Source organism: Scleropages formosus, chromosome 12 (assembly GCF_900964775.1).
Source record: "Scleropages formosus chromosome 12, fSclFor1.1, whole genome shotgun sequence".
Classification (NCBI taxonomy): domain Eukaryota; kingdom Metazoa; phylum Chordata; class Actinopteri; order Osteoglossiformes; family Osteoglossidae; genus Scleropages; species Scleropages formosus.
Window position 1 is genome coordinate 16,014,333 of NC_041817.1, and position 144,179 is coordinate 16,158,511.

Here is a 144,179-nt window from a genome sequence, read left to right on the forward strand (position 1 = left end):
TTTTGCGGGTATGTTGGTGTGGGGAAGACATGGATCAGTTATATTTTTTGAAGCCAGAAAGGGGATTGTTATGGCAAAGACTTTGTCTTGACAATTTATTTTATGTAATGGTTGTTTAGTAATTTTGTTTGACCAACTGTAGGAAAATGGTGTTGGGTTTGTTTGATTGTGGATTTTTAATGTATTGTTTTGGTTGTGTGTATTATTGATAACTTTATTAAATAAAGCTTGGAAGAAAAAAAAACGTTTCTGTTATTTCCTTAATCCTACTCCTAACCCCGAGTCAGCGTGCTGTGAAGTAGCGCTCGATGGTTCGACCAACGTGTGAGCGAGATACGCCCATGCTGAGAAACGTGCGGGTAGCGCGCCCCCTAGCGGCCGGAGCAGGAAGCGCTCTTTTTGTGATGCGCTTTCGGCCGCCGCGGGTCCATGATCTCTGCGAAGATGGTGGCGGCTCACACGGCAGCGCACTCTTCTGCGGCCGCCGAGTGGATCGTGTGCCTCGACAAGAGGTGAGTTCGGGAGGCCCGGGACGTTTCAGTCATGTCCCGCTCCGGTAACCCCGCTCCTCCCTTCTCCTTCGCAAACCACTTCACTATGCAGGCAAATTATTATTATTATAGATATAATTTTATCTGGAGTTCCGTATCTTTTGAGAGAAGTGCTTGTGTTCCGCTGCTGTGTGTGAATGGGAATAATGTATTCTTCAATTATTGAGCTTGCACATCCAAAAGAAAGCGGAATTAAATCATGGTATAATGATAATGTAACGTGTCGGCGTCGGTGGTGGATGTGTTATAGCGCACTGCTGCCGGCAGCACTGGGGCTGCAGCTGCCCGTGAACGTTTCCCCGACCCGAGATCTCCTGGATAGGAGATGATTATAAGTAGGGATGAGGGATCCACCGGGCTAAAGCCGTGGCTGTGGGAGGTACAGCTCGCTGGCCAGCGCTGTGGACGCCGGACGCGCGATCCGCACCGAGGGAACGACGCTCACCTGGAGGAGCCGCGCAGACGCGCTTCTCTCCTTTGTTGCGGGGATACGGATCATTCAGAGCGGCGCTTGTTTTGTCACCTGCTGCTCCCCTTTACGTTCATCACTTCGTTTTCAGTTACACAGACAGCGCTTTTCACCCGTGTACACATGCTGATGCTCTGGAATCACTTGCTTCCTCTTTCATATTATTATAATAACCTGCAAAATATTTAGATGTACCAGTTAATAAAGGATGTAGGTTGTTGGCTTTGTTGCAGCAATGTACCTTAAGAAAAAAAGACACGAAGTCCCCACTGCATTAGGATGTCTAGTATTTGGTAGACCTGTCACTTGGCTGCTTTCTCTGTCATTTAGATGTTTATCCCATACATCAGTGTAGGGCCTCTAAGAATTGTTTGTTTATTTTTCCTGATTGTTGAGTGGGGGGCTTCAGCAGGTGTTGAGTGATGGGGCGGTAGGATGCAGCAGACTTAAGGCTTCAAGGCCATGTTCTTATTCACTAGCTTCATTACCTACTTCCCTTTGTTCTTTTCTTCCTGACTGAGAATAAAAAATGATTTTGAAGTAAAACGTCACGCTTAGCATTGCACTGCATGATGGGTGACATCCTCCTAGATGATTAATTAAAGAGCGATCGCTGAAGGATGTGCAGCCCCAGGCTGAACTCTGCGCAAGGGAGTCAGTCCCGCAGCCTGTTCGGTTACGCCCAACGTGCTCCGGCTTGTTCGAACCTCGGCGCGGCCGACTGATCTCTTCATAATGTATTAATGGCACATCGAGGGCGCTGACCTTTTCATGCCTGTGAAACATGTGCACCTGACTTGTAGCTGGAAACATCTCCCTTCAGATTAGTGGTGTTAGGTCTTCGCTACAGGTCCTGCTCAGGGTTTGGGTGGCTTTGCTTTTAAAGGAGCGATCTTTAGGTCCTTAAGGCATGGTGGCGTGGTCAGAGCACGTTTGCTGCACTGACTGCATTCAAAACCATCACAATGAGGGTGACTGTTTCAGTGATAAAAGAAAGTGTCATGGAACTCTCCTACTTCTGCTAGGGAATTGTTTCCAGTATATTCTCAAAACTATGGAAATAAGGTACTGAAAGAGTTATGAACAGTGTTATAAATACATGCTTTAAAAAAAACATATATTTCATGATAGAAACTAACCTTTTTTTCATTGAAATTCAGAATTGTTCCAGACAGCGCTTTTAAGAGTGCGGGGGGGGGTCCATCTGACAGACGTGCGGCAGAGAGTCATTAAGAACTCAGGGACCGGGGCACTTACATTTACCGCGGTAAACACTGGAGCTGTTGAACGGGACTGAGTCTCTATTTCCGTGGTTTCCTGTGCAAACAGTCCGGTGTTTAAACAGCTTGCAAAACCACAGCGATGGAGCCCGGCAACGAACCTGGTCGAAGCTGACAGTCTGCTAATTACCTGTAAAACAGGGAAACAGGGGTAATCATGGGGACAGGTCTTCCTCGGTCTTGCTTCGCTCTTGGTTTGTACACATGGAAATAGAGGAACTGCGTCAATCTCCTGCCTCAACGTCGTTTCCACCAGTCACCATATCACCTTTCTGCTGTGGCTATAGGTACAGAGAGGGCCGCCTGCCTGGCACCAGCGCGAACAGTTAAAACTCATTGTCCTTGTTCGCAGAATAATTGCGCCGCGTGGTGATGCCTTTATATTCTGTCCGAAAGGACCTGAAAGGTTACCGCCTGACAAGACGACATTATTGGATATTTATTTTCAATAATTTGGACAAAATCACCTTCTTTGGGCTTATTGGTGTTGCGTGATTAGAATGACAAATGTAAATATTGAGTAATGTAATGCTCATGTAATTATGATGCATTTAAATTTACTTTAAAATAATAATGATAATTTATGTTATACACCTTACGTTATGTTATGATTCACGTTCCTTATTAATACACGATATGTAGAAAATGCCAGGTGGAAGAGGGCTCAGTGGACTCTCTGCTGTACCTCAGTCCGTCCCTATCTGTGTCCCACATCTTCAGCCTGAGCACTTTGATAAACTTGACCTTTTTACATGTCCCCACGACGGCAGGAATGACCTACATTTGCCGCGCCTACTTTGTGTATTTGTCGGCAATCGACGCGCACACGTATGCAATAAATCTGCCAGAGGGCTTAGGATAAAAGCATCTGCTCATGAGGAGAAGGTTCACTTAAATGTACTCGCGGCCGCAGAGGTTCAGTAGATGTTCACCAGGGAGCGCGGTGGTGTAACGCGGGTGGTTTTCCTGCTGTGCAGCTCCACAGTGAAAACATTCGTTGTAGTCTAAGCTCTTTCCCTGCCCACACATCAAAGTTTTAGGCTTTGCAGTGTCCTTGTCTGGTGTCTGTTGTCCTCAGTCTGTGTGGTGGGTGGGTCATTAGGCTGTCTCCATGCAGAGCACAACCCCCTGCAGATATGACCATCTAGCAGCCAGGGCTGGAATATGTTCCTTCAACGTGGAAGCTTGGCGCCGGAGACCAGCCAGCCACGCAGTAACACGGAGTAACTCTGCCAAAGATCCTCCGTCATCTGTCACCGCTGACGAGCCGATTTCACACGCTTGGTGATAAAATCACGCGCTGGCAATCCTTCAGCACAAAGATGTGTGATTGTTCTCAAATAAAAGCATTGGAGACTGAGATTTATGTCTGCAGATGGATAAAAACAGGAGATCAAGTTGCTCTCTTCTCTTTAACCCTGACTACGCGTCAGAGAGAGAGTACATTACTCTGTTCAGATCAGCACATTCCCACGGTCTACAGTACATATAGGAGCTTACCTTGTACTGCAGTTTTTTTAATGTCTTTTATTGAGTATTTGCTGAATTATGACCCGAGTTTGCCTTCGGTATTGTGTCGATAGATATAAATTTTTTAATAACAGCTCCATTCCGCAGAACAACATTTGTCAGCATAAATGAATGTCTGCACTGTTAAAGGATTCATAAAGGAGCCATTAGTGTGTTAAAGCCCAAATAAACAGTAAGGTCCTCTAACATGATGTGAAGAGAGGGCCTGTTAAAGCAGTGGAGGTCTACCGGTACTGCAGGGAATCCTGGCTTGTGTGTGTAATGAGGGCATGGGTGTGTGTGTGAAGTGGTGGGTGGCAGGAGAGGGTTGTTGTTGGACCTCAGCCCTGGTCAGACGGAAGGTCTCCGTCTGGACACAGACGCGGTGCCTATATTTTGCTATATACATATTACCCACCCAAATACATGTGTTTTTCACACCCACCGACATACCTGTGTTCATAACTCTTTCAGTATGGGATTATACACCGATTTACATTTATTCATTTAGCTGATGGTTTTTTTCCAAAGTGACTTACAATTTTAAGGTATTCACAATTATTTACCCATTTGTATAGCTGGATGGAGTGGAGCGATTGTGACCGCCGAGTCCAAAGGCAGTAGGTCGAACCAGTATCCTACCAACATGCCAGGTGGTTTGTCATTAGAATCTTAATCAAAACTGCGAGCAACTGTATTAAAAAATTTTAATTGGTATTTCATAAGTTTATCCTTGTAAGTCAGCATAGACAGTTTTCATCTGAAATAATAATAATAAAAATATGTCTTGATGTCTTGGTAAATTGTCCATCACTTGCAGAGACCCTGATTTTCCTTATGAGACTGGTGCACTTCTGCTACTGGTACTGATGCTGTACTTTATTTGAGATACAGGAGGGTTTGGGTCATCAAGTCAGCCAGAGGCATAATAAAGAACTGACGGCGGTATTTGTCCTCGAACCCACTCAGGCCTTCAGAACGATCTGGAGAAGATGTGGACATCATACTTGCTCGTCTAAAGGACGTCAAGGCGTTTGAGAAGTTCCATCCAAACCTTCTTCAGCAAATCTGCCTGTGTGGATTCTACGAGTACCTGGATAAGGGGGTTACCTGTATGTCATGTGTTTTTTATTTATGCCATTTTCAGATGAATTTTCAGAGAACCTTATTTGTGCCCTGTCTTCTTGCCAGAACAGCAGATTATGGTTAGATTACAGAACACAGCAGTGAATCTGGATACACTTAAAAGTTGAATTTTGTGAGTCTTTGTTAGAGGGCTGGGAGCTCTCAGTGTGATGGTAACCGAACTGAGAGCGGAAAGCTTTTCCTCCTAATGCAGCCTGTTTGTTTTCTTCCAGTGTATCGTCAGGGAGACATTGGAACGAGCTGGTACGCGGTTCTTTCCGGTTCTCTCGATGTGAAGGTGTCCGAGACGGCAAACCATCAGGTAAACGCGCTCTCCTGATGCCACACGCACAAAGAATGGAATGCACGGACGATGACCAGGAATAATTCTAAATGCGTTCCGTTATTTATTATGCTGCTCCGACCGTTAGGTTTTTGCTGGAGGTGCGTTGCTTGAGATGTTTTATTCTTGCTTGTGTTATATAGAAATATATTCTATAATTTAGGGTAGATGCATTAGCTCCTGAACAGTTATTGGAGCCTTACAGGTAAAATCTGTCTGATAAAATTTATGACCATGAGAACTTACTCCGCTTTACCTCCATGCTCCATGCAAGAATAAATATTCTGTCTCGCCTATGCATGGCTGGCTTTATGAGAGTTCAGCTTTTTTTGCCCGTATCCGTTCTGTTCACCCTTGTCAAATAGTGTTAAAATTAATTGGCTTTACTCACTCTAGTCCTCATGCGCGAAATTAATAGCGGAGCTGCGGATTTGACCGGAAGCTCATTTCGGCCCCCGAGCTTCGGAGCGCACTCCACATTAGAGTGATTTGTGTCTCAAGTCCGTGGCCTCGGGGGCTTCAGAAGGGATCCGCTGCTGTTGTCACTTGTCCTGATTGGAGAGGACTCTTGTTGGATGTGTGTGAGTGCTGGGCGCGCAGCTGTTGCGTATCCCCAACCAGGGAGTGCTTTGTACGGTCGCCCTGTCAAGAGGTTCTCACAGGTGATTATCTGGGTGCCAATGAATGCGTTAATTAACCAAGCTCTCGGTTCGCACCCGGCAGCCGTAAGAGCGCTCGGAGATTATAGGCAACGTGAGCTGTTAAGATGTAGGCGTCTAGCAGAAGTGCGTTAATGAGTGTTGTGCGTCCACCTTTCTCACGTCAAATCACAGCCATGGTGTTTGTGGCCTTGCAGTTCAGGGTTACACACATGCTTCATGCGTGCTCTGGAAGTCCATACTGATACTCAGTGTCCTCACTGTGAAGATGCTACAAAACATCATCTGGAAACACAAGATGCTGTATAGTGTTGTTTGTACGGAGCTTCGGACTCGGAGCTTCTGCATATCTCTCCTCTCCGCTTTGGAGAAGACTAGAAAAACAGATGCTTTCACCGCTTCTCTGCAGCTTTAAGGGCAGGTCAGAGTTGTCACTTTCCATTTCTGTTGTGCTTGCGAAGGATGCCGTGACGATCTGCACGCTGGGGATTGGGACGGCGTTCGGCGAGTCCATCCTGGACAACACGCCTCGACATGCGACCATCGTCACCCGTGAGTGCAGCGAACTCCTCCGGGTCGAGCAGAGGGAGTTCAAGACCCTCTGGGAGGTAATGGAGTGCAGCAGTGGAATATTCAATTTGGACATTATTTCAAGGATTACTGTTCTAAATTAGTCACAGTTGGTTCAAAATGCTTTATTGAATGTTTGGTTTTTGATACATGTAAAGATCAGGCTTCGGGGGGGGAGTTTCCTATCAGTGAATGGGTAAATACGGAGATTTCTGAGATTGATTTTTCTGGAAGGTATCATGGCAGGTTAAAAACAATGACATTAATCATAATCATAATATCATAAAAAAGTATTGTTTCAGGAGGAGAGCTGAGCAACTACATTCTTTGGTCCACTGGAGGGGTGCTGGGATGTGTCCCTCCCAGTGTTCAAGCAAGCATAATGTGTACTCCCAGGATTGGTGTATAACTGCATTAATAATCAGTTGGTAATATTTTTCTGGTCCCCTCAATACCTCCTACTCCACTGTTTAGGTGAGATGTACACACATCTGTTTGCTCTCTGGATAACAGGCTGTATTTTACACATTGTGGCCACCAGGTGGCAGGCCAACGTGTGCTTTGGAGACATGGCCCTCTGTGACTGACAGTGACAGCTCTGATGTGACAGGAGGTGCTCTTCGTTAGGCGGTCTCCAAGACCGCAGTACAGACTGACATCACCCCTGGCACAGGAACGCGTGTGTATTTCCTGCCTTTTTCTGTACGTTTCACGAGTTTTTGCCACATCAACTCGGTAGCCGCTCAGTGGACTTGGTGGTTAATTTTGCAATTAAAATTTGAATTAGCTCTTGAACCGTGAAGGGGGGTATGGTGGCGGAGCAGGGTTGGCCAGGTCCTGCTTTCTGGTGGGCGTGGGGTTCGAGTCCCGCTTGGGGTGCCTTGCGATGGACTGGCGTCCCGTCCTGGGTGCGTCCCCTCCCCCTCCAGCCTTGCGCCCTGTGTTGCCGGGTTAGGCTCCGGCTCGCCGCGACCCTGCTTGGGACGAGTGCCTTCAGCCAGTGTTTGTGTGTCTTGAACCATCAACTGATCTGTATCAGATATAAAACAAACTCCAGTCCATCATTTCTACCCATGACCTACAATACTTTATGAGGACTTCCTGGCTGAGTCTCACTGTCATTTTCTTTCCGCACACGAGCGCTTCCTTGTTTTATGGTTCTCTTAAAGTGTCCTTCCCTCTGAATACGACTCGTTCGTGTTCTGAGCAACAGCATGAGTCATGTGACCAGAATTGCTCCTCAAATAGCCTGATTTCTGCTGCATTGACACGCGCGAGCGTTCATTCCGCCGGGGAGGTTTCGGGGAGACTTTCCGTGCGAGATGATGGTCACGGCCGCATGCTGGTGTCTCTGTGTCACATGTTAAGGCTCCAGTGCTGTGCGGTTCAGTGCTGTCGCCTGCTGTCACTCGCCATGCCGGCAGCTCTTATGCGGTGGCCGCTTTCACGTCAGCGTCCTACCAACCCCCCCCATCCGCTTCGCTTCCTCTCGTCCGGTCCATCCCTGTCCTCAGGCAGGAAAGAGCCCAGCGACTCGGGCGGTGACCGCCTGTCTGGGCGCTCCTGTTCTGGCAACTAGAGGAGACACAGTACCGGCTTCCTGAGGGAGAAGGCCTGTTTCCTGTGACAATGGGGGTGGGGGGCACCGGGTGGGTGTGGACCGAAAGGCACGTGGAATCCGCTCGATCCCCTTTCGCCGATGATGCGGGGTGACCGTCTCCTTGGCGGCAGCGCTGGCGGGCTCCTGCGTTTCACGCTGCGGTCCGCTGGCCCGGCTACAGGGCTAAAACCGGTCCCTGGGGCGGCAAGAGGATCTCCGCGAAACACAGACAAGTGAAGTTTGTCGTAACGACAGCTTCCGAGGAAAGGGAGACGGGGCCGAACGAACGCGACTGCCCGTTTACGCCGTGCTCTACCGTAGACGTATCCCTCGAGCGATTCTGATTTTTCAACATTTGCTTGTCCGATTGGTGCCATGAAGTCAGCGTGTGCTAAATCTTATGTGTGTTTCCCTAGAAAAAAGCAAAAGCGTTACTGTTGGCCAAGTTTCTGGCAAAATCCCCGGTGGCACTCGCTCTGTTCCAGTCCCCTAAGAACACTTAGATCAGCATCCGGTGCGGCAGTCGGAGCGCTTCCCAGAATGGGGGGGGACGAACCCGGCTTTTTGTGACTGAATGGACGTCGGGGGGAACAGCTGTCAGACTGTGTTATGATGCGCTGTGCATAATTGCCATCACTCAGCACGCTGGCCTGGTCTCCGGCAGGCATGCATGTTCCTATTTCCATAGGCGGATCACCTGCAGGTAGCACATCTCTGTCTTCCACAGGACGCACGGTATGTTAAAATTAAGAGCGGCAGCGGACTGACACCGCTGAACTGTACCTCGCAACCCGGGGCATGCTTCTCAAACCCCAGACCGCGAGGCACTGAGCCAATAACGAAGTCTGTCATAAACCACTAATCATCTGACAGTCGCAAACGGCGTTTGAATAAAACGCAATAATGAAATAAGGCAACAGCAACTGATTTGTTTCATAGGCGTTCTGCTTTTATTATTATTTATCCAATTAGGTCATGCTCTAACCACTACACTGCCTGCTAATGTAATACACAGTAATATTTTTCCATTATGTATTTGAAGTGCTTTGCATATTATGTGTACATCTGTATTATGAACTTCTGCTGTCACTATTGTCACACAGTCATCTCTTTATATTAGCAGTGCTGAGAGGGAAAAGGTTCTTCGAAGTCATCTGATTTGCTACGTTCCGTGATGAACGCTTATGAATTATGCACATATTATTTTTATTCTGCGAGGGCTACGAACCAAATTCATTGTCTTAGAAAAGGGACATTCGCAGTACGTTATAAGCGTTGTAATCTGCCCACCTCTGTATTTTTTGGGTGTATTGCTTTCATCTCCGGGACAATGGCTGGAGGCTATTTACGATGTTACGACTTACTGTAAACTCGTGCTCTAAAATTAAAAAGCTCAGGATAATGTACAGTACAGCTCGCTTTATGCGACCTTGAATTTTGATGAGTTTCTACATTATAAGTACAAATTGGGGCAATATTGCAGCCATGTCCATGGGGTTCACTTGAGTGTACAGATGGACAATACATTATTGATAGCAGAGGAGATATTGTGTCGTCAGTGCAAAAGTAATTATTTCTGTATTGTGGAAGCATCAGACTGTATAGGGAACATAAAAATCCATAACTGTATGGATGTAATCTAACGGTAACCACTATTATTTGTTTACTGTGGTTGCTCTGGCGAAGCTTTTCATCCAGAGCGACTTACAATGCTTGCATTCACTTATTGATTTTTTTTTTACACTTTATTCATTTATGAAGGAGGGTATTTATGGAAGCACCTCAGGGGAACAACAGCAGAGCCCTTCCTGGGTCCTGATCTGACAAATCTTTGTTAATAAATCTACATCCTTAACCCTTAGTGGACACTTTGAGTGGTCCGGGAGCACCCGATTTCCTGCGAATGCCGGGTCTGTCCCTATTATTCCGGCCCGTCTCTGTGCCCTGGCGTGGGGGAAGAAGCAGCACCAGGAGTTGTCGGAGCAACACTCTCCCACACACTCGGTCCTTCCCTAAGGAGAGCCTCTGGCTGAACCGTGCCTCTCGGAACGCGGCCATCCCGACTGAACTGAGCTGCTCCAGGTTTTATACTTTATTCATGGACCCTGGTATTACTTATTCAAACACATGCGCTGCAGTGTGTGTCTGGTTTTATTTGCCGCAATATGGATTCGCTCGGCTTTCAGCTCACTTGTATTTAAAAACGTGTGTAAAACCCATTCGGGCCGTATAGAGCGCAGTGTTTAATATTGCATTTGTTCTGTGCTTAACAGAATCGTGATTTGGTGTTTATTCCCTGGAGGGTTTGGGTTTCTCTTAGAGCTCCCAGTGCGTGTAATTTCTAACACTCTTGTGGTGAAGGGAAGGTGAATGGTGGTGCAGAACGCACAACTTCTGCAGCGCGGGACTCGCTAAGGCATGATGGAAGCGGTGCTGCCCAATTCCACTGACCTGAGCTACACCACCAGTGTAAATCGCTGGCCGCAGCATCCTTCTCTGGAGACAAACAAGATCGTGCTACCGGGCCAAAGTACTGTGATCTTCTTGGTGAGACGCTGGTTCAAAAAACAAACCGAGTCTGCAAAAGCACATAACGGGAACAGCGGTTGAAGACCCGAAGGAGCTGATCAAGTCGTTAACTGCTCAGTCGCAACCATCCTCCGGAGGTTTTCTTCATGTGCCGAACATACAGGCAGGATGTTGCTGCTGTCGTCAGTTTGGGCTCACCGATAGCTGACGGTTACAGAAGTCGCGCCGCTTGGGCACGATCACGTCTGGCAGGAATGACATCTGGTGGGGTTGGAGGGCGCTGTGGGCACCGCTGATTAACAGGAAATGGTGCAAACTTAACATGACCCTCGTGGGAAGTGGCCAAGGCGTGCCTTGCGTTTTACCACAGTCGAATTCCCAAGCCCTAAATTACCCCTTTCCAACTGCATGGAGTAAAGTGTGTAACTTCACATCCATTATTACACTGCTACTGTATGTTCACTCCTTACTCTTCCTAACTTAACTCTAACTGGATGGAAATATTACATTTTCCAATGTAACTTCGGTGACATTTATGAATAATACTTAGTGGCAGTACCAAGGAGTTTTTTTCCTTTTTTTTTTTTAAAATTTGCTTCTTCTATGCTTATTTCAACCATCGCCAGAATATCTTCATCATTCCCCTGGCTGCCTGGAAAGTTGCTTATATGGTAATATAAAACTTATGTGTTCTTCAATTGCTTTAGCTGTCCCCGCGGCACCATTTAAATCTCTTTGTAGCCTCGGTCCCCTTGTCCCCCTTCGCTTCTTCTTGGCAGAGCACTTCATCAGATGGAAGGATAGGAAATCAAAGGGACACATTACATCGTCACCAAGGTTACACACACAGGCGTACGCACGCTTCAACAGTGCGCATACATACACTTAAAAGAAAGTGGCAGCTCAGTTGCAAGTAGTGCTCGCAAATACCAGGTGTCTGGTGAAGAAGATTTGGTTAATGAAAAAAACTAAGAGGAATACAGTTATTGTGCTGTTCTCAGAATATAGAGAAACACACACATTTTCTGAACCGCTTGCCCCATACGGGGTCGCGGGGAGCCGGAGCCTAACCCGGCAACACAGGGCGTAAGGCCGGAGGGGACACACTCAGGACGGGATGCCAGTCTGTTGCAAGGCACCCCAAGGGGGACTCGAACCCCAGACCCACTAGAGAGCAGGACCTGGTCCAACCCACTGCACCACCACACCCCTCCATAGAGAAACACATTTTCTAATTTGTTTTCAGCAAAATGTTCAGCGTTTCCTCATATAAACACAGACTGGAACTGCCGCTGTGATGGTTTTAAGGTCTTGCAGGTCGCAAGTGTTTGTGCTACAGTAGTAAAGAGAGCCCAGCCCACATTTGGCACAAAGATGACATGGTTCTTTACCTGGGACCATTTCTCCTCCTTGTAACTATCTGTGCTCTTACAGTAGTGCACTGTGCAAACATTGAATACAATCTCCGTTATATTTTACATCAGAGAATTTATTATTGGCTAAAAGTCTCACGAAGCGTAGGCTACTGTTTGAGGCTGGGGAATAAGGATATTTATGGTCCTCTGGTAGTTACCAGATCAGTTTTAAGAAAACACAATGAATACTATGGTTGTAATACAACACAGCATTCTTTTCATCCTCCTGCTTCTCCTTTTCCGCATCAAACGCAGAGTGAGCTCAGTAGAAGCTACAGTAAAGCGTACCGTGCCGTGATTCTCGTCTACAGTCTTCTGTGTGGTGGCCACTCGATCACTGCATGCTAAACGAACATTGAAGTGTTCGCACCCTCAAGTGCGCAGATGGGTCAGTGTGTCATGCAGGGTTACTTGTCTTTCGTAGCCAGGGCACGGGCCAATCTGAAGGTACAACTGCGAGAGGCTGCCGCAATTTTGCTCAATTTGACGTTTTAGTTTGCGGTGTGCTTTTTTTCCTGACGACTTCTTCTTCTATTTGGCCATTTGTATTCTGTTAAAAGAAGCTGCCAGCTCAGCTCAGTTACAATTTGGAAACACGTTGTGTAAAGAAGCTTGGCATTAGTGGAATTTCTTAAATAGGGAGTCTGGTTTACAGAGTGTGATGCAAAATGTTTTCCAAAATATATCTGCTATGTCTGACACTGTTTTCAGGTGTCCAGTTATACTCAAGACCAGTTGTGACCAGCATGAGAGTGTCAGCAGCGCGCAGTGCGGTGAGGAATCCACAGCATGAATGTCTAGCAGTGCGGGGCACTCGATTTATCACATTCCACCATGAACCAGGGTACGTTACACGAGTAGCTACATATAGGTGCTCCATTGTTAAACATTTAATAATTCATTTTGGATATCGCAATGATTGCAGTAAGCTCTGAGAAAGCTGCTCTATGTTTATCAGGTGACAGCTGGTAGTATAGTGGTTAGAACAGCTGCTTTTGGACCCCAAGGTTGCAAGTTCAAGCCTCACCTCTGGCTGTAGTACCTTTGAGCAAGGTACTTACCCTGAGTTGTTCCAGTAAAAAAAAAAAATTACCCAGCTGAATGAATGGGTAAATAATTGTAAGTTGCTTTGGAGAAAAGTGTCAGCTAAATTAATAAATGTAAATCTGATGCTTTTCTTTAAAGTGATTTACAGTGTTCAGTTAATTTACGATTATTTATCCATTTATACACACACACACTGTCTGAAACCACTTGTCCCATGTGGGGCCGCGGTGAGCCGGAGCCTAAAACAGGTGCACAGGGTGCAAGGCTGGAGGGGGAGGGGACACACCCAGGACAGGACATCAGTCCAGTGGGCTATTTTTTTACTGAAGCAATTTAGGGTAAGTATTTTGCTCAAGGTTGCTGTAATTTGAGGTGAGAATCAAACCTGCCAACTTTGGGTCCAGCGACAGTAGCTTTAACCAGTAGGCTGCTAGTTCTTATTCTGTGTGGAGGAAAATACCGTTGCATGATTGGTATAAACCATGGAAGAATAACACAATAAACATGAAGTACGGCAGGAAAGTGCTTTGCTGGGTCAAGTGGACTCCTGTTGAATTAGGCCAACTTCTGCTTGGCCGTGTAGGGTTTAGTACTGGCCCCCTCCCGCTGTACGGGGCCCCGCTATGCGAGGTTTTTCACATGTACGCAGCCCTTCAACAGCAGCGTAAAACACTTCGTCGGCACAGGTACAGAAATGCGTTTAATTTCCGATAGGAAGTTACAGTAACAAAAAAGTTTGCCGCCAAATCCAAGGAATGAAACATTAAAAAGTACGTGTGCGGTTCTTGTCGGCAAAATTTTCCTCGTTATACGTCGTTATGCACCATTCAGGGGTATTTTTTTTTTGCTATGCATGTAATTTCAAAGTAATACAATTTTGAATACAGTAGTATGTAATGTATTATATTAGTTCTTATAATACATAAATTATTACTGCGGGGCTTAACAACGAATATAATTCTTACTTTAGTTCTTTGTGTATACATGATGATGACTGAAGCACGGACGGATTTCGTGATGTGACAGATTCAGAAAGAAAGAGGCTGGCCGCCCTCAACTTGCACGTCATCTGCGGATTCCATGTAAATACAACTTAATCATTTTAATTATTGATGTCTCTTCTTTCTCCTGTCGGTGCCTTTCGGAGCCCCTGGAGGGGGAAGGGGAAGTGGCGGTGGGGAGGGGGGGGGGGTGTCGGTCTCGCTGCAGTCGCGCGGCTCACGGTGCGCAGACGGTGCGCTCTGCGGAGTGCGGGCTCCCAGACATCACCTAGCAACGGTGGGCTCGCGCCTTTCCGCTCACCTTAAGCGCGCGCTTCCCGAAGAGGAAGACAGGCAAGGACCGCGGTTTCCGCGGGGGTGGGTGGGTCGGAGGGAGCGGGGGGGGTTGTAGGGGCTCGGGGTCCGGCTCTGTGACACCCGGACCGCGGAGAGAGAGGACCCGTGTTGACGCGCGTGCACGTTGCGCGAGGGAAGCGGACCTTCCTAAAAAAAACATTAGTTCTCCTGCGTAAGTTTTACTCTGTCAAGTTTAGCAATCGGATAGTGCGTCTCAGGATAATATTTTCTAAAATTTCTCCTAAAAATACTCTCTTACGACGAGCGTGTTCCCGGGGTGTTTACGTTTCTTTCACGAGATCACGAGTGGACAGAGTGACCGAGTGAGTGAGATTTACTCAATTTTACTGCTGCGATTCAGCGTGCAGATGCGCAGAAAGATGCGAGGCTGCCGCTGCGCGGGGCACGGATCCACCGGGGAATTACTGCCATCTGTGATTATTTACCATGCTGTGATCCTCGGCTCGGGGAGTTATGAATTTTTCCGGTCGTCGCATTGGGAATCATGGGTTTGTTCCACTGGGAAATGATGGACGGAATTCACTCCTGCTGACAAAGTATACCTTTTAACTTCAAATAAAATGGGATTTGGAGGAAATGCCAGTAGTATCATTATTATGAATATGTCTCTGTCTACTACAGTGTGATGTATCCGTTTTGTTTTTTCTTGAACAAATATCAGTAATAAATATCAGTAAAATGATCCGGATTTCAGTACTTTTGACAATACAGGCTAACGATATGCAATTGAATTATTGATATTTGTTGTATTAAGGTTTTTTATGACCATTCAGCTGAGAGCATAGTGATTAGTTAGAGCTGCTGTCTTTGGATGTGAAGGTTGCTTGTTTGCATCTCACCTGCTCTGCTGTAGTACCCTTGAGTGAGGTACTTATCCTAAATTGCTCTTTTGCTATGTGAACCAGCTTTATAATATCCATAGTAATTCATTTAGCTGCCACTTTTCTCCAAAGTGGCTTACGATGAAAAACTGCTTGCCATTTTTTTTACCCATTTATACAGCTGGGTCATTTTACAGTTTACTGGGTCATTACGGTGGCACAGCTGTCTCACAGCCCCTGGGTGGTACGAGAGAATGTGGGTTCAATCCCCGCTCAGTCTGTGTGGAGTTTGCATGTTCTCCCCATGTCTGTGTGGGTTTCCTCCCACAGTCCAAAGACATGCTGTTCTGGTTCCCCCGTAGTGTGTGAGTGTCATGGAGTGAGTGTGTTTCACTGATGCACGGATGAGTAACCCCTTGTAAGTAGTGTATCTAGCAATGTAGTCACCTTGGTGAATAAGGTGTGTGGGCTAGTAACACTACATAGTATCTGTTGTAAGTCACTTTGGATGAAAGTGTCTGCTGAGTGAATAAATGTAAATGTACTAGAGCCAGGGGGGATTTGAACCTGTCACTGTTAGGTCCAAAGGCAGCAACTCTAGATGCTCTGCTACCAGCACTAGGTGAGTAGCTATTGACAGCTTAGCATTATAAGTTGTTTTGGAGAAAAGAGTCAGCCAACTGAGCAAATGTAGATTGTTAACCAGTATCATTAACAGAGAGTACAGATATACAGTAGAAGTGTGTGGGATAATGTGTCCTGTAGGTATGATTGCTGTACAGCATGTTTTCTAAATAGGTAGCAGCTACACATTGTGAATTGATGTTGCAAACTAATACAGTAGCTGACAGTCTCTTATTTCAGGCTTTTTTCATTTTCTCATCCAAGTTTCAGTGAGGTGATCTACATTAATTACATACGTGTTAGAATATGTTGGTTATTACCAGTCTGTGCAGTGGATGGTTGCATTCATTTTTGTACGCATAGCAAATGATCTTGTAGAATAGCAGCGTTAGTAGTGATTCATGTCGTATGTGGTTTGACAGTACCCTACAATGGTCTGGTGTCCCCTCCAGGGTGTACCCTAACTGGCCTGCCCCTTGTGGTTAATGAAAGTGATTGAATGAGTGACATGATTTGATGGACTGTATTGGATGCTGGGTTTCATCCGGATGGGATGTACTTAACTTTCAATCTCAGGCAACACACTTTTTCTGCTTGATTTCAAAGGAGGTTGTTTTCTTCTTTCCTTTGTCTTCCTTCAATTCTTCCATTAAGTGAAAAGAAATTAATTTGAACGGTTATCTATAATCTTAACCCCCCCAGGCCTGCTGCCATGATGGCATTATAGACAAAAGGCCTTTCTATCCCTGTGCAACGTCATAATGCAGACTTAATTATTTATTTGAACAAAAACATCATAGTTGTTAAGCTCATGTGCTGCTGAATCATTCTTTTTCTCCGTCAGGGACTTGGGAATTTCGTAAACAGGCGTCATTAGGCGCCGTATTCCTGCAAGAGCTGAAACTCCAGCTCTTTGGTGCTTTTCTTTGCATCTTGTGTTTTTCACAAGAGTGGCGTAAACAAGTGTGGCTGATGCTGGCAGGCCTGTTCCACCCACGTGGCTCCATGCACTCGATGACAAGCAGCCACACCCAACCCGGTGCTCTATTACAGGCGACTCTAAAAGCTTGGCGTTATGGTGTGTTTGAAATCATCCCTTCAACATTTCATAATTCAGTTCGAAGTTAGATCTAGAAGGTAAGGGAGGTTTGCAAAGTGAGGAACTTTGTCTTTATCCCAGTCTTTGCTTCTAGGAATGTTAAATATGGAAGCTGGGGGTTCTTCAGTCATATGAAAATCCACAAAAGGCCATTATACAGTAATTATAGTAACGGCAGCATGTTTCTGACAATGGAGTGCAGTGTACGTGAACGTGGACATCTATTTTTGTTGTCTTAGACCAGTCATTGTACTCTAAATTAGGAGCGCCAGACCACTGCAGGGTCATTACTGCTTCCAGGCAGTTGTTCCTTCCCTGGAACTGACAGGGCTGCCTAATAAAACAAGGAAAATAGGCTATAGCTCAGTGACTCGAATCCTTAGGGTGAGATCCGGGACCGAGCGAAGAGGCCCGTGTTCACAGAGCGGTCGGTGGGGTGCTGTGTTAATTTAGTGTGCCGGCTACCAGCCTTCCACTTCCTTTAGCAGGAAGATGCCTCGTGTTTATATGGTTACATCCCACTGGCATAAAGACTTCTGAAATACTCAGAAGACCATTTGATGTCTGTGTGCCATTTTAAGGAATGTTTTACAAAGCAATGCGTATTTCTCCAAGTCTTGCTTCATCTAGCTCTTTGTTCCAGAGAACAGTTGTGATTCTGTCCAAATGTGCGGTATTATTGACAACTTTACAAAAACAGTGTTTTTTATGTCGAGATTCCTTTTACTTTTCAAGCAAAATATCTGCTTTTTGTTGTTGTGTGCCTTTCTGAACTTCTTATTGCTGTTTGACAGACACAAAAACACACTGTTCAATAACTGGGGACGGTCACTGGGATTCAGGTGATCTTGAATTACAAACATGTATACAGCAGTGAATGTTTTAAAAAAAAAAAAGAAAAAAAAAAATCAGGTATCCTTTGCAACGTTTCTCTGCTTTCTGACTCGCTGCCTGAAACGTCCTCTGTTTTGCCTTACAATATGGTAGCCGTCGGCACAGGGTCCCAGAAAAGATGTTTCTCTAAGAGGTCTTTTCAGAGCTTTGGAGTGGAATGAGCTCCAGCCACAGATGTGCTCATGTCCTTAATTTAAATGTCCTCTTGAATGGTGAAAAAGCCAATGTGTTATTTTCATTTTCATCAGTGTAATGACAACCACAGCATGCAATCTCCAAACCACCAGCTGTAAACCACTGTTAACCTTTTTCCCTCTCTAACTATCAGAGTGCGATTTTAATTATAACAAAGCAATAGAATGCAATTTCAGTAAAATGTCATTTTTTTCAGGCTGAGAAACAGACTTTGGGATCATATGCTGCCATTTGGTTTCTAGCAGCTTATGTTTTATTGAAGAAATACACTTACTGTGAAGATGCCTGCTGCATACTCTCTGTCAGTTACACACACGTTTGTGTTTGTTTCTGCAGAAGTACCGTCAGTGCATGGCTGGACTCCTAGCCCCACCATATGGAGTTATGGAAAGTGGGCTCAACAGTGACAGTAAGTGCTGAGTGGCCCGTAGATCCCCATATCGGCTCCATGGAAAACCGTACTGCTCATGAAATCTGCATAAATAAAATAACATTAACAGATCTGATCAAATATTTTTGTATTACAGATTAAAAGACGTGTGGAAAAAAAGAGAAAGAGCCATAAAGTACTATCCTCATTTACAGTAATGCAAGTGGTACAGTTTGAAGCTTCACTTTGTAAATACTGTAGAAAGGTATACACTACTATATATTGCAGTGGTATTTCAGGTCATCTGTGTTTTGCTTTTTCGGGAGATATGGCAGTAACTGCATGTCAGGGAAGGGCACAGAAGTTCCTTTCTACAGATCTGGATGAAACATCTAAAAGTGATAAAATCAAGGCATTTCAATTTCAAAAGAATTGCTTAAGTTTAAATAGATATTATCATATGCCGAGTTGTACGAGCATAAATCTTGTGTTTATTTTAAGAGATTTATTTTGCTTTTTGAAGGGTATGTCTCTGATGACAGGATAGGTAGGAAAAATAAGTAAAAAGGCACAAAAAAGATGTGGGAATCTGCCAGTCTCTTGTTCATGTGTCCTCCTGCTCATCGGAGCTCTGCCACAGGGGCCTTGGACTGGCGTACAAACATGGCAGCATTAATTCTGTACCTGCTCAAGCACTAAAATGTCTGCGACTAAATTACCTGTTGTATGGGCTCTCTTTTATGCGACTTTGGTAAAAATCTATGCCAAAATCTTTCATATTTGTGGCTTAGAGGGTGGGATTTCTAAGCAAAAAAACGTAATATTCTGCATATTTTTCACAATACCCTATTAATGCATTTAATGTAAATGTTTTTTTTTTTTGTCTCAGGAATGCCAGATAAAGAGAATATGAATAAGAGTGTTATAGGGTCATTGCCTAACAGTGTGAAGAAGGTAAGAAGTTCTCTTTTCAATGTACTCACATTGTTTCACAGAAGCTATTTATCAGTCCGTAGTATAACTGAAATTTAACATAATGCTGACGTTGCGTTTCAAAGAACTGCTCCCCTTACCATGACAAGAGCCAGCGTTGTACTGACTCTAAACTGCATGTTGTATCTTCCTTGGACATCCAACTTGCCTGTGCCTCCTCAACTCAGGATGTCCTGAACGTCAGAGTGAAGACCGAGAAAACTGTCGATGCTCTGTTTACGTGCGGACCGGTGTGTCAGCGTCTTTTTTAAGCGCACGTTTCCTTGCACAGAAAGTGTAAGAACGTAGTGTTTGTTTAGCATCTACCTAAATATACAAGAGGCACCAGTGGCCATTCCGTTTCCCGTTTGGCGTATGTTTTTACAAGATCCTTTCCCACCTTGTCCTGTTGTCATTTCCTAAGATTTGTACAGATAAAAAGATGTTTTTTGGTCTTTCACTGAGCCCTGTTCATTACTTTGGGAGACAGTAATGTGGCCTGCACAAAGCAAGACAAATCGTTATTTACAAACACGGACAGGAGACACCGTAACCAGGTTACTGTTTTGGGGATCTTAAGGACAGTATTTGTGCAAATTTTGTTGCTATGTTTTCAACACTTGGGTGTCTTCAAAATGATACAGGAATGAACAGAAAAATCAGTTCAGAAGGTATTATTTTCAGAAAGTGTTTTTTCTTAAATGTCTTCAGTACTAAACATCTCAAGAAAAATATGTATAAAAAAAAAAAAATCAGTGTGCATGTTTTTTATTTCATTGTGACTTCAGTTGTGACTGGTCAAACATATTTGTTTTTCATATACAATAGCTTTTTATAATATATGTTGTGCATTATTTTTTTTATTTATTTATTTTTTTACAAGATCATGATTTGGTATGAATGCGTATTATCTCTATTGTATGCTGAAAGAAAAAAAAATCACATTTAACCCTTACTGTGCACTTTTTATTTAAATCACTTGTCCTTCATATGCAAAACGACACATAAGACATCTATGAAAAGAGAAATATACTAAGAGCTGTCATCTCGGATCATTAAGTGTCACTTACAGGACATATTAGGCAACCCTTGGCTTCTTTATTGGTATTTAAGTGTGCATTTCTAACCATTAGGCTCCAGAATGGGATGGGGTGGATAATGTTCAATTATTAACAGAGTAGATAAGTATGCATTATTGATTAGCCTTTGCTGATAATGGATGTGAAAAACAAACCCTGCCGAACATCAGAAGCAAAGCGATTGCTCGCATTAGTGTCAGGTAGAGAGGACAGCAGCATTATTATATAAGACATCTGCTGGACATTGTACTGTGTGCTGTTTTGTCATTCGTTGAGAGTCGCCGGGATTCCAGTTTTTTTATTCATTCAATTATTCTGTGAAATACAGCACCGGCCCCCAGTGTATTTACAGCTCTGTGTAAATAAGCCGACAGCCTCAGCACCGAGGTGGAAGCCTGGATTTGTTTGATTAGGAAAATAATGAGTTGAACTGAGTTTTTTAAGTGTTTAGGACAGTATCCAGCACGGTGAGTGATCTGCCAGGAACAGGACCGGAGACCCCGATACAAAGCAATAGTTTTAGTTTCTGATCCTGTGGACTTAGTATGCGTTTGTTCAGGCTCACAGAGCACCCTCCCAGAACCAGATCTGGGAACCACCGCCAGGCCATGTTGGCCTCAAGTTAATATAAACCAAAAGGTTAAGCAAACCTCTGTCTCCTTTACCCAGTGTTCTTTGCAGATTTAATGTAGCATTCATAAGGAGTTAAGTTATGAAGATAAAATTACACAACTATATTCAGTTTCGGGGGTGCGGTGGCGCAGTGGGTTGGACCGCAGTCCTGCTCTTCGGTGGGTCTGGGGTTCAAGTCCCGCTTGGGGTGCCTTGCGGCGGACTGGCGTCCCGTCCTGGGTGTGTCCCCTTCCCCCTCCGGCCTTACGCCCTGTGTTGCCGGGTAGGCTCCGGTTCCCCGTGACCCCGTAAGGGACAAGCGGTTCTGAAAATGTGTGTGTGTGTGTGTGTATTCAGTTTCTTTAGGAGAAATTGATGTGCATTACAAAATTAATGAGAATATCAGTTTGAATCACATGACAGCTCTGCTCACGTAATTATGTGTTGATGTGATAGTTGCTCATTTTTGCTGCTTCGTTATTATTTCTTATTTTGCAAATACCTTTATCCAAGGTGATTTACAGCGATAGGTTTATATAAGTTAAAGCAGTGCTTACAAGGTTTAAAGGTAACCAGCTGATGACAGTCTAGGATAAAACAGTGTTGCAACCGGCACAAACAGTGTAGTGCAAAAATAAACAAATATTTTACCAATCAATACACATTTGGAGTAGTACTCATTACAGAGTGACACAGCACATACTTAGTGTTAGTAGCCGTTAGTAGCCACGTAGTTAGTAGCCGTTCCTACTTTTCAAGTTGGTCTTTGCAGCTCAACGTTGAAAGGAAAGAGAACTCTGCTCATGACACCCTTAGCTTTGGTCTTTGTTCATGTCATTTTTTTTTTCCCCATTCATGACTTTCTGTTTGCTTTTTTCCGTTTTTCTTTGGCATTTTATTTTTCAGACACCCGTCACTGACAGCCAACCCAAACCTCGCCCTAAATCCATTATTCAGGTATAAAGAGCTTCCCAGCCTGTGGAGGCTGGGGTCCTCACCTCTGTCTGTCAGAAAGGAAGTGCTTCCTGCTGTAGAGGCCCGCTGGCGCCGTTCGGCACTCATGTCCTCCTCCAACCCCTCGGGGTCTCTACCGCAGGTTCCCTCAGAAAAGGTCATGAGGGCGGGAAAGGTGCTACGTCACGCGATCCTCTCCAAGGCGCCGCACATGATCCGAGACAGGAAGTTTCACCTCAAGACGTACAGGTGGGTATGTGCTTTGTGCCGAACCACACGGACGACGCGAAAAGATGAATTTCATGGAGCGTGTGGATTTACTCGTTCTTGGGCGTGGCGATGGGAAAAGATCCTTTTTAAATCCCCATGAAGCCAAAAAGAGGGCAGAGCTGTCACGTTGAGATGTGATAATTTACCATAGAGTAGGATGCATGTCATGGAATCAAAGAAAATAAGAAGTCTGTTTTACTTGGTTTACTGTGTGGGCTGTAATTCTGTGCACAGATGCACTTTGTCTCATGGTGGACATTTATAATTACAGACTCGAGTGTCCAGTGTGCCTGTGCAGGAATTCGCTTGAGTGTGTATTGATTTGGGTTTTATGTAAACATAAATCAGTTTTCACTTTCAAAGGTGTGTGTGTGTGTGTGTGTGTGTGTGTGTGTGTGTGTGTGTGCGCGCACACCTCTCTGTTGCTCTGTCTCTGTCCCCCCCTGCAGGCAGTGCTGCGTGGGCACCGAGCTGGTGGACTGGCTGTCCCAGCAGAGCCCCTCTGTCCACTCGCGCGTGCAGGCCGTGGGCATGTGGCAGGTGCTGCTGGAGGAAGGCGTCCTCAACCACGGTGAAGAGAACACGCACCCAGCCCGATGTGGCGACCCCTCATCCAGGGCTGCTTGCAATGATTATCATTTTGCTGTAACTAGCCAAGTTAAATCACTACATCTCAAGAGTTTCACTGCAGGAAGCTTCAGCAGTACAATAACAGTGTCCCTTCTGGGATGTGAACCAGCAACCTTTCGTTATAAGTCCTTTGCCTACACGCTGTCCTGTGGATCTTAATATTGAGAGATCTTAAGGGAAATACCCTGCTTAAGTTTTTTCCTGTAGCTGACACGTTACTCCAAAGCAGCTTACGATGTTAAGATACCTGCAGTAATTTACCTGTTTATACAAGGTGTCTAATTTTTACTGGAGCGGTTTAGGATAAGTACCTTCTTCAAGGGTACTACAGCTGGAGGTGGGGTTCAAACCTACAGCCTACAGGTCCAAAGGTAGCAGCTGTAATCAGTATGCTACCAGATGCTTATTTTGTCACCTATTCTCAAATACGTATCTCACATGGGGGGGCGGTGACACGGGCGCAGCAGGCTTGGCCAGGGCCTACTCTCTCGTAGCTCTGGGGTTCGAGTCCCGCTGGGGTGCCTTGTGACGGACTGGCGTCCCGTCCTGGGTGTGTCCCCTCCCCCTCCGGCCCTGCGTCCTGCGTTGCTGGGTTCGGCTCCGGTTCGCCGTGACTCCGCTCGTGACAAGCGGTTTCAGACTCTGCGTGTGTGTTTGTGAGTGATATTTCACATGTTGCTAAATTAATACTGAATATACAAGACAGTGTTTACAACACTTTCATCAAAGGTAAACGAAAGGACAGAGAGTCAGACTCACAGAGGAGCTGCCATCCTATGCTGTGTGTTTATTTATAGACATGGCTCCACTGACCTGCGTTACGAATGACGAAAACGCACCGCTGTCGGAACAAAACTGCCGAGACAAGCAGATGAAAGCGGATAAATGTTTTGAGAGAGGTGGAGGACGATTCGTTCGAAAAATCAGACCTGTGCGTGCTCTTCCAAACTGGCAGGTCTGATGTTCGAGATATATTTGCATTTTGTGCTATAGGTCACATTTATTTACACTTGTTAAGGGTCTGTGTTTAGCCTGGGTGCTCTCCGTCAGCGTGCGTCCCCAAGGACGAGCAAAGACTGATGTGCTCTCTGAAGCAAGGCAGCGTGTCAGTGATCGCTCTTCCTACGTCCGTTTGCCTGCCACTCCCTCAGCCTCCACTTTTTAATTATGATGCGCTTTCTGTGTCTGTACGCTCTTGATGGTGAAAGCTGGCTCGGACAAAGGCGCGTGCCAAGTGAGCGAACATCAGCGTGGAGCGCGTGTCTGCGCTGATGTTGGTGCGCAAACGTGAAGCCGTGTGGGCTGATCGGGAAGTAACATTTTCGTTACCCGCGCGCGTTCTTGTACAACGGTGCATATTTCATGCGGTCGCTGTGTCTCTGTCCTTCAGTTGACCAGGAGCTCAACTTCCAGGACAAGTACCTGTTTTACCGCTTCCTGGACGACGAGCAGGAGGACGCGCCTCCGCCCAACGAGGAGGAGGAGAAGAAGGAGGGCGAGGAGGAGCTGCAAGACACCCTCTTACTCCTCTCCCAGTCGGGTCCTGATGCCCACATGCGAATGATCCTACGGAAACTGTGAGTGAAGGCCCTGGGCATCGCCCCCTGCTGCCGGCACGTTCGAGAACGACGTGCTCCTGTGAAACGTCGCGTGTCTCTTGGTCTTTCTTATTCTCTTCTTTTGCTTACAACGAGCAAAAATCACAATTCAATGAAAATAGAATTTTAATTCATTCCTTTAAATATTAACCTTATGAGGCTGTGAAGTTCAGTAGTGCATCGGTTACACTCTATACAACCTGTCTTGTGCTCTGCAGGCCTGGCCAGAGAACATTGGATGATTTAGAAATTATATATGAAGAGCTTCTCCACATACAGGCGTTGTCGCACCTGTCTACGTCCGTGAGTGCCGGTCCCGTCCCCTTTGACGCTCTGTTTCTGCTCCGACATCTTGTCCGAGAACTCATTCTGCACCTCTCTGTGACTCGTGCAGGTGAAACGCGAACTGGCCGGGGTGCTCATCTTTGAAGCTCATGCCAAAGCGGGAACAGTGTGTGAGTGACACTCCCCAGGTCTCTCATCTGCTCATCGGGACGCAGCGCGGCTCTGACCGCACATACTGAACTCGCACTCTTCGTCCCCCACCTCCCTGCTGGTCATTCGCCGACGTCTATTGCACAGCGAGGGCTGCGCACCTAATTAACTTCATTAAAGAGCAAATTCTGTTTCTATTTCTTGGCCCACTCACTGTAAAGGGGGATTGTAGCATGCAGAGGAGGCTTGAAGATTTCACTCGTCTTTCATACCTTGTGTAGATTTGCTGAGGTGCCTAGTGTTGAGGAGGTTGGTCTTCTGTTTTCGGCAGTGTTTAATCAGGGTGAAGAGGGGACCTCGTGGTACATCATCCTGAAGGGCTCTGTCAACGTTGTCATATATGGCAAGGTACTTCTCTCTGTCCTCATTCATAATGAGGTCTCACCCACACTTCTGTTTGTTTTCAGTAAGTATCCAGAGAGGATTGCAGAGCTGAGATGTGTTATGGATACTGGAGACTGTATGACACTTGCAAGGTCATGAACACACTGACTTTAGTTGTTTTTTTTCTACACGTATGTTTAGTTTTGGGGATCTTTCGGCACAAAGCTTTTCGGCTTATGTCAGTTAATCGACGTAAGCCAATCTGTCTAATCGATGTATTTACTAACTGTGCGAAATATGAGTAAAACCCATGTGCAAGACCTGCTCGAGTTCCTTGTGTCCGCGTGTGCCGCTCGCCTGCGGAAGAAACACACTGTGCTCACTGTGCCTCCCAGGGTGTCGTGTGCACCCTGCATGAGGGCGATGACTTCGGGAAGCTGGCCCTGGTGAATGATGCTCCGCGCGCCGCCTCCATTGTCCTGCGGGAGGACAACTGCCACTTCCTGCGGGTAGACAAAGAAGACTTCAACCGCATCCTGAGGGTGAGCCAGAGGCACCGCCACTGGGCACGCTTCTCCCCATTATACAGATTACACCTCTGGAGGTCCTTAGGGTTAGCTGGTAGTGACCTGGGTCTGGATGCCACCTCCTGCTGTAGCACCCTTGAATAAAGTACTTACCCTGAATTGATACAGTAGAAATTACCCAGCTGTATAAATGATTAATTAATTGTAAGTAGCTTAGCATTGCAAGTTGCTTTGGCATCAGCTATATAAGTAAATGTAAATAATGCATTCCCCAGATATGCCCTTGGGTTTTGCTCAAGCTGCGGAGATGGAGAGTGGAGCCGTTCACAAGATTGTTTAATTTCCTTTTAAGCTACTTTTGAACACGTTTGTTGGGTGTGCATTACATTTGTCAGCTATAGAAATGTGGAAAACAGGTGACTGGTTGTTCATTGAGAGAACATCCAGGTTTGTTGTGTTTTATCATAAGTAGCTCTCAGTTTTCTCTTGGGAAAATTGGTTTACTGTGTTTGTAAGTCTAGTATTAGTTCTCAGCAACGTGTTTTACGTCCTGCAACGCTTTATGTGGAGGTTAAATTGTTTCCATAAAATTGATCTGAGCATGGGGACAAGCGGTTCAGAAAATGTGTGTGTGTGATCTGAGCATCATTCCCCTCTGCTGGTTATTTATCAACATTGCACCAGTTTTGCAGTTTTTGCATTAGATGCCAGAGAGTTGAACATATGGAAAAACAAACAAACAAAAAAAACCCCTACATACAGAGTTCCTAAAATGACAAAAATAGTGTCAAAAATAGTGATTTTTAAACACAAAACAAATAATCTTTATTTAGAATCTATGAGAATAAAATGACAGTAGTATGAATTAGGACATGATGTGTGTAAGGTGAGTCTATGAGAAGTTATGTGATTTCCAAGAACGAAACGCATTTTCAGTTTACCCCATATAATATAATTCTGAATTAGTTGCTCTTGTGTTTTTTGGAGCTGATTTTACCAAGCAGAGGCCTGACTGTTTTATGTGTGTTTGTGTGTGTGTGTAGGATGTAGAGGCTAATACAGTGCGTCTGAAAGAGCATCAACAGGATGTTCTGGTCCTGGAGAAGAGTCCAAGCAGTGGTCGCACCTCTAACCAGAGCGGCACATCCTCCCACTACAAGTAACTGTTCAGATCTCTCTTTAAAATCACTAAAACACCCAGCACTCCTTGTATATTTATGATCCTTGCATCTGTCTTTTTTTGGCTTTTACCCTTCAACTAGGGATGGTAAACACAGGCACACAGCTCATCCAGTGTGCCAGCCGATCTGTACGGGTTACAGGTGGTCTGGATAGGGCGCTATATTCTATATGGCCAGGTCCACCTACAGGGAAATGCAAGTGTTGCTCTGTACAGCGGGAGGAAGAGACCTCCTGCTGTCTCAGCCAGCCATTGGAAGGTGTACCAGCTTCTCTCCTCTGGGCCTCCTCAATACTGAGGACTAGTAAGGTTGAGTTGACACTGTTAGACGTATGACAATTTACTGATTACATCCTTTTAAACTTGCTAAAACACCCACCCTGCCACAAGAAGTACTCTCCATCTCTCTTTAGCCTACTGCCCTTCGCACACAGAGCCCCCCCCCATGTTGACCAGGCACCCCATCAGAGAGGGAAGCATTAAGGATAATGATAGACTGATTTCTGACTAATTACTGGAGATGTTGTGTCAGTCTTGTGCTTGTGCAAGAGAGCAGGCTGCCTCCGATGAGCGGGGGTGTTTGAGAGGCACCGGGGTCTGCAGAGGGGTCCAGTCCTAATGAAAGTGCCTGTCGCTGACCTGCCCCTCGCTGGTGAAAGGAACATTAACACTAATGATTGACAGGTTTTGGTTGCCCTGCAGGTCGAACCTGCGCACACAAGGGTGCCGTTTAATCAAGTGCAGCGCTCGCAAATGGAGAGTCTGAAGATGTCGCCTCTCTTTATTGTCTCCTATCCCACAGCAGACCCCCCCATGCACAGGCACACACAGGAAGGCACACACCTCACCATCCCTGCCACCTCTCCTTCATATCGTCACTCCTCTGGTCCGAATTTGCCTGCAGTGCTTGGGGGGGCGCGGTGGTGCAGTGGGTTGGACCGGGTCCTGCTCTCTGGTGGGTCTGGGGTTCGAGTCCCGCTTGGGATGCCTTGCGACGGACTGGCGTCCCGTCCTGGGTGTGTCCCCTCCCCCTCCGGCCTTATGCCCTGTGTTGCCGGGTAGGCTCCGGTTCCCCGCGACCCCGTATGGGACAAGCGGTTCTGAAAATGTGTGCGTGTGCTTAAATGTCTGTCGTCTCAGATAAAATGGAGTGCACCAAAAATCTTTTTGAAATGATAATCTGTATGTTGTGCTGTTATCTTTGATAATTTACATAGAATTCTGTTTTGTGAATGAGAGTCAAAATGTATCTTTCTGTTGTGATCATATTAAGGCATGTACTGTACGTTATGAGTAACTATCATTTTGTACTGTGTTTCATGGCGTTACATGTATGCATAATTATGTTATAATTTTATAGGAACCTTGTCATCGCATTTTTCTTCTTGGAAGCGTAGCAAAGCTGCTGCCTTTTGGACTCTGAGGTTGCAGGATCAAATCCCCACTCCTTCTGTAGTACCCTTGAGCAAGGTACTTAGCCTCGAATTGCTCCAGTAAAAGTTACCCAGCTCTATAAATGTGTAAATAATTGCAGGTATCTTAACATTGCTCGATAATTAACAATTAACCTAGAAATGAACTTGTTCATTTTGAAGATACAATGTGATGTCAGGAACCCCAGAGAAGATTCTGGAACATTTCCTCGAAACCATGCGGCTGGATTCACACTTCGCCGAATCAGGTATCGGCTTCAGTGCTCTCCAGGGGTTTCACCGAATTTTACTTCTATATTTATACAGATATTAATAAAACAGTGAGCGTTTGCATCGTTCTTTCCTTTCCTGTATTTTTACTGTTATAGATTTTACATTTGACACGTCTTTTCGATACTGAAGCTGGCTTTACGTTTTATCAAGGCTGCTACATTTAATGTGATTTTGTCGCAGTGTGTACACTAAAAGCAGTATCACTGTGCCATGTTCTCGTTTAAACTGCGGCTAAAGAGGACGGTGGTGGTGACCGGGGTGTGTTACGCGCTGGTCCCCGGCACCCGCCTGCCATCACAGCTGTCTTTCTGTGTCCCTGCAGACCCGGCGCTGGACGACTTTGTGCTCATGCACTGCGTGTTCTTCCCTTGCAGCAAGCTGTGCCCCGTGCTCATGGCTCAATATCCTTCCATGCCCAGACCTCTTGCGTACATTAACGGCAAAAATGTCGAAGAACAAAAACCCTTGCAACATTCCCCCTTCCGTTCCGTCTCTCACTTCCATTAATAGTTTCCCTCTTTTCTGCTTTTTTCTCCTGCTGCAGTTTTGCTTTCTCGTTGTGTCACCCCAGCCGTCGGCGTTTTACTTCCGCTCTGTTCTCTGACTTAGGTCGCAGTTATTGCTTTTATCGTTTAGCTTTGGCTGAATTCTTGTTTGCAGTCAGCTCCGGTGTTTCCGCCACACTCCTGTTTGCCGTTTCTATATGTGCGTTGCAGTTAATGGGAGGGAGTTCAGAGCTGCTCCAGTTGCCTTTGTGAACGGTTTCCTCCCTAACCACGCAGCACCTACAATGCCCGGGCATCCCAGGGCTCGGAGCAGGAGAGGCTCGACTTTGCCCTCAACAACAAGCGGCGGGTGGTGCGCTTGGTGTTGCGCTGGGTCTCTGTGCACGGGGCCCATCTCCAGGAGGAGGAGGCCTCGCTGGCTTTCCTCGAGGTGGGTCTGCTCCCCTGTCTGACGGTTTGCGGTGTTCTGGACACGGTCACACTCCTTCCTGCAACAGACAGTATTTTATCATAGTTTTCTTTCTTTGTAGCGAGCTAAATAATTGTTTTTCGTTCAAATAGCAGCAGTACGTCCGCTTTAGTGAACTTAGTGAACTTGCACTAGAGAACTCCTCTGATGTTCACTGAGCGTAATTTCATCCCTTGTCAGTCCGCAGTACGGTATGAAGCCCTGTATTTGCCGTCACGTGCGGCATGCGGTGTATTAGGATGAAGACCTGCTGTTCGGGATGAAGACCTGCCCCTCACCGTTGCCACGCTGTGTTTCAGGAGCTCTACATGTCGGTGTCCGACGATTCCAGGGTGATCCCAGCCCTGAAGGAGCAGCTCCCAGAAGTGGAGAAGGTTGTCAAGCACTAGTATGTATAAAGTCCAGTGGCACCCAGACACTCCGGCTTTAGGGTGCGTGTCATTCAGGCACGGCCTTCGGTTGAGCTCATCTGCTTTGTCTCCTTCTGTTAACGAGCGTCAGCCTTGTAAAACCTGCTGTTGTTTACCCTTTTAGCTCAGATGATGCCAAATCACCACAAAAAAAGGTAAGTCCAAATATAAGACCCTGCGTGTTGGAATTTTTACTCATTCGTCCTGTCTAGTTATTAGACTGTTGTAAATATAACATGGAGACTCTGTGCTTAGTTGTTCATAGAGGAATCATGAGGATTCGATCAGTGATACTACAGTGAGTGTCTGTAGGTCATGGGACCTGGAGTGATACAAGTGTTTCACAGAACACCCAGCATGGAGTGATATTACTCCAGGCCAGCTCTTTCTGGAAGCGTTGCGAATATTTATGGTGTCCTCCTGTTGTTCTTCTCTGGCGGCCCTGACGCCCTGTCATTTATCCTCAGCAGAAAGTGCTACTGCGGCAGTTCAGTGTGGGGGAGGAGAGGCTGCAGAAGCAGCAGCCAATCAGGAGCAGCGATGAAAGTGAGTTGTCCAATGAGAGGCATCGCTGAGTGAAAACGTGACCAATAACGTGAGATATATTCCAGGATTATTACCATTATGTAGCACTCCACCGCACCCATGGGCTCTAGTATTTTCCCTGTGTTTTGTGAAACACGCTGCTTTGCAATGGATTTAGTTAAAAAGAATCAAATACCTTCACTAATTGTATGGGACCTTACAGTTTTAGACATTTGTACAACCTGAGAATTACTCAAAGGAACCACAATGAGGCTTCTTCTGGGATTGGAACTAACTACCCCCGGGGCACAATTTAGTCTGAAACCCTACACTACCTGCTGGTCTTGAAAATATTTTTTCAGCAAATTAGCAGTGGCACTATAACTGAATCACAGAGAGAAGTGTCAGCGCACACCTGTAGACACCTTGCTAGCCCCATGCTGACGGTGCGGCCTGCTGCGCTCCCCAGTCCTGCTGAAAGTGTACTGCTTGGATCACACTTACACCACGATTCGGGTGCCGATGGTGGCCGCGACGCAGGACGTGATCGCCGGTGCCGCGGACAAACTGGGGTCGGCGGAGGACCTGCTGCTGGTTGCGCTCAGCTCGGCCGGAGGTGAGAAGGGCCACAGCTACACGCTAATCAAACAGCGCAATGCGGTGTCGGTTAGGGCAACGGGTGGGGTGGAGGTGAGGGCGCGGGGTCTCTATGGCCTTGTTGCCCTCCCGCCCCACCCCATCTCGCTCACAGGGGGCTTGCGGCCTAGTCGCACCGCTGACTGATTTAGTGCAGAGTAATTACATTTTGATTAATCTGCTTCAACGGCCCGTGGGCTAACGAAGCGCAGGACATCCTCACGGCGGGCCGACAGCTGGGGAGACCCTGTGTGTAGTACTGCTGTTCCTGCTGCATCTTTCCTTCTGGTGCCTGCGGTCAGCATTTCCCTTCCATCCCCCCTTGGAAAAGTGCATAAATCCAGAGCTCTATGGCTGGATTTCAGCCCTGCTTCCCTCGACGCTGCCGTGTTTACTTCCTTGGACCTTTCACAAGCCAAACTGGTTATAAAACCACCACAAATTTAGCTTTCTGCTGTCTGTTTGCTATTAAGAACTTTGCATTCTGCAGGAGTGAAGTTTAATGACTATACATTATTATGTGAGGATTGGCATGAGGGATGGTTTTGACCTCGAACAATAGTATTTTAAGACCGAGACTCACCCTGAAAACACAAATTGTTATGTTTATGGTGTTGCCAGTAGTAATTTCCCCAGGGAAAACTGCGAGCTACTTATGATGATGCAATAAAACACCATGACATCCGAAGTAAAGCTCTGTTTAAAAAAAAAAAAATAAAGAAATTGTTAGGAGAATTGGGAGTAAGGCAAATGTATCATGGGAGTTATAAAATTAAAAATGCATTCACTGGAAAACTTAAGCATTTAAGTGACTATTTTAATAATTCACTTACAGTAAAGAAATTAGCAATTTTTATTCAAGTGTTATGCATGTGTTTATACTGTTTTGTAATTTATATGGCCGTGAGCAGCGCACGGTGGAGCCGTTTTGTCTCGTGCTACAGGGCTGGTTGCAGATGACTCTGGCTTTGTGATTTTTTGTCTCCTTCAGACAAGGTGCTGTTGAAGCCCAACGACATTTCATTCTTTTTCACCCTTGGCATCAACGGACGCCTGTTTGTGTGCCCAAGGGACCAGCTGGATTCACTGGTGCGTACCACGCAGGTCTCACAGGGTATCCAGTCTCTGGCAAGCATGGTGAACTGATGAAACCCATTTACAATGGGATCCCTCTCAACATCACCTGCTTTATAGGATCATTTTATTTTCACCCGCTTTGTTGACATTTACACCTAACTTATCACATTCGCACAGCTTGGTAACTTGCGGCTTAATAATGTGCATGTGAAAGTCGGCTTGAAATGCATTAAACTTACTGATTATAAGACTGACAGTTATAAACATTTTGCAGTATATAACAATGACAAACATAGATTACAGCATAAGTCAGAACAAAATTATGCCACGAGAAGGTGTTGCTACGGACGCAGTAATGTAGGAGAGGCCATTTGCAGTGACCTTCTGCCTGGCAAGCCAGACAGTGGCCACGCAGCGATCACTACACCGGGAAGGAGAGGTGATGTATTGCGCGTGCACTCTTCCCTGGGTGAGCGGGATGTCCGGCCCAGACCTCACCTCACCACCCCTCTCAAGAACATTTGTAAGATAGGAGAAAACTGTATATTTCTGTTGCACATGGTTGGGTTGTGAATCAGCTGGATGTTGTCTTCACTTTATTATAGACTCCACTACCAGAGCAAGAAGGACCCACCACTGGCTCCATTGCAAGCCTTGAGCTGATGAGTTCCAGAGACTTGGCGTACCACATGACCGTCTACGACTGGGAGCTCTTCAACTGTGTGCATGAGGTGCCAGGGATATTGATCCATCATGTGACAATTCAAAATCAGCAGCTTCAACAATGAACGGTGCTACTGTAGTAACCCTGAGCAAAGTATTTTGTGCGAACAGCTATATTAAAGGATACAGTATGTCAAAACAGAAAACTACATTGGATATAAATACAGACTAAGCACAAAATAAATGCTGTTTCGAGGCAATGATTAGCGTAATAGAGCTGTCGTAAATCCCTGTCTTGCAGCACGAGCTCATATTCCACACATTCGGACGGCAGAACTTCAGGAAGACCACAGCCAACCTGGACCTGTTTCTCCGGCGATTCAACGAGCTTCAGCTATGGGTCATCACTGAAGTGTGCCTATGTGGCCAGCTGAGCAAGAGGGTGCAGCTGCTCAAGAAGTTCATCAAGATTGCCGCTCAGTGAGTGTGTGTCTCTTGCTGATGGTGCTCCTCCGGGCACCAAACCTAATGTCAATATGTCTCAGCAGAAGTGCCTCTATAAAGCGCCTCTTGCACTAAGAGAGACACTCAGGTTCAAGGCCCTGCCATGCCATGCCATGCTATCATACAGTGGAAGGAAAGGGGGCCCAGGCAACATGGATGAGATGGCTGGGGTTCTTGCTTCCTCATTGCTCAAAGTGACACATCAGGCTGCCAACAGAGCTGTGAGTGGTATCATCCAAAAACACTCTTCTGAGTGTGTTAAATGTGGCGCAGTGAGGCCTATAGCCCATGGAGTGAAAAGAAGCATGCATGTTGGATGAGGTATATGTCTGTTAACTCATTCCCTGGTCATCACTGTTACAATGAACTACAAGAACACGCAACCGTCCACAGAATATAATAAACCTCCATACTGGAACCTTGAGATGAGAATGACAGATGGAAATACACATGAATTCAAGTGGAAAGCAGGTGTGATGAGGCCACCAGGGAGTTTGTTTTTACTTCAGCTTATTGAACGCAGCTCAGATTCAGCGGTGATACCGTAGTAAATCTGTTAGGTGGACCGCTGTGACCCTTGTGATTGAAATATATGTCGCTTTCAGCTGCAAGGAGTACAAGAACCTGAACTCCTTCTTTGCCATCATCATGGGGATGAGCAACCCTGCTGTAAGCAGACTGAGCCAGACATGGGAGGTGAGTCACACTTTGTGAGTGTTTACAATCTATTTACTATGGTGACACTATATGTTTATTAAGTTGATGTGCTGCATTCATTCTATTGTCAGTGTAGTGTCAGCTCATGTAGAAATGAATTCAAGTCTCAGAAAAGGCATTGCCACAAAGACCTGGAATTGAACCATTAAGAAAAGTATTTGACTTGCATTGCTTAAGTTTACCTGTCTGTAAGAAAACTTGGTGATTTCAGGCAAATTTTACAGGCTGTGTATGTACTGATATATGGGATAAGTGCACTTTGAATACACTGTTTGAGGGTTCAGGAGCAGGGAGGTTTCTCAGTTTGCACTTGCAAGCCAGTTATTTTTTTGTCCTGGCAGAGACTTCCCAGCAAGTTCAAGAAGTTTTTTGCGGAGTTTGAAAGTTTAATGGTGAGTTGAAGCAGCACTCAGCATTATTGCTTACCTGAAATTAAACTTCCTGCTAATCCCACACGCCCAGTATGTACTAACCCTACTGATAGAAGACAAGATGGTTTCATACTAAGGTCTTTTTCTGTATTGCTCAGAATTACAATAACATTGAATGAAATGTTTATGCACCTTTAGAATTTTCTTCCAATAAAAAAACTTCTTTTGTTAATTTTGTAGTACTCTGATTTTAGTCTTATATCCCCCTGAGAAAAGGTTTTTGGAGATTTTCTAGGATTTCCTAGATGTTGTCCAAGCCCCAGCTAAAACACAACTTGTGGCATAATATGAAACCATGGGAAGCTGCATTATAAGTTGAACATATACTGTAAGTTGCATTAGCAGTCAGCATTGCAGTATGCACAGTTTGGGAAATACACTTAAAAAATAATTTTTTTCTGCATTTATGTGTATTCGTTTAGCAGATGCGTTTCTCCAAAGCGATGTACAACTCGGTAAACACTAGCGCAGCAGATGGAGAGGTACACGTGCAGACACACGATTCTTGAAGTAGGGGCTCAATGGCTTAAACCATTCACTTGTGTGTAGTACTTGAATGGTAGGAGTTTTCAGAAATGTGCCAGTTAACCTGGTTGATGCTGCAGGACCCTTCCCGCAACCATCGGGCTTACAGGCTCACAGTGGCCAAGCTGGACCCTCCCATAATCCCTTTCATGCCACTCCTCATTAAAGGTAAGGACAGGTCATTTTCTCTGTATACCTGGACATCACTAATATGTGACTGTGAATATTGCTCATTCCCATTATTGTTCTGATGATTTCTGAAGTGCCGCTAGTCCTCCTGTGCCATGAAAGAAATTCTAAATCATAGTCTGCTGAGGAAATCCATCTTCAGTGTTGCTATATAGTACGCTGTGCTGTACATCTTTGTACCTTTTTCCAGATATGACATTTACCCATGAAGGAAACAAGACATTTATTGACAGTTTGGTCAATTTTGAAAAAATGGTGAGTTTTGCAGTCATTGTAAAGGGCTGTCTTTCCAAAATTTACCACTTTTTACCATAGTGCCAAATTTACCACTTTTTACCAGTTTTACTGCTTTTTCTGTGCTCTATTTCTTTCTGTTTCTCAGCGAATGATTGCCAAAACAGTCAGGATAGTGAGGTACTGCCGAAGCCAGCCATTCAGTAAGTCATTGTCACTGTTTTGCATCTTTACATGCGTTATTGGAGATATCTTTTAAAACACACCAATAGCTGGAATACTTGAATTAATAGGTGCCACTTTGTGCTTCCATCTCCTCCAAAAGATCTAGAGGCTAACCAGGCTAGCAAGAATCACCAGGAGGTGCGGAGCTATGTGCGGCAGCTGAATGTGATTGACAACCAGAGGACCCTATCGCAGCTCTCCCATAAACTGGAGCCTCGCAGGACTTAGTGCACCGCAAGAAATAGCACAACTTTCCTGGTGCTGCTCCGCTGTGCTTTGAGTGTGACTCACTGATGCCACCCTTCTCCCGTCTCTGTGGCCACAAACAACCCTGGATGCTCCAGGCCTTCCGCTGTGACCCAACCTGGCAACCCTGTCCATGATTTGCATCTCCCAAAGACATTGTTGTTCCAGCGTGTAGAATGAAGTCTACAATGGCCTCGCTGTTATTTGGAAACTTAGTTGCAAACGTGAAGGGATCGCCCTGGGCTTCTCCGGAAAATATCCCGAAATACTGTATTCAAATCAATCATATTGTCTTGTCAAATAGTACATTTTAACGTAAAGGAATATTATGAAAACGTACCAATGGTATGACAGCTTCCTACCATGCCAAATAAATGATAACAGTTGTCCCATCGTTTGATTTTCTACATCTGGAGGAGTGCGGGGATGAGAATAACAGTAACTCAATATATTAGCAAAATAACATAAGCTGGTCTATTGGCTTATTGATTAATTGGCGACATTTTCATAACATGACCTCACAAGGAGTTTTTCCTGAAATGTGGGTGAAACTGCAGAAACTGAATCTAAGAAGGGTTTTGTACCGACGTTACTACAGTATGGCAGTGTTGGTTCACGCTTTCTCCTGTATGGTGGAGCAAATTAAACCAGTTGTGTTGTGCCTGTGGTTGTTGCTCACTGCAGCGCTAGCTGCCATCTCTATGATTTTCTTCATCGGGTTATTGTGTACAAACATTTTGATTTCCATGGCCATCATCCCAAATCGATTCATGATGCCGGACTCGGTTTAAGGAACTCCCCTTTAAACAAGGAGTTTGCTGAAAGCACATGGCTCAAAGTGTGTCTATGGTATCTGTGGGTTACACATGTTGCCAGTTTGTAATTTTATTGTACGTGTACTGTGTAAATATAAACATATTAAATGTACTTGTTGGACAAGTGACTTGTTGCAGTGTCTGATGTCATTTTTACGTGTGCGACCTTTACTCTACATGTCATTCCGGAGAGGCCTCCGGCAGGGGGCGCTCCTGCCATCCGCATTGTGGTGCGCTGTTTGGAGACTCCGCGCTCCAGCTGTCCGCCTGTTACGGAACGGCTCGAGCCACTCAAGGGACCTCCGTCGGGGGACAAGCGAGGGTGCAGGACAGCGGGAGTGCAGACGTCTGACGAACCTAATAAGTGACTTCATGAAGCTGTGAGGCGGCTCATAATATCCACTGTAGAGAGGGGGAAGGGCTTTGAAGAGGTATGTTGGATGTTTTCATTTAAACTCACTGAGCATGTCCGGATAATTGCGAAAACAAGAGTGTTGCAACGCGGTTTCATGTTTCACGTCGTCGTGCCGGAGGATGCAGCCTTTTAAATGTCCGTTTCAACTAATGCGTCTGAGCATTTTGAGTGTATTGCTTTGTTTTGTTTTTTTTTTTTTTTTAAATACGTCTTTTTCCATGTAAAAACATACTTGCGCTCGCATTCCTGAGGCGACTTTCGGTTTTTTTGTTCGAAGGAGCGGCGCGCGGGTTGTAGAATCACGAGCCGCTTCCGCCGGCCGGGTGTGTGTGTGTGTGTGTGTGTGATATGATAGCTCGCGATCTCGCGAACTTTATAAACTTACACGGCCGGATTCACAAAAATTCACGAACTTTTCAAACTGCGCAACTGCACTAAACCTGCAAACGTTACAAACTAAATGCCTTAGCCTAAATGTGGAGATCCTCTGTATTGTCGGCTTTCATGGTATCATGGTGGCGGAGCTGTAAAACTGTGGTGTTTGGGTCACATCACGACACGTGCCTAAGAACTGGTTGATCCTGAGATAGATAAACCGACAGTCTAAACTGATCTTTACCTACTAGACAGTACGAATGGTTATTGTTATTACTACTACTGACCTTCATGTCACCACTTTGTCCAAGCAGTCTCAGAATGATTTATTATACAGCAGGCCTATCAATTTAGGGTAAGTACCTTGATCAGAGCTTCTACAGCAGGAGGTGGGATTTGAACCCTGGGCCCTTCAAGTAGGAGGGAGCAGCTGTCTGCCATCTTATGTTTACATATGCACCGTTGTCATATTGCAGGGCTATGTTTATTTTGAACAGTGGTCTGTGGTCTGATGTGCAGTCCTTGTCACATGCCACTGTCGCTGTGTATGTGTGTGTGTGTGTGTGTGGTCCTGTGGTCTGACTCCGTTACATCCCACTCACACCCCTTCACATTGCCGTGCTGCTTGCTTTTTGGTTTTCCTTATCATTGTAATGTATGCTGGGATAATAACTAGCCATTTAATCTACATTTTCACTTCTGTCATTTCCTTGCATTACTTTATTAAATTTATGGCTTCATCTCTGGAGATTAATGGTGTGAATGAGTGTTATCAGCATAAGCTATACTAATCAGAGGTGTACATGGAGTCCACGTCCTCGGGGGTATGTAACCAGTTACCCTGGCATGTTTACCTCTGGGCGGCAACACCACACATCACGGTAACCGTGTTGCATCCAACACTGGCTTGGACTGAACTGGGCGGCTGGAGGCTAAATATAGCACTAATAGTGGCAAATGAGTAGGCTGTGAACCCCCCTCTGTGACAATGAAGGTATTTCCTGCTGGGATACATAACAGTCCCAATTCAGCCCTCAGCAACAGCCTTTTACAAGCCATTATTGCTTGGCAATTGATGTGAATAATATAAGGCCATACATGAGCTATAGTTTCCTGAAATATGCATATTTTTGAGATATGTGGATACAAATACATAAAACGCTATCCCTGTAGAGTACAATGTATGCAAAGAAAACAAAGTGTTCTGTTTATAATTTATTATTGTTATATTTGGAATTTTTAAATTTGTTTTACAACTAACAATGGGGCAGGAGGTAAGTTCTTAGTTGTGTCTCAACTCCGTAAGGGCTGGAGAGCTCAACTGGTGCAGATGGAGATATTTTTTGTGCCATATTATACACAGACATTTGCACTAGTTGCTTTCAAGCAGTGTGCGGAAAAAGAGAATCGGACTTTGAAATTCTCTTTTTTCTATTTTCTTTGTGTTTATGTGAAACCAACTTGAGAAGTCACTTATACTAGGGGAGGGCACTCGTACCCTGTGATAGTGTCTGTAGGTTTTTGTTGTTTCCTAGCACCGATGTATATTTTAAAATCAAGGAGAGAAAATGGTATCACTTGGCTTTTTGTCATGATATACTGATGTGGGTCGCTTTCCTGTCAACAGCGAATTTGGCTGCAAAAACCAGGTGGTGTAATTTTCTTCCTAAACAACGACTTCAATAAATGTTGCTTGATGGGACATAATAAAACCTGCAGATGGTACGGTCTTTGTCGGATATGATTACTAACCCATGAACTACAGTAATCTGCTAGTCATGTGATCCCAGTCCAGAGAACACACATGCTTGGGATGCTGGCAGTCTTATACCATCTGACAGAGGATCCTTGTCCTCCCCATGATTGAGACACCCAAAGTGCTTTTCCTGGTAACGCACTGTAGAACTTACTGGAAATTTCTGGTTCTGGACTGAGTTGGTCACAGGTTGCTTCTACAGGCTGGGCCAGTGAGGCCAGGGTGTTGTTGGGCAGCAGAGTGCCGTAATTGTGTTTAGCAGAAGACTTTTCTTTAGCCTGTTAACCAGATATCCTTGCAAATCAGTAGGGGTTGTTCATGTGATGTTACTGGATGTTTTTTTTTTTTTTTTTTTTTTGAGTGTTTTTTGTATTTTTATTTTTGCTCTTGCTTTTCTGTCCTTCACTGGCTTAGGCAGAGCAAGCCAGGGTGTCCAGGGCCATTATGAGATGTCGTCTCTTGGTGCCTCCTTTGTGCATATCCGTTTCGATGACATCCACTTCTACGAGAACTGTGGTGGTGGCAGCTTCGGGAGTGTGTACCGTGCCAGGTGGATTTCGCAGGACAAGGAGGTGGCAGTAAAAAAGCTGCTCAAGATAGAAAATGAGGTAGAAGTCATAATGGGTCGCCCACCACCACATATGCATGTTTTAATTGTCTGTATAATAACTGTTTTAATTGCTTCTCTGTTCCCTGGGTCACAGTGACTTTTGTAACTGCCAATCACACACTTATTATACACCTTCTTGCGCACAGGAGGTTATGCTTGTCTTTGAACACAGCCTGTTTGTGTGGAAAGATTCACACATAGAAGGACAGTTTTTTTTTTATTTAAAGAAAAAATGTTGCCAGTGAAAGCATATTAAACCCAATTAAGAACCCGTATTAAGTTTTCAGTCTGGGAGTCATTGTTAGACAAGGTCTTTATTATCTTACTAAAACACATCTGAAACATGATATTGGTGACTCCTTCCTTTGTTTCATTTTATATAGTAAGTTTAAGCATTAGATTACAGCTGCAGTATGTTTCCAGAGAGGAAAAAGTCATTTGGTAGAATGATTTTAATATTTCACCTACAATGCAATTCAGCCATAACATTTCAAGAACGTCAATAAACAAGGCCACAATAGATGTAATAAGATCAGCAAATATTAATTTATCACATTAAATACTATCAGTGCATTTTAAGACTTTTTGGGCAGCATATTTGATCACATTGCTCTCTTTATTCTTTGCATTAGGCAGAAATCCTGAGTGTTCTCAGTCACAGGAACATCATTCAGTTTTATGGGGCAGTTCTAGAAGCACCTAACTACGGCATTGTCACAGGTAAGGTGGTAATGTTCAGTGGATGTTGGCTTTGTACAAGAGACCTTGTTTGAGATGCACAGTGATGCAGTGGGTAGTACTGGTACTTCACAGCTCCTGAGGGGTGGGTTCTGAGGAGTTTACATGTTCTCACCATGTGGGTTTCCTCCAGATGCCCCCGTTTTCTCCTACAGTTCAAAGACTTGTTTCAGGTTAATTGACGACTATAAATTGTCCTTTATGTGTATGTGCCCATGAGTTAGTGTGTGTAATTGGCTTTCAGTTACTTGTTTCCCATCTAGGGTGTACCATGCCTCACACCCTATGTTTTTGTAGTAGCCTCTGGACCACCACACCTTCTCATTGGACAGGTGGTTATTGATGATGGATGGAAGAAACATAATTTGTTCATTGCAGTTGGAGTTAATTTCGTATGTACTGGCTTAACAGGAAGCTATGTTTAGTTGTATTTCCGTACTTTCTTGTTGTGTGAGGAGTACTGAAGAGGGTTATGATCTGACAGGGGCTCCATTTGTAGCTGTGACAATGTGTGCCTATTAGCTGTTTCATGCAGGTGATCAATAGACTTTTCTGTAATGCATACTGAGTTGACTGAAGGGTCCACTGGGGTCATTCGATAAAGTATGAGCAGATTCCTAACTGTGGCACTTTGGGGCAGTGGAGATTAGGTGAGTCATAGATGTCACTTGGAGCAATGCTGTTGAGTTTGGTTTAGTGGGTTAGCTCCTGAGGAAACAGTGATGGAACAGTCCGTTATATCTGTGTAAGGACCACTTAGGGGTTGGTACTGTGAATCTGTCAAGAGTTTGTTTCTGGGGAGAAAAAGATCTAATCCATTAAGATTTCTGATCATTCAATTTAAAAAGCAATTAGGCAGTATGCATTAGAACCACTGTATTTGCTACAGTATCATTATTGACACTGTAGCAATTAAGAACTCTGTGTCTGCTGTTACTTGGTGGTCCCACGAAGCACCAGTTTTGCAGCATCATTTTTCATTGCTGTGGCCATTGAAAGATTCTGTGATACATCATATTCCCAACAAAGGAATTTGTAGAAAGGTATTAATGATGAACATTCATCCATCCATCCACTTTCAGTATCTGCTTGTCCTGAGCAGGGTTCTTGGAAGCATTGGGTGCAAGGCTGGGGGGTACACCCTGGATGGGATGTCAGTCCATCGCAGGATATGATGATGAACAGCTCTAAAAAATCCATAACACATATGTTAAGAAAAAAGCAATATGTTTCTTTTGTTGCAGCTGACTTTCTTTTTACCAGTAGTAAATCACACCCAGGCTTCCAGGAAATGCATCTTAATTCCATGCTAAACACTTTTGGGTATTTTCTGGGTGTGAACCTGGGTAAACAATTTGCTAAAGAGCTAAAGCTAACTTGAGTTTTAAGTCAAATAAGATAACATCTGGAATGTCCTGCATATATAGTAAAAAGCTCAAAATGTGCTTTTTGAATGAAATTAATGAATTTATTGAATGAAACGTTAAGTTGCAACAACATACAATATACAACCTTACATACACATACAACATATATAAATACATACAGTACACATGTAAAGTAACCAAACAGGTAAGTAGAAAAATAAATGGTAGCAAGTGAATAAATAAGCAAGTGTTTGTTAATCCAAGAGAGGGAGGAGTGGATGAAGTAATGTTGTTGTAGGAGGACATACTGAGTAAAGTGACATGGTTCAGCATTAGTGCCAATTGATAATTTCATTGAGTTCACCCCCCTTGTAGTGTGAGAATTCATTGTAGAGCCTAATGGCTGGTGGCAGAAAAGAAAAGACTGCTGGTAGCCCTCCTTAGAGCAAGGCCAGTCTGTTGCTGAAAGTGTTCCTTTGTTTTACTATGCTCAAACTATTTTATGACCTTGTTACCTTATATTAGAATGGGTTTTTTAAGGGTTTTTGAGGTTACATATAATGTGATACTTCCATGTGGGTTTAAAGGGTAATCTTACATTTTCTTGTTTGTGATGTCATGGAAACTCTTCTCTTATTAGAAATGCCAGGTAGGGCCAAATCAATGCACTGGTGAACTCTCTCTAAGAAAAGGTCTTACCACCTCTCTCACCCCTTGATGGAGAAGGAAACAGATTTTTGTTTGAGGTGTTTCCAATACTGTCTAAATGTTTTCACTGCAAGTCTTGTGAAAAGATTTTAAAGGATTAATCTGCTGCTTTCACTAGTTACAGAGCATGTTATAGATCTTCCGTCACTTGTACAAAAGGTTTCAGATTCTGCATTTTGCTGTCTGATCTGACAGCTGCAATGTCAGTGAGAGACCTCACCAGTTGTCAGGGAGACAATGTCTCTGTTTATCAAAGCAAAATCCAATTAGCACCAGGTAAAGGAAAAAATCTTTATTGCAGGCTTGACCCTGGCATTTCTACATTCATCTAAACAGTTATAAACGTTCCTTCCTCTGCTTGTGTATGAGTGGTCTTCATTTCCACTTTCTTACAGTGATTTTCATCATGAAAAGCCCTGCTTATCTTATCCGTGAGAACAGCTACAGTCCTGAGTGCACCTGTTAATGATTGCTAGCAATCTTTGCCCCTGTGCCTAAACTATACAATGGATAAATTGATTCTGTGGTTATGTCTCTCCCCATCTCACTTTTGTCATCATGGTTTATTTTAGGAAAATTAATTATCACCAGTATCACCAGTATGTACAGTTGTTTATATAGAGAATATCATTTGACTGTGCTGTTCATTGGAACTAATGCATAAAAGGTTTAAGGTTCACTTCTATCCTCTATTACTACATACACATACAATGACAAAAAAGTGGTTCTCCTGAGCTTTCTGTTGCTAAACAGCAGCATAATCTCAGGTGAAGCAGCGAAGGAACTTTTATTTGGATGGAAAGTAAGCTAATATGATAAATTACTGTATTGAGTAATCCTTCTAGTTTAGTTGTAGGATTATGGCCTATGGAATGTGCCTGACACACTTCCTGTTGACAGGTTACAAAGTACAAATTTCTTATTACTGGTAAAGTGTGCAGCATATTACTCATGCACTGGACATGTACTTCTCACCAGGAGATATGGGCTGAGGGGACTGCTGTTGCACTGAGATATTTTAAATGCAATAGCCCATGTTAAACCATGATTATGTAACTGCAAACCACAATATCCAGGGAAATGTGATGCGTGCAGATATTGGTATGGCCTTTTGGCAAGAAATACTTTGATTTAACTTTTGAATTGGTTTGAATTGTTAAGGACATTAATGTTTTTCCCCAGAGCAGGTCTCAAACAATGGTATAGTATGAGTGTAAAGGTAAAGTCATGTACAAATGGTTTGTAAGGTTCACGTATGTCATTGCAGGGAGCAATGATTTCTGAGGTTTACAGATTGAAGAGTGCAACAGTGGTACCATTCCATCATTACAGATCAATAAATCAACCTTGTGAGATGATTTCAAAAATGTGACCGTACCATGTAAGACATGAAGCAGAGTAGGCAGCTTCATTGACAGCATGACAACCTCTTGCTTCCAAGAGAAGCCTACTTAGCCAGCATGATTATGTGAAGTCTTTTATCCTTTCACCAAGGTGTCCTTCTCTCAGTGTTTTTCCTGGTATGGTTCATAACATAGCCTGGAAGTGTGTTTTTATGGGCCAACAGGGAGCACTCTGCTGCATCACTGTCCACATATTTATTGTGAGCAAAGCCAGCGTATGGAAAGTTGGTAGTGCTGCGTTTGGCAATTTTAGTCTATGGACATTAGCTGTGTGGATGTCATTCTTTTAGCCGTGGAGACTTTGAAGGTGGTCAGCAAAACAAAATGAGTATTTTAAATCATTTAGTCACCTAAGATGGACACACTATTATTTTTCTAATAATAGTTGTAAGTTTACATTTACATTTATTCATTTAGCAGACGCTTTTGTTCAAAGTGATGTAGATCTCAGCAAAAGTACAATTTATGCATTACATTGAGAGAAGGAGACAGCTGCAGACATGAAGGTCTCAGGCAAACCTAATTTGTTCCCTACCATTTTCTACACCGAGGTTCATTGTTTAAGTAGGTGCATAACACACAGACAAATCTCGATACCCACACCAATTTTTTTTTTTTTTTTTTTTTTTAAATTAAATGTTATAAGATACACAAATGAGCAGAGCAATACCAGAGTAATGGCTGAATGAGGGTTGTATCTGGGGATGCTTCTAGAGTTACGATGTGTGAACAGATACACCATAGACGATCTAAAGAGATCTTGGGCAAAATGGGTTTTCAGACCCTTCTTGAAAACAGACAGAGTTTCCGCAATTCTGAGTGACATGGGAAGGTCATTCCACCACAATGGACCCAGAACCGAGAACCTCCGAGCTTTGCTTTTCGTGCGCGGGACCACCAAGCGAGCAGAAGTAGATGAGCGAAGGGGCCTGACTGGGGTGTACCGGTTGATCAAGTCCTGTAAATAGCCGGGGGCAGTTCTATTGATGCATTTGTACACAGCAACCAGGGTTTTGTATTTGATACGGGCAGCTATAGGAAGCCAGTGCAAAGAGATAAGTAGAGGAGATACATGGGAGCGCTTTGGCAAATCAAACACAACTCGTGCAGCAGCATTCTGTAGAAGCTGAAGAGGTTTGATGGCATTAGCAGGAAGGCCACACAGAAGAGAGTTGCAGTAGTCCAGACGGGAAGTCACCATGGCCTGGACAAGTAGTTGGGTGGAGTCAGAAGTGAGGTAGGAACGGATCCTACGAATATTATGCAGGATGTATCTGCAGGACCGGGTTGTGGCTTCAATATGTTGAGAGAATGACAGACTCACATCAGTCGTAACTCCCAGACTCTTAACAAAGGAGCTAGGCGAAATGAGTGAGTTGTCCAGTTTGATCGAGAGGTCGTGACAGGAGGACAGGCCAGCTGGGAGGTAAAGAATCTCTGTTTTGGAGAGGTTGAGTTTGAGGTGGTGATCATACATCCATGAAGAGATGTCCGACAGGCAGGCAGCAATGCGTGTGGAGATGTCTAACGCACCAGGTGGAAAGGAGAGGAAAAGCTGGATATCATCAGCATAGCAGTAGTATTTGAATCCATGGGAGGCTATGACCGGACCGAAGGAGGAGGTGTAGATGGAGAAAAGAAGAGGACCCAATACCGAGCCCTACAGAACACCGGTTGAGAGAGGTAGAGGAGAAGAACGAGAGCTCCGCCGGACCACTTGATAGGATCTGTCGGAGAGGTAGGACTCAAACCATCTGAGTGCCGCACCTTTGATCCCAAGCTGGTTAAGAGAGGAGAATAGAATCCGGTGATTTACAGTGTTGAATGCTGCAGACAGATCGAGAAGGATGAGGACCGAGGAGAGGGAGGCAGCTCTAGCAGCTTGGAGAGCGTCAGATACCGCCAGAAGGGCGGTTTCAGTGGAGTGACCAACTTTGAAACCAGACTGATAACCATTGAGGAGATGGTTCTGGGTGAGGTAATCGGACAGTTGATCACAGGCTGCCCGCTCAAGGGTTTTGGACAGAAAGGAGAGGAGAGAGACCGGTCTGTAATTTTCAACTAGATTGGTTTCCAGGGAGGATTTTTTTAACAGAGGTGAAATTAGAGCAGTTTTGAAGGCATCTGGGAAACAGCCAGTGGAAAGTGAGGAGTTGATAGAAGAGATGAAGGAGGAGAGTTGCGGGGAGATGTTCTGAAGGAGTGGTGACGGGGCCGGATCAAGCGAGCAGGTAGTGGCTCTGCACGATATCAGGAGGTCAGCGACTTCAGAGTTGGAGAGCGGCTTGAAGTTGGAGAGGATAGCTTTGCAGGGAGGTCCAGCGCGAACAGGGCAGGTTGATGGTGAGAATTTATCAGTGATCGCTTTGACTTTGTCTCTGAAAAATAAAGCAAAGTCTTCAGCAATGAGAGAAGAGGGAGGAGGAGGTAGCGGGGGACACAGAAGGGATGAGAAGGTGGCAAAGAGACTGTGTGGTTTTTTGGATGCAGACTGTATTTTCTTGTGGAAGAAGGAGGTTTTAGCTGAAGAGACAGCGGACTGAAAAGCAGCTAAGAGCGACTGGTAAGCATCCAGGTCCGATGGAGTTTTGGATTTACGCCATCTTTGCTCTGCCGCCTGCAGTTTGGACCTGTTAGCACGTAACGTATCAGACAGCCATGGGGTAGCAATGGGGCATGCTGGCCTAGGAGACAGAGGGCAGAGAGAGTCAAGGGTGGAAGACAGGGCAGAGGGGAAAGTGTTACTGGCATCATCTGTAGATAGATCTGAGAATTGTGGAGCAGAAGGGAGAGTGGCCAGAGTAGCAGAGGCAAAGCAGTAAGGCGAGAGAGATTTTAAGTTGCGACGAAAGGTGACAACGGGTGCAGGAAGAGACGAAGAGTTAGTGGTGAGGGAGGGTTGAAAGGAAATGAAGAAGTGGTCAGAGACATGCAGCGGCGTGACTGAGAGAACGGGACAGCCACAGTTGCGGGAAAATACAAGATCAAGACAGTTGCGCTTTGTGAGTAGCAGGGGATTGGGACAGGGAGAGATCAAAGGACTGTAAGAGCAACGGAAGGCCGCTTGCATGAATGTCATTGACATGCAGGTTGAAGTCACCCAGGAGAATCAGCGGAGAGTTGTCCCCTGGCAGAAAGCTCAACAAGATGTCAAGGTCATCCAAGAAGTGACCAAGAGGGCCAGAAGAGCGATAAAGGACAACCACAATAAGAGTGATTGGGGCAGTGATAGAGACAGCATGCCATTCAAAGGAAGACAGATCATGCAGGTGAAGAGAGAGAACAGAATATTCCCACCGGGGAGAGATGAGCAGGCCTGTGACTCCACCTCTGCCGGAGTAACAAGAGGTATGAGAGAAGGAGTAGTTAGTAGAGAGTGCTGCAGGTGTGGCTGAGTTGTCTGGGGTGATCCAGGTTTCAGTTAGGGCCAGTAGGTCCAGTGAGAGATGGGAAGCATAGGCTGGTATGAAGTCAGCTTTTCTCACAGCAGACTGGCAGTTCCAGAGACCCATAGAGAAAGTAAAGCAAGATGGAAGGTTTGACATGTGAGGATAAACCAGATTCCTCTAGCAGCGAGAGTGCCCAGGCCTCCGGCGGTGGCGAAATCGCACGGCTCGCTTACCGTAGAAGACTTTGATGGCCGACATGTTGGACGCATGTTCCCTTGAGGACAACTGTAACGGTGGCCTCCCTCGGTGGCCTCCCACAGGTAGACTTCCTTGTCTTTGCACCCCAAGTCTTAGCACCAAGAGGCTGCCGCAACCGCTGCCACTACGGGTCACCAGCTGCTATTTAAACTGGGCTACTGCCTATCAGCTGACTTCCTAATCGAAACCGAAACTACACCAACAATGGCGACCAAAACAACCAACCAACCAGACGCGATTAATCGAACTCACGGAGTCACGCCCACTCCCGCTACAGGACACAGAAGTGATCCGGAAAACAGTTGTCTTAACAAACCACTAAATACTACTTAACAAACAAAAAAAATTTCAGTGTCACGCAATGCTACACAAACACACAACCGATTGTATCTATCAACCTGCACAGCTACGCAACACGAATGCGTGCTGGCGGGAAAAGCGGTAGCAAAACAACTACACTTACCAGAAACACCACAAACATCAGCGACACACCTCCAACGCAAAATATAGTGCACAATGAACAGGGACGACGGCTTCAACACAATTTAAGGAGTCGGGGAAAACGGTACCAGATTTTAACACATGGAGCTTATGTTTCCTCTTATGTTAACATGGCTTTTCCTCCCATCTTCCAAAGACACACTTTTCAGATGAGTTTCTGATTCTAAATTGCCCTTTGTGTGTGATTGTGTGTATATAGTGCATGTGTCCCACAGTCTCCTGGTCTATGTTTGAAATGTAGGCATAAGCTCCAGATCAACACAGACCTTCTGGACAAGTGATTTTTGAAAATATATAAGCAAAGCCACCAGTTATGTCATTTATAGTTTTTGTATTTATACTTTTTCTGTTCACACAGAAATGAGAGGTTTGTGTTTTGTAACAGAATATGCTAGTGGAGGATCTCTGTATGATTACCTGTCCAGTGATGAAAGTGAGGAGATGGACATGGGACAGATAATGACCTGGGCAATGGAAATAGCCAAAGGTAAGACCATAGCAGAATCCCATATTTACTCAGTCTCCCTTCTTTTAAATGAATTAAACCAAATTCTCTGGATGGAGTTACTGAACTATATTTTAACGACCTTTCTATGTATAACTGCGAGGTGAAAGGGTATAGTCTTTATCATAACTGGATTACATTTTAGCACTTTCATAGCCCTTCCTAATCAAAGTCAGGAAGTCATGCATAATGTTGGATTTGTGCCCAGTGTCCATGTGATCATAAACTGCTTTTAAAACACAAAAGAACATGTATGAGTGGCAAAACTTTTTGAATTCCACTTAAATTATCAAACTGTCAGTGTACATGATATTTTGAGTTGAAACATATGCAGGGACACTTATATATGCAGTAATACACTGCAGGGACCAAAGGATGCTCTGCTTATTCGTGTTCAGCTATCTTGTTTTGATGTGTGTGGGAAATAATTTTATTTATTCCCTACAGGAATGCACTATTTACATGCCGAGGCTCCAGTTAAGGTTATCCACAGAGACCTGAAATCCAGAAATGGTAAAAGAAAAGCTTTCTACAGGACTGAGTAGAATTTAGATGCATAACAGGATTGTTTCTAATAGTGATTTTCAAACCTAGGACGGATTTACACCAAATAAGCGTGGAACTGGGGTGGTATACTAGTAATCTTTGTCATTAAATGTACCAAATGTTTGTGAACAATAAGTTGTTCAGTGTTGCTGACTTCCTTGTTGTGATGTTTTGTAGTGGTGATGACTGCAGACAAAGTGCTGAAGGTATGTTTATTTTTTAAAGCAGATTCCTTGTATGGATTTTTGTGACATGACTATATGAATATCTCCTTAGGGGGCCCATCCTTTGCCTTTCTCTGTGTCCCAGATCTGTGACTTTGGTGCATCCAGATTCCACTCCCACACCACGCACATGTCTCTGGTTGGCACCTTCCCATGGATGGCCCCTGAGGTGATTCAGAGCCTACCTGTGTCTGAGACCTGTGACACATACTCCTATGGAGTGGTAAGTAGAGGAACTGGACCTGCAAGAGGGCATCTCTTACTTACTGGACAGCCTTTTTAAAGTTTGGATAGCCCAGGAGCTTAGGTAGTATTGTGAAGATATGAGCTGGATTGCCTGCTCTAGTGAAATATGAGCTAAATGGCCAACAGAACAGTGGCTTAGATGGGCCATTTTTGGATACATACATTTTCCTAGCCACTCACACTATCAAATTTTGAGACATTGAACTTGCAAAACTTTGCAAAAACAGCAATTTGGCCATTTTATTTCATTTGTACAGCTTTCAGCGATGAAACCAAAATAAAGTGCTGTCCTTTGCAGTCAAGGTGTCATGCAGCCAATGTCTCACTCAACTACCAGGCATTCTTTCTTGGGTTCAGTTTAACTTACTGCCTCAGTGAGAAAGTTGTTTTTTTACTCTGTGCATAATTTTAACTCTGATTCATTGATGGGATACAGCAACAGATCTTTTTAATTAGTATTTACAACTGATAGTGCACACTTAAATTTTCAGCACAGTGCAGTAAGGGTGTTTTCATCTTATCTGTAGGTATTGTCTCAGTGGCTGTTTGCTGAAAATCTTAGTGCAATGTGGCCTCATATAATCCTTGGCCAAATTCTTCTGTAGTGAGTGAGCCCTGAGTGACAGCACGCATGCACTCCGACTGAAGAGGCTTCAGTTCTGGGTAAAAGGGTGTCGGCAGACACACATACCAAAAACTCCGGTCATATCTAGAGCCAGGTAGATTAGACGATATCAAACAGAATCTCTGCCTGCCCAGATTATTTTACAACATCACTTGGTTCCATGTCATATTGTTAGTCTCGCCACTTGATAATTTCAAAAAGATGTTTTTAATGATTTTTGGGTCTTGACCACAATAATATTGACAGAATTCCTCCATTTAGTTCAGTTCTAAACTATATAAAATCAGAATAAAAAAACTTTCAGTATGGACACCCATTTTGGGATACTTTTGGCCTTGCTACTGCAATCACAGACATGTTCTTTATGTAGGACAAATACAGCGTTCAAGAGGAGCAGGTATTCCAGTGAGCCTGTTACTTTATATTTGTCCAATAATCTCACCAGACCCACCTCTTTTTACCATCAGGTCCTCTGGGAGATGCTGACGCGAGAGGTTCCCTTCAAAGGTCTTGAGGGCTTACAGGTGGCCTGGCTGGTGGTGGAGAAGAATGAGGTATAGAACTTTCACCACCTTCTCTGTACAACTCTTTTTTTTTTTTTTTTTTTTTTTGCATATTCGCTTTGCAGATTTTTCTGCCTCCACAGCTTTGTGGCATGAAACCTCTTGCCCAGTTAATTGGACAAAATGTCAAGGTCAGGAATTCCATTGTGTCCTTAGCTGCTGTATATCTATAGGAGTGATATCAGGTCTCTGTTACCTTTACAATTTTTTACTTAGTGAGCATTTACATCCAAAGCAACTTTACAAAATATGCAACATAAACTTAATGGAGGTATTTCTTTCACATTGTATAGTTTCCAAGTTCAGAAACTGTGTATACAAAACTAAATATAATATAAGTATGAGCATACTGCATATACTCAGTTAAGCAAGGGAAATGGTAGTGTACTGGTTAGAGCTGCTACTTTTCTACTCACAGGTTGTAGGTTTGAATCCCACCTCCAAATGTAGTACTCTTGAGCAAGGTGCTTACCCTTAAGTAAAACTACAGTACTGTATAAATGGGTAAATAATTGTAGGTGGATTAACATTGTAAGTTGCTTTGGAGAAAAGTATCAGATATATCAGATAAATGTAAATTGCAGAACACAATTCTTAAGCCTTCCGTGTTATAAGGTTAAAGTGTGGTTTGAAGTGGTGGGCTTTGTGTTTATAGACCTGTAGGGGATAATTTGTGATGCTAATAGGCAGACAGGGCTAAAAGAGATTGTATTGTAATGTCCAGCTTGTCAGACCCTCATAGAGCAATTCTGCTTTGATGGAAATGGCATATAGTATTTCCTGGGATAATAAAAATATTTCTCTCTTCATTTACTTTGTTTTATTTTTAGTAATAGATTGGTGCTGTAAGAAAAGGTGCTTGAGAGAGGTGCACATACACAGACACAATGGGTAACGCCAGACTAGTGGAACGTGGTTGTGTTGGACTCCTTAAACCTGTGTAACCAGATTGTTTGCCTGATTGACATGAAGAGCTCAGCAAAGGTGTTCTAGGAAATCACATTTATTTGATGCATATTCTGCGAATCTTGTTACTATGCCTTTGAAGAGATATTTGTTTGCATTGCTAGTTCTGTTAGTTCAGACAGATTTTTCTCAGACAAAAAGTTTATTATCCACAATTTTATCACACCGCTTAAACTTGAATACTTTATATGAAGTGAGACTTCACTGAAGGAGGAAAGACAGACCAGAGGTTGAAGGCTTCCTTCCTTTGCAAATGCCAAGTGGATCGACAGCTTAGTTAGTATAGCAATTGTTTGTCCCATCCTTCTGAGCTTTGGTTTTGCTTTCTTTTTTGTCCTTCTTGTTGTTCTATCTTCTCTTGCAATGGACAACATTCCATTGCTTTTGAAATTGTGTATTGGGCCCCAAATCCTATGCGAATTTGAGTTTGTTGATCCTCCTACCCACAGTAGTGTTGAAGGGTGATACTTAGTTTATTTTTGTTTATGCTTTTGTAATATACTGTTTATAACATAAAAACATCTACATAATTTTGAAATAGCTCATAAGGACATTCCTCTGGAGGAAAGTTACTCTCAATAATTATGTTTAAAAAATAGTAAAAATTCCTTTTCAGTACCATAATTCTGAATCCATATAGTACATGAAATGGAAATACTAAACGATATTCATGAAATTCCTTTCAGATATATGTTTGTTTTCACTGAACATTTTCTAAAATTTTACTGCTTTATGTAAAAAATTTGTTACTTTTACATTTTTACTGATTTAAGGTGTTAACTAGCAGTGGGCACCTGTATTTTGTATTGTATAATGTTTTTGATTTTTTTTTAATAACCTTTGGAACCCTGCCTGTCTTGCTAGCTGTTCTCATGTGTATTTAGTCAGCTCCTTTTAAAGCAAAGTAAATTTTATCATTACAGAACTATTTTACCACCTTGATTTTGATTATATTGCAGAGACTGACTATTCCCAGCACCTGCCCTGCCAGTTTTGCTGATCTGATGAGGAAGTGTTGGATGATAGACCCTAAGGTAAGAGGTTGAGGTACATATAGAGTCACGGACCTGCAGAAAACAAATAACATTTATGCAGTATGCATAAAAGGGAAATTGTCATGTGTTCACAGGAAAGACCAACATTCAAACTGATTCTAACAACCTTGGAGTCCATGTCTAAAGACAGCCAGCTTCCTGACCAGTGCAACTCTTTTTTACATAACAAGGCTGAGTGGAGGTACCGTACCATGAATTTGCATATGTCTCTCTGTCTGCAAGATGCAAACAGTCAATGCCAATCCACATACTCATAAACTTAACAGATGTCATCATTGCAGAAAAACCTCTAGAAATAATTGGAAAAAACTGAATGCTTTAAGCTTATATTAAATATAGATACAGATGCATTTCTAAGTTGTCTAAAGACACAATACCTTCCATCTGCAACTACTTCTTGCCACACATCAAAACTGAAAAGAATCAAAATTGCTTTCAACTTAAGTGCTTAATTAGCCTCTAAAGGCTGCTGTAGGCGAAGTGTGATTGCATAGAGAAAGCAGAGCATCTGTTACCTTAGACCTGCTACATTGGGTATTAATGCATTGAAGATGGGCCTCGCTGCTCTCTACATCACACGAACCTTTATGTTACATTCTCTGTCAGCACAACCTCCACCGCAGGAGTGCATTTCCTATGTGAAGGGGGGCACATATCATAGAGCAATCATAGTTTTGAGAAAAAAACATGTTTTTATAAGCAGGATATGTGACCCGTTCGTAATTCTATGCTCACACTCCAGCATCAGTCAGTCTTCAGAGTGGCTAGTGCTGGAGAGGATGGCTTATGAAATAGTGGACAGCTTCTTGAACCTCCTCCTGAGAGAGCACCCCCTTTCAGACTGAGAGGCAACTGGAAAAGGCAATAAGTGGTTGAGGCTGGGGACTGTTATTGGGTTGCTACCTTCATCAGGAGGGAGCCACAGCTGATGGCTACTATGTGCTGCCAGTCCAACTACAAAGTCATCAGAACTTTGGTTGTTGGCAGCAACAGCTCAGTCACATCAGTATCTACCAACAGAACAGGATGCGTGAACGTAGAGCGCAGAAATGGCTCCTTCACAAGGGGTCTCCAGGAAATGGACTGAGGAACCACCTCTCTGCTACTTCACTTCTGCACACTTGTTCTAAGAGCTTGGATGAAGTGGAGTTCCTACAGAGAGTGTGTGTGTGTGTATATATATATGCAAAAAACTGACACTGAATTCACATCGTAACTTTTGGAATATCAGCTGGAGTTAAGGTCTTCTCTGAGGCTCATGTTGGATGAACTTTTCTCTGACATAGATATATATATACAGTCATGAGATTGAGACTGCTTTATCTTAGAAATAGTACGTCCAGTCCAGTTCATTGCACAGATGCTCTGACCTGGTCTATATTAAGAGACTCTGGTCTGAAGTCAGCCCTGAGCAACGTGAAGGGTACACTCGTGTTTCCACTTTGTCCACCGCAGCTGTTTAAGTCAGAGAGTGAGCTAGGACAGCAAAAGGAGAGAGGGAGCGTGTTTGGAGTTGGAAGGAAAGAAAGAAGAAGGTAGGAAAGAAATCTGGGTAAAAAGCCAATGGAAGGGGAAGGACAACGAGAAATTCTAAGACCGCTTGTCAGGAAAGTGGCAAGCAAGGAAATCAATTATGAGAGAAGTTTCGAGTATGAGCGGAAAGATTCTAGGGTGTAGGGGAGGATAAGGCTGGGAATGTCAGGCTACGTCACATGCCTAATATAAATAGCTGCTGCAGGGACCTGATTGCAAAGCCCTTCTGATTCAGCACAGTTTGTGCCAAGAGTGCCACAGCTACCCCTGCTGGAGGGACAGAAACCACACTGCGCTGCAATCCAATTTCCAGTGATGCACCAGAGCTGGAAAGCAGAACTTTCCTTAGCACATCCACCTCATCCTTATTCTTGTTGTTTTTATGTAAAGGGTCACCCCTGACAAGTAAGAGACCAAAATGCAGGTGAAAACATGCAATTTACTTGTTATGCTGCCTGACCATGTGTGGCCTCTTCAACATATGGGAACTTAGTGTGAAAGTGACAGTCAAACTGAATGTGTGAACTGCCTCACCAGGTGTGAGATTGAGGCCACATTGGAAAGGCTCAAGAAGCTGGAGAGGGACCTGAGCACCAAGGAACAGGAGCTGAAGGAGAGGGAACGTCGTCTTAAGATGTGGGAACGCAAGCTAATTGAGCAATCTAGCGACCCGGTAAGTTGCTCTGGATACATATCACAGCATACTTAGACACCACAATGGCGTGCTCTACAGTGAAACCCTGTTGGGAATGGGTAAATACAGAGATGGGACAATGTGGCATTATGGTTTAACCTCTGAGCTTGGCGAAATCCTGATGAAATCAGTGGTTTAACAACTGATCTTGGGCTATTGGAAGACCATGAGAATCAGCAGGGGGGTGTCTGATATACCAATACAGATCTGCCTAATGAATGATATTAAGTGTATCTTAGGTCACAGAAAACTTAAACTAAAATGAAATAGAAATAATGCACCAGTCATGTTCAACACTTGCAAATACCAAAAGTACTAATGTTATACAATGAAGCCCAATGCAATATGCTCATATCTCACATGTTAATGTTAACAAGGTCAATTGATTGTGTTAAATCACCCAATTAGGCAAATTCCCAATGTGAGCAATTGAATGACCACTATTTCTTATGGGAAACAATAATTCCTGGACAAGAAAAGCCTTTCAGGAAACAGAAGTTGTACTTTTTTATCAAAATAAATAATGACAGAAGAAATCTTTCATCATAGATGCCTGCTATATTTTAAAACTGATATTTATATAAATTACTGCTGTTTTACACCATGAACACACTCCCTTTTTTTTACATATTTTCAGTACTGCTTAAAATTAACTACACATTCTACAGCTTATCTTGTTTAAAGTAAACAAAACTAATACTGTAAATACATTTAACCATAAATGGACATGTTAATAAGTTTGGTAATGTGAGAGCATATTAAAAAATAACCATTCCCTTGGCACATAATGTCACCTAAAGTTCATTAAAATACCAGAATTCAAGATATTTTTATGCATGATGGTAATAACACAAACATATTTCATAGTATATTTAACAGTAAAATGTGTAACTTGCCTTGCACTGTTATTTTTTCATTCATTATCAATTACTGCTTGTCCAGTGCAGGGTCGCGGAGATCCAGAGCACTGCTCCCTCTAAGCTGGGCGCTTGTGTGTGCATATGATTCATTAACGTGCACATGGCAGAACACTGAGCGCTCATAAACCATCCATTTTGTAACCCTCAAACATTTTGTGTAATAGACAGTGAATATAAATTGCCTGGTGTCTGCCTGCTCCTGTTAGACCATTATATGCTGATAGGTCTTGCTGGTGCTTTTTCTTCTACAGTTTATATCATTTTCGACTGTTTAACGTTTTTATTGTCATAGCACACATATGTCAGCCATCGTTTTAAAATTTTGCTCAAAAACAGTTTATTGCACACACAGCCCCTTAGAAATTAGTGGGAGCATTGGTATGGAGTCTGTTCAGCAAGAGTATAGTGCAAGGCAGCCTTTATCCTAGAAAACATTGTGATAATTTAGCTAATGGATGTTTATGAAATAAAGTTAACAAGTTATAGAAGTACAGTTCACTTCACCTCTGTCATTCTCTCAGCAAAGCACTTGGACTGTATGCTATTAGATGTGCTATGTGGCGTTAACGAAAGCTTGATTATGTAGTACTCTTGAGCAAGGTACTTTCCCTGAAATGCTCCAGTAACAATCACTCAGCTGTATAAATGAGTAAGTTATTGTAAAAAGCTCTCCATTGCAAGTCCATAGTGAAAAGTCTGCTAAATTAATTCATTACAATAATAATAACATAGTCATCCCGTTATTAGGTCTCCTGATATTTTTCCCATATCCAGTCTGCAATTATTAATACCACTTATTATTAATCACTCCAGATTTTCCTTATTTCTTCTGAGACATCAGGTACAGGCCCATGATGTTCAGGTAAACTGAGAATGCTTTTGAAAAGTACACCAAGCAGCTATGAGACTGTGAAATCCCCTGCATGGTGCGAACAATATTCCCATGCTCTCTGTAGTGTGCTGGTACTTCTCAGTCTCACCTGCTTACTCACATGTGTATATTTGACCCTTTATGAAATTTTCACAGTTAGCTTGCTGTTACCCTATATCCCCAATAAAGCTTCAAAACAGCAAAGACACACACACACACACACACAGAGTCAGAAGCCACTTGTTCTGAGCGGGGTCACGGGAAGCCGGAGCCTAACCCGGCAACACAGGGCGCAAGGCTGGAGAGGGAGGGGACACACCCAGGACGGGACACCAATCCACCTCAAGGCACCTCAAGCAGGACTCAAACCCCAGACCCACCAGAGAGCAGGACCCGGCCAAACCCGTTGTGCCACTGGATTCCCCCCAATAGCAAATATAAAATAACACATCTTTAATTCTAAAAATTGCTTATTTATAATTTCAAGTAAAAGAAAAAATTCTACCAAAATCATAATGAAATGAGAAGTAAATTAATTCTTATTTCTGTTCCAAATGTAGACTCAGATGCAGAATGGTGAAGTAGCTTTTTACATACAGACCCCTTTTGCTACAGCCACGCACACTATTCGAAAAAGCTCCATGATAGTAGGCAAGCTTAAATAAAAGAGCAGACAAGATTGAATTAAAATGTTATTAATTCTATCTCACACACACACACACACACACAAAATGTTTACACCTGCTTCCCCTGACACCAGGAATTATGTATACTTTCCTTTTTCAGCTGTTATATTATTTCCTTATTCAAGGATTGTGAATGATTGGGAAGAGTCAATGAGATAAGAAGTGCAGTATATGCAGTAGTTGGCTCTGTTGTGGAGGACCTATGTCCATATATTTTGCAGAGTGAAAGACATAGTAGACATTGAAAAAAAAGCCTTGTATCAAATGAGTGTAGCCAGGATAAAATGACATTGTACTGAATAATAAGATCATTGTATGAAAAAGTGTATATATAAAGGTATAAGTATTTTCATAAGGTGTGTAAAAAAGGATTATATGTATTTTCATAAGATGCTGTAGCATTTTTTCATTGTGCAGGACCATGTTATATGAGGGCTGAGTGTACTCTCATTTTTGTCACACTTTGAAAGAATAAAGTAAAACAAAATGCTTAATTCCAAAGGCTGCATAGCATGTGGGGCTCTCTGCTATAGAATGGTAGAGTATGAGATCCAGTCCTGAACAGGCAGTGTGTTAGATGAGGCTATGAGACTCTCCAGAAAGGGAATCCGCTGTGTTGGTAGAGTCAGTGGGCAGGGAGTTGTCGCAGAGAGATGTGAATGAGCTTTTTGCTGCTACAGTGTTATTCCTATTAACTGTACCGCTGTTGCAGAGTCTCCCTTTTGAGCTGGAATTGTCTGTGGAACTTCCTCTTTTTAGACTAAAAATTTAGACAAATATGACCCAATTCAAAGGGCTGAGCACAGCTTGATGCATGCAAAATAAATAACAAAACCTCTCACTTGTGGTGGTATTGTGGTCCCTCTATACTTCCTTTTGTCACACTGTAGTAGAACTGCATCTTGCTGTCGTGGATTTTTTTCCACAAAAAAATCTTACTTCTTTTAGTTTGACTTCAGTCATGTCTTATTCTCACCTTTATTGTGCATTTTCTAGTCTTATTTTTAGAGTGGAACTTCATCTTAAAATTCAAATTAAACAAGCTGAAAATGAATCTTTCTTCATTTGGGTCTAAACTTTGTATGTTAAATGAACTAATCAGTCCTTGTAGAATACATCTAATTCTCCTTCTCCTTCCACCCTTACCTCCCTCTTTCTCTCTCCCTCTTAGCTCTTCTTACCAGTCGTTGCAAAGATTAGCACGGAGTCTTTCTTTGAGGCAAAGATGGAAGAGTCAAACAGTCTGGAGATGTCATGTCAGGTCATGGCCTCCAGTAACGGGGAGGAGGATGGAAGCAGTCTTCAGGCTGTCATGAAGGGCTTTGGGGACGTGTTCGACATGGACCTGGTGGGCTCCACGCAGCCCTCGGGAGTGCAGCTGAGCATGACGGCCAAACAGAACTCCTCCAAGTCCAGCAGCATCCGTGCGGGCCGCAAAATCAACATGGCCGTCGGGATAGGCGACTTTGACTGGTCTGATGACAGTGACTAGATGCCACTCTTGTGTTAGGTCCCATTGGGCAAGGCTTAGGAGTGTTAGAGTGGAGGAGGCTGGTATCAGCATGAGCCTGAGCTTTAAACTGCAGCCACAACAAGCCGCCTTGTTGTCCTCAGTTGCTAAAGTGTAGTGCAATCAGATCTTTAGAGAATAACACTGTGGAGATGAATGTCTTAGATTCAAGCGACTTTTTTTTTTTTTTTTACTTTTAGTGTAATCTTCCCTGCATTTTGTGAATTGCATTTAGCCCAGTTATTTCAAAGTAATAACATTTTTATGGTATTTTTGGTACAGCTATGTATTTTGTAAATTATTTATACAGAAAATCTAAATGCCTTGATTTTCAAGAGTGATATGTGCAATATTGATAGCATCCATTTCAGAGGATTGACTTCCCCACTGATGCCATTCATAGAGTGTTTTATTGAGCTGCATGATGCCATGCTGCGCCCCATGTCTGCTGGGCGAGATGTATAGAATGACATGCTGTGAGGAGAGAGCCTTGGAATGAGGCTGCATTGAGGAGGCACCGCTTTTATAATAAATTGACATTTCACTTCTTCCAAGATTGGTCAATTATACACAGCAGAGAGAGGCTGGTGTGATGAAGTCTCACCAGGGTGAGTGTGAGCTTGAAATGGCTTATACTGACCCGGAGCTCTCCAGACTCAGCCACAGCCCTGTGGTCCATCTGCGACAAGCACACATCATTATGTTATATACAGTACATGATTTATATGCTGATTGCTGAGCCCTCTCAAGTCAGTGGCATTTGTGTCTCTCAAAGTTCAGACAGGAAGTCTTCAAATCAAGCGTCCAGTCAGGGTTGTTCATGTGGGTCGTGTGACAAGCTGCAAGTTGGCTTGTGCTTTGAAGGGATGTACTGTATATACAAAAGGTAATATGAGATGTCATTGTCACTGACTGCCAAGTTAGAATATAAAATAAATTGCAGACTACATTTATAATCTTAATAAACAAAATCCATGTTTCTTCTGGTGATTATCCAAACTATAACTTGGAAAACTCATTGTGGTGACAGCGTTTAATTTACAAACAAGCTGTGAACATGAATGAATGTATACTGTAGGTGGTGTAATGCCAGATTCAGGGACAGAGTGAGAAGAACTGTTGGTCCCAATGTGTTTAACCTCAGACAAGGAGCCCTCTCATTTTACAGCTTTAGGATATAATGATACTGCCAGGATAAAGAGACTTGAGTCTTTCTCCTTAAGATGATCTAGGCATAATAACGTACTACAGAAGCTGAAAGTCCAGCAATGTTGTGTTTTCTCTAACATGAGGTAGAGCAGCAGTGCTGCAAAAAGCATGGCTCACTCATATGTGTTAATTGTTTTTGTGCATTTAGCGCTGTGGCCTGGAGACACATATTAACGATTGCCAGTAATTACCATTTACACTATTTTGTGTGACATTTCAAACTTTTGTGTGATTTTTGCAAGTGCTTAATATATAGATATGAAGTATCATGCACAGATTTTCAGTCAATAGTGTGTTTATTGTCAAAATGCTTATTTAATTTTTTTCTATGATACTGTTCACCTTCTATTCTGTTTACCTTTTGAATCTATTTAAAAAGAGGCAGTTTGTTATGAATGTCTTAGCTTTTCCCCATGCTTATTTTTCAATAAATTTAATATTAAAGTGTTGTCCTTCTGCTTGTTTTTCTTAGCTTTCCTTTCTTGCTTAATCTGCCATAAACTGGTCTAATTCTGACTACGTGGACCTGAGAGAAATATCCTGTTACTACTGAAAGACATTAAAATGGACTGAATTTCTCTGTCCATTTTCGGAAAGTAAAAATCAATTAACGTGTTCTGATGATGATAATGCCATGTCATGTGACAGTTTTCTTAATGCTGGAAACTTTCTGAATATAAATGACATTACCACATACACAGAGAACTAAGCTAGGGTACAGTGCTGGAGAAATGTTCTTCCCAGTCTAAGAATTTATTGGTGTCTTGCATGTACTGTTCAATCCCCAGGCAGTTTAGGGTATGGCAGTGGGCCACCGGAGGGCAGTATCTGAACTGGTAATCACCAAAGGGTGTTCTTCTCCCTGGCTCTCTGAAAGGAATTTCAGTTAATTAATTTGCACCAACTTTCCCTTTGCTACTCCCAGCACAAGTCTGTTTCCCTACCTCAACAGTATGCTTCAAACATTAATAAAATTATGCTATTCATTAGCCAAATGTGTTATGGCTTCATGAGGTGTAATGTGTCATTTTAATTAAAATGATTTTTACAGTGAACGATGGCAGCGGTGGGGATTTTTGGTAGTGTTTACTTCTATTATGATGCCACAGAGCTGAAGCTGCTGGAACAAGTGGTAGGGCTCATGTGGACTTGATGTGGTTGAAGGGCAGCACATCGCTGTGACTCTGAGTTGTGCTCTCCCAGAAATGCCACGTTTCCTGTTTGGCTAAGGGATGTTTGTGTCTGCAAATTGAGAGGGCCAAAATACTTTACTATAGGTTCTTCATTGCAATTTCCCCTTTTCCATATATTGTTCTGATCACAATGATGAAAAGATTATTTTGTCTAGAGAATTTCTCTCTGATTACCTTGAACGGTCGATAAATGGCCTGTCATTAGGAAAGGCTGCTCAGATTGACAGAGTACATCATTTTCAATTTCATATTCGTTTTTTTCTCCAGAATGTCTTTTTCCCTGTCATCTGAATTGTAAAATACAATATCAGGACAAATAATTGACTTTTCAGAGGAAATCATTTCCATTTTTTCCATTAAAACTGAATTTTTTATAATGCATTTGAAGGACATTTGTAGATATGTAACTTCACAGTTATTCATGAAAACCAGCATTATGGAGTTTTCTTTTATGTCATATTGACCTGTGAATAACAAACACACATCATTATTTTGGTTTCAAACATTGCTATAGGTAGTGACAACTTTATATGGTTCTGTCTGAATGTATGAACAGTTGCTTGGTTGTTTCTCTGCGTTACATCTCTTTGTATTCTTGTCACGCAGCTGCTTCCAAACCTCGATATTTATTCCTGGACAGAAGAACATGTGGTTTGTATTCTTAGTATCATTTCCCAGCAATTAGATGTGCATTACTGTACTGTGAGCACTATTATACTGCAATACATTCACACCATGCAGCATTTGTTAAAATATTTGTTAAAATTTAAATTTTTGTTTCTTAACTTTAATATTTCACCCACAGCATTTCTGGATGCAGCAGATTTTAGGGTCAGGTAGGCTGACTACGTTGGTTTTTCATTTATTTGTACTATTATTAAATTGATCAGTTATGGTTATTATACTGGAGTAATTCAGGTGAAATACCCAGGGTACTGTAGCAGGGTTCCTTTTGAGACTTGATCAAACAACCTTCAGGTTACATACATGTACCTTCCAAGAACTAAGCTACATGCTACGCTTCTGTTTAAGCTATTTGAATGCATTGTAGCTAATGATGCATATGGCTGACAGTGAATTTACTGTGATTTTGCTTGTCTGTCTGTGCTCTGTGACTCCAGACAAGGGTGCATGTGACATGCAGCCGTACGCAGACCTGTTCAAGGAGAATCACATCACTGGCAAAAGGCTGCTGCTGCTTACTGAGGCTGATATGAGGGACATGGGGGTCAAATCCAAGGGTCACATAATTCACCTCAAGGTACTAACGTCAGCATTGCATAGTCGTCGTTCGCGGTCCCAGATCACCTCAAACCAGACAAAACATGACCTAAATTTGTCTTATTTTGCCTTAGTTTTCTATAAAAGATTTGCTCATGAATTTTGAACGGCCATCCTTTTTATTTCCTTCGATTTTTTTTCTATTATTCTTTCCATTTTTGTCCAAAGTATACTAATACTACTACTGCTGTTATTGATAATGTTGCAACTGCTGCTGATGATAATAATAGAAATAATAATAACAATAGTAAAAATATATATTTATGTAATGCAGTCAAGCTGGGATCATGTATTTGTAACAAATAATACACCAATTCCTTCCAGACTGAGATTGAAAAGTTGACAAACGATTACTTGGGACTTTTCCACTTCCCTCCATTAATGAAGGTAAATGGCAGCGCTTCCAAAATGCATTCTCATTTGCAATATGTAATAAGTGGAACACAAATTTCTTAGCGGCATCTCTGGGGTCTCTCGCCAACAGGATGAGGAATTAGAAAAGGAGGACGAGAAGGTTATTAACCTGGAGCTTGTTTTTGGATACCACTGGAAAGCTGGAACCGGCCCCCAGGTAATATGCTGCCTGTAGCCATTCACAACAAACTGTCCCTGGGTATGCTGAACCCTGCCTTACCTCCACTCTCTCAAAGAAAAAGGTTAATTTCATATCCAGTATGGAAGTAAACCATTTTAACTATTTGCAGAGACATGTGTTCTCTCCATTTATTTTTATTGCAGCACTGCATCATTTTGAGGCATTGTATACTAGCTTGTCATTACTAATTAAAAATGTCTCTTTTAACTGTGTCAGAATTGCTAAGCTTTTCATTCATTCCAATTTTCACATTCATTTCATATTCATTACTAGGTGATGCATCCCATTGTTGGCCTTTGTCAGCCCTGTAAGCAAATATTGACCACTCTTTTGCTAAGTAGATTCTCTCAAAACAGCCTATTTGCTGCTCTTAATTTAAAAAAAAAAGAAATATATAAATCTTTCATCTAAGTAATGTTTCAAATTCATTCCCCACTTGCTCAGAGTCTTTTGTTGGTGTCTTAAAGAGTGGGGAAAAAAACCGACTGCTTCTCCACTTGCTGTTTGAATATAATCAAAAATGGCCCATTTAGCCAGAAGTCATTTTCTTTTTAAAAGGCAAATGTTATTTAATCTTTCAGCTGTTCATTGTCCCGTCATAAATAGTCTCTTTTCAGTGCGTTCGGCGGGGCTGAAACGAGCCCGCTAATTGCCTCCCATTTCCACTGACATGTGGTGGTTTAGTGGGTAGAAACACAGCGGGGAGAAGGAAACAGGAGGCTGAGAAAATGGGAGCTAATTATTTTCCCCTTGCTGGTGTCAGGTTCCGTGTCAGTCTTGTTTTTACAAACTGGAAGGTTTTTTCGCACCAAATAAAACAAACCCGCGTGCTGTTCCCCCCACCCCCCTCAGCCCTCTTCGCTGGCAGTGTCATGAAAGCAGCTGCGCTCCTCAAAGACGAAATGAGAGCCCTGCGATTGTGCGGCCACCATCTGACATCCACCCAGAGTCCCCCCCGCTAATGAGGATATCACTGCTCCGCCAAAAGGGAACGGTGCTGAATTATGTATGAGTCGTCATTAAGAGGCCCTCTGGGCCTGTGCATCATTACCGGACATTGTTTCTGCAGTGGTGATTAGACCAGGCTGTGGACAGCTCACCGGGGGCCGGCACGGGGTCGTTAGCCTGCTTCTGAGCGGACCGCTTCCCGGCGTCGCTCTTTTGAGCCACATCTCCAGTCGTGTCCCAGTGGGGCAGTGAAGGACTGGGTCGCGACTCCTCATGCGAACACTACTGTGATCCAGTCCTCTTTGATTCTTCAACACAATAGATTGGCCCAGATCATGAACCCAACATGGTTAAGCTGTGACCTCTAACATCACTGTAGGATTATGGGGGAAAAAAAAATTATTGACGCTTTGTCAGCATGCAGGAGCATGTGGATGCTTTCAGGTTTATGGTTCTTGGTGAGATGTTTTGTCTAAAAAATAAAACACCCAAAAGCTAATAATGCCTTATCCTGGCACTCTAGATTTAAACTATTTTACCTACATTTCAGGTAAAAATGTTTGAAACTGTGATGACTGTGACACAAACATCACAATTAATGATATGTAGTAACTGATTCCATACAGCCAGGGACTTCTTCAAAGTGTTGTTATTCCCTCTCTCATGTAATTGAAACTTTAACGAGTGGTTTCTCTGTTTTGGCTCACACCTACAGTCACGGACTTGTACAGAAAAAAAAAAAAAAAACTTTTGGATCACCCCCAGGTTTTTCCAAGTGCTTCTGTTCACTGCTTTCATTACTTTCATTTCTGCTATTTCTGATTTTGTTCCCCCATCAGAAAAGCCTCTCTAAAAATAACCAGTCAAGAAGACAGGTCAAAAATAGCAGTTGAGAAGAATGCGTAAGAAAGCTGCATTAGACAGAGAGGAGCAAGGTCTCTTCGGCAAACTGCATTCTTTGCTACAGTAACTGTCACACGGTGGCTGAAGAACTACTGTTAAACACAGACATGACTTATTATGATATTGCTCTCCTCATCTGCCCATTATGCCCATAAAAACCAAATCATTACCATGCATAAAGGCAGCACCAGTTGCAAAGGATGTGGCAGTTTCTAATATAATGTAAATTCATTGTATTTTTTTTTTTACTGTTTATTATATCAGACATATAAAGAGATCTGCAGTGTCATGTTGAGTGGAAATGACGTCTAGGTTGTGCTGTTAGTTTAACTTACCAAATGACTTGTCCTGTGATTCTTTGAAGGAAGGTGCTCCTCTGTAGAGGCCTTCATTGTGGAGACAGACTCCAAAGGTCCTGGAGCTATGCGAGGCTGAAACACCTGAACACGCATCTTTCCCCCCCATCTCTCGACTGCAGGACTGCAAGTGGAAAATGTATGTAGAGCTGGATGGAGACGAGGTGGCGATAGCCTACATCAAAGATGTCACCTTCAACATCAACAGACCTGATGTGGATGTTGTGAAGATGACAAAGGTGCAGAAATGTGAATGTGACAAATAACTGAGTGTCTATTGAAATGATGTGCAAACCCCAGTTGTACCTTGTGAAATAGATTTTCAGGCAAATCAGGGCCCTGAAAAGAACTGCTGTATTCTCCCAAAATATATTTTAAAAATTCTAATGCATTTCTTTGAACCACTGTCCTCCAAATTCCAACAGTTACGTGGAGTCAGTCAGTATAACAGTGAAATTGACATGTTGTGATTTAGCACAACGTTACATCTGTCAAAACAACTAAACACATTTGTTCCATACAGTCAGATGAATCATTATTCAATTATTATCTTCTCTGTTTGCAGCCACCATTTGTGATGGACAAGTGGATAGTTGGGCTGAAGGACAATCAGGTTGTTGACTGCCTTGTTAATTATGAAGTAAGGACTATTTTCATACAGTAAAAGGATTCCTGTAATTCTCTGCTGAAGGAATTCTTGAGAAATCCTCTGTTGTGTACAGTGCTAAATGGAATTGTATAGAGACATTACAGAACAGTATTAGTTATTTTAGTGTAATGGTGCTGATAATATTTCAGTCCATATTTAAAGTTTGTGAGGACTGTTGAGTTTGCATGTTTTCCCATGTTCACATGGGATTCTTCCCATAGTCCAAAGATATCTTTTGGGTGGATTGATAACTCTAAATTGCCATTGTGTGTATGTGTGAGTGAATGGGTTTGTGTGTGATTGCCATGTAAAGGACTGGCATACCAGCCAGAGTGTATGTACCCTGTTTTGCGCCCTCTGTTTCTGGGATATGTTCTGGTGCACTGTAACCCTGCATTGGACAAGCAGTTATTGATAATGGATGAACAATTTAATGTTTGTGAACACAAATCGGAGCCTGCTGAAACTCATGACACATAATAAAAATGTGTGTCATAATGTAAATATACGCACTGTAAAAATTCAACAACATGCAAAAATACAGTGCAACAGTGAGCATGATTTCTGAGAACAAAATCTAATGAATGCCAAAAGTTTGTTTGCAGTCTACAGTTCTGAAAAATGTGTAGGCAGTTGTTGCATTTTTTAACCACATCTCAGGGTTTGTTTGCGTACTGCTCTGTCTTAAGTGCGTTATTATGGCTCTAATAGCGTAGCGTAGTGGTTGGCGCTGATGCCTTTGGACCCAAAGGTTGCAGGTTTGATTCCTACCTCCGGCTCTAGTATCCCTGAGCAAGGTTCTAACTTGAAATTACCCAGCTGTATAAATGGGTAAATAAAGTAGCTTAATAGTGTAAGTTGCTTTGGAGAAAGGTGTTAAATAAATGTAACATGTAACCCTCCATGTGTGTCAAGCAGACAGCACAAAACTACACCCAGTTCACAGCCTGAACTTTGGTGCCATTTTCCACCTCAGAATGATGTCAGATCACCCAAGAGCACCAAGCACAGCCACATGGTGGAATGGAAGCCCACTAGCGGGCAGGACGCTATTAGGACCGTGCAGCTTCTCATACAGACGGTGCCAGTTGATGTGGAAGGGAACCCCAGAAGCAGGTCCAACTCAGGTTGGTTCCTCAAAGCATCCTCAATCAAAAAGCAAAAATGTGTGTAGAAACAAAGTATACTCCAATACTGCAATACTCAGTCATCATTCGCTAACACAAGACATTTAAATATGAAAGATGTAGTTATAGTGGCTTTTGATTGACTGATTTATTAGATTTACTAGATTCTGAGTAGAACACCGAATATCTGTTGCCTTGAATGAGTGTTCTTCCCTTGTTAAATCCTGGTAGTTTTTTGAGTTTGCTTGGAGCACACTTTGTTCACATATCGTGTCTCCCTCATGTTGTTCTCTCTGGTCGGGTCTCAGATGTGGATAAGTGGTGGATGTGGCATGTGAGAAAGAAGCATCAGCTCAGTCAGTCAGTGCAGCCACCAGGGAGCCGGACGCCCAGCAGCTACTCAGAGGCTAAAACCCTGCACCAGTTCCTTACCTTCTGTAGTGACCAGGCCTCGTACGCAGCCGCTGTGCGCAAGTCGCCCAGCCGCAGTTCGGTCTCGCTCTGGGCCGATTCCCGGAGCGCTTCACCCACCTCGGCACTTTCCCTCAGGCTGGCCTCCGTGCCCTTGGGGTCAAAGGGCAGCAGTCCCTCCAGCACCACCTCAGAGAGCACTTCCGACAGAGAGCGCCCCCAAGCGGGTAGTCCCATGCACAGCTACCGCAAGAACAGTCAGCCCGGCAACACGCTGGCGGTACCACGTGAAGGAAGCAGGAGTCGGTGGTCCCCGGCTGGGGCCAGACCCTTTGACAAGCCAAGCAGGGGCTTCCACCACGGAGGGCCACACAGGCCCGGTGGCAACAACAGCACACCGGCACAGAACCTCCCCAGGGTGATACCCGGTTTGTCAGCAGCGAGCAATGGCAACCAGACAGAGCCCGAGGAAGCCAAAGCTGCCGAGGGAGGCTGGATCAAAGTGGAGCGTCAGAAGAAGGCCCAGAGGCAGGACAATAAAATGGTGCGGGGCCGAGCCAGGAGAGGGGGCAGGGGAGGCCGTGGAAGGAGCTAAAAGGACCATTCCTGCCAATTACTTCCTTTCTCACTCCAAAGAAATGTTCACTGGACCACATATTCAGAAGATTTGGTGAGTCTGCATTTTGTATGTGTGCATGAGTGTGTGTGTGTGTGTGTGTGTGTGTACATGTTTCCAGAGCATCACAATCTCTACACTGTAAACAGTTATTGAAAGTGGATGGATGAAGATTTTGATGTAATCCACTGAGTGTTTTCAGAAACTCTCGTTGTTATAAAAAGATCACTCACTGAGATACATCTTCACTGGTTAGTAGTGTACACTACAGCCAGACAGTAACACACCTGTAACACACAGGTCTCACTATTTGTTTTACACGGCCACTTCCTGCACTGACCTAAGGATCAGGTTGTTGCCATTGTTCAACTATATCAGTGTGAATCACTTACTGGTGATATCTATTTTCCCCCGGAAAAACATAAATCTAATGTAATATATAATCTAATATGTATTATAATCTAATATTTTATATTGTGCCTTTTTAAATGTCCTTTGTGTATATTCTGTTCATTTTTTTACAGTTATTTTAATATGAAAATGTTTAAATATCTAAGTGTTTACATGATCTGTGTTTATTGAGATGTTAAACGGGGATAATAAATGTGTGGTAAGTATACATTAGTTGTCAACTACTGGAAAATATGAGTTATAACAGACAAGCTAGCACAAGCTATTATTTTTTTTGTCATGGCTTTGTGTATGTTTATATTTTTATTTTAATGGTGTTATTGTGGCAGACCAAAAAGCAAGCACATTATAAAATACTATAACCTATTTATCATGTTATTTTAAAAAATAAGATTTGGGAATTACTTATAAAGGTCAGGAAAATACCTTACATAAATTTAGTGTTTAATATTTTAGGCCTTGGATCACAGAGAATAAACCACATTAACAAATCAGTGACTCTGGTGTCAGATATCCCAGCAATCTTTTCTCAGGTTTTTACATTTACATTTATTTATTTAGCAGACACTTTCCTCCAAAGCAACTTCCAATGAACTCTATGTAGTGTTATCAGCCCATACACCTTATTTACCAAGGTGACTTACACTGCTAGATACACTAATTACACTGGGTTACTCATCCATACATCAGTGGAACACACTCTGTCACTCACACACTATGGGTGATGTCTTTGGAGTGTGGGAGGAAACCAGAGCACCCGGAGGAAACCCACACAGACACAGGGAGGACATGGAAACTCCACACAGACTGAGCAGGGATCAAACCCACGTCCTCTCACACCACCCAGGCGCTGAGACAGCAGTGCTACTCACTGTGCCACCCCACATTAAATGGATGATTGAACAAATAAGCTGATGATTACCTGTGTACTGTGATTTATTTTTTTAAACAAGTGACTGTTATCCAGTGAAGGCCCAGTATGTACTGCTCAAGGTATGCAAATTTAAAGAAATAAATGTAATTTAGTCTAAGGTTTTGCCTCCAAAGTATCTTTTTGCTTCTTCCATAATGCAAAATCTAAAATTGTATTTATATTTAAATAAATCTAAAGGAAATTGTTCTATAGATTAATACACCTACTTACAGTATACATGTCATGGTAAAGAGATTTGAGTTGAGAGATTTGAGAGATTTCATATATAGTTGAGAGATTTCATATATAGTTATACCCCAAAATACGCCCATTCAAGTTACAAGAATTTGATGTTATGAGGACTTTCTTGTAACACCCATACTTCGGTTTAAGAGGGTTTTCTTCTTTACAAGGACCAGATTTGGATTTTGTGCATGCTGACAGCTGAGAAATGAGACATTTACATTTTGCATGTTTTATTTGTCATTGTCACAGGTCAAAAATTTTGTGTTCCTGAGCCCCAAAATTGACTCATTTATGCTAAAATATCACCAAATCCCATTAAAATGCACACTATTACTTCAATAGTTAACACAAGGTAGGCAGGATACCTTCCTTAATTACTCTATAATACTATTTTTCAGTTTGTTTTTGTAATGCTTACATGCAGTTAATTGTTGTAACTAATGGAAATTGTGTGTTCAAGTTATGACATTCCACCTTATGCAAGTTTAAAAATGAAAGAATTATTTTAAAAAAAAGAAAAAATTACTTTGCAACTTTAAAGCAGTGCTCTACAAACTAATACCTTGTTGTCAGATTTTACTTTATCAATTTTCATTGTGGTCAGAGCAGTGGTGCAGTGAGTAGTGCTCCCGGCTCATGGTGCCCAAAGAACGTGGATTTGATCCCCTCTCAGTCTGTGTGGAGTTTGCATATTCTCCCCACATCTGAGTGCACTGGTTTTCACCCACAGTCCAAGCACACACAGTTCAGGTGGATAGGTAATGCTAAATTGTCCTTAGTATGTAACGGAGTATGTGTGTGAGTGGCTACCCTGCAATGGTCTGGTGTCCCATCCAGGGTGTACCCTCCTTCTGGGAAAGTCTCTGGATCACCACGACCCTGCTCAGGACAAGTGGTTATTGAAATTTGATGGATGGATTTTCCATTGTGTAAAATTGGAACAGCTTCTTGTTCAGAAGAAAATAGTTTTAATATTTTTGAAGATATATATTCTAAGCAAGGGTGAGGAGCTCAGTCACCCGGGAGGAGCTCGGAGTAGAGCGGCTGCTCCTCCGCATCGAGAGGAGCCAGTTGAAGTGGCTCGGGCATCTGTTCCGGATGCCTCCTGGACGCCTCCCTGGTGAGGTGTTCCGGGCGTGTCCCACTGGGAGGAGGCCTCGGGGCAGACCCAGGACACGTTGGAGAGACTATGTCTCCCGGCTGGCCTGGGAATGCCTTGGAGTTTCTCCGGAGGAACTGGAGGAGGTGTGCGGGGAGAGGGAAGTCTGGGGGACTCTGCTTGGACTGCTGCCCCCGCGACCCGGCCCCAGATGAGCGGAGGAAGATGGATGGATGGATGGATGGATGGATATTCTAAGTATAAAGTACTGTTGTTTTTACCGCAAAAATCATTTGCAGTTGAACACTTCTGTCCATGAGTCTGCGAACCCACCTCTGTGCAGCCCCCATCTGTGCAAGACCCTCCAACCATCAGCTTCACACACTCAGGAGTAGAGCCACACCTGCCAGAACCCACTTGGCAGGTCTCTCCTTGGTCTTCAGGTGGAAGGTCCACACATAGGTGGTGCCACGGAGCTTTGTTTTGTACACAGGACACTCGTAGATGTTGCGTGTCTCTTGGCGGTCCTTCGGAATGGCCCTCACGGACAGCACGGGCATAGCTGGCGTCAGCTCCTTCAGACTGGCTTCTGCAATGTTCCCTCCCTGGATGTCCCACCTGGCCCCTGTGGTGGGGTCACCGAGGGTCTGTTATTAACCTCCTGGCACCATCCTGGTGGCACACAGCCTCACCCAGTGGAAGCTTCCACAAGCAACTGACAACCAGCATGGCAACAATTACCCGTCTAATAATGTGGGCCACACACCAGGAATTCATTCCATTACTTTAGAGCATCATTCCCTTCCCATCCCGTCGGCTCGTTCCTCCACAGTCTGTTTCCTTAGTGCGATGGCTAATAACATTTATTTCAGGTAGAAGTAGGATCTCTCCCTGCATTTCCTGTCTGTACCTGGCCTCATTAACCATCTGACACATACTGCTGCATCGGTCTGGCAGGTGTTTATAATATACAGCACATGTTAGAACACCAGAACCTGAGTCTTTGGTAATAATCCAGGACGCTACCAAAATGCATTATATGCTTTAAATGTTAAAGAAATTGTGAATTAAATAAAGGACGAAGGAATGTAAATAAGAAAAAAAATTCTTGCTACAAACACCTTGCTACATCTTACAGTGCAGCAGGAGGTGATGTGGTTAAAACCATCGCCTCCCAGGGTTTCAGTCCTCACTGCTGCTGTAGCACCCTTGATGAAGGTGCTTATGTTGAATTGTTCCAGTAAAAATTGCCTAGCTTTGTAAATTGGATAATGACTGTAAGTAGTTTACCAAAAAACAAATGTAAACATTGCTTTGGAGAAAAGTGTCAGCTAAATAATAACAATGAATGGTTCTTTTCCATAGGAACAGTCATAGTACAGAGAGAAAAATGTCGCTGTGGGGGGAGCGATGCCTACCTTCCATGTACAGTCCATAGACGTAAGCCCCCTCTCGGGCAGGCTGGTTAAAGTCCTCCTTGAATTTCTTGGTGACATCCACAGTGAGGTTCATCTTATCTAGGGGCCATTCGTTCTTCCTAGCCAGGCTCTGCATGACCGCTGGAACGCAGGAGAAGGCCGGTGAGAACCGTGAACAAGAATGCTTGAGTGTGATGCCAGGGAGAGTGTAGCCTCAGACGGGGCAGAAATGTAGAACACACGTTTCAAACAGTTTTATTCCACTTAATTCGTTGGATGCCACAATGTTTTCAAACAATCAAAGAAAGACATAGGAAATATTTCTTCCTAAAATGATAGACACACACAATTTTTACTATATATCTGGTTACTGGTAGTCTTAAATCAAAGTGTTCTACATATCTCATACTGATTACATTTACAAATTAACACAGATGGATATTTTTATGGAAGCAATTCAAGTACTTTAATCGGGAAGAAAAGCAGTTCCTTTCTGTGAGTTCAGCTGACAAAGTTTGGGCCAAAAAGCTTATGCTTTTATTAATTGCTCCATCTACTTTTTACATTCACTCACAGTGAAGTACTTAGTGGCATACATAGTTGAATCAAAGTGTCAATATTTTAATGCGCCATGAGAATGTGGAACTGATCAGCTGATCGTTGCCTTAGAAAACGCTCCATTTATTCATTGGATCCACTAGCAATAAACCCAACAGCCTTACTTGACACTATAAATTATAACACTCACTTTTGCTAATCACTTGTCCATGTAATCCTGTAATTGTAAATATGTAAAAATACAATGGTATATAAAAGTATTAAAAAACTTCTACTATAAGTGTATGTATAAGTAATAGAATACATATACTGTATGCACACATATTTTACATACATCAGTACATAAATCACCACACAGTAGTTGGAAGGCAATGCTTTGAAAACCTTGGTTTCTCATAAGCCCTTATTAATATAAACATTTAAAAACATTTAAGCCCCTTTATGTTTCTATTTCAGCTTGATTTTATTTTTTTTCCATTTTTTCATATTTCTCCTTCAAACTCCAAATGCTTCAAAAACTATTAGCATAATAAAGATGCACTTGAAAATACCAGCATTAAATACCAATGATCATCCACTTTGGGGTGATGAATATTTAGGGAAATAATTGTTTACGACGCTCGAGCGTTGAGCTGATCTGGTAATCAAGCTATGAAATACAATATTTATTCATTAGAGCGGACTTAATGAGGCCTCGCGGCGCTAATTATGAAAAGCACTGTAGCAGTAAATTAGCAGCGTGCGGCGGGCTGGCGGGCGACTGGTACCTGTGAGGAAGGACTGTGGGTTGAAGAGCCCGGAAAGCCAAACCACGCTGGGCAGGGCCAGGTCCTGGGTCCAGCTGTCCAGCTCCCGACACCTCAGCAAGACGTCGTTGTACCTGCGCACAGAGCCCAGCGGCTAGAAGAAGCCCTTCGGCTATACGCTCCGCTCACCCACCTGCCCCTGTGCATTCTGGTGGATCTGTCTCCACGGTCACCCGGTACAGTGAATTTGCTGTCTTCACTGGACACTGGATTAACCACCGGCTAACAACATTGCTCCGATTATTATTATTACTATCAGTGGATCTCTTCTTATTACCAGTGGACGTGTTAACAGTCTGTGGTACATGTAGCAATGGTTTAATGATCACCTTAGGTGTGGAGCGGGTGAGGTGATTGTCTGTTATTTACTCCTGATTAATTGGCCGCGTGCTGGTTTCTGCGGCCTCCCAATCGTAAAAGTGCTGCTATTTTCCTCAGGGTGTCCTTTCAGGCTTATAGCCCTTATTATTTATGTCAGGGAGACTGGCTCTAAATGACTAAATGGAGTGATTATAGAAAAACCCTTAGATCAAAACCATTCAGAGGGGACGCTCATTTCTCTGTAGAAAGCAGCTAGGAGACGTCTGATCTGGGCAACGTAATGGCCATTCCTTAAGAACTGAGCCCCCCAGATCATTAATGCGAGAGAGGGTGGGGGGTGATGCTAAATTTAATGTGACAGGACACCGAGTGCTACCTTTCTTCTCAAAGGATGATCCTGCTCCAATCACAAGTCCAGCTGCAGAGGGCCTCTTATACTTCAGGCTCCAGACCAGTGATGCTCAGACTAAAGGCCTTCAGGCCAGAAGTCGGGCCTCTGCGATGAGGCGGAAGGTTGCAGGCTGTGCAGAGCTCACGGCATGTCACTCACCACTGCGCCAGGCTGTACGTCGAGGGATACGCCAGTTTGGTCCAGGTGTCAGGGACATTATCGAAGAAAAGGGCTGTCTGCAGTTGCTCCATCTCCGAGGAAATTGCCAACTCACCCTAACAAAAGAAAGCGTAAGTGCACTCGTTGGCTCCTCAAAGGGAGCGTGATGAGGTGACACGATAAATAGTGAATTCCTCGCAGGGTGGGGGGAAACAGATCAGGCTACAGAACTTGACATTCTGTTATTTCCCTGCATGCCACATTAAATCGGCAATTTGTTTCTTTGTCTGCAAGGGTTCATCGAAGAAAATGCACTTTAACATGATGAATAATTTACGTGCTGGAAATCTGCATTGACATACATAGCGGGTGAAACGACTGCTCAGCTATCACTTGTAACGGCCCCGTTACTTAATCAAAACACCGCAAACACTCTGGACAGGATGAGAGTCATGCTGTCTTTCTCTGATGTGCACCTTTGAGTTGTACACATGAAAATTTTATATGCTTATAATATTCCCACAGCTCATACAGCCTTTGTATCTAGGCTGTGTGGAACCGGTTGACACACGTTGTCTCTGCTCCGCCGCCTTCACCCTTGCATCTGTGAGACACCCCCACAGCGCCCCCTGGCGCCGCGCCCCCTGGCGCCCCGCCCCCCGGCCCACCTTGAGCCCCAGGTCCAGTTCCTTAAGTGAGCGACGGAGCTCGTTGATGAGCAAGTTCATGCGCTCACACTCCTGGAAGCACACTAGGATGTAGGGTGATCGCTCAGCTGTTTTGGTGGTGATATCTGACATATTGTACTCCTCTGGAAGTTTCTCCAGAATGTCATCCAGGACAGTTTTCACCTGCAAGATCGTATGATTTGAGAGATATGTATTCCTCTCTGAAGACATCACTTCATGAGATTTTCATGATCACTACAGTATTAAGTGAGAAGTGGAAATATGCACTAACTAGTGGGCGCAGTCATTCTGCTTGGGTGGTATTGGGGGTTACAAGGATTAGTGATCACCTGGTTCAGAGTCTCCATCCTCTGTCCTGAGAAGACGTATCTTGATCATTCAGATTATGAGTACAAATAGATGTGGGTAATTTGCCCTTAACTACAGTCCTCTGTGACAGACCTGTCCTAGGGGCACCGCCTAAGGGTAGCTCTGCCTACGCCTCTGCACTCCCAGGTGCCTGTGGTCACTTCCCAAGCACTCCCACTCACCTTCTCCTCTATGGTGTGAGAGGTACCTTCCCCAGTGATGGAGTCCCTGGGCTGCAGCTCCAACAAGGTGTGGAAAAGACTGTCAGAGGTCACTGTCAGGAACTCGATCTCTGCATTGGGGTGAAGCCCATAATGCGCCGGGCTCTCATGAGGCAGCATCTCATCAATGTAGCTATGGTAACCCTGGTAATCTAGGTTGGAAGGGACAACAAATCCTGGAGCGAGGACCATCTTCCTGTCAAACTACAAAGAGAAAATGCCTAAGGTTGAGTTCAGCAATGTCCTGCCCAAGAGTTCATTACTTAAGTGTGAAATTTTATATCTGGTCCTGAGGCTGCCAATTATGTAGCTTTTATTTATGTTAAGAGCTTTATTGAACTCAAAGTAAACTCTAAAAATGGTCAGTTGAAGTTCCCCTTAGCTCCAGAAGAGGGAGGTCTAATACAGGGGACAATACCAGTGTAGGTTGTTCAAAAAAGCCTCTTGCATGATTCATCACAGCGATGTCAAACAATGAAGACTGAGCCAAGATGTCTCCATGGACACACACACACATACACGTACAGTCAGCGTTTAAACCAGTACCTGGTTAGGCTGCATGTACTCCTCTAGGTAGGTGCGACAGAGCCGTCGGTCCCAGTCATCGGTGATGTGGCCCCCGTACATGATCTCCCCAAAGAGATAGCGCAGGTCCTCCCAGGGCACCTGTCAGCCATGAACACAAATCACAGCACACACCCAGAGCTCAAATACATAACAATAATTTGAAGAACTAGCTCCTTAAAACTGGCTGCCACACGACGGCTGTCTCGGTCTCATCACCTGCGAGTTTGCTTCCAGGTAATTGTAGAGGACATTGACAGATATGGTGAGGTCTCCAGTGCTGAAGGGATATTTCCGGTTCCAGCCCTGGGGCCCAAACTTGCGCCTCTCTGCTACGCATGCATGGAAGTAGCACAGTGAGAAGAGGATTGTCTTGAACTCCTGTTCACGGGAGCAGCGGTCCAAAATATCCTGACCACAGACAGAGGAGAGACACGCAGTTGTGTGTATGGGAGAACTCTTCCTTAAAATCATTCTGCCTGTACCATGCTCTTTCATTGTGCCCTGAAATCAGTCTGTAGCCTTTCCATTATACTTGGTTTTCATTATTATCTAGGAGTTCATTTAAACGTTGTTTTTTTAACTGACAAAGTAATTATTAAATATTATACAGATAGATTCACATAAACTGCTTGTATGACATACGGTAGCAATGATCGAGAGCCTATTCCATAAGCATAGGGCATGAGGCAGGGTAGACCCTGGATGGGACACCAGTCCCACACACACATACAAACACACACATTATGGGCAATTCACAGTCACCAGTTCACCGGAAACACATTGTTGGAATGTGAGAGGAAACCAGAACTGCGGGAGGAATCCGATGCAAACATGGGGAGAACATGTAAACTCTTCACAAACTGAGCCAGATTTACACTCATGTCCAAGCCCATGGTGCTATGAGGCACCAGCACTACCCACTGCACCATTATGCCAACTGTAAGGTTGATATACATAATACACATGTGAACATCATTACACATATTTATATTTTTCCAAGCTGAAATGAAATTCACTAATATTTTTGACCCAGGACAGGGCAGGGCCAACACACAAAGGATGTGCTCCAGGACAGGCAGAGCGATTGCAGATTCCACCCCTCTTCTACAGTTCACCTGGTCAAAATTGTCGAGGGCAGCATGCAAGTTGGCTAGCATGCCGGTGGGTGGCTCATTGGTGATCTTGATGGAGTTCTCCAGGATGCCCTGGGGGATGATGTGTTCCTGGGGTGTGGGAGCAGGCTCGGCGCTCATGAACACACGGTAGTCGGCATGGCTGCACTCACTACAGCGCTCCAGCAGGGTCTCCAGGCTGCCCAGCCACCTGGCCACAAGGTGGATGTTCTGTCACATGCACAAGTGCAACAGTGGAAGCTTAGTGAGACACGCTGGGCTTGTAAAATAATTAACTTTAGCAAGCATTCAAAACTTCCCGTATCAGTGTAGCCTTTATAAGGTCACCAAAAACAGAAAGGACAGAGTTGCTGTCACACACAGTCAACAGGAGAAATCAGTATTATACCAAACTGGTATCAACTTGATGAACCAGACAGAAAACATATCTAAAACTGCAAATAGCTGATGATACAAAAAGATTAAATACAAACATTAAATAATGCCTTTAGTAAAAAGGCATAGCAGTCATCCGTTCACTTTCTAGAGCAGCGCTGACTTCCTACTTATTTCAAAGGCAAATTGGCAGATTACATATGAAAGATAAAATTATTTAAAGCTGTTTTTTAACATGGGGGAGCGTGGTGGGGTGGATTTGGCCAGGTCCCCCTCTCTGGCGGGTCCGGGGTTTGCGTCCTGCTTCAGGTGCCTTGTGACAGACCGGTGTCCCGTCCTGGGTGTGTCCCCTCCCTCTCCAGCCTTGCGCCCTGTGTTGCCGGGTTAGGCTTCGGTTCGCCATGACCCCGCTCGGGACAGGCGGTTTCAGTGTGTGCGTGCGTGTGTGTGTGTGATGATTACAGGCGACTGTAGGTGACCACATTAATGCTAAAATTAGACCTCCTACCGAAGAGAACATCTGAAAAATAAAATCATAAATCCCATAACACAAAATCTGCAGTGAAGCAGGAACATACAAAGCGTAAACATCTTTTCTCTTATTGTCTTCTGTCATTATGATTTTTAATAACTTTTAAAAACACATTTTTTTTATCTGCGTTATATGCGGCCAGTCTTGTTTATTGTTCACGTCTTGCACATTAGCCCACCCAAACCTATTTTTTAACATTTAAGCATTTCATACACAGACACAACCACAAAAGCGACCGCCAGGCCTAGGAAACCATCAACATTGTCACAGATATAAACCCAATGCCTGATGCTAACCACGACTAATGTCTCAGGGTTTACCCTCTGAATACAAAAATAAAACCACTCTCCCATTACGTCTTTGCTTCTAACCTCAGAACTCAATATGAACAACATGGTCAATGTCTTCGCCTGTGTGCAGAAGGGTTTGGGGTCTCCCTTTATTGCATTGTATAAAAGTGAACATTTTGTGTGGCATTTTAAAAAGAATTTTCAACTGGTTTGATAAATATTTGTGTGCTTCAGAACAATATTCCACATAATGCAAAAATGTGTTTTCAATGCCCTGTTGTTGTGTTGGAGGTTTTAACTAATAACGTGCAATAAAGTAAAAAATATAAATGGAATGCTCAATAGCCACATCACAAACTTCCTTTAATCGGTGCTGGAGTCAGAGCGCTCATCCATGAGCAGTCATGAGCAGAAGAATCTAACCCAAATCGTAATTCAGGGCTTCCAAAAACCTATAAAAATTGTCAAAGTCAGGAAGTCGACTGCAAAGAGAAGTACAGGAGTGAATGTTGTGCATGTGTGTCCGCCCTTTGCCTTCTGTCACCTGCAGAATAACCCAGTGTCCTTCCCTGGACGCTTTCTCCATGGCAGCCTCTGCCACAGCTTCCTGGCCCTGCCCCAGCGACACGTTGTGCAGCTTCCCGAGGTCTATGGTGAACCCCAGCTTCTTACCTGCAACAAGCAATACCACAGATTTATAACCCGAACATACCCATTACCAATGACAATTTTATTTACATTCACTACTGGTATAAATATAGTAATAAATGAGTAGAAATAAATCAAGGAAAAAATCTCTAGATTTAGACCTAGTAAGAAACCCCCAGTGTTTGAGACTCTACTCAACGATATATTCCCAACTGCTCCCCAAAATGCAGCGCTTTCATCTTACGTTATTTGCATAACTATGATGTCTGACTACAAAGCGCACCAGTAGTTCATTAAGACAATGAATTAATTGCCTGACATTCCCCTGGAATGGGTAATGGCAGCATTACCCAGGGACTCCACGTCCTTTAGCGGGTCCACGCCAGGGGACAGGATGAAGAACATGGGGGATCCAGGCCCGCTCTCTCTGAAGGATTTAGCAAAGTCACTCTTGCGACCCTCTGTGTACTGCACGCCTAGCTTCTCCTCCACAAAGATCCTGTGGAGAAATGTGAAGAAAGGAAGCTGTGCAGCACAAGATCCGAGAGAAGCCAAGGCCCGTGCCATGAAGATGTGTCACGGAGCACAATACCAGCAAAAACAGTAAACAGAGATCACAGCAAGACTTCATTTTGTTGGAGCCAGACTAAAAATGGAACTGTGCAGCAGATACCCTGGGAAACTAAATTTTCCCTTAAAATTGTACAATAATAACTATAAAACCAAAATACACATGCCAGAAAATTGTGATTTATGAACTTTGGGGCCTTTGTACTAGTTACCACTATGATAAAAAGGTACCACCCACTTAATAAAGTGTGGGGCTCATTCTGTGGTGAACACAGAGAAGAGGGTAGGTGAGGCAGCAGGCCTCCTTTGGAGGTCAGGAGCAAAATCCTGGAGAAACACCTGACAGCATAGGTCATTCTGTCGGGGCGCAGGGCACGCATCAGGATGAGCCTCTGCAGGGAGCTCTTGGTCTTCCACTCCTGGGGCAGTTTTTCCTTTTCTGGACACTCTGACTCCACAACCTTCCTCCAGCGGTTGGGTGAGCCTTCAATGTCTCGGTCCAACCCACGGAACTCATCCGTGAAGCTCATGGCCTAAGGGTATGGAAATCATTCAACAAATGGGGTGATCCAGACTCACACACTGGATGACTTATGGCATCTATTCTGCTAACAAAAACGCATTGACTGAAAGAAGGCTGGATGGGATGGATACTGCTGCACATGAGGTAGGTTCAGCTGAGAGTCTCCAAAATCACAGTGAGCATCTCAGATATTCTTTCTTCTCTGATATGAAAATGCACCATACTCATTTTCGTCAACAAAAGAACAAATAACTACACAACATATTGTAGTCTGGTGGACCAACCTTGATGGCGCTCCAGGCTGAGTTGGACAGGAAGTCAACAGGGCTGACGTAGCTGTGGTCGATATTGAACCTGAGAAGGAAATCCAGCTCACGGACATTGATCTCTCTCTTCATGAGTAAAAGCTGCAGATCGAGACAAGGAGAAACAAGCTCTGAAAAATGCAGTACAACATGGTGAAAGGTGCTATACATTAGGCACAGAGAAAGGGGATCTCTAGGACAAGGAAGCCCTGAAGATCTCTTGCCAGTACCTGGAAGGCCAGCTGAGCACTGAAGGTTAGCTTGTCCCTCTCAAACAGGCCGCGGCTGATGTAGTTGAAGGTAGAGAAGGTGACGCAGTTGATGAGGGCATCCACCCTCTTCTTGACATCGCTGGAGGGCTCGGCCTGGCTCACGGCCTTGTGAAACACCACATTAAATGCCTGAGGATAGAGAGTGAAGCAAAATCACTGGCCAGGAACGTACTTGGCCTGAATGAGGGGGTAAATAGGGGCCGGGGGGGGGGAATGAGGCTGTAATGGGTCAATTAGATCTTACCTTAAGTGAGAACTGGTACATTGGATTGATTTTATGGAGGTCATTCATTATGAAGTAGAGCAGGGAAGCTCTTACAGCCACAGGACGGTAGTGTTCACGTGCCTCATTAATTTTTACTTCATTAACTTTTGCCTCCAGGACCTGAAAAACAGAACTCATTGTGGCCCTGGTCAGCACCCATCCCTGCTCACATACAGCACTTTCTGTAGAGAGAGGCACTAAGATGGCATGCATATAAACCTTCACACATGCTTTTATGAAAGTTTCTTGCATGTGACCAGTGTGTGCTAAGGGCTTTTTTCATTTAGTAATTTAGCTGACACTTTCTTCCACCAAGGCAACTTAGTGTTACAGTCCTTACCTGTTTATACAGCTGGGTAATTTTAGGTAAGTACCTTGCTCAAGGGTACAACAGACAGAAGTAGGAATCAAACGTGCATCCTTTGGGTTTAAAGGCAGCAGCTCTATCCACTATGCTAACAGCTGCCCCTTTTCAAGGGATATCTTTTTGCTAGTGTTTTGCCTTTAGAAATAACTATGCAAGAAACTTTTAAGTCACAGGCCAAATAATGTTGTATCTCTACAAACAGTGACGGAAACTACATAAAATAATGATCATAAACTAATGATGTGCCCAAAGCTTATGAAACAAAGTCTCGAAATGACTGACTTTTAACGGTCTAGAAAAGGATGAAAATTTGTATTTTCTGAGGGTTAATCTTATATAATAATTGCTATCTGGTACATAACTTTTTAAAAGAACTTTTTTAACAACAGAGTTACAAAGTGCAGTGATCATTAGCATTCCAGATTTCTCATTAATTGGTATACTGTTCAGACATTTATTCTCCCTGCTTGCAAACTCGGGCTTTTTTCAGGTGGCCATGTTTTATGTTTATTAATTTAGCAGACACTTTTCTCCAAAGCGACTTCCAATGAACACAACGTAGTAGTATCAGCCCACGCCTTTCAATGCAAAGTGACTTACAAGACTATTTACAGTGAGTCACTCATTTATACACCAGAGCAACAAAAATCGAGTACCATGAGGGAAGACACTTGAACACTGGGAGAACATGCAACTTCCACACAGTCTGAGTAGTGGATCACACCCATGCCCTCTCACACCACTCAGGTGCTGTTAGACAACAGCGCTACTTGCTGTCCCCCGTGCAGCATGCATTCAACACATTAAGCACAGCACATGGCAAAGGCCACTCATTAAGTTCTGCTGTACCCACTTTCATCTCAATCTCAGCTGCTGTGTGCTTGGTAGTCTCCAGCTTCTCCACCAGCAGATTGTCTCCTAGGAAGTTGCTCTCTGCAGCTGAGAGGCGAGTCAGCAACTCATCTTCCAACAGCTTCAGTTCGATCTTAAAGGAGTTTTGCTGCTTGGTCAGATCCGACTGGCAAACAACAGCAATCACACCCATCATCGGCGAGCCCCCGTGTACACTGAAACTACTACAGTAATAACATACCAGTGTAACGCTTTTCTCAGTGTTCTTAAGGACAACTCACGTAGTTTTCGTGCACTTCCTTTCTATCTACTATTCTCTGAATGCCATGGGCAGTTACACTGCTTTATGAGCAAAAGTTACGAAAAGGGTCTCAGGTATCCCACCTTCAACTGTTCCAGATCAGGCCTCTCCAGGTTGACCACCTCGGCCAAGAGCTGGTCTTCCAGGCCATCTCTGGTCACTGTGAAGTTGATGAGGGTGGTCTGGGCCTGGATCTCAGGCTTGTAATGTGGGTTAGCCAGCTTGGTGTGCAAGATGAGCCGGAAGTCTGGATGGAAGTAGCACTCCTTGTCCCCTACCTTGATATACCTTCTCAGGGACAAACAAGGGGAAGTAGGTTACACTGCCTGGATAACCGTTGCATTCAACCTGCCTAGAATCAGACAGACAATCAGTACCTTCCTTTCTTGATAGTGTGTCTCCCCAGCAGTGGGTCAATCACTGGGTCGATGGCCTCCTCAAGGTTTTCAATGAGAACAGGATATCCTGTGACCACTGCTTGTTCTATGACATCAACATACCTGAAAAAAAAATTAGAGGAAATTTACTAGTAGAAAATTTACTAGTAGTATAATTATGGGTCCTTAACATCCATCTTCATTAAATCCATAAACTTAAAACCATAAGCTTTGCTGTAAATCTCAACCACTATGGCAGCATCATATGCAAATATGTGTCTGAGGAACTAGTTAATCATGAACCCTTCTTTATGGGCTGTTCTACACATGTGGTGTCATATGCAGAGATCTTATGCAGCTGCCATTCACCCAGCTGTGAGACCTTTATTCCATTTCTTTTACATAGACCAGAGGCCAAACTGAACAAAAGAGTCAAAGGTCGACTGTGACTTCCAGTTCTTCAGTGACACTGACAGTTGTTGTCACACTTTGGGACCTGATGTGTCGTTGGCAGATGCTCCCTCACCCTTTCTGCCCCAGGCTAACTACTCTGAGGTTAGCGCCGTAGCGACTCTTTATCCACTTGACACCCTGCAGCTGGGGGTCAATGAGGAGGGGCCATCGTTCACAGTTGGTGAGGATGGTGGCATTCTGCGTGGACATTCTGTCACCGGGCAGGCCTTCGTTGTTCCACTTGGCCACAGTGGCATCATCTGTCAGCATGCACACAGGGTCAAGACCCTCTGTCATGGGGATGGAGATCTGTAAGAGGAGGAGGGGATTTATGCTTCAGTTCTAACCCATCTTCACTGGAAGCCAATGGCAGATGTAAGGTTTAATTGCCATTGTGGAGCTCAGAGAAACTTGTGTTGTACAAGGAAGGCCTTTGCATTTCAGCAGGAGAGGTTCAGCAAGGATTCAAAGCTACATTTCTGCATAATATTCCGTTGCAACGGTTTTATGATGAAGTATGATATTGCCATAGACACTGGGGGGAAAAAATCAAACAATAACACCATCAAACAAGGACATTGTTCACACAGTATGCCCATATAAATTTACTTAGATTGCTTCGTGGAAAAAATTAAAGTGAGAGAATGAGGAGAGCTCTCAGACAATTAGCACCAGAAAAGCACTGCGTAATCCGAAAATTATTCTAACCACTTATTGTCCTTGTGGGCCAACAGAATGTGCAGCACTTTAATGGGTTCCATTTCCTTTCCATGATCTACACTTCCTTTTACATGAGTCTGCACCCTGATGCCAAACAGCTGCCAACTATCAGGGGGCAGGATGTAAGTACAGTAAGTCACGCTGCTCTATTTATTGTTACCACATCCTAAATGATTCGTATTTGAAGCTTAAGTCTTTTTTCTTTGAAATACTTGAGGACAGTGTTGTCACAGCAAAAAATGATTTTTCTTTTCTTGGCTCCATCGCCAAAACGATTTGCAGAAATGCAATGCAAGATCGGCATGAATAGCACATAACAGTTATTTGCTCAATAAAATAACCCTCACTGCGTAAAGCTGATCTGGATAAAAGCACTAGGGAAGCAAATAAAATAATATAGGCAGTAAAATTAGCTGTCTGTTGTGTTGTTGGAAATATTACATGAATAATGATAGCAGTAACCTCATGAACATGCTGACTGAAGCTCTGAGTGAGTGCTCACTTAGAAGGCCTGGATGATGAAGACTGAGCAGGCGAACGGTACCTTCTGATTTCGGAGGAATGGCATCCACAGGTTCTCCAGCAGCTCATGGCGATACCTCTTGGAGAAGGAGCCAGCATAGGAGACGAAGGCGGCCGTCAGGAGCACGTCTCCACACAGTGTTTTCTCCTGCTCGTGGTACTGAGCCATGGAGTGGCCCCAGCGCACATTCTCAGACTGGAGCACATACAGATGGACATGTGCACACAAGGGACAACTCAGACACCACGGCATGCTTTAATCATAGTATCAGCATGCCGTTTTTGAGTAGCAGAGTAGCCTGAAATGCAGAGAGCTAACATTAGCGCAGGTCCCCGGTCAGCAGGGTTCTCACCTCAAGACCTTTCACCAGGCGGTTGGCCAGCTCAATGGTCTTGTTGGTCCTGTTGACCTCATCTTGACAGCGCAGCTTCTCTGATGTGGCTTTCTCAAAGGCTGCCGTCAAAGCTTCCAAACTGCCGTCCAGCTCCTGGGGCGACAGGGCATAAGACATATAGTCATCATTACAGTGCAGCTAAGACAAACTCTGCGCATCACCATAGAGAGAGCAGAAACTTGGTCTACCAATTTGTTATTCTGAACCCTACTGCAAGAGGCCTGGAGAAACTTGGGACTTCTTGCAGCGAAGACAATTTTAATAATATAGTCAATTTTGTTGGAGGGGGAAAAAATGTAAAAATTAAATTAAAAAGCCTGGAGGTTGGCTGCTTAACAAACGCTGCTCGGCTGCTTTGGTTCTGACACAGACGAGAAGTCTGGCATGCTTATTAAAAGCCGCTCTCCCCGGAGTCCGTGTAATGGCAAAGAAAACAATTAAGTCTCAGAAAGACTTTTCACCGTGGGCCACCTGACACGGTTTCTCACGTTGAAGTGGCAATTCCCTGCCAAAGGGTGTGAAACAAAATAATTACTTCCAGCACCGATGGAAGGAAACCATAGTCATTTTCAAACATTTCAATTAGGTCAGCGATGACAGTAATGAGGCTGTTCTTCCCCTCCACCCCCCAGGCCTACAGTGAGGAGATGTGTTGGTATCCAGGAGGCCTCTGCATTTTCCAAATACAAGAGCGTCCTCGCACTCAACTCACCTTTTCATTCACTGCTAATTCAAAACAAGGTGAAGTTCAGCAAACTCTTCCTTTGCCGGGGTGATCAAACAGAATTGTGTCACTACGGCGATGGGTGGCGGGGCTACGAATACAGATCAGCCCTAATTGTGGCAGGCCTTATTGCCACAGTCTGTCAATCAGAGCCTTTGAATTGGGGGAAATTTGCTCTGTTCATTCTATTAAATGATGTATGCAATTAAACGTGTTAGAATTCATGATCTTCAGTCAAGGTTAAATGAAAGTAGTTAGTCCTGTCAGGCAGGTGATTAAACGCTGCCTACATCAGGCACATTTATGTGCCAAATTAAAATTTGGGTCTAAAGCATGAATCTTCATACACGTCAGTTAATTACCTCGCAGTCTTGCTACATAAATGCCTCGCATATTTGCTCTTAATCACCATGTTCATTTTAAAACTTACTTTAGTCTCCGTATTAAAGGAGATTTCAGTCTTCAAATAAAAGCGCTCCATGTATTCGGCAAAAGACACCCGTCTTTGAGCGCTCTGTGTTGGCACAGTATCTCAGTGAAAATAGTTTTTTTTAAATGTTGCTTTTTTCTCCAAGAAGGATAAAGCTGTTCATTTTCTCTGGAAAGGAACGCTGTGGTTTACATATTTCGTTTGACTACTTTGATGGGAACAATAATCTATGGGATACATGCAATCGATTTCTTATGTGATGGGGATTTCCTGAGAATAGAAATTATTGTCACGTCACATATATTTAACAGCTGGTTATTAAAAAAGTGCTGTTTGTTATTATATGCTGGGTTATGGTGGTGGGTGACCATGGAACAAACACTGGACACATCTCCATACGCTATCACTTTGCCTTGAGTGCTCAACAAGTGCCCCCAGGGGGTGGCCTTAGTTAGCACTGCCCATCTTCTGCCCCCTCACCGCCAGCTTCCTACGGATTGCCTCGAGCTTCTCTGCCGCCTCCACCAGATCGGCACTGGCCTGGAGCAGGGACTGGCGCTTGAACTCCACCTCGCAGAGCACCTGGAACACACGGAGAAGTTTTGAGAATGGTGAGCGTGTCCGGTGCGCTCGGCCTCCGCACGTGTGGGTACGGCAAACGGCCCAAAGTCACCATGCACAGTTAGAGGTAACCACATACAGTATACTGCTGTGTAACAGTTGGTCTTTACAAGATTCAACAAAGTTACAAATAAATTTGCCTGTAGGTTTTAATTTGAAATTCTTTCCATGAGGACCATGATTTCAGAGCTATACTCTATACATTGCAAAAACTGTACATTTACAGAGGTACAAACTAATGACATGATGGCTGATGATGAGGAGAATGAAGATACAAGTGTGGTTCCCATAATGCAGAGTTTATTAGAACTCAAGGCAGCAGCAGGAGGTTATAGCCAGGAAGGTGCATATAGGGGATAAATATTGCATATACTCCTAAATATTATTCTTTCAGCCTGAGGAACCGCATTTCTCCAATAGGGCCAATACTGCACACCAGCTTCACCGTTTGCAGGGACAGGCACTGTCCCCCATACTGTCACTCCCAAGCCCTTCTACAGCTGAACAGAACTCTTACATGAACATTAGCACAATTATTTACAATTCAATACCCGGCTCCTACCCATAGGGGCGCCCTTGAATAACATGTATTTTGCCCAAGTTCAAATATCAAGCTACAGTATAATTCTAATTGCAAATCCTAATATAACAAGTGTACTATATATGGTTATTCAATCATTTTTATTGCAGATAAAAGTTACTGCTATGTGTTATGTTCTTATATATTGGCTATTTGTTTTGATTTGAACAATTTACTCTGAGGGCTTTGTTTTGTAGCCTTTTCGCTGCAAGTGACGTACACTGTGTGGCCTTGCATAGAAAGAGTGGATCTCTGGACCAAGGTGGGAAACTGCTGCATTATGTAAGCAATAAAATCACTGAAACTGCTACAACATTTGCCTGCATGCGAGTGCAATAACATTCAAACATTTGTGTTAAGATTTTTTTTCTGAAAACAAAGCACCAAAAGTATCGAGTGCAATACTTACATACATCTTTTGACAGCGGCAGCATGACAGGGGCATGGAATCATAGGGAAAATGGGAGAAAAAGAATAGGCACAGTGACAAAAATGAACAATTAGGCAATGTGACGGAAATTAATTTTGCTCTGGTAAGATGAGCATTGCATCACATTATTAATGAGCATGTGTACTTGTGAGCAAGTTTGCTATTTACCCGTGATGAATGTAACTGCATGGGTGAAATATATGATGAATAACTGCCATGCGCAAAGGATAAAATCAGGACATTTTCAAAGGGGTGGATCACTGCTCATAACTCACACCTTGGCTTTATATGACACAACTGTCGAAGGGTACTTTCACCAAATTATTCATGTAAAAAGCCACATACTGAAATAAACCTTATTCATTTATAAATACAACAGAAATTAAGAATGTTTACAGAGGGAAACAAAGACTTTAATTAAAATATCACAGTGCTTATTTCAGTTCTACAATCTGTGAAATTTGGGTATTCTTAACTTTTATCTGTTTATCATTAATTTAATTGATATCCATATTCATGTTTATAACCTTACAAATTCATGCAAAAAATATGAAAAGTAATGTAATTGCAATTTCATAGCAGTTTGACTTTGTCACCTGTGTGAATCAGAAGTGATCAGTTCTAGGATCAGTTCTAGGATCAGCAGAGCAGCAAACCAGAAGTGACAAGACTGTCTGAAACGTGGACAAAGGCGACCTGATGACCGTGGCGGCAGCAGCAGAGTCAGGTACCTCATGGAAGCGAATAATGTTTATGACCCAGGCACACAGCCCTGCAGCCGCTGAGGACTTGAGCCGCACAAACTCCGGGTTGAACTCGGGGTCGCTTAGGTATTCGTCCTTCACTACTCTGACTGTGGCCTCCGGGATGTGCTCCTTGTCAAAGTTCACCAGAGCCTGAAGGAAGTCGTCCACCTGAGTAAAAGAAGCGGGACAGGGGAAAGAACCAGAGGGAATAAAATACAATAACCTCAGCTAAACCTTGATACAGAATATCCTGAATGAGCTATACTGACCAATATGAATTACATTTGGCGCATTTGATGCTGAGGACCTGAGAGTCTAACCATATTGGCACGGAACATCTGAAAAGGTTTCATGAAAAATCAGCCTAAGTGAAAGACAGCCTTTTTGTCATAACAATACCAAATACCACTTAATACACAAAGTAATCCGATACACACGTGTGTATAACCATATACAGAAAACTGTATATTATCAAATAGGAAAGACCTGTAGTGAGATTTGCAGCGGCCAACTCGCGCAATGTGCCTGACAGCTGAACTGTGAAGAGTCTCCACTAAATATGCTCCCCACCTTGCTCATGTACATCTTGGCCGCTTTCCAGCTGCGGTCCTTGGGAATGCGACCTGGCGGAGCAAGCAGGACCAGCACGGCAGCCGCCACGTTGGTCACGATGGCCGGAGGGTTGGGAAATGTGCGTAGCTCTGTGAGGTTCAGCTGCAGAGCACACCAATATGCCTCCTTAGGACTAGTGCGGTAAAGAGGGACAGATGATGAAGGGACGTGCTGGAGGGAAAATGGGAGGCAGAACCTACACACCCGGTTCAGAGTGTTCAGTGCTGCGTTTGCGGCTTGGAGGGCAGGTTCTGCCTTGGCTAGGTCGTTCTCTGTCTCTTGCTGCTGCTTTGTGACCTCAGCCTGGATGGCTGCCACCTAAAACCACAGGAATATGAAGCATCCTGTCCATCTACTACCTGTTTTGCAGCTCATAATACTACATATTTCTAATTTCAATAGGAATACATTTAAGGACGACACATTGTGTTGGGGGTGGCACGGTGGCATGGTGGTGCAGTGGCGAGATGGCACAATGGGTTGGACCGGGTCCTGCTCTCTGGTGGGTCTGGGGTTCAAGTCCCGTGTGGGGTGTCTTGGGACAGACTGGTGTCCTGTCCTGCGTGTGTCCCCTCCCCCTCCAGTCTTACACCCTGTGTTGCCTCCCCGCAACCCCAATATGGAACAAACAGTTCAGACATTGTGTTAGAGCAGTGCTAGTATTAAACTATCATATTACTATAAATAACATTGTAACAAAGCCAGTCAGTGAGGGTGAACTGTGTACAAGCAGGTGTCCAGAGATCTGATGTTCCTATTTCCCTCCAGGCCTCCTGGGCACAGTACAGAGCAACGAACGCACCCTCTGTTCTTCAGCATCGGCCACAGCCTTCTCCTGGTTGAGCTTCTCCGTCTGCTGGCCGATCTTGGCGATGAGTGCTTCTGTGTCCGAGTTCCTCTGGTTCAGCTCCACTTCCTGGATGGCCAGCTTGGCTTTCAGATCCTCCACCTGTGAAGACAGGTTGTTTCATCTTACTGTTGGCTTAGAAGACCTTCCCCAAGCCCATCTGTATTACCCACACTTTACCAATAGCTCCTGTTGTGTGTTTTACTTGTATGGCAGACTGTTGAGACCTTCTGTAAAACAGAAAACGTGCTGCAGTATAGATGCATTCTGTACAAGTTCAGAGGATTGAAATTCAGTGGTTAAGGGGATATGTTCATGCTGACTTTTTTCTCCAACCTTCTTTTTGTCCAGCTGCACAAATTAATGATTTAGTAAATATATGTTTCAATTTCCAAAGACTCGGTATTAAGCACGCTGCTAAAAACAGCCCACCAAGAGCTACCGCTGAAGAATACATTACAGTGTGTCCTCAACTTGCAAACCTTTCAATGACTTTTTGCCGTTACAAATATTTTGAAATATTTGGAGAGAAATATTTACCAATTTGAATCGCACGCCTGGTGCGGTGATGGATAGGGACGAATAGAGATTGTGAATAGTAAGCACTGCCTTGCATTTTCGAATGAAAGAAAAATCAGACAGAAGATGAACAAGCTGTAGATGATCCTATGCCTTCTACATCTACCAGTTTTTTCGTCAGTGAAGTGCTGCCTCTTCATTATCCTCCACCTCCATGTAAAACCTTTGCCTTGGAGTAGATATGCTGATGTTGTTGACTCACACACACACACACACACACACACACACACATTTTCAGAACCACTGGTCCCATACGGGGTCGCGGGGAACCGGAGCCTACCCGGCAACTCAAGGCGTAAGGCTTCAAGATAAATAACATACACCTTAAACAGTTTTTTAAATGTCTTGCTATTAAACTTGTATTGGGTATTAGTGTATTTTCTGTGATGTGTGGGTTAAAAAGGGAGGTGCAGTTGAGCACAAACACCATTGTGTAGCTCAAATAATTATTGCACTTTCTTATTTACACCATGTCATCCACACCTCTGTTAGGGGACTTAAAACACTCAGGTATGCTCATGAGCCATCCTGGCTCACCAGAGGCAGAGAATAAAATAGTTTAATTCCCTTCCAAAAAGCTGTTGTTTATGACCCTGCAAAACTGTCTGTGTTGCTGACACAAGACATGGGAGAAGTGAAATTATTCAAGATCAGATAATCTGTTTTTTTCAAAAAGTCTTTTTTTTCAGTCATACTAATATGAAGACTTTGGATGCAATCTTTTTTTGTGTTTTGACTGAGCCTCGATTCTCCTTGACTGATGTTCAGACCGTGAGACGTTAATGACAAATTCTGACCTTCGCATTACCATCTGAATGATTTGTCATATTAATTTCTTTGGTTTATTTTACAGGAGGAATTCACATCACCTTAACATTAGGCAAACCCCTTTAGAGCTGAACCTGCCACTCCACTATGCTCCCAGTAAGAGTTTACAGACTAACGGTGGGGGGTGCGGATCAAGCGGCACCGGCTAGTCTCGTTTAAACAAGTCTCAGGAACACAGAAAACAAATAAAGCCCCAGGCTCCCTTCCCCATAATGTATTCCATTAGCTGAAGCCTCTTGGGAGGATTGCAGCTCGCACTTTGTGTAAATAAGGTATGTGGGCCGTAGATGAGCGCTGCCTATGCTCTCATTCTGAGGGCCATGATTGGAAATCTCCCTCAACAGGTCCTCACTTAATTAAACCTTCATCGGCCTCCTATTTTGTTGCTCTTGGCAAGAAAATAGGGAAAAGGCATCTCTAAAGCAGACAAATTTCCGGAAATATTCCTCATATTCCATTTTGGTGCTGTAGTATACTTGACCATGGTACTTACCTTAAATTGATACTGTAGGAATACTCTGCGGCATGAATGGCAAAAACTATTTTAAAACTGCTTAAGGTATCAGCTAAATAAATATTAGTAATAATAGTTAAAAAATTCATTCACTTTTTTGGCTGTAGACTTCTGGCTTAGTAAAGACAACACAAAGAACGGTCGCTGTAAATGTTCATAACTTGCCTACAAAATTATTTCAATCTTACTTTCACATCTAACAATGCATGTACAGTGAGCATGAACTCTTACATTTATTCACTTAGCTGACACTCTTTTTTTCCCCAAAGCAACTTACAATTACTTACCCATTTATACAGCTGGGTAATTTTACTGGAGCAATTTGGGGTAAGTACCTTGCTCAAGGGTACTACAGGCAGAGGTGGGAATTGAACCAACAATTTTTGGGTCAAAAGGCAGTAGCTCTAGTCACTATGCTACCAGTTGCTCCACACATCAACAAAAATGCATTGCCCCTCCAAGACAGCAAATCAGTTTTTCACAAAGTAACACTGATCAGATGTTCTGTGAATTCCTGGATCGACTGCAAGCTGGAAGTTTGTGTTCTTCAGAGACAAACCCCACCACAAGGAGGCCCTGAGAGATCCCAACCTGGGAGGCTGTGGATAGCAGTTTCTGCAGGCCATTCTCCAGCCTCTCCATCTTTTGGCTCAGCTCCCTCCTCTTCTTGGCCAGCAGGTTGTCATACAGCTTCATGAACTCCAGGAAACTCTTGGGAGTTGTGTAGTTGTAGTGCTTCTCGTTCTGCTGGTACTTGATGCTCACCTCGTTCACGCTGGTATGGGAGTACGAGATGAACTTGCTAATGGAAGCTCTGACTTCAGGCTAAGTGTTAAAAAAGGGAAAGTGTTTTTACATTGATTATATGACATCAGATTTTACATTCATGGTACTATTCACATACATCTGCATGACAAAACTCCCAAAGCTGAAATTTACCAAAAACCAAAATTCTCCCTTCAAAACTGTATTTTTTTTATACTTTTGCTCAAAAACACACACAAAACATCTTGCAAATTGTACTGAGAGGTTGCAGCGGGGTTATGAAAAAATTAGAGACGTGTTCCTTTCATATAATTATTGAAAAAAAATGATAGTTCACAAACCAGTCCGCATTGCTTTGTAATTGTTCGTCCTGAAATGCTCTCACTCTGAACCCAGCAGAATTTAGTTGGTATTAAAAATGAGCCACTTATTACACTGCCTACAATCATCCTTTGCTGCTTAATTTATTTCATAACAAATCAACTTAATCAAGCTCATTAAGTGTCATTATTAGCCATTTATTGTTGTCTTTTTCCCAATGCTCTAATGATAGACAGCCTCCCCACCCACCAGTGCCCCCATGACACACGGGCCTCGCTGGTGCTTTGCCCCTCCTGGGTGGTTTCATAATCACATTTCACGCTCAACAGGAGTAAAGAATTTAACAGTGTTCAGAACTTACTTTTGTACCTACAAAAGTGTCTGATTTTCTTCTCCGTACCACAGTAAAAAGACATTCTAATGTTGTGTATCCATATTTTAAAAATGCATTGTATTCTCTTCTGTGAGAGATCATGTATTATTGGATGCATAACTGTGCCTTTTGTGTATTTTATGTTCACAAAGACTACATTAAATTGAATACAAATTATGCAAAATTTAAAATACAATGTCACATAAAGAAGCATCAAAAGCATCAGCCGTATAAAAATTCTGAACGTAAAGTGCTGCTGAATGCTCAAAGTATTATCATGAAAGGTGCGTGGGAAATGGATTTTCAAGGGTGTCAGGATGATGGACGGGGGGGCGGGACTCCAGCAGTGGTGATGGGTTTCTATCTACACACGGCAGCCTGGTAGGAGTATCTCCATGGGTAAAGCTGGGGTGAGAGTCAAACAGTTTACCCCATAGTGGAGGAGATACCGTCTTCTGAGTTTGTCCCCTGGGATGAGATTGGTTGCTACAGGTCCTTGGCAATCATTTGTGGCAGATGCAAATCTCCAGCGGGCACAGAACCAGAACCACACTTTTATCAAAGGACCCAACTGCGTGCTAATTAATCCTGTCGCCTTCATTCATGAATTATTTACTTCTGCTGTAACTGATCGCGGGCGGTAATGGATTCTGGGGAAGGAACAGAGCCTTTGCACAGACTCAGGGGTTGGGAAAGATCCTCTTCTGTTTCTATTAGAGCAACAGATGCCTGGAAAAAGAGGATCTACAAGGATCATAAGAGGACAAGAAACTTAGAAGGAAGGAACGGTTTTTGTAAATGGGTACCCAAAAGGACAAACGGGCTGACTTAAGTGTTCCACAGCACTGCCAAAGACAACAACGAATGAATGAAACAAATGCTTTGGTTCTCTAAAAGTGAAGCACAAAAGCAGGCCTCACCATCACAAACATTTCTTACCACTACAGCTTCCAAGGCACACAGAAAAACGTGACCTCGATATGTAGATATTGAAGTATTCTGAGCAAAATTCTTTAAACTCTATATGCAAAATACTTGTGAAATGTGCAAAATAATTCACTGTTTATTATATTTAAAACATGGCTTGGAAATGACCTCCAATCCATCGATCTTCTCAATGAATGTGCTACTGACAGACTGCAGGGCTAGCTGGGGCCACGAGTGGAACCAGTTGATGGCAGTGCAGTTGACCAGGGCCGGGAACTTTCTCGCTCGGGTCCTCAGGGTGAAGCCCACAGGGGAGAAGCACAATACCACCTGTGGAGCATGTGTGGAAGAAGGAGAAACATTACCTAGGAAATCACCCAGCTCAGTGTGGTGAAATTGTGCACAGGTTCATCTGCCACCCAGTGGAAGAAACTGCTGCATTTTACCAAATTTCCAACAAGCGGCATTTTTTGTGTGTTCATGTGATTAGTGCAGTGTAGAAAATACACCGATTTCCAAGGAATCAAGATTTCTGGAAACTTTTTAACTGTAGATGTTGATGTATCATAGTAAATTACATATTATAAATAAGAGTTTGCATGTATTTGAGCATTCTGTTGTTTTGAAAGCCCAGCAAAAAAGCAAGATCTAGAAAGAAAAATACATTTTAAATCCTGCCAAGTGTGAAGCATCTTAGCAGATACAAGATTACTATTCATTTGAAGAAAAACATGAAGAACATTGAACTTTTAATAATTCGTTCACGAGCATAATAAAAACCTTTAATTTTAGGGCACCTTGTGGTTTCATTCCTGCTACACTTGCAGAGATATGCAGAAGAATAAATCATGAGAGATAATCATTAGGCAGATTCTTTCTCTGTGGTAGCAAATAATTAATGAATAATGATAACAAAGCCTGCTTCAGAGTAAAACTGCTGCTGCAAATTTCTTTCCAAGACAGAAAGAATTGAAAGAACATAAAGCACTGCAAGATCCTAGGAATATGTCTTCATTCGGATACTGGGTAACTAACAAATTCAGAAATTTGATCAGCATTTTTCCAAATTAGCATCGCTCATGACAGCAGGGGCGTATCTACGTGGTGGCCGTGGGTGGCCAGCGCCACCCCTGACTGAAGCTCGGCCACCCCTCTGGCCACCCCGTTGCACAAAGCACTCTGCTAGCGAATTTTTAAAAATAATCATGTTACCGCACATAAACGTTACCACATCATACGCTTACATTATGAGTCTGTCACTGTTTTCTGTAAGTAGCTATTCAAATTAATAATAATAAAAGTGTTTCTTGACAGGTGTGTTTGTCTAAACTGAAGAGAGTATGAAAAGGAAAGCAGGGGAAGATAGGAAGATACTTTCCTTTTTTACAAACTGAAGACTGAAACTGGAAATGACAAAGAGCAAGGCAGGGAAATGAATGGTACAGAGAGGGAAGAAGAAGCAGGGGAAATGTGAGCTGCTAAGAGAGACAAAGAGGAAGCAGAGATACAGAGGGAGCTTGCGGAGAAGCTCTAGAGACACAACACACATCAGACCAGAATCAGAGATGAGCAGAAACGCTCATGTAGTCAGTCGTTGCCCACCAGGTATGTAGGTTACATAAGTTGTACCTGCAGACATAAAAAAATAATTTCCAACACCCAATTTGCATCTTTATCATCTAAATATACAAATAATGTAGAATAAGGATCGTATCAAATGATATTATAATGTTTTTACAGACATTTCTAAGTATTGTCACTAATTTCTTGCGTACATTTGTAATAAATTCTGTAGAATTTATAGAATTTCTGTCCGTAGAATTTGCTTTTGGTACAGCATGTCACAGTCAGTTGTGATTTTTTTTGGCCACCCCAAGGAAATCACTGGGTCTTACCGGGCCATCCCTGAAAAAAGTTCTGGCTACGCCCTTGCATGACAGACAGATTTATTTATTTACTTCGGTAAAGACCTGTTTTTGCCAGTACAGGTAGACCTGAAGAGGAATACAAATGGTGTGGGGTTAGAGGGGAACTAACCTTGAGCTGTCTGCGAATTCGCTCTATGAAGAATTGCCAGCAGTTCTCCCTCGTGTCCAAGAGACCCATTCCCCGGAGCTCTGTACGGATGGAGGAAATCACCATGTCCACCTCTTCTTCGCTGAACAGATCCGGAATGTCCCCTAGAGGACACACACCCGAAACAATGACCCCACACCGTCCCACATTCCTGAACTTACCCACAAAACAAGTCATTTTTATGACATATTTGGAAAGAACCAAAAACGTGGAATACTAGGCCAAATAAGACATCTTATGCTCTGGAAAGATCCTCAGAGAAGAGACAAAACATAAACATTGTGCTGTGACAAAACATTGGAACAGTTCCAGACAACACTGGTAGCAGATCCCCGTGAAAACGGACCATAAGCCCAAGAGCCTATATAAAAGAAACTATATAAATTTTTCCTAACACTTTCTTAACGTTTGTCCTCCAAAGTAATACTACAATAAAGTACAGGAGAACATCTCACAGCCAGTGACTTTTAAATAATGATAAAATTGATCAACTATAAAGCGGTCAATACCCGAAAGAAAAAAAGACACATTTATCTGCATTAACAATTAGGAAAAGTGAAATGACAGCGATACAGCCGAACAAATTGTTTATTTTAGAAGATAAACTACCTTCTGTTCTTTTGTTTCAGACCTTTATTTAGAAACCAGTACAATATAGATTTGTTCCAGAAGATAGGAGTCATTTGTTCTTCTGTAAAAGGTCAGTTGATTATAATAAGAATCCATTTCATTGCCTCTCACCATTTAAAAGGTAAATCAGCTTTTCATGGCAGGCTAAATGAGAGCCTTAAACAGAGGCTTCACTCTCTACAATAACACTTAAACTGCGTTCTTTTGTGTGAGTTTTTTATGCGAACAATAGCAAATTACATGTGGAAATAAAAAAAGCTTTTCATAATGAATCACACATTTACTGATTGCAAATAATTGCGATAAGCGGCTTATTTTCCTTGGGTCGCCCGAAGGTGAGTTAATATCTGCAGTGTAACTAATGCTCACGCCTGCTCCCTCACCTCTGCTGATGAGGCCTATTCACAGCTCTGCTGACCCGCACTCCTCATCGTCTCGTGGCTCCTCGGGGCGGCGGGGAGCGTGTTGGTTAAAGTTTTGTGAGCGGGTCTGCAATTACGGCGGACCCCCATCGACTCCCAGCTCTGCCACATTTCCCCACCCCACCCCACTCTCCTGCTGCTATTGTAGGTACCTGATGCTAGCATGTCGTTAATAAGCACCAGGAAACGCTCGTCGGGGATCTGGGCGTCGGTGTGGAGGAAGACCGTGCCAATGTTCTTCACCCCTACCTTGATGTAGAGGGCAGCAATGTCGCTCTAGGGGAGGAGAGGTAATGACAGGGTCTGAGGGAGGAAGATCGAATGCACCCAGAAGCACTTTAATCAAAGAGGTGAGGTGTGGTGGGAGGAGAGGTACCATCTGCGGGAGACTAGAATCTCAGATGGACTTAAGGTGAAACGGACTCTTCAAATGCAAGGCAAGTAGCGGGAGTGAGGCCATCAGTTGTGTCCATTCAAGAGTCTCAGCACCTCTTTGAGTACTTTTTGTTTGTTAACAAGACTGCCCATAATGGCAGTCACAACCACAGCTTGGGGTTCTTAACCAGGGGTCCAAGGACCCTTTGGGCATCTGTGGAAGGGTTTCAGTGCATCCACTTTAAAAACAACATGGTCTAAATAAATAATATTTACAAATAAAACAAAAATACTGTAATACTATGGTACTACTGTCTATGACATAACTCTCTGCGAAGGTCATAAAGTTTCAGTAAAGAAAACCTGAGTGTGATATTTTCTCAGAATTTATTGATGGACACTTCTGAGAAGGGGTCCTTAGCATTCATCAGATTCCTAAAAGGGGTTCATGTCCTAGAAAAAATGACGAACCTCTGCTGTAGAGTGATAGTCTCCCGCTTCTACCAAGAAGACACAAGACATGGCAAACCACTGGTGTTTCCTACCCGGAGGTCACTGATGCCGTAGCCTTTGCGCAGAGTGATCTGGAAAACCTCCAGCAGGCTGAGAAAGGCTGCAAGGCGACACAAGCTCTGCTTCCCGCTACCTCCCACGCCGATCAGGAGAGCGTTGCCATGAGGTGCCTCCAAGATGCGGCTGATACGACAGCTACAGGAAAGTGTGATCAAAGGGGCTCAAATTACACACAACCTACAATCCACTGTCAGCATCCAACTTCCTGAATCCTATCCACCTTTTCTTCTTGAAATGAACATTTTTCCTCAATGGTAATCTTTGATGTCTCTTACCAAAACTTTTAAGGTCAAATATTTAAGTAGGGCCCTTGCTTGAACATCATCCGGCAACGTTCTGACTAAAATCAGTTCCACACCTGTAGCCCTTTCAACAATATTGCTGAAGAGGGGTTGACCAAAAGTACATTGTCCCATCCTGCTGTGAGATGCCCACCACATGATAACAGTGGGTAAAGGGAGACCCACATGTGCTGAATGGCCTCCTCAAAGAGCACAAGATCCATCGTGGCATGCAGCTCGTTGTAGTGCTCCAGAGCTTCTGTCAGCGTCTTGTGCAGCCGCTCCCAGTCAGACACTCGGAAGTAGCGTGGTTCTCCAAGCCCGTGGGCAAAATGGCAGTAGATAAGTGGTTGGTGGATGAAGATGGATTCGTCTATTCCCTGAAACAGACATAGATCACATAGAAATATTGCGAAGAAATGTCAAACAACATAAGGAAATTAAAGGAAATCATAAGAAACACTTTCCGTTTTCAGAAATTGTCAAAACCAATGTAATTGTGAAGCACACACACAGTCTGGAACCGCTGCTCCTGAGCAGGGTCGCAGCAAGCCGGAGCCTAACCCTGCAACACAGGGCACAAGGTTGGAGGGGGATGGGACACTAGTCCATCTCAAGGCACCCCAGATCTGCCAGAGGGCAGGACCCGGCCAAACCCGCTGCGCCACCACGCCCCCCCATGGTGAAACACACACAAACATACACATGCACGCATTGACTGAAACCACTTGTCCCAAGCAAGGTCACGGTGAAGCGGAGCCTAACTTGGCAACACAGGGCATAAGGCTGGAGGGGGAGGGGGAGGGGGACACACCCAGGACGGAATGCCAGTCCGTTGTAAGGCACCCCAAGCAGGACTCGAACCCCAGACCCACTGGAGAGCAGGACCCAACCAAACCTGCTGCACCACCACACTCCCCCATGGTGAAGGTATTTTTTTTTGTAATTAATTAAATTATATATAAGTGAAAACACCAATTTATCAGTTGATCGATATTTAACTTAAGTGAATTTAGACTTTAACTCAGCTTTAGTTTTGTGCTTTATGTTTGTTGCAATATGTGGAGAACGTCATGGATCAACCGCATCACCACCTATCAAGGCTCGTGTTCTTACCTCAAAGTACCTCTTGCCAGTGTCCAGGAGGATTTTATTGAAGAGCTCTACGTCCTTCTCCTCCATCAGTTTGTCCGAATACACCCTGGAGGACTCATGCAGCCATAAGTGGACCAGGTCGATGGGGTATCGTAAACACTCAGGAAGACCAAACAGGATGCCCTGAGAATGCAACGACAGTCAGTATTAGTAATATTTCATTACATCTGAAAGAATCAGTGGTAAACTATGAAGAATGCTTAGTCTCTTCATACATACACTGATTTATCCACCCAAAGCAAAGGGAAACACCTGAAATATGTTAGAGAGGTCCCGCAGGTTGAAGATGTAGTGGAAACGGATAGCGGTGGGCAGGAAATTCTGGGTCATCTTTTGGTGCAGGCATATCGCTGCCTGGACAAGGCTGCCCACGGATTTAGTGACCCCATAGCTGAAGCCCCCCAGCTGGAAGTGGGCACTCAGGATGCTGCTGTAGATAGTGGAGAGTGCCTCTATACCTGGGAAGTGAACGGCAAACACAGAGAAATGCCTCTGGGCACGGGGAGGAAGGACAGAGAGACAGGGTCACCTTTTCGTTTGTTGATTTTATGAACACAACAAAAAGATGAAATGAAGGAATTAAAATGATTGTCATTCTCTGAACACATGCTGATATGTAAGCACAGGTAGTACTCTCTAGTGCTTTGTAGTATAAACGCTATTTACCTGCAGCCTGGGATTAACTGTGAAGCTGCCAGCTGTTGGGTTCATACAGGTGATATACTGGCAGTTGTGGATCTCCTTTAAGGCCAGCTTCTGTCTGTCATACCTATACAATTTATACATTTGATCAAACTGTCATCCCAAGACTAAGTTACATAGGTACCCCATAGCAAAAAGGTGCACAAAATATGAACTGAAAGGAATGAATCTTTTCGATTTCCCATATCAGAGATTTTCGGATTAAAAAACGAATGTGAAAAAACCATATATCTGTATGTCCCTACTGAAAAATATCATACATACAGTGTACATAAAAACAAGAAAAGTCATACTGTGAGTCATTACACAGAAAGAAATTGTGAAAACAACATTCAGGGCAGATGTTTGCAAGAATCCAGAGCTTAATGTCGTACACATGAGTACATGTATAAAGAGTATGTACCAATGGCTGTAATCCAGATGCTGCCGTATGAGCGTGTGGGGCTGGACCGTACCATAGGTGTCCACCTCCGGCATGTTCAAGTCATCAATGAAGTAAATCAGTCGTTTAGCACCAGGAGGTGCAAAATTCCTTCCTGCCTTTTTTTCCAGTGGCTTTTCCAGGATACCTACATATACACAGATACAGTGACACATATGGACAGTAATGGTACAACCAGGATGGGAAACATGTTTGGTGATCAGTACATTTGGATTTTTTTCCAATCAGGCAACACTGCAAATGGAAAATTGTGAATGGTTTTATACTTGTTCAATATCCTAAAATCATATGCAACAAAAATAACAGCAAACTATTGAGGCGAAAAGCACTGCAAAGCACTGGAGAGCAATGTAAACATTATTACTGGCATTTCCAGCTGGTCATGAAAGGTCAGATGGGTATATATACCCATATATAACTGCGAAGAAATATAGATAAGCTCTGTGTTTTCCATAAAGATTTTACATTGTTGGTAATCTTTGATTTGCCTGGATTAGACCCAATAGCTGTAAGAACTCGATAGTAACCTGAGCAACTTTCGTTCTCCCTTCCCTTCACTTCCCTTCAGTGAAGAATTAAGGGCTTTTTTTAAATACCGGATGAATTTCATGCTCCATTCACCACACCTGTGCCTGGACTCAAAATTTTGTTGTTCATCCAGGGGGAGCATAAAATAATTTCTATCATAATAGTGCTAATGTAAATTAAAAACAAAAATCAAGTTTTTTAAGATTTTGAAATTATATACAGGACGATACACATGTTACATTCGAAAAAGAGTATCACTACAGAGTAAATGCATTTTAATATTCATCATTTTAAACAATTTCTCTTAGAATGTATGAAAACATGGGCTTATAGAAAATTACAAGTTCAGTAATGACTAATTGTTTGAATAGTATTTACCCAACACTTTTTATTTCACCTCATTTATTCATTTAGAAGATGGTTTTCTTCAAAACAACTTCTAAGGAACTCTATGTAATGTCATCAGCCCACACACCTTATGTACCAAGGTGACTTACACTGCTAGATACACTACTTACAATGGCTCACTCATCCATACATCACTGGAACACACTCTCTCTGTCACTCACACACTATGGGTGAACCTGAACAGCATGTCTTTGGACTGTGGGAGGAAACCAGAGCAGACACGGGGAGAACATGCAAACTCCACACAGATTGAGCGGAGATCAAACCCACGTCCTCTCACACCACCCAGGCGCTGTGAGACAGCAGCACAAGTTGCCGTGCTGCCCCATCGTGCCACCATACGTCATCATTTATAAGCAAAGAATAGAATGATTTTTTCATTCATATATTATACACAGCTGCATACAACTTAGCCATAGAAGGCAGCTTGTGTATTTTATTCAGAAGAAAGCTTCAAGTAAGAAAAATAATAAAAAGAAAAAAAGAAGGAAATTTTTCAGCTTCATGTATAATATGAGTATTCAGGTTAAGAAGTTGTCTTTGTTACTTGCTCCCCCCGTGGTACCAGTTTCATAGCAACGTGCAATTACTATTAAGTGTATCTAGAGCAAATGGTAAGTTTCAAAGGACAGGTACTCGGTGGCGGCTACGACGAGCAGAGAGTAGGGCGGGTGTCTTACGTTGCAGCATCGCAGAGGTGGTATAGTAGTTGAAGGGCACTTTGGCCACCATATAGTCCTCTGCCATCCTGGACACCTTGTCTGACACCAGGATGGTCTTGCCCACCCCGGCATTTCCAACCAGCATCACCGGCTTGCCCTTCTGCAGCAGGAGGTCTATGAAGTAAGTCAAGCAGATCGTCTCTGCTGAGTGGACGAGGACCATCTGAAGGAAGCAAATACATTCACTCTGTCAAAAATATCAAACTAATGCCAGTCAATTTATAAAGTTAGCCTGATTCACGCAGCAGCAGGTAGAGTAGTGGTTAGATCCATTAGAGCCATCATCTTGCAATTGAAGGCCCCAGATTTGATTCCTGCTCCACTGTATTACCCGAGATACCTGCCCCAAATTGCTCCAGTATAAATAGCCCGGCTACATAAATGGGTAAACAGTTGTAAGCAGCTTCGTATGGTGTACTACACATTTCCAGTGACCTTGAACAGTGGATGCCAGCTATATACAGGTTAATAATATTCAAAAGAAGATTAAATACATTGCACAGCTTCATCTAACCCCATATTATTAATTTCTACGGTTTTAATTTGTAACAACATGAAAATGTGACCTATAGATTCCTCTGTAGATGATATCATGATGATGGGGAAAAAGGAAAATATCAATAATGTATTTACTCGGTTGAAAAATGGTTAACACTGCTGAACGAGCTATTTCCTCATGAAGAGCAATATGGTCAAAATGCCATTCCTTCATTTGTCACAGCAAATTATTACCTTATGGGAGCAGATGCAGTGTGCAAGTGCTATTTTTGTCTTTCTTCAAATCAACCATTTTAAATTCTACATTTAGAAAACCAACAGGTAGCTGAAAGCAAATCAAATCAAAAAGCAAAAAGCAAAAAGCAAAGTAAATCAATCCTTCTGGTAAATGTTATCATTAAGATCGAGGCCAGGTGATGTAAAACAAATGTAGAAGTGCAATGTACAAACCCCATTTCCTGAAAAGTTGGGATATTTTCTAAACTGCAATAAAAACAAAAATCTGCAATTCTTTAATTCTCTTGAACCTTTATTTAAGTGACAAAAGTACAAAGAAATGACTTTTATTATTTTGGCTGACCAGCTTCATTGTATTTCGTAAATACAAACACATTTAGAATTTGATGCCTGCAACACACAAAAAAAGTTGGGACAGAGGCAGAATAAGAGTGAAAGGTTTATAGAATATTTAAGTAACGCTGTTTTGGAAGATTCCACAATAAGCAGTTTAATTGGTAACAGCTGAGGGTATCACGACCGGGCATAAAAGGAGCATCCACCAAAGGCACAGTCTTCGCAAGCAAGGATGACTCATGGCTCACCACTTTGTGCGAAACTTCGTGAGAGAACTGTCAATCAGTTCGAAAAGAACATTTCTCAGCTCAGGATTGCAAAGAATTTAGGTCTTTCGCCATCGACGGTACATAATATTATGAAAAGATTCAGGGAATCCGGAGAAATCTCAGTGCGTGAAGGGCAGGGCCGGAAACCACTAATGAATGTGTGTGAGCTTCGAACCCTCAGGCAGCATTGCATGAGAAAGTGTCATGCTACCGTAATAAATATAGCCACATGCGCTCGGGAGTATTTCGGAGAAACGTTGTCACTTAACACAGTCCACTTCTGCATCCAGAAATGCAGCCTGAAGTTCTAGTACGCAAGGAGGAAGCCATACGTTAATTCTATGCAGAAAGGGCCCGAGCTCATCTCAGATGGACCGAAAGGCAGTGGAAACGTGTGCTGTGGACAGCTGAGTCCACGTCTCAGCTTGTTTTCTGAGAAAATGGACCTTGATTTTTCCGTGCCAAAGACAAAAAGGACCGTCCAGACTATTGTCAGCGAAAGGTGCGAAAGCCAGCATCTGTAATGGTACGGGGGTGCGTCAGTGCCCACGGAATGGGTGATTTGCATGTGTGTGAAGGTACCACTGAAGCAGATGCATATATTGGGATTGTAGAGAGACGTATGCTGTCATCGAGGCAACGTTTTTTCAGTCCGTGGTTATTTCAGCAAGACAATGCCAGGCCTCATTGTACATGTGCTACAACAGCGTAGCTTCGTAGACAAAGTGTATGTGCTTCACTGGCCTGCCAGCAGTCCAGATCTGTCTCCTATTGAAAATGTATGGCGCATCAGGAAGAGGATAATCAGACAACGGTGACCACAAACTGTTGGGCAGCTGAAGTCTTGCATCGAGCAAGAATGGGCAAAAATTCTACTTGCAAAACTGCAACAAATAGTATCTTCAGTTCCCAAACGATTAAAAAGTGTAATTAAAAGGAAAAGTGATGTAACACGGTGGTGAACATGCATATACAAAATACAATTAAGTTGGTCCGTGAAAATTCTGAAAATCTTTTCTTTTTCCTTTTCTCAGATTAATAGAGGTTCAAGAGAATTAACAAATCGCAGATTCTTGTTTTTATTGCATTTTAGAAAATATCCTAACTTTTCCAGGAATGGGGTTTGTACACTGAAGCCCACCCACAGAAAACCATCTGCTTGAAACACAAATTTCTGCATTAGTACTCCATAAACTGCCTCCCTCCATGACTTAGAGGGGAAAAGCCCCTGACTTATGATCATTACACATTAGCGGTAGGGGAATTAGACCCACAAAACTGAGTCGACTGAACAGCCCCCTTCAGTCCTGCCAATGACACTTTTGATTCCTGGGTTCTTGCACTTACTCTCCAGATGCCCTGCGGTTTGGGACCCCTAGACTGTTGCATGGGGGGGGGGGGGGGGGCTATGTGATAGAGTCAGGCCCAATCTGAGAGGAGCCAAACCGTGCACCAGAAGATGACATCTTCCGATTTTTAACCATTACAGAGTTTTCGTAGAACGGCAGTCAATTTATTTTATTTATTCTAATGAGGAGCATTAGGGGCTCGGCACGGCGCCATGGCGAGCATCGATCGCCTCGTTAATCACACTTTGCAGGCGCTCGCAAATCAAGTCCTAACAGCGAGCACTGAATCAAGGGCAATGAAGCACAGACTCCTTCACAATTTATGATCTTTCAAATTGCATCTTTTGAACCATTAAATTGCGAGATACTATAAATTTTTATCTCCCTCACTTCAGTACCGTTATTGATTCTGCTGTATGAAATACAGGAAAGTCGTAAATTCAGGCAGTTAGACAAAATTTAAGCTTTGTATCCAGAAAAGAAACTGAATGGCACGAGGGTAGCTCTTAATTTGCCATTGAGAACAAATACCAGTGGTGATAAAATGTAAGGGGACCACAGGGACTTCAAACAGGAGGTTCAGTTGGGTCTGCAGTCCTCCACAACCTTGAATTCCTTTTAAGCTTTTACTCTATTTTTTCTTGAAGTGAAAGAACGCTGCAAGGCCTTTACTTAAACATGAGGATTTCGGCACATGGCAGAATTGGATTACAGCTCACCACCTGTAGGGGAATGTCAGGTTCCAGCTCAAAGGATGGTATCTTCTCACTCCAGGGGGTGAACTTCTTGGTTTCGGAGTCAATGAAATAGTCAAAGACGGTGCCCTGGGAAGGGAATTTTACAGCCCTCATCTCCTTTGCCCACCAGCGGCTGAACTGGGCACGGTAGTCAATGAGCTGGAAGAAGCGGCGTAAGCAGACAGGAAACAGGATCTGTCACAAAATAGCAGACAGCACACAGAAGCGCAAAGACAGAAACACACACTATGCGCTAGTCACACACTGATCAGCAACACTAACGTGGTCTTGGAAGAGTGCTCCCCCAAAAGCCCAGACACAGGCAAAGACAAAGTAGAGCTCGTACAGTTCCCTGGGAGAGTCTGGAGGTGTGTTGTCTGGTGTGAGCAGGCAGTCCAGCAGAGAGCACAGGGTCTGAGAAGACACATGGAAAACCACCAACTTAACTAGTCTTCTACTAGGTAAAGAGGCACCGACATCTGTGCTACAAAACTTTCTACTGGGTAATTTCTACCATTACTAAAGTATTTTGTATAGTACAACATTTATACCTGAGAAACCAAGGACACTTTATACAGTGCATTCCACGTTTAAAGAAAATAAAAACATTCCTAACCAATGCTAATGAAAACAAATTATATTGGTTCAAATTACTAAGCACTGATGATACAAGCTCGACTGATATTGTCTAAGAGCTATAACTGCTCTCGAGCAACAACTGGAAATAGTCGGAGAACTTCACCGGCAACTAATGAAAGTTTGACTAAGAACCCTACACTCTGGAAATGAAAAGTTAAACTCTGGTAAGAGGCTGCAGAAAGGAGACGGAATTCAGCAAAATTAAACCTGACAAGAGCTAAAATGCTACTTACCTGCACCATACTGTTTTCTGGAATTGGCGTAATTGTCTTCAGATTACATCTCACTTGCTCCAAGCAGTAAGGAACGTACTTGTCAAACAATATAGTCAGATTAGCTCTTTCTGATTGAGCGTGTCGAGTATCAATCCAGCTCGTTACATACCTAAAAAAGAAACAAAAGCACTACTAAAGAGACTCAATTACTGCCATAATGCACAGAGCGACAAAGCCAGCTCGTGGGTGCTTGGAAAAGTGGAGGGTTAACCCTTTCTCTCCTGTGTTCTTAACACAACTGAGATTTCAAAGAAAGAAAAACCTGTGTGATTTTAATCTCTCACATGTATGCTATCTAGGCCAGAAAGACGTTTGCATGAGCACAATATGGTTCCCTGTTTACCGCATTCCACATTATGAGGGGGAAGACACTCACGAGTTCCAGCCAAGATCCTGTGGGTTCACATATAGGATGCCAGCTCTGGACACTGTGGCGGGTGTGGCAGCGCGGAGGTGGCTGATCTCAAAGACAAGCCTCATGGATGGTGTGAGGGAGATACGCTCGTTGCTGGCCAGAGTGAGGACCTACAGAAGGTGTGAAGAAACTGAAGCTCTTGTGCATATTTGGCAAGGTGGGAACCAGATGAAGGGAAAACCTCTATCTCCAGAAAAGAACCTCAGGTAGAGTCATGATTACAGAAAGTAGCCAACCTTGTTGTCATCCATGACTGTGTTTAAAGACTCAATCCACATTGGATCAATGTCTCCATCCAGAACAATCCATTTGGGGCCATCATGAGACATCCTGGAGAGCTCTCTCATGGTGGAAGAAAAAAGGCCTGAAGGAGAGTATTATACTTTTTCTTTCAGTGTAAATCTATATTCTCAAATCCAGTTATGTGAGACTTTAACAAAAGCTGTTAGAAAAGCAATTCTTGTTCTCACTCAGATGTTTACATTTGTTTCTCTAATCTAGAGATCTGAAACACCTGGAAGTCATTATGTCTCAGAAAAGAGGAAGTATAGGCCAAAAACTCCACCTGCAGGAAATCACCAAAGCAAATGTCTTACCGCAAAACTACAGGGAGTGAGAAGAAAAATAAAGAAAAAATCTGAACCGTGTTTTCACATAGACATCTGGTGTTTTATGAACTAAATAAGAGCACAGTCCATCTCACTTCAAGCCAGATTCAGCTTCTTGTGTTTTATTCAGCTAGCTGCAACTATAATAGAGGTATCAACTGAAAAACACACGGATAAGTTTAACGTAGAGTCAGCGAGAACATATATTCAAACATACAGTAAATGTGTACTAAGAACCATATTCTACCCAGGGGGATATTACTCAATGTGTCTATTCGACATAATGTCAAACTCTTCCTCACCATCCTTCCACTCTCTGGTGGTCGGGTGGAGGAAGCCAAAGAGCTCATCTGTGGTAACTGCTTTAGGGTTGATGTCGTTCCATACCGGCTTCATGTTCATGTTGGTGTAGGTCTTGTGCAAGGTCTTCAGGATCTGTTGAGCACACAAATGCAGAGAAAGCCAAATTTTTTCCTACAACCACATGAAAACATTCAAGCTAATAAAAAGAAATTGTACTCAACTGAGTTACTGGAATGATTAAACTTCAAGTGAAGTCCACAGACAGAGAGACAAAAAGAAAGGTATAGAGAGGGAAAGCTCCATGGCCAAACATCAAAGCGCACCTGGCTCTTCCCAGTCCCTGCACTCCCTACTACAAACACAGAGTGTCTCACAGCCAGCAACTCCTCCAGCTGAACCACCTGGACCAAAAGATATAGACACCACATGAGGGACATCTCTACAATGCACTGATATCCTATTGAATTACACTTTCAACAGCCTTCACAATCCCACTGTGTTTCCATATGCTCAGTAAATGACTTAAATATTTTATATAATCCATAGCACACTACATTTGGAAGCATTTGGATATGTGTATAGTGCTAACATACAACAATAAGCACTGATTTGGGAAGGGTGAATTTCATCATGTTTAAACATAAATATCAGTATTTAAACACAACTTGACTAAGCAGTTACACAGAGCAAAGTAAGAATGAAAGGACGGCAATTACTGTGCTAAGAAGGAATTATATGGGTGCATGTTTTAGTTCTGGGTATGCAGCGTGCAGAGGCTTTCGGCTTGCTAGATAACCTGCACTGGATGACAATAAAAGACTGAGGATCTCCCAGAGTGCTTGTTCACATCGAAGGAGTGACAAAACATTAACCATAAGGTGGTAGCAACAGCAGAGTTACGAGGCAGCTATTAAAACTGCTTTGAGCTTCCCCCACCCCTTAGACCTTGAGAATGAAGTTCTCCTCTGGCTGCAGGTGGAGCTCAGCCACAGAGCTCCGCATGGCCCGCTCCAGCTCGGGGTTTCTCTTCCGTGGAATGTCCAGCAGGGGGAACAGATCGCTGATTAGGCCCAAGAAGATGGGCACATCGCTGGTGACGATCTTGGGTAGGTTGAAGTCCCTCAGGGCACGCATCAGAACCTCCATAAGGGGCAAGTAAGACCACCGCCAGGGGAAATGAAATGTTATCAAAACAAATCATAAGCAAAGGCATAAAAACCAACAAACAACAGATTGGTTGGTTGCCGAGAGTCACCATCTGGCTTGTTAAATCTAACCTGTTACCCACACCATTGTGGGCAGATTTTACTGTTACACATCTGCAGCTAACAGACAGCTGCAACTTAGCGACCATGCTATTAGCCACAGATCACTGCAGAGCAAGCATTTCACACCACAGAGCACTATGCTGTGGTTTTTACATCAGTCAGTCTCCAGTTACCGATGCAATCAGTCTGATATTTTATATAATTTTAAAATTGACTCAACAAGCTTGTAAAGAAACCTTGTTCATAGGTCTTACCACTGACTCAGTGGTGGTAGCTACAGAGTCCAGGATGTTAAGAAATATACTGTAGTATCCCTTATAGAAGGGGGGCGTCGTGGCGCAGTGGGTTGGATGGGGTCCTGCTCTTCGTTGGGTCTGGGGTTCGAGTCCCACTAGGGGTGCCTTGTGATGGACTGGCGCATCATTCTAGGTGTGTCCCATCCCCCTCCAGCCTTACACCCTCTCTTGTCGGGTTAGGCTCCGGCTCCCCATGACCCCGTATGGGACAAGCTGTTCAGAAAGTGTGTGTGTGTGTGTATCCCTTATAGATCAAATCCCTTCACTGAAGTGGTCACTATGACCTCTTAACTATCAGATTTCTGAACTACTGTGTAAAAGGAGGTGCTTTTGAGGGTCTTTCTTATCAAGAGCTATTGAAGGGCCTGTTGGCTCCCTGACATAGAGAAGCAGGGATGTGCCTTGTGACATTAGAGGTGTTGCCCTTCTTTAATTGTTTGTTTAGTGTAATTGTGATTTGTAATTGTCTATTTTTGTCAATTATTTTAATTGTTATTTATTTTGTTTCGGATATAACGGGTGCAGCGGGCAAAGTCCTTTCTAGTACCTGCTCCTCGGGCCTGCTCCTGTCCTCCCTCTTCAATGACCCTGCCACCACCAGCACGGATTTGATGGCTCTCAGGCCCCAGTCATAGTGGTCCTGGAACCAAAGGTTGTTAGCAACAGAGTATAACTCTGTATGTGTTTGTCACTGAGAGTGACTGCTCACCTGTTTGGACAACAGCTCCCTGCACAGGGTATATAGGCTAATGAACTTGCGTGCCAACAGTCTGGCCTCAGTGAAACCCTCAGCAACCAACATGATCTCACAAATGAGTTCGAAGTCCGGGATCACCATTGCACATGGTCTGCAGAAGTCAAAAACAGCAACACTGCTACTCCAGCAGCAGATCTTTAAATCCTTATGGAGATGATCTCCTGGAAACTTTGTGAATCCCGTGCACATAATCACAAACAAGGCGACGAGTTACCTTACCTGAACAGAGCTTTCAGATTCTCAGGGAGCTCTGTTCTCCCAGCATATTCCGGGTTCAGAGTTATGAAAATGCCCACAGTGGGCTTCAATTCTATCTCCTCCCCAAGAAAAAGGAACCTAGCCAAGCAAAATGAGGGGGAAGTGGGGAAAGTCGGGGGAGATTCTTCTCAGTAAAAAGATGCAACTAATAAATGAAATAAGAGTAGGTTAATAAAGCACCTTTTCCTCTTATTCCGGATGGCATCTTGTATGGTTTTGACCTGGACGGCAACTACAGAAAGCACTTCCACAGATATACGGTTGAACTCATCGAAGCAACCCCACACTCCTGTCTGAGCAAGCCCTTTATAAATGTTCCCAATAGACTGAAATAAAGCAAGAGAGCACAAGAGATCATTTAGAAAACATTTTATGTGTGAGCATATTCAGCACTGTGGACCACACCCGATTCACCTTGTAATCCATCTGCTCAGAGCAGTTGAACACATAGACCATGATGCCAAGGGAGCGACCCAGATCCTTGGTGGTTTCCGTCTTGCCTGTGCCTGCTGGGCCTGAAGGGGCACCACTCATTGTGAGGTGCAGAGATTGTGTCAAGGTGATGTAACACCTGCCATATGACATGAGCGTAGGTCAAACACAAATGAGATACAAGAAAAGATTCAACATGATTTTCCGCACCTTCTAACTAAAACTAATGCGTTTACCCTGATATGGTTGTTAATGGAGTCAGTTAGTGTATGTTTTATTCTGAAAAGTATTAATGTTTCAGGGGTTTTGGTTAATATTTCAGTGGCTAATTTTTCAGAGGTTTTGAATTTCCCCAAAACACAAAAGACACAAAAGACAAGGCCAAACACCTGTGATCGTATTCTCATAGTTAATTTATAGCTTGCAAGCACCTGTTCACGGAGAAGACGAGCAAGTGAGCATCACAAATGGTGAAAAGTTCATCATGTAATACAAGATGTTGTGGTCACATTATCAAAATTGCTTGGAATTTTACAAATGTTAGTATCAATTAATGTGTATTTTAAGATTCAGCATTTCACTAGATATGTATCTCAGAGTTTCTTAACGTGAGTGAGCGCCACATAGTGTGACATCCTCAGAAGAGGAATGGACAAGGTAGTCTACAAGGGTCAGATGTTTATCTGAACAGAGAAAGACTCCACACCTGTCTGTGAGTGGTGTGATGACCAGCCTGTGTGTGTTACCCAAGTATTCATAGGAGAACTGGAACTGGGCGTCACAAATGTTGACATAGCAGTGTTGCTTCTCCTCGTCCCAGCGGTGCCTTAGCTGTGAGAGCCAGGCAAAGGCCTGACCATTGGTGACCTGGCAGAAGAACATACTGGAAGGGTGGATGGTCCACTGCAGCTGTCCCATGGCATGACCACCACTGCCTTGATGACACTGGGCTGGTATTGACTATTGCTCATTCACAGTGGAGAACAATCAGTGGGTTGATCTTTAAAAGCCATCATTGCCTAAAGCACCTATTTTGTTAGCTACACAAATAACACTGCTGCTACAACAAGCCTCTGCCCCAGGATGAACAGCACCCATGTGCAGTGACACACAATGGACTTCTGCAGATTTTCAAAGGCAGACACACACAGACATACAGAATCCCCAACAACAGAAGGTGTGGCATAGGGTTTGACATCTTCACGTTGATGGGAGGATGCCAGGTTGTGTCTTTTTACTGGGACGATAGACTGGAAAGCGACAGAAGTGAGCAGAGATCTTAATCTCCACAAACAATGGTGTGCAACATTAAAGTGTCAGATACAGGGAATACAATGTGAATAACAAAGCTCGTCAAGACCTACGTAACGGGCCCGTACGGCAGCCGCAGTGAGAGTAATTGTGTGATGACACTTGCTGTGTGGCTGCATCATCTACAGACGCGCCATCATTCCTGACAGGCGATGCAGCCTGGGCACAAAATGGGCCTGACTTACCGTGGGCCTCCTTTTCTTTACAAACAGGTCCCCTAATCATATCTACAGCTCTGACACTTCAGGTTCTTACATGCCACTGCTTTTTCAACGCTTCTCATCTGTGTGACTTAATTAGGTGCACTTTCCTATCATAAACACCTGACCTGTGGGAGAGTTTCGTGAAAGGGGCCATTACCGTGAGCCAGCAGAAACGCTGTCGCTGGCACGAAATAGGCCCCTTATTCTCCTCTCAAAGTGAAAGGCAAAATTGAGCAAAAAATCAAAACATGCCGTCTCGACTTGACATGAGCTGCGAAAAATGCCCTTTTAACGAGGAAATGAGTTGTTTTTTCCCCTCCGGCTTTTAGAGTGCATTAGCGGTGTAATTGCTCCAGCAAAATTACCTTCTGAGCGATGAGCTTGGCCACCACATCTCTAGCATGGACATCGATGGTGCAGATTGTCATGATCTTTTGGCGATCTCCAGGACTGAGCTCCCCCAGGAGCATATGTATGAGTGCGTGCAGCTGGGCAACCTGGACGGTAGAGTCAATCACTAGTACTCACTCTTTCGACAGTGGACAAATACAAAGGTGCTATACAGGTGTACACAACTAAACTGGAATGAGGAACTGAAAAACACAGACAGATTGCTCTTGTCTTAAACACAAAAAGATTATCTGAAAGTTTTGATTTTACTGTAAAAATTTTTTAATTTTTTTTGCATTGTTTTAGAGATGAGCACACCTGCTTCCGGTTGTAGTCCTTAAGGGCACTCTCAAAGCCCTCTTCCACTCGCTCAAAGGCGATGCCTACGTCGGTGGCCCACCAAATCTGGCTTCCGGCGAGAGCCACCTGAGCAGGATAATCGAAGAGCCACTGGTCACGTGGCTTGTCCTCATAGGCTGCCACGGCCTCCATAATCTCCTGCCTGACAGTGTGCCTCATGGTGGTCTCCAAGCTGCTTAGCCAACACTCAGCCTGAGGACAGATTGGGGCATATTGGGTGTCATGACATGAATTTAAATGGCCTTCAGAAGTCCAATCAGACTATGGTAAACCTACTCTGTTGAGTCACTGCTTTACACAGTACATCAGAATAGTCCTAGAAATGCCTGTCTTGGTTCAGATATCATCATGATATCTAATGTGATATGTGGCATTCTTGTCCTACACTGCATGGTCTATTAAAGAACATTTCCACTAAACAGGTGTCAGTTAAGTGGATGTTGAGTGTACGGTTAGCTAGTTAAAAAGTGCTGAATATATTGAAAATGTTTTGGTACTACATATACAGTGTCGGTGTGCATCTGAAGCAGGTACCTGGCCCTCGCAAATACAGGGTTCGGAAAAGGGCACGTATTCCCCTTCTCGACTGTACATGCCCATTGCTGCCACTTTCTCATCCTCCTCTGTCTCATCCACCTCCTTGAACTTCAGATCAGCAAGATTGTCGAAGAGTTTAAGTAAATGCCTGGTGACCTTTATCAACATTGTGGAGTAGAGACAAATGACAGTTTAGCACCCTAATGCATCTCATAACTCAAGCATGGAATGCACATTCAGAGAGAGGCTGTCGTTATACCTGTTTAGGCTGGGTTCCCTTGGAAATAATTTCCAGCAAATCAGCACCTGAGACAAAATAAAAGCGTGGGAACGTCAGCCTCTTGGTCTCCAGGTACTCTGCCAAGGCCTTCTCACACACAGACAACCTGAAAAGCAAAAGGGCCAGAAGAATCAAGAACAATGATGACCCGTTACTGGACATAGGAACACATAAAAATACACAGTACATGGTGTTACCTTTGTTGCAGTGCCTCTAATTTCTCCAAAAAACCTGGCAGATTGGTGACCTCAATAACATTTTTGGTTTGGACCACAGTTGCCATTAAATTCTATATCATAAAAAATAAAACAGAAATCATGAAACAGTTGCAGTCAGTCTAAACTACAGAATGTGTATTATATATGTAAAATATATGACTACTACTTCCTGAGCTTTTCAGTGACACTGAGTCATACTTGGTTAGCCTTATGATGCAGTGACTTTTCATTACATGATGCCGTTAGACCATCAACAAGATGCCAATAGAATAAAAGTGATAAGAAGATAAGACTTAACAGACACCTGAAAGTCAAGGTGGATCCCTTCAAACCTCTGGGCGTCCTGTGCCAGTTGGCTGCGGATGTCCTCTGAGTTGGTGAAGATGCTCTGGAGGTGTGCCCAGGTGCGCTGCACACCCATCCAAATGGAAATGACCAGATCAGCTACCATCAGCTTCTTCTGCCATGTGCTCACCTCCACCAGGAAGTACTCTACATGCTTGCTCATCAGAATGTTCTGCAGCTGTACCTGTGTGCACCATTCAGTCACAGTGAGAAAATGGCAGTTCAAAAAGCCGGGGCAAAGTTCATAGAAGGATTTTTACAAAAACAAACCCATGTGTAAAAAAAGCGTATGTTCTGGAAAACCAGAGAACTTATTATTATTTATCATTTACTGAAACTCTACCTTCAAAAATCTGAAAAAAAAATTTTAAATGCTTGTGAACAGCTGAAAAACAAGCAATATTTCTCTGAAAAACTCAGGTGGTGTAGTACTATACAGTTTGGTGCAATGATGTTCTACAGGAAAATCAGAGGTCGGATGGATGACTTGATTTTGATCAAATGTTTAATGAGCTCATAGAGCAGTCAAAAATTGCAAATGTATAAAGCATCGAACAGCAGCACACCCAGTTACCTGATTGTCTTCCAACAGATCAATCAGATTCTCATCAGACTTAAGAAGTGGTGTTTCTGTGCTGTGATGCACCTCGTAGGAGAAGTTCATCACACTCCACGTTTGGTGAATCTCTGCTAGCACCTACAGCAGGGAGCAAAAAGAGTTGAGCCCCTTTGTGGGAAACAGTATGCACCATTAGCTGATCTGAGTTGTTCTAGTGAGAGGAGCCAGACCTTCTCAATGGCCATCTCCTTCACAGCCTTGTCAACAATGTTCTTCACTTCGTCCTCAAACCTGTGAAGCTGCAGCTCCAGCAGGTCTCCCAGGATAGTGTTTTCATCCATGACAAAACAGACCTAGGTACAACAAGGCATGGGATATTGAGAGGGGCCCAATGAATTGAGCAGGGGGTAAAGTGTAGGAAGACAGAAACTACAATAACCCACTAGCAAGGTGATGTCATACCCCAGTGGTAGCCATAAGCTGCTGCCAGTGCCTTTCGCGCACTGCCAAGTTCTGGAGCTCATTGACAGCCCTCAGTGATGTTAAGAGGTTCTTCACCGTGGACTCCAGGCCTGAGTACACATCCCAGGTGCGCACCTCTTTGTCCAACATCTTAATCTCCTATGAGAACCCAGCACAGCATAGTTTCTTCGGAGTGGATGGAAGATACTTCCTTGCCATTGTTGTACGTAATATAGTGTTTAAGTAATCAAAAAGAACATTTCATAATGAAGGGAAATTTTACCTTAGCAAACCTCCTTAGTTCCATATCCATTTGCTCAATGTTAATTTCTTTCCATGGGGTCTTTTTCCAGTCTTTAATACTGGTCTTTTATGGTATTGGAAGAAAAACAGACCAAAGAGAGCATAACATAGAGATTCAAACACTGCTTAAAATGTATCCCAATGTGCTACAGTTATGAAATTTTAAGGAAAACAGCATGTAACTAAATTTTACAGGTAACAGTGAAGTCCTAATTTTGAAAGCATTTTTGAATTCTTCTTATTATTGCAATAAGACAGCAGTCAGCACCTTGATGAAGATGACTAGGTCCCACACACATTTGACAAGGACTAGGTCTGAGCGACACTGCCGTAGCTGTTTGTAGTCAGGGAAGCTGACTTCGAACAAGTCTGCTGTATCCTGCAGTTGCTTCATTTCGTCCTCCAGCTGAGCCACGGCCACGTTTGCCTGAAATGTCAACCAGCATAGAACCCAAAAACCCCTCATTCATTCGTGTATCCTCTCTAGACGCACACAGCACTCACGAACACAGTGCTGCTACTCACAGAAGTAGCTGCAGAATGAACGGTGTATTCATAGTCATTTAGAAAACACTAGACATTGTATGGGCAAAATATCTCATCTAGCATTCACAGTATAAGCAATCCATATCACTAAACATAAGAGAAGAACCTGCTTATTTGCATAATATACAAGTAAAAGTACAATATTATATACATACATACATACATTTTCGGAACCGCTTGTCCCATACGGGGTCGCGGGGAACCGGAGCCAAACCGGTAACACAGGGCGTAAGGCCGGAGGGGGAGGGGACACACCCAGGACGGGACGCCAGTCCGTCGCAAGGCACCCCAAGCGGGACTCGAACCCCAGACCCACCGGAGAGCAGGACTGTGGTCCAACCCACTGCGCCACCGCACCCCCTCCCAATATTATATAGTTATAATTATTATATAGTTATTATAGTATTATATAGTCTGCATAAAATGTACAATATACTCTACAGCCAACCAACAAATCACACCCATACACTTACAGAGTTATAGATGTACATATAATGCAAACATAGAGAATATACAATCACCCACTCATTAGAGTATATGGAACATATTTTTCACAGAAACAAGGTCATCAGAGCAGCTTGTTATAGTAATTTATTTTGAGCAAGATATTTAAACTGATTGCTTTTATTTATTCATGGCAGCTCTGAAACATGATAATTAATTGCTCATTAATTTAATTAATCTAATCACAGTTCTTCTTACTTCACTTGGAGAAATTATATTCATCACATTACTATTGTCTCAGTCATGAAGATATTGTGTTTTCAGAGAAACGCAATATAGTGAATAATAACATACTTACCTTATCTATGAGCTTATAAGGCTCATCAATGCCAGTCTTAAAGATAATTTCTTTGCGGAACTGTTCTCTGAACTCATGCTGCTTGATCTGAAAACACATTTTCCCCCACGTTAACAAATATGTAATTTCCATAAATGCATGCTGTAATTGACAGCCTGATTTGAGCGCTACAAGAAGACTGATGAGGCTGTGCGCTGATACTTTAATGGGAACAGCCTTGGGAACATCACCGTGCCGGCCCTAATGAGCTCTGTGTAGCTTCACGGGGATTAGACTTCAAGTCAAATAGTTGGAGATAGGATCTCATGAATGCTCCCTTTAATATTATGGTTTATTTTATTGGATAACCAAGGTAGAGTATGTAAGAATGAGTATTGTGTTGGTACTTTTTTCTGCTTATTTTCATCCTCTTTGGCTTCCATTGCAGTATTTTCTGTGACAAACTCCAACATAACCCGAATTAACTCTCCAGTTTAATGAGAATGCAGAGAGCATGTTTGAAAAGCTTTGAAAGAAATCTGAAATGTCGGTCACCTATCGATCTATGACCTAAAAAAATCATCTTGATTACTTACAATGTCTCAAAAGTAATGCGTATGAGTGTTTATTTGCACATGACTAATACAGGCTGCAGGGAATAGCACATGACAAAAGAGAAGAAAAACAAGTGATTCGAATGAAAATATACTGAATGTGTCTGAAAGAGTAAACACGTATTTACGGTGTCAAGGGCGTTTGGGAGTGAATGTAGAGGCACGGCATTAAACTGAATTCTCCTTACAAAGGAAGGTATCATCACTCCCATTCGTGAGGGACTCAGTGTTATCTGATCCATCCCCTTGACACATTACCAACAAAAACAGGGCCGTTATCTTTCTGACACCGCCCTTGCTAGGGAGTTTACAATTTCCCGCTTCACTGGAGCTTGCACAGACCTTGTTACCAGGACAAAATGGAGGAAAGTGGTAAGGCCAGGCCGCGGGGCACAAAGCCTGCCTCACCTCGAACCGCGCACACTTCCTCCTGATAACGGACACCTCATTGGACTGCAGCGGCGCGACCTCGTGCTTCACTGTGAAGGCAACCTTCTTCAAATTCTTCCACTTCTCTGGGAGCTCCTGCAGGCATTGCAAAACGTGAAAACGGAGCAAACCTATCAAACTCTCATCCCAAAATGTGGTATAAAAAGCCGGACACATTTAAACTGAACTTGGTTAAAAGAAAATACAGTTGACCTTTGAACAATCCGGGTTTGAACTGCGCGGGTCCACTTATACGCAGATTTTTTTTCGGTAAATATATTGGAAAAATTTTTGGAGATATGGGACAATTTCAAAAACTCGCAAACAAATTGCGTAACCTAGAAATATCGAAAAAATTAAGAAAATGATAGGTATGTCATGAATGCATGAAATATATGCAGATACTAGTCTATTTTATCATTTTTCTGAACCGCTTGTCCCATTCGAGGTCACGGAGAGCCAGAGCCTAACCTGGCAACCCAGGGCGGAAGGCTGGAGGGAGAGGGGACACACCTAGGACGGGACGCCAGTCCGTCGCAAGGCACCCCAAGCGGGACTCGAACCCCAGACCCACTGGAGAACAGGACCCGGTCCAACCCACCGCACCCCCTATTTTATCATTTACTACTATAAAATATACACATAATAAATATAACATGTAAAGCGTTTTGTATCATATAAGACAATAGTGATATAGGTACTGAGAGACAGACGATTCATCTTGTAAAGAGAAGACATAAACTTACAGTATTGATAAATATAGTCAAGCAGTGTAAATGCATTTTCTCTTCCTTATGATTTCCTTAATAACATTTTCTTTTCTCTAGCTTACTTTATTGGAAGAATACAGTATATAATACATATACAAAATATGTGTTAATTGATTGTTTATGTTATCGGTAAGGCTTCCGGTCAACAGTAGGCTATGAGTAGTTAAGTTTTTGGGGAGTTAAAAGTTATACGTGGATGTTCAACTGCGCGGGGGGTCGTTGCCCCTAACCCCAGCATTGTTCAAGGTTCAACTGTACTTATTTATATACATTTTTGATCATGAATAGCTGGGACCCCTTGCATTCAGTTCCCCTGAAATATACAGGACTAAGTCACAAATTCAGTTACCCTGTGGTTGGTAAAACATGTGACCACATAACAAAAAGTTAAACCGAAAAAATCTGATTCATAAAAAAGATTAATTGGAGCTGAACCCATTTGTTCAACTGGTCATTGATATTGGATTTGACTGTTTGTCACTAGTCTGTGCTGTTCTAAGAGAGTTGTGTTAAGATTTAATCCTTACCATTGTGAGCACCTTGTTACTGTTTGATGTGGCTTTTTGTGGCACTTTTTCTACATTTTTAAGCCTTTTTTTCCATAGAGCAACTTACACTGTCAATCTGAACCGAATTTGGTTTCATTCTCTGCAGTGTTACCTCCAGCTGGATCAAGACCTGCTCTGGAACCTGCTGCCCATAGCTTTTGAGAAGGTCTGCAGTTGACTTGAGAGGTCTGAAGTGCTGGTCAGTTGTTATCTGTCTGTCCCGCATCGCCATGAGGTGTCCCATTATGTTCACCAGACCTGCATAGTCTCCGTCAGCCACCTTCTTGGAAAGACCTTGGTCTGTGACTTGAATAAAATTTGCCAGATCCTGCACACTGTGAGAGCAGACAATGGAAGAGACACGGGGTTGGAGAGCCATCCAATCAAATTGCAAGAAATTTCCTAAAAACAAAAGTGAGCCTCTGTACTCCTGTAATGCGGTTCAGTGCCACTCGGGATTTCTTGTGTGTTTGTACTTGCTCAAGAAGCGCTGACACTTGTCCAAGAAACTGGTGTGAACCCAACCCTCTTTGGCCTCATCTCTGAGGCCAAAGCCCAGAAGCTCACCTGTTATTGACGTGATTCAGCAGGTGCTCCTTGAACATCCAACTCCACTTTTTGATGACGTTCATCAGCGACACTTTAAACGGCTTGATGTCGACTTGGCACCAGCCAGAAAAGATTTTCCTGTCCTCAAACTTACTGACCTTGACGTACAATGACTCAAAAATGCTGATCTAACAAGAAAATAAGTTCAAATGTGGCAGTGGACTGGCAAAGTAATTTAAATCAAACTGAAAGTGAAGTGTAGTATTTGAGACAAGAAATCCACAAGGAAATCCATGCCTAAACAATTAAACAACTTTTTCTAGGAATAGTCAAACATCTGGGAATAGTAAAACAATAAACGTGACATGACACAAATGGTGTTAAATGAAGAACAGTTCAGCCTATCTCAGGGGAAATCTCATGAGTACCTGTTCCTTGAAGTTCTCCAGTTTTGGTGGATTCTTAGCCAGCTCATAGTCTGCATAGAGCTCTGCCTCCTCTGCACTCAGCACGTGGCCGTACAGTAGGAACTGCCTCATGAATTCTGTGCGATCCTCTGTCCACAGGTAGCGATAGCCGGCAAATGAGCTCAGGAACTCCTTTGCCTTGGCAGCAGCGCTTCTTGTGCGGCCCCTGATGACCTGGGAGAGTTCCACCAGCTCCACCGCCTGATCGATGTCTGACTGTAGGGTCATAGGGTAAAAGTCACCACTCAGAGGGTGAACCAGCTGTGTTCTGTAGCGCCTGTCAAAGTCTATTTTAAGCTTTTCATACAAGGCAATTAGCCACATTATTCGTGGGACTAAGGAAAATAAAGTGCACAAACATATCCCAGTCAACTGGATCCTGTCAGTTCGAGCTGTTTTGGGTAAACACTCGAGCAGCTTGCCGGCTACAAATAATGATGCTGTTTGCCCAGAACAATTTCCTCCCTATAGAGCTCATCAGCACCAGAAAGAGACTGTCACCATAGGCACAAAGTGACATGTCATGCGCATTTTTGCCTGTTATTAACATGTCTCCCTAGACAAGCCCAATTATCCAAACACTGTCCGTAATTTCCCATCCTTTTTTGGCACAATCTGAAGTTGGTTCTCTGTAATTCATCCAGCTGTTGATCTTCAATGAGGAAAATACTGATGAAGACATCAAGAGGGCGAAGCAAAGAAAAACCTCCTTTGAGAAACTAGAATTTGTTAGATTTTACATACAGTCTTACTAAGACCGTGTTGATCACGGTACTATTTCAAAGTAGAGTGTACTTTTTTCTCAAAAAAACCTGCTCACCTGGTATGACTCCACTTTATGTTTTGCTACCCTTTGTATGAAGGAGGCCATTTTAAATATATTGCCCACCATCTTATCAATTGTGTCACAGAAATTATTCTTCTTGGTGAGATCCAGGGGGGGGCTGAAGATAAGGTCACTGCCAGTGAGGATGAGTTGAATCTCAAAGAGCGGTGTGATTGTAAGGGTCGGATCCATGTTCTCTATGAAGTACTGCAAGGAGGAGCGGACTGCACTGACAAAGCCCTGCAGCACCATGCTGTCAATGTATTCCACATACGTCCGCCACTCGGGAGATTCTGGGTCAGCACGGAGGAGCACCTCGTTCTCCTGGGAGAGAAGTGCACACAGAGGTCAGTCAAGCAGCAAACACTGGGTGGTCCTTCACTTTTGAACAAAGTGTGCGGTACACTGTAATAATATACAGTAGGGACACCGAGTGTCCATGGTTGGATCATGACTTTCAAATTTTTATTCAGGTGCATCCTCCCTTCCTTGTTTTCACCCCACCTCTAGGTTGCTGACACTGGCTCTGGTAATAAACAGTATATGAGAGAACATAAGCCATTGGGCTGAGCATGAGTGTGGTAGCCACCTGAACAAGCTGGTGTATCTTCTCCCCAGTTACAGTGATGAGGGTGTAATGCTTGTGGATGCTCTGTTCCACAGAGCTGATGGTCAGCAGGCCACTGCTCTTTCGGCTGCCGAATGGCGCGTGGCAGAAACCTCCCAGCAGCTCACGGATGGCTTCCACGTTGGCTTTACTCTTCTGAACCCGGCTGTCCACACCTTGAACCAGGTCACGGCACTGCCGAATATAGTTCCACAGGTCTTCCTGGGTCCAGACAAGAGTTTCAAGCGATGGTCGGATCTGTTCACTGGTCTCCCTCAGCTCTTCTTTAACCAGGCCCAGCTCCACATCTAGGATGGTACTGTGAAGTCTGTTGTACAAGTGCATGACCAGGGACAGGGTCTGCACGTACTGCGCACAGAGGAATGCAACACATACCGGCAAATAAGGTTTCCAAGAGTGGAAGAGCAGAAGAATTCTGCAGGTACCTACAGAAAATGCTGAAATTGTATTCCTGAGGAAGGTACAACTGGCCCAGCAATGAAGAGGAGATAGATACCAGGGAATAGTGCTGCTTGTATGAATGAAAGAAGACAACGCTATTACCTGTGACTTCACAAAACCAGCAAAACAAATACATTAACAAATAAAATAAAACATGAAATATACAAATTAACTTATTTTGCCATTGCTGCAGCTGAACTGGTTTCATCTGTTTCCGGAGCAGCGCCTAGCTTTTTCTGACCTGCCTTATGCAACATGCCATGGGGTGAAGGTAGAGTTTGCACAGTTTCCCTTCATCCCACCTGGTTACATTCTGAATAAACAGCAAAGGTGAGAAGTTTGACGATCAGTTTGACAACACCCAGACAGCTAAGGCTCATTTCACTAGTCAGTTATTGATACAAAACATATGAGAGCCATCGCTACTAATTATTTTAAAATTTCCTTCTTGAGTGGAAAAATATAAAGACCTGGGCAAAATATTCAGTAAAATGTAGACTTACATTTACATTTATTCATTTAGCTGATGCTTTTCTCCAAAGCCACTTACAGTGTTAAGGTAACAATTAAGTAGACTAATACTGATGTATATAAGTTGCCAATATGAAGGTGAATGTCTAAGGAAGTACATATTGTACTTGTACACTCAGAATATTTTATACTTGCTCTACTGTTAACTGTTTGCGGTCTATTCAGGAGGTTACTGGTGTTCTGTAGCCCATGAATTCTACACTGCTGAAACTAAATACGTGCTCAGTTATATCATGATGTCTTCACATTGTCATCTCAAACTCCTGTAAGAAGGACAGCGAGGGTTTCCGTGGAAACGTGATGACAGCTTTAACTTAGTATATGTGCAGTAAAGCATGGCAGAAGGGTCAATTGCCTAGAACACATTACTTCACTCGTGGGACCTCAGACTCACATGAAAGGGACCTTCTGGAGAGCAGATATTTTCTTATTGTCAATCGTTTTCATTTAAAAAGAAGTTTACTGTGACAGACAAAATTAATAGCAAGGTACACAGTATATTATTTAATTACGTCAGAAACTACCATAAGACATATATGTTGCCAGATTTCACTATTTTCAGATCACTGTCTAACAGTCAAACAGCGGCATCCATTAAAATAAGGATGGTTTAGTGTGACGTGCACCTTAAATAAAAAAAGTGAAAACCCACCAGTTGGAGATTTTCTCTTTTGGAGAAGAGGTTGAGGGCGGCCTTTGGTATGTTGTCATAATTCAGCATTCCCAGGTACTTTACCTCTCGTAGCACTGAAGTCAGCTGTTGCAGGAAAGTAGTAATGCACACAAAGAAAGAAAATCAGGTGTCAGTTATGCATTAAATGTAGAGTGAAAGGGTCAAAGGTGGACTATGTTCAGGAAGTTCTCTCCAACTTACTGCTGGGTTGAAGTTGACCTCAAGGAGACCTGATTCCTGGTTAAGGATCAGGAGAGGCTGCTGCAAATGAGTGTGACACAGCTCCTCTAGACCCTCTGTCCAGGACGAGTAGATATCCTCATCATATTGTTCTAGCAACTCCAGAATCTTCTCACATTTCATCAGCACTTGTTCTGCCTCATTGGTCCCCATGGGCCTAAGTTCGCACATGCACACAGATGCAGAAACATTACATTCACAGTGTTCAGAACAACCATCCTGTTTTTGCATTGTTGATGATGTCGCTTGAAGATCTGGAAATGTTTTTGCACTAGTTTGAGATGTGGCAGTAGCAAGATAAGATGCCTACGCATGACTAAGGTGGTGAAGGTTGCTGCGGTTGGTCAAGATCCTGTCCCGTAGCTCCTGTGACCACTTCAGGTTTCCTGCTACCACAGGCAGGTTCTTGCTAAGAAATGCAGACCTATTTTGCAGCTAGAATAACACAGAGTTTAAACACAAAAGGAGTCAGTGTTTCAGCAACGGTGCCAGTTAGACCTAAGGTGAGCTGTAAGGTTAATGAGCCAAATCTATATGACTGCGGTTAAAAATTAGCATTTCATATTTTCAAAGACTTGACAGATATCCCACCTTTCCCAGATATAAATACTCGTTACGAAAAATAATTTACTTGGGATCATGTGTCATACATCTAGGATGCTGGGCATGATGATATCATGGCAATTCGGCAGTAGTGAAGTAGAACTTCTGTTGTCTCCGTCTTACTTTCTCCTTCTGCCTGTCAAGTACCAGCTGACAGTGGTTCATCTCGTCCTCAAACATATTCAGAAGGACCGTGTAGTTGGGGGCGAAGAGCCTGTTGATCCCCGGCCTCTCCAAAAGGGTCCCGAACATCTGCAGGAGCTGCCGTGATGACAAGCATGGGCGCAGAGAGCCTTGAACACCATGCCGCACTAGTCGATCATCGAACAAACGAGGCTCAGGTAAGAGCAGCGATTTCATGAGAGTGAGAGTCGAACGACCTTGACAGTCAGCCTGGCGCCTTGCTGCTCCAGTGCCATCCCGCCAGGTGCCTAAACGTCTCACTAAGCTACTGCTGCACGAACTCTTTGCCCTCCTTGTAATGACAGTGTAAATGGGGAGAAAATTGGGCTCACCTTAAAGGCAGACTCCAGCCCTCTTGAATGTTGAAAGGCCAGGTTGAGTACGGAGCCCAGACGTTGATCAAAGTCCCTGTTTTGCTCCATGAGACGGGTGTAATCAGCAAGAAAGTCCTGCACAAATAACAGTCCTCAATCAGTAAGTGAGGAAAATTATATGTACATTGGAGGTCCGTGGCTCCGCATCCAGGACAACCAGTGGGCTCCGTGCATATTTGCTTCGCTGATCACCAGTCTTCGACCAAACTGAGGAGACTTCATTGTCGCTCTGTCGGAGCGAGGCCTATGGTGAGCGTGTCCTTTACAGAGCATATCTGTCTCGGTGGGATTCCCCGGGGCCAGCCCCTTGACTCATCCCATCAGCATCATTTATGAGCGGTTATAAAAAAGACACAATACTATTTAGTCCCTCTTCTCCTTCAAAGTGTCATTTTTACAACTATCCCTTTGTCAGCAGGGGGAAACCACAGATAATACGTTCTGCAATTCACTCAAAATGGAAGGGCGACGGAAATGTTTAGCTGATGACCATGTTTACAAGAAAACAAAGAATCAGCTAAAGTCAGAATGAAAGTCAGCAGAAGTATTTAAGGAAAATATCTAACAAGGAATGCAGCAAAACAGCAAGCTGGGGTACGCAGCCTAGCCTACATAATGTGAGTATATTTATGATTTCAAGTGGGTATTCCTCCAGCTGAAAAGTATTTTAACAAAAGCAAAAAATGGAAAGAATTAAAATAAGCTGATATAAAATGTTATTTCTTCATTTTACATTCAGCCAAGAAAACAAACATTTCAAACATCAAAATTTGTGAAGCTTAAATGTGCATAATTTTTGGTATTTTCTCAAAAAACAAAGGTGATTTAAAAAAAAAAAAAAAAATTAAATTGACACTTAACAACTTTCAGCAAAATAACTATGTGAGAAAAAGGGCTTAAACTGTCTCTCCCTGCAGAAGCGCAGCGATGGAAACCTGCAATTTGTTTGAGACAAGAAAGCACTTAATTAAACCCCGCAAATAACACTCTCCACACACTGAGAGGGGGCAGAGGAAACAACTGGAGCCAGGAACTTTTGTTTTTTTTTTTTTTTTTTATCTTTCCTCCACATTTGCATCTCTCAAAGTGAACATCCCCAGAGACAACTAGGAGAAACCCTGATGACAGATAATGGCAGTAAACAAGAGGCACACGGGGGCCCGGAGCTGGGAAACTGCTGCCTACCAAATAACAAGAGCAATAACAGCTCCTGCTCCCCAGGAAGTGGATCACCTTGAGCGGGCAACCAGATGCGTCCCGCACACCTCGGCAGCCCACCTCAGAGCCCGACCGCAGCTCCAAGCCTCTTTACTCCCAGCCATGGGGAGGGGGGGGGTGACTCGGGTCAGAAGGAGATCACCAAATTGCCTTTGCCACACAAAAAATGCCTTCCTGCTGCAAAATTGGCCGTATTCAGTAGATGGAGAATATGAGGCTATCGAGTTGATCCGTGCTGCGCTGCCCTGCCTGGGAGAAATGGGCTCCATTGTTTCCTAGCCACGGGACATTAAGAACGAGCGTGCGCAATATACAAATAAGTGGACGCTGAGCTTGGACTCGCTCCAAAGTGTCTGCAGGTTCGGAGCGACACGGCGAAGCCACCGGAACGAGGGAAAGTGACACGTGCCGGAGGTAAACTCATGAAGTAAAGAATACAGCAAAAAAAAAAAAGAAAAAAAAATCTTACAAATAACAGAACAAAGACCTAAGGCTTTCAAGAGGGAGAAATATTCGATAGTATAAATTAAGAGATCATGTTTTAGCCATTTACTTACAGATCTTACAGCTACACTCGCAAGGAGGAATTATGAGACTAAAGGGAAAGAGAACTGAAATGTGTAGCTCTTTTGTGTGTTTATGTATGTATATACATATCTCTTTAAATTACTGTCATTATGTTGCATTGGGAAAGATCTACAACACACCACTGTTTTCAAACTGTGTCACCAGTACAGCGCAGAATGTCTTTACATTATTATAGCGTGTTTTGCTGGCGCTCCTCCGTTTTCTTTATGGTTACCATATTTATGTACTTTGCACATGAAATGAAACGGAAAAGGCAGAGAACCGTCAGCAATTACTGCGCAATTCAGGGCGAGCGGCCCCACTGAAAGGGGACCCATCGCAGAAAAGCCTCTGCCTGAAACCGAAAGATGGACACTTAGGATGACGCCTCTCCATCCTAAATTGTGGACTAAATTGCAAACCGTTGAAAAGAGTCAAGATGTCTCTCCATTTACTATTCAAGCGTGTATCTTTTCCTACAGGTCATTTCCCTTGGAGGGCCATCTCAGTCCTCACAACAATTGGCTGTTTTATACAAAACTCAGTGTACGGCTCGTTACGGCAAGATGTCGAACAGCTCAGCAACTCACGAGAATTTTTTTGGGCTGGGAGTGAGGGAGCAAGGCAAGAGCAACAGTGTGAACTATGGACAGCAGCGCCAAACAGGGCAAGGGGTTGGGTGTCCATTCACGATCATCATTGGCAGGTTTGCGTAACAGAAAAAAAATTCGATAGAAATGATTTGCGTCCATCTGAAGAAAATATCACAATACATGAGATTCCAAATTTTTCAAGTCTGTTCTTTTGATGGACTCCTGATAAATATCATATTTTCTTGCATTTACCGAGGTTGGAAATCTCAGAAAAATTAAACTTCATTGGTAAATACAGTCATTTTGAGTACAAATATTTTGTAAATAATTTTAAATAAAGCTGTTTGTATGTTATATTTCAAATTATTTAGCAAATGGTTTTAGAAAATTAATGTTGGAAAATTACCATTTAATGAAATGTGAATTATTTATTTATTTATTTTAAATTAATGTAGGAATGTTTTTATATATATTTGAAAATTTGCTTTTAGATACAGCTATTAATTAATTGTCTAAAATGGGCATTAAATGTTTAAAACCGTTGAAAGATTATTTTCTACTTATATCTAGAAAAATTATATTTAGGCTTTACAATGAAGATGTATGAAAACAACAAATAATGATGTTTTCTCACAAAATGTCAAAGTGTCAGTGAATAAAAAATTTATGAGTTTCACCACCTAACAGCATATTTCAGAATAAAATTTAATTGTATACTAAAACAATTTTTTTCTGAGAATACTGTACATTTAAACATATTTTGATCAAAAGGAAATAATATATTACATGTACAGCCTTCTAAAACGCAATTGCTACGCATTTCATGACAGTGTATTTTGTCACCTTCTTTGCGTAGTCCAGGGGGTTGTACTTGCTCTCCCGCAGTGTTCTCCAGCTGTCGTGGAACTCCTCATTCATACTGTACACCATCTCACTGAGAATCTTCCCCCGAGAACCTCCTAATTCCACCTTCTCCAGCTTCAAGAAGTCCAGAGCAGATGCAAAGAGCTCCTGGTCATATAGGGAAAATGGCTATTGCATCTCCCGTAGCGCTACAACTGACAGCTATGGCCTGAACATGGTACTGAAACACAAACAATGGAACCTTTCTTATACGCAATTACCGTGACAGCATAGTAATTTTGACAAAGAAGAAAGGGTGTGTGTCTTCACCATGTTAAAGGCATGTATCTCAGACAGTCATACAGAGAGCCCAACAGCCCAACAATGACGAATGGCCTCATGTGTTAGTCCCATCATGGCAAACCTTGTGTTGGGCTGGAAGGCAATCTGCCTTTCACTTATAACTTCAACAGCTATCCTCACCTCTATCATCAGGAGTCTCTCCAGAATGCAGTCAGTCCTCTTGAAGACGACATTAATGGGGAAATCCCAGGGTTTGACTTGCTCACCCTCCTTGTAGTATTGACCTATCTTCTCCCTGTGCAAATGGAAGCTGCGCTTGAAGCTGTTGAGGACGTGGATGGTCTGCTGAACCCTCTCGAGCCCCTCCTCCAGCTCCATCTTAAAAAGCTCCTCCGGAATGAGGTACCCAAAGGCCTGGATAAGATATTGATTTGGTGACTTCATCTTAATTTAACCAGAAAGTTAAGAAGACAAGGTTATCCCGAATTCACAGAAACCAAACGCAAGCTTAAGATTTTAAAAAATTATTTCCAAAAATTTCCCGTTAACTACTGAATACAGAAGTATTTGCTGCTGAAGTTTATTTTTGTTTTTTATTTTTCCATGACCATGCTGAATTATTTCATGTTTGCCAGTTCCATTTTTCCTGAAAATACTGGTTCAGTGGTTGCCTTAGAAATTCTTTGTAAATCTGCCAAGGAAACCAGCGAGTTGAGGTGCTGAGACAATATCAGCAACAATGGTGCACCTTCTCCAAGAACAGGTTGCACAACTCCTGAAGCAACACCATCATTCGAGCTGGCACGCAGTACCACCGGGAGCGACTCCAAATGAGGCACAGGGTGTGGAACAGCGGGCCGACCAGCGCCTCCATGTGGATGAAGCTGCTGTCCTCCAGGTGAGCAATCTGCCTTTTTAGGGGCCGCAGGTGCAGCTCAATGTCCTCTGCCTCCAGGACCGCTTTGGGAAGGAGACACCAGGGCCATCAAGAGGAAAAGCAACGTTTCAGGGATTAATCCCTTCAAGCCTTTCCCCAGACTCCCCAAGGCAATAATTGTGAACCTCTGTAAGAAGGAATTTGGTCCATCTCTCCATTATTTCTCACTAAAAGCAATTGTATATAACAAAGCCTCCCCTGGGTCATGTAAGGAGAAGAGGGATATCTAATACCTTGGTTCATCTTCAGAATGATGTCACTGAAGGTTGGGTAGTAACTGCTGTTGATTCTCTTGAGAATCTCTATTATCTTTTCCACTTTAGGATTCTGAATCTGAGATGGAATAGGAACAACAGAAAACCGCATTAAAACGTTCAAACGCGCCGGGTTCATTTTCACAAGACACTTAACGTAACATATTTTTTTCAGAAGCATAATGATGAACACCTTCTAACTCAAAGCAAGCATTTAAGTAAATTAGTTCTTTTTTAGTTCGTAAGATGCTTGTATCTAACTGCAGAGATTGCATAAGCTACATTGAAAAACGAAAAACACTGGAAAATGATTATGAACCATAAGCCAGAAAAACAAATAATTTTATACTGCAGGTTTATTTGAAAGCTGCCGCACCTGTGCTCGGATTCCCAGTAGATTGTCCCGCTGCCTGAGCCAGAAATCGATTTCCACCGAGGGGCCTGGATTGTCCCCTTGCAGCAGGGACTGCCTGGAGTCCTTCTTCAGCACATCCCAGATCTGCTGGGTCCATTGGATGACCATGGTTTCGATGGAGTACACAAGTGCCCGATCAACACTAAAGCCATCGAAGCTGTGGGAGGCGATAGACCTGTCAACAGCCAGTAAGGAATCCCCATCTACATGACAATCAGCTCGACCAAAAGGACAAAGAAGGATTCTATACGACATGGCAGGCCTTTTAAAAGGGAGAAAAATGTACCTCTTTTTATGCTGTGTTACACTGTTGCTTGACTGCATGTCATCATTTAGCTGATACCTTTCTTCATAGCAACTTTCAGCTGTAGGCTTGTGTGCTAAGGTATTAACAAGTACTATTTACACAGTTGGGTAAAATTTACTGCAGCAGTTCACTGTTGCCTGGAGTACTACAGTAGGAGCAGAAATTCAGACAAAGGACCTCCAGACTGGAATGTGAAATGCTCGCCGCTTCACTCCCCACTGCCTCTCCTTGTGATCATCTGCTTTAATTCTCTAAATGTCACAAAGGGACATTGAAATCGTTTAATCACGGTTTTCTTCCAGGTGCTCTGGTTTCCTCCCACAGTGTAAAGACGTGTTTCGGGTGAATTAGTGACTCTAAATTGCCCATGGTGTGTAGGTGACAGAGTGTGTCACACTGCTTGAGTGTATACATGGGAGAGTGGTTTTAGGGAGTTTTGTGCTCTATAAATACCATCGCAAGCCATCTTAAAAAGTTTTTCTTCTTATGAACCTCCTAATTCTTTTTAGCTTGTGAGTGATATGATTATGCTATGCCAGCTTCTTTGGGGAAGACAAAGCTGACAAAACTCTTAAATGTATGCAATAGAGGACGGCACAGAATTTTTCCTGAATCTTCAGCTGATTTATTGTTATTCAGTTTACACCCGCCTTCTACACCAATACACCTAGGGTTTTGTATGTGAACCAATATTTACCTTTAACCTATTACATGTATCTTTTAAACACTTATACATGATGTATTTATGACATGTAGATTAACTTCACTGAGGGTTTTCATACTTTTGAAAAACACTGTATCTTATTTTTGATGAAGATGGTGTACATACTGTCTTCTTTTAAATGATCCAAAAAATGCAGCATTTTGCCATGATGTTTTAACAGGCTGTACGTGTTGACTTAGTGATGGTTTGCTAACTGCCCACTTCTGGTCAGCTCATGACAATAACGGGGAACGATCCATCGGTACGGACTTTGACCTGAGCAGGATGTCCTCCTCTTCCTCCGACCTTTCCACGCAGAGGGGCAGCGGCAGCAAAGTCCTGCCCTCCGCCTGGCCCCTCAGAGTCACCATGCGAGCCTTGAGCTTCTCCACATGCTTGCAGATGTCCTCAGAGACCACCCTGGGCCAGCTACCGTGGTTGCTCCTGTTGGTCAGGATGGAGACCAGCACCTGCCCCCATAAGGAATGCCATCTCTTATATATATATATATATGTCAGCAGAGCAGAGCATTAGACCACAGGTATGAAGGAAAGACACAAAGAAGTTCGTTTCTGGGGTGGAATTACCTGGGATACAAGGACCTGGACCTGTTCCAGGGGCTGCCCTGACACTTCCCCCAGCCATAGATCTTTCCGGAAGCTGGACGTGGATACTTCGGCATTCCTCTTTTTCAAAATGCACAGCCGCTTGGTTTTCCAAGGAGCCGGAGTCTTTGAAATGGCAGAGAAAGGTGGAATGCTTTCACTGGCGAAAGCACTAGAAATAAGTGGCAACTTATTTCGACAAGAGAAATGTGAGATTTCATTCACCCGCACGTTTTCTGAAACGCAAATATTACTCAGCCAGCACGCTTTTCAACTGGACGGGTGTAAAAGACGACCGACGTGCTATAAAACGCATGAAATATCTAAGGGAACTTTCACAAAAAACAACCACACATGACGTACATTGCGTCTCGCGGTTCGATACTGTGCCGAACTCCCGTTCGGCTTTGCCTACCGTGTGAAATGAGAAATTAACAGTCGGCAGCATCTGCCTTATCAGACTCACTTGTCCATCTCCAGCGTGCAGTGTGCCTCCCGGGCCAGTGAGGAGGATCAGACGGTCGGGGCAGCCTTTATCTAGGAATTCCAGCAGAAGCTTCAGGTTCTCCTCGGTGCCGATGAAGCGATTCCACTTATCGGTCTTGAGGCGCAGGCAGGTGAAGGCCTGCTCACGGATGAAATCGACGCGCTCGTCCGCCACGGCCTTCTGCGGGTCTAGGGAGACGCGCACGGCACCCTCCGTCATGGTCACGGAGGTGTCCCTCTCGCAGTACGCAACACGCACGTCTCCTTCAAGAACCGCAGGTTAAATGCTGCAACTTCCTTCCAACCCTAATCGGTTTGTTTCTCTATGAAAGAAGCATCAATCAGTCTCTCGTGAGTGCAAAGAAACAGACGACCCGGAGAGCGTCGGGTAGCCGAACCGCACAGGAACACGGCAGCCGTACACCTGGGCCCTGCGGCGAGGTCGTTGAAACCTTAGCGCATCCCATCGCTCCGCACACCTGCTCCAGCTGAAACCTGAGATCGACGGGTCACCCCGTCAGCACTGCCTAGACTTACAGCAACCGGCCCCGGCCCACGTCGGCGCTGCCCCCCGTTACTCCATCGTGCAGAGACACTCTTAACCCAGGCTAAAGTTGCTCTGTCTTTACTGGCCCCGGTCAATCCAGCGCACAGTTACTCCCCGCTCTGCGTGCCACATCCACGCTGTGCACAGCAGCACTGCAGGGGGCTCCCGTGGGACCGTCATCACAGCTGTACCAACGTGAGTGTGCGTCCGTGTGCATTTCCCTTGGCTTTATCACGTCTACTGGACAGTTGCCCACCCCTATATCCAGTTACATTTTCATCTGTTTATTTATTTAACGGACACTTTTCTCCAAAGCCACTTCCAATGAACTCTGTGTAGCGTCATCAGCCCACACACCTTATTCACCATGGTGACTTACACTGCTAGATACACTACTTACCACGGCTCGCTCATCCATAAATCAGTGGAACGCACTCTTTCCGTCACTCACGCAGCAGTTAAAAATTACTTGTAATTTTGCACGTCTCTTGCGCCACAGTACCACTATCTGCTAGATTAATAAAAGAGTTGGAAGTATGACGCTGATTGCGTGTTTGAGGGAATGCTTAGAGTCCGCTGGGGTGATCACACCTGCTGTCAAGTGAACCTGCGGGGACCCCCCGCCCCCCATGCGGGAAACAGCACAAGATAGAGCTTGAAGGCTTCCTGGGTTTTTTTTATACCTGTTTCACGATCGACAGGTGGGAATAGGTGGGGGTTTCATCTGACTTGTCTAGTGCAAAATTTTGTTTTTACGAACCTCTGACTACAATCATATGCATTCTCAAAAGATTTAAATACTTGGACCGAAAGCAAAAGTTCGAGAAATACCTGTCGGCATGTTTCGTGGGCATATTTTGAGGGACTTCCACGGTGTTTTTCAAGATGGTTTGTCAACAATCCACTTATCTTTCATTCAAATGACGGTTTGCACCGGTGAAAAACGTACGCGTGCGATTCACCAACCCGGTCCTCCTCTTTCCCAATGATCCGAGTTCTAGCGCTTTAATTCCTGCGGGGAAACACAGGATTATTACAATATTCGGATTAGCATGCAGAGGAAATTAATTGGACTAATTAACATACAAGCGAATGATGATACCACTGACACATTTCATTAACTCAAACTGTCATTCTATGTTCATCGGGCCGCTTGCTCTTGCACATCGCTATGAACTGAATTAATTAGATTATGCAAATGCGAGGTGTTATAAAACGGACTGTGTCCTTTTAGGAGTTCTACACTATTTTTGTTTTTTTTTTTTTTGTCGCTCTACACAGTGATGCAAATTCAGAACCATCTGCTGCTCACTTTGAATAGTCAGAAACAGGCCTTCGAATGCAGCACTTAATTACATTCCCCAGCCCAAAGTCCTCCCGGTGACAATGCCTCGCGATCCCTTTCAGAAAAACCTGCAGAGGAGAGGTCTGAGCGCAAGAGACACCGCGCGCTCGGGATTAGATTGATTTCCGTCACATAAGCCGTCTGGGCACATACTGGTTTTTTTAGATAAGCAAATGGCCAAGCGAAGCATTGGCTTTAGTGGGCAAACTTCCCTTCTCCTTCAGGACACATGCGTGTGGCCACGTGCACCACCCGCTCACCACGCTCTCCTCACTTTACCCATGTGCCCAAGTATTAACATTTCAACGCTCATCTTTCGGTGATTATCCTAAGAACCGCACCGAACCAAGAAGCTGTAAACAGATCAGAGCACTTTCTGCTTTTGGCGCTTTGTGCAATCGCCTAAGGATGCTTATATTTTCTAATCGGTGGAGGTGCGATTCAGTTCTCACAGTATATCTTGCGTACGTGTCTGCAAACACACGTCACTGTGGGACAACAGGTAGTGTTTTTGCTTCATAACTCCTTAGCCGTGGGTTCAAATCGCTGTCTGTGCAAAGTTTGCATGCTCTCTCCATGTTCCTGTGGGTTTCCTCTTGCAGTCAGAAGACATTTGCTTTTGGCGAGCAGGTCAATATAAATTGCCCCTAGTAAGCGTTCTACGTTTCTCGGTTGTATATATGGGTAAAAAAAATTTAAGCCGTTTATTCTGGTGGCACATTCTAGATACTAGTTAATAATATACATAAATATTACACTGGTACAAAATGTAGACTACACAGTCATAAAAGTGGCCGACGAATTCAGTTTGTGTTACTACTGTGATGTCTGTATATCTTCCTATAATCCACGTGTTTATGTTCTGTTAGTCATCACCTTGCGTACATGGAGGCTTGGCCCGTCTGGGTGAAAAGGTTACCCTGCCCACCACAGCCGCTCATTCATATAGAGTGACACCTACTGGGCTGCTGGTAGCGGGCTGTGTCTGAAGAGTTTGGAGAGGAACAAGCCAACAACTGCAAGACCAAGTTCTGAATCTTAACGTGATCTGCCACTGTACACGTGTGGGTGCTGTGGCCTTTCCTTTAGGCCATGACCAGCACAAAGTCACACAGGTCAATGTACAGCATCTATCCTGGGAGAAGCTTTTGATCCACTGTACCGAGGGAATGTTTCAACAAGGGCAAATACTATCGGCAGCAGACTCACACATTTAGCGGTTGCAACTGCAGGAAAGCATCTATCATGAGCGCAAAACTATTCACCAAAGTACCTATTCTCCAAAAATACAAAACTTGTTCAACAGACTGCCTGTATGTCATTACCAGTGCAGCAACAGATGCAGAATTCAAAACAAAGCCAACTGCAAAGGAGCACTTACCAGGTATTTCATCAACCAGAGCAGCCAAAATTAAATTTAAAATAGCACACTAGTTATTCAAGCATTACACAAAAACGCAGAGAAGCAACTTGCATAGAAAAATGTTTTGCACACTTTGACGAAACCTTACGTAATTTACACCTGTAGCGTCCGGACGGGAGTCCGACACGGACGCGCGTTGCTATTACGTCCAAACACAGACGAAATATATAATGACTTCACGTGCAGTGTGAGGTTAGACGTGTACGGTGAGTATTGTAAGACGCTCGGTGGAAGTGAAACAAGAAACACGAGACCAGGAAACACACACGGTGTTGGAACTACGGTGAACAGTGAAACGCTAATCTGTGAGTCTGACCGCAACCCTGAGACGTGACGAAATACCGGACAGGAACGATGGACCAGGACTGAAGAACAAGAGGCAGGAACTGACGGGACGGGCACTAGGGACTGGAACATGCACACCTAGAAAACAAACTGAGGGAACAAGAGACTACCAATCGCCAACGAAGCACAAGAGAACTGCTGATTAAGAATCCGCGACTAGTTCTGCTCCGCTGGCTCCTTTTATACCTCCATGTCCTACGAGACTGTGAGGTGATAGGTGAGCGTTAGCTAGCGGCACTGAGTGGCGCCGCCTCTGACCAGGAGGGGCAGTGACCCCGTGGGATGTGACAGTACCCCCCCCTCCAGGGGCGGCTCCAGCCGCAGAACGCCGGCGGGTAGGCGGTCGCCCCCGCCGTCGCGGAGCAGGCCGATCTGGATGACACTCATGGAAGTCCTCAATAAGAGCTGGGTCCAAGATGTCCCGTGCTGGTACCCAAGACTGCTCCTCCGGCCCATAGCCCTCCCAGTCGACCAGATAGTACAGCGTACCCCGTCTCCGTTTGGAGTCCAGGAGGGCCCTGACGGAGTAGGCAGGAGAACCATCCACATCCAACGGTGGAGGTGGGGAAACTGCTGGGCTCTGCAGGGCGGAAACACAATGGGGCTTGAGGCGCGAAACATGAAACGTGGGACAGATACGATAATGCGAGGGCAACTGAAGACGGTAAGAAACCGGGTTGATCCTCTTCAGGATCTTGAAGGGGCCGATGAAACGGGGGGCAAGCTTCCTCGAGGGCAGATGCAGTTTGAGATCCTGGGTGGACAACCATACTCTCTGCCCTGGCTGGTACAACACAGTCCTACGCCTTTTATCGGCCTTCTCCTTTTGGTGGGATACCACCTCCTGGAGACGGACATGTGCGGATTCCCACACCGACTCACTCCTCTTGTACCAGTCGTCCACAGCTGGCAACCCACTGGTCTCCATCGTCCACGGGAACAGCGGAGGCTGGTAACCGAGCACACACTGGAAAGGAGTTAAGTTTGTGGACGAATGGACCAGGGAGTTCTGGGCGTACTCTGCCCAGGGGAGGTATCTGCTCCAATCCGCTTGATTCTGAGCACAGTAACTCCGCAGGTAACGTCCAACCTCCTGGTTGAGGCGTTCCACTTGCCCATTAGACTGTGGATGATAACCAGAGGAGAGGCTGACTGAGACTCCTAAGCGGGCAAAGAAGGCCTTCCAGACTCTTGAGGTGAACTGGGGTCCCCTGTCCGAGACGACATCCTCTGGCAGGCCATACAGCCGGAAGACATGTTGGAACAGCAGTTCCGCGGTCTCCAGGGCTGTAGGTAGACCTTTCAGAGGAATCAGTCGACAGGCCTTGGAAAAGCGATCTATGACGACCAATATGGTGGTGTTTCCATCAGAACACGGAAGATCAGTAAGGAAGTCCACCGCTATATGGGACCATGGACGGTTGGGAATCGGGAGTGGCTCTAAAAGCCCTGCTGGCAGCTGCCGTGGGACCTTGGCCTGGGCACATGTGGTGCAGGCAAGGACGAAGTCTCGTACGTCCTGTTTCATGGATGGCCACCAGAAGCGTTCAGCGAGAAGCTTCAAGGTTCGGTTGACCCCTGGGTGTCCTGTACTTGGACCATCATGGGCCCAGTGTAGGAGCTCGGACCGAACAGTGGACGGGACGTATTCTTTGTCTTGGGGCTGCTCGTTGGGACCGGGTTCTTGACGTTGGGCTGCTTGGATATCGTCCAATAAAGCCCAACGGATAGGAGCCACAAACTGCGTCGGGGACAAGATGGTGTCTGGTGGGGAGAGCTGAGGCGATACCTCGAACAAACGGGACAGGGCATCGGCCTTGCCGTTCTTGGAGCCAGGACGATAGGTCACCGTGAAACGGAACCTGGTGAAGAACATGGCCCACCGCGCCTGTCTGGAATTGAGCCTCTTTGCCTTCTGCAGATACTCCAGGTTCCGGTGATCAGTTAACACTAAGAATGGGTGCGTAGCCCCCTCTAACCAATGTCTCCACTCTTCTAAAGCCATCTTTATGGCTAAGAGCTCCCTGTTTCCTACATCATAATTCTGTTCAGTAGGCGACATCTTGTGTGAGAAATACGCACATGGATAGAGCTTCAGGGGACTTCCCTGGCGCTGTGAGAGCACTGCCCCTACCCCGGCCTCAGAAGCATCAACCTCCACAATAAAGGGCAGTTTGGGATCAGGGTGCTTCAGGATTGGGGCAGAAGTAAAACGCTTCTTTAGGTCTTCAAAGGCCTGACTCGCCTCAGGAGTCCAGGTCAGGCGCCTAGGGGCTCCTTTTAACAGAGCAGTCAACGGGGCCGCAACGGAACTGAAGTTCCTTATGAAGCGCCTATAGAAATTCGCAAAACCTAGGAACCGTTGCAGGTCCTTTACTGTCTTTGGCTGGGGCCATGACAGAACTGCCGAGACCTTCTGTGGATCCATCGTGACCCCGTTGGGTGTTAGGATGTACCCCAGGAAATCCACAGAGTGCACATGGAACTGGCACTTCTCCCCTTTCACGTACAGCTTATGTGCTGCCAGCTTTTGCAACACCTCCCTGACATGTCCGATATGCTCCTCACGGGACCGAGAAAAGATCAGGATATCATCCAGATACACTAATACTGAGCGATTAATTAGTTCTCTGAGTACTTCATTAACAAAAGCCTGGAATACGGAAGGTGCATTCGCCAGGCCAAAAGGCATGACCAGGTACTCATAATGGCCGAGGGCGGTGCTAAAAGCGGTCTTCCACTCATCCCCTTCCCTAACGCGAATCAGGTTATATGCGCTCCTAAGGTCCAGTTTAGTAAAGATGGTAGCACCGGAAACCTGTTCGAGGGCCGACGTGATAAGAGGCAAGGGGTGCGGGTACTTCACAGTAATGGCATTTAGCCCCCGATAATCAATACAGGGGCGCAAACCCCCGTCCTTTTTCTCAACAAAGAAAAAGCCAGCGGAAGCTGGAGAGGTAGACGGCCGGATGAATCCGGCTTCTAGTGCCTCCGTTATATAAGCCTCCATTGCCTGATGTTCAGGTTGCGAAAGAGGGTATACCCGCCCCCTAGGGGGTGTAGTGCCCGAAAAAAGATCTATAGCACAATCCCAAGGTCTATGAGGAGGCAGTTCTGCAGCCTTGTGTTTACTAAACACCGCCACTAGATCTGCATACTCCCTTGGAAGCTGCAGGGGAAGATCTGCATTAGGGCTCTCTATGGATGTGGAGTTACAAGACGTCTCCAGGTGTTTGGGACACTGCTGTCCCCAAGACAGCAGTTTCCCCTCACTCCAAGAGATAATAGGGTCATGGGTGCATAACCATGGATATCCCAAAATAACGGGGTTATCAGGGGACTTAATCAGATAGAACCATATCTGTTCCTTATGGAGTGGCCCTACCTGCATAGTAACGGGCTCTGTGCGCTGTTCTACACGCCCCGACCCGATTGGAGCGCCATCAATAGCTTTAATAGCCAGGGGTTTTGGGCATCGGGCACAGGGCAAGCCCCAGGACGCGGCCATATCATGATCCATGAAATTCCCTGCAGCGCCGCTGTCTACCATAGCTTCCGTCTGCTGCTGCTGGAAACCCCAGGATACTGTAACTGGTAATCTCAACAGGGAGGTATGGAGAGATACATCACTCACCAGTAAGTCGGTCCGTTGGGGTCCACGGGGTGGCCGCACTGGACAGGAAACCTGAACGTGATCCGCAGCTCCACAGTAAAAGCACAAGCGTTGCAGAAAACGGCGCCTCCTTTCCTCCTCTGTCAAACGCCCGTTACTGAGTCGTATTATTCCCTGTCTGACGCACTGTTCTTCGAGCCCTGCACAGCTGACAAGGTTGCGTGCTTGAGCCGGCTCACTGTCCACAGGGCTGTAGGGCACCTGCTGCCCTGGCGGCGTCGGGGTCCGGCTGGACCTGGAGTTGCTCCGGTAATCCGGCGAGAACTCCTGAGAGAGTGGTCTTGACAATCGGGGGCTGGATGTCTTCTCCACTGGAGACCTGGAACGCACCTGAAAACTCTTGGTGCTGGGGAAGAACTGTCTCTCTGTCTTTCTGTCTGGGCTAGGGGGTGACTCTGGAGAGTAGGGCCCTGGGAACAGAGAGGCTGGACTGGAGATTGAGTATTCTGTGTAATTCTGGTTCTCACCTCTACTACCTTGCAAAGCCTCCGGGAAGGGAACGGACAGCTGCTCAGTAGCGCTGATCCCATTGGTCTGCACAGGGCTCGTGGGCTCCGCGCGAGAACCCGAGGAAGCATAAAGACGATCAAAAAGACATGTCCGCCAATCATCATGCGTTTGCGAACTGGTCGGATCGGCGCCCCGCCCACCGTGACTGAGGAGTCGTGTCAACTGCTCCAACTGATCTGTGAGGCGGCTGGCGGTGTTTGCGCAAACCAGGAGCCGTTCTTGGTTCGCCTCTGTCAGATCCGCCAGCTCACGCCATTCCGCTGAAGTCATATTAGACGGCGGATTCTTCTGTAGCGTCCGGACGGGAGTCCGACACGGACGCGCGTTGCTATTACGTCCAAACACAGACGAAATATATAATGACTTCACGTGCAGTGTGAGGTTAGACGTGTACGGTGAGTATTGTAAGACGCTCGGTGGAAGTGAAACAAGAAACACGAGACCAGGAAACACACACGGTGTTGGAACTACGGTGAACAGTGAAACGCTAATCTGTGAGTCTGACCGCAACCCTGAGACGTGACGAAATACCGGACAGGAACGATGGACCAGGACTGAAGAACAAGAGGCAGGAACTGACGGGACGGGCACTAGGGACTGGAACATGCACACCTAGAAAACAAACTGAGGGAACAAGAGACTACCAATCGCCAACGAAGCACAAGAGAACTGCTGATTAAGAATCCGCGACTAGTTCTGCTCCGCTGGCTCCTTTTATACCTCCATGTCCTACGAGACTGTGAGGTGATAGGTGAGCGTTAGCTAGCGGCACTGAGTGGCGCCGCCTCTGACCAGGAGGGGCAGTGACCCCGTGGGATGTGACAACACCGACATAGCAGTTCCAGCACATCATCAGCCACAGACTGCATAAACACATGCTTCAAGAAACAATACAAGTCTTAGAAACACAAATTTGGAGTACATATGGCCAACTCAAAATATCAAAATAGTGTTTTATTTACCACTATGGGTAGAATGTTTCAAATTACATCAAGGTAGATTCCCAGGCGGTTGTTTCCGAGTTACAATATTGCAGAATATTGTAAATTCTTTTCTTCCTAATTCCAGTCACTGGAAAAATTTAGTCCAGCAACAAGATTGTATAGCATTCATTTTTCACCTACTTCAATCTCACATTAGACAATCCGCATAAAGATGTCAAACATTTCTATATAGAAAACGAAAACAAATAGGTAAATATTTTAAAAGAAAATTACATATCTTGACAGAACAAAAAATGTACAGTCTACACATACATTTCTGGCCTGTACATAAAAAAGTTTATACAAAAGAGCATTATTTGACTGCAGATGGTTAGTACAGTGCGAGTTATAAAAAAGTATCAACCCCACCACATAGGAGGCACCATTTCACTTATGTTTAGGATGATTTGTCCTGTGAGATCACAGACAAGGGGAGGACTTATTTAAAAGGAAGGAATTTAAGACCCTGAAAACATATATCTTGACAACATAGAACAGATGGAAACTGCATAAATCTGCCTTTTTTTTTGGTCCATTACCACACCTTACATTTCTGTATAATCAGAATACACCAACATGTAATAGGTGCTGCCAAAGGGTGGCTCCCACACCCAAGTGCATTTAGCCTCACTAAATGGACAGGTTGCTCTGAGCATACATAAGGTCAAGTTTGGCAAAATCAACCTCTTCAACATGGCTTTCTCGAACACAAAAAGTAAAATGACAAGTTTCAATCGATTTGCAAATTAAGTCTTACAAAAGAAAATTTCAAAAATGCAAATTAAACAAAATTTAAAAACACTCCTGTTATGACAATTTTTCAGGTAAAGCCTACTATAAATAGCTTTGCAATTGACTTACATGGGTATTACACACTAGATTAGAAGATGTACAAGCACATTAGAGAAAAAGAGGAGAATTGGGGGGGGGGGGGGGGGGGGGAAGAAAAGGAAGGAACTTTATTTCACAATCATTTGTTCCACATTTACAAAACTCAAGTAGCAACAGGACAGGGAAAAAAAAAAAATAATCAGCTTAGAAAAAGACCTGATATTAATGTCAAAAACCTACAAAAACTTATGGTTCTTTAAAATAAAAATAAAAAAAAGGGAGGGAACTTAGACACAGCTGGAAAGTAAGTACAAAACAGTGCTTGAAAAGGTGGACTGCTGTGTGAGGTTTTTTTTTTTTTAAAGGAATCTGAAGCCGATTTCATCAGCACAGAAGCAGAGAATGCAAAAGTTTTGGGGAAGGTTACCATATTGTATACAACTAGGCTGACAAGATGCCCATTTCCTCATGTGTACCATTTTTGGGAATATTCTCCTCAGAGCAATTACACATTGAACAACAGCTTTAAAAAATAATACATGCAACTCCATTTTATACTACAGAATATGATACAAAATAAGGCATTTCTGTGTGAATATTGGAAACACATGTAAATGTCATTTTTGCTCCATCTGTAAAAAAAATTGCTAAGGAATAAATTGATAACTCTTAAAATATATCCATATATTTATATATTTATATATATATATATATATATTTATATGTATGTAAAAAGAAAAAAAAAAAAAAAGAAAAGAAAAAAAAAAAAAATCAGGAGCAGTTTACAAGTCCAAGAGATGGTCATGGGCTATTCCATCACCTCACTGGCAGAAACAGTGACAAGCTGTAAAGGGATCTCTTGGCTAGAGAGGAGCTCCTGCGCATTGGTGGGGCTGACAGTCCCCAGGCCTTGGGCAGAGGCCTGCTGGATGTTGGCAAGGATGAGGGTGGTGCCCGCTGCCGTGATGATGCTGTCCGAGGAAGCTGCAGCATTCGAGTTCATGCCCTTTTTATTCTGATGGGTCTTAATATGCTTGGCCAGGTGGTCGCTGCGCA

At 43.8% G+C, this 144,179-nt stretch overlaps 4 protein-coding genes across 9 annotated transcripts in view; 2 read left to right on the forward strand and 2 right to left on the reverse strand.

Annotated features, from left to right (window-relative positions):
* The first annotated feature begins 429 nt into the window (after positions 1-429).
* On the forward strand, positions 430-37,094 carry rapgef4a (Rap guanine nucleotide exchange factor 4a). The gene is made up of 30 exons (XM_018729677.2): positions 430-512; positions 4,779-4,921; positions 5,168-5,256; positions 6,398-6,544; positions 18,425-18,497; positions 19,348-19,401; positions 22,156-22,324; positions 22,795-22,916; positions 24,366-24,552; positions 24,792-24,876; positions 24,968-25,028; positions 25,340-25,416; positions 25,788-25,934; positions 26,963-27,078; positions 28,695-28,780; positions 29,128-29,206; positions 29,591-29,741; positions 30,080-30,168; positions 30,315-30,345; positions 30,658-30,736; positions 31,185-31,331; positions 32,343-32,440; positions 33,034-33,159; positions 33,393-33,571; positions 34,201-34,291; positions 34,654-34,704; positions 35,349-35,436; positions 35,648-35,712; positions 35,840-35,894; positions 36,017-37,094. The coding sequence occupies exons 1-30, from the start codon at positions 430-432 to the stop codon at positions 36,142-36,144; spliced, it is 3,096 nt and encodes a 1,031-aa protein (XP_018585193.1). The 3' UTR covers positions 36,145-37,094.
* A 126-nt stretch (positions 37,095-37,220) lies between these two features.
* On the forward strand, positions 37,221-68,826 carry map3k20a (mitogen-activated protein kinase kinase kinase 20a). Of its 4 annotated transcripts, none has more exons than XM_018729670.2 (20): positions 37,221-37,408; positions 39,938-40,131; positions 40,766-40,853; positions 48,883-48,984; positions 49,450-49,515; positions 49,726-49,754; positions 49,858-49,995; positions 51,111-51,197; positions 53,132-53,206; positions 53,302-53,408; positions 55,298-55,433; positions 62,450-62,494; positions 62,649-62,679; positions 62,965-63,104; positions 63,449-63,511; positions 63,609-63,695; positions 66,049-66,165; positions 66,492-66,566; positions 67,552-67,702; positions 68,011-68,825. In XM_018729670.2, exons 2-20 carry the CDS (start codon positions 39,973-39,975, stop codon positions 68,706-68,708), a joined length of 2,394 nt encoding a protein of 797 aa, XP_018585186.1. In that variant the 5' UTR covers positions 37,221-37,408; positions 39,938-39,972; the 3' UTR covers positions 68,709-68,825. The 4 variants fall into 4 exon arrangements, with proteins under 4 accessions (XP_018585186.1, XP_018585187.1, XP_018585185.1 ...); XM_018729669.2 differs by lacking the exon at positions 37,221-37,408 and adding an exon at positions 37,481-37,527; XM_018729671.2 differs by lacking the exons at positions 39,938-40,131; positions 40,766-40,853 and having other exon boundaries at positions 68,011-68,826.
* A 2,949-nt stretch (positions 68,827-71,775) lies between these two features.
* Positions 71,776-133,686, reverse strand: dnah9l (dynein, axonemal, heavy polypeptide 9 like). The gene is made up of 82 exons (XM_018729546.2): positions 133,447-133,686; positions 132,963-133,106; positions 132,652-132,845; positions 131,327-131,507; positions 130,930-131,029; positions 130,508-130,719; positions 129,940-130,173; positions 129,457-129,624; positions 126,194-126,310; positions 125,802-125,939; positions 125,386-125,510; positions 125,037-125,232; positions 124,815-124,919; positions 123,152-123,538; positions 122,557-122,886; positions 121,698-121,952; positions 121,288-121,457; positions 120,833-121,055; positions 119,382-119,498; positions 118,381-118,467; positions 117,301-117,459; positions 117,013-117,096; positions 116,730-116,888; positions 116,498-116,620; positions 116,283-116,405; positions 115,668-115,892; positions 115,343-115,434; positions 115,125-115,251; positions 114,863-115,021; positions 114,287-114,520; positions 113,944-114,075; positions 112,771-112,931; positions 112,047-112,203; positions 111,813-111,958; positions 111,594-111,710; positions 111,327-111,465; positions 111,165-111,257; positions 109,999-110,193; positions 109,377-109,454; positions 109,053-109,185; positions 108,379-108,506; positions 108,104-108,252; positions 107,686-107,836; positions 107,096-107,227; positions 106,799-106,972; positions 103,346-103,550; positions 101,691-101,856; positions 101,252-101,354; positions 100,838-101,077; positions 100,547-100,708; positions 99,617-99,810; positions 99,122-99,284; positions 98,354-98,477; positions 97,111-97,253; positions 95,242-95,403; positions 93,279-93,512; positions 90,722-90,868; positions 90,124-90,237; positions 89,878-90,021; positions 89,293-89,475; positions 87,411-87,512; positions 85,735-85,869; positions 85,404-85,577; positions 84,213-84,448; positions 83,687-83,809; positions 83,393-83,597; positions 83,010-83,174; positions 81,769-81,909; positions 81,483-81,653; positions 81,232-81,354; positions 80,764-80,957; positions 80,205-80,353; positions 79,751-79,878; positions 77,992-78,219; positions 77,093-77,284; positions 76,856-76,975; positions 76,271-76,513; positions 75,720-75,902; positions 75,052-75,167; positions 74,142-74,254; positions 72,817-72,957; positions 71,776-72,023 (listed from the first exon to the last, which is right to left on the reverse strand). The coding sequence occupies exons 1-82, from the start codon at positions 133,684-133,686 to the stop codon at positions 71,776-71,778; spliced, it is 13,407 nt and encodes a 4,468-aa protein (XP_018585062.2).
* A 10,196-nt stretch (positions 133,687-143,882) lies between these two features.
* The window catches only part of LOC108920624 (transcription factor Sp3), a 5,541-nt gene continuing 5,244 nt past the window's right edge, over positions 143,883-144,179 (reverse strand). For 2 of the 3 annotated variants that reach the window (XM_029257094.1, XM_029257096.1), the window contains exon 6: positions 143,883-144,179. This exon is cut by the window's right edge and continues 42 nt beyond it. In XM_029257094.1, coding sequence (XP_029112927.1) covers positions 143,932-144,179 — 248 coding nt within the window. In that variant the 3' untranslated portion in view covers positions 143,883-143,931. The other variant, XM_029257095.1, reaches the window with a different exon arrangement.

Bases quoted from the DNA above. Each gene is read 5' to 3' on its own strand.
- dnah9l (XM_018729546.2), bottom strand. From the start codon at position 133,686: ATGACGGAGGGTGCCGTGCGCGTCTCCCTAGACCCGCAGAAGGCCGTG. The intron at 117,460-118,380 runs GTAAGTATGTTA...TTGACATTTCAG, and splicing joins CTTATAAGCTCATAGATAAG to GCAAACGTGGCCGTGGCTCA. The intron at 108,507-109,052 runs GTGAGGAAGAGT...ACTCTCCTTCAG, and splicing joins CACCAGAGAGTGGAAGGATG to GCCTTTTTTCTTCCACCATG.
- rapgef4a (XM_018729677.2), top strand. From the start codon at position 430: ATGATCTCTGCGAAGATGGTGGCGGCTCACACGGCAGCGCACTCTTCT. The intron at 29,742-30,079 runs GTGGGTCTGCTC...GCTGTGTTTCAG, and splicing joins CCTCGCTGGCTTTCCTCGAG to GAGCTCTACATGTCGGTGTC. The intron at 35,895-36,016 runs GTAAGTCATTGT...CTCCTCCAAAAG, and splicing joins CTGCCGAAGCCAGCCATTCA to ATCTAGAGGCTAACCAGGCT.
- map3k20a (XM_018729669.2), top strand. The intron at 53,207-53,301 runs GTAAGAGGTTGA...ATGTGTTCACAG, and splicing joins GTTGGATGATAGACCCTAAG to GAAAGACCAACATTCAAACT. The intron at 63,105-63,448 runs GTACTAACGTCA...AATTCCTTCCAG, and splicing joins GTCACATAATTCACCTCAAG to ACTGAGATTGAAAAGTTGAC.